General features: G+C 36.7%; 1 protein-coding gene and 1 non-coding gene across 5 annotated transcripts; one reads left to right on the forward strand and one right to left on the reverse strand.

Moving 5' to 3' along the window:
* The first annotated feature begins 11,792 nt into the window (after positions 1–11,792).
* On the forward strand, positions 11,793–117,345 carry GATA4 (GATA binding protein 4). 4 transcript variants are annotated; one of them, XM_074287926.1, is made up of 8 exons: positions 11,793–11,927; positions 12,025–12,185; positions 53,463–54,698; positions 99,577–99,743; positions 110,379–110,504; positions 113,531–113,618; positions 114,795–114,937; positions 116,064–117,345. In XM_074287926.1, exons 3-8 carry the CDS (start codon positions 54,044–54,046, stop codon positions 116,244–116,246), a joined length of 1,362 nt encoding a protein of 453 aa, XP_074144027.1. In that variant the 5' UTR covers positions 11,793–11,927; positions 12,025–12,185; positions 53,463–54,043; the 3' UTR covers positions 116,247–117,345. The 4 variants fall into 4 exon arrangements, with proteins under 4 accessions (XP_074144027.1, XP_074144028.1, XP_074144025.1 ...); XM_074287927.1 differs by lacking the exon at positions 53,463–54,698 and having other exon boundaries at positions 11,799–11,927; XM_074287924.1 differs by lacking the exons at positions 11,793–11,927; positions 12,025–12,185 and adding an exon at positions 49,310–49,544.
* Positions 117,346–117,812: 467 nt separating this feature from the next.
* On the reverse strand, positions 117,813–117,920 carry LOC141559187 (U6 spliceosomal RNA). The gene has a single exon (XR_012487266.1). It is a non-coding gene; the product is annotated as a U6 spliceosomal RNA (small nuclear RNA).
* Positions 117,921–135,211: the final 17,291 nt, after the last annotated feature.

Below are 135,211 nucleotides of genomic sequence, written 5' to 3' on the forward strand. Positions count from 1 at the left end.
AATAATTTCTGGTAAATAAGATCAGTCACTAAACTAAGGGAATGACTGTGTGAGCAAAGAGAAAGGGAAGACGCAAGAGATCTTATGAAGACAGAAAAACAAATGACAAATTGAACTTAGTGGATACAACTCACAATATCCTATCTTGGAACAACTATCCAAGAAAGTATTGATTAATGAGTTAGTTAATGGAAAGAGGATTCTGGTACTCAACCTTATCCTATTTAACATTTTGATCAACCATTGGGAGGACAACGATGACATTCTTATCTCATTTGCAGATAACATAAATTTTGTAGGAAGAGCTAATATGCTAGAAAATAGAACCCAAATTCAAGAAGACCTGGATAGAATAGAACAATGACCCCAAAGTAACAAACTAACTTTCATTGGAATAAATACAAAGCAATACATTTATAGTAGTTTTTTTTTTAACTCAATTACATAGTTACAGAACAGAGAAGCATAACTAAAACTCAATTACATAGTTACAGAACAGAGAAGCATAACTAACCACACATCAGTAATTCATGTGGAAATGGGTCAGGGCTTTTCAGTGAATTTTAAACTCAATGAATCAACAGTATAATGAGACAACTAAAAATATCATTTTTGTTTCAGATATATTAAGAGAAGCATAAAGTCCAAAACACGATTAATGATAGTACTATAGATGGAATTTGATCAGTTCTAAATACCACATTTAAGACAGAACATTGATAATCCAGTGTATGTATGTAGAATAGTGAAAGTTCTTACAATAAAAAGATAGTTGAAAGAACTGAAAGTATTTAGCCTGAAGACTTAATTAGGGTAAATGTAACGAGCTGTCGTCTCCAGAAGCTGCTGGATCGCTCTCTGGGAAGAGATCTGCTGTGTCTTCTACTCAAATCTCTCCGACAGATTCTTCTTCCTGTAATGAACTGTTGTCTCCAGGCAGTTGCTGTTAACTCTTGTCCAAAGAAGTGACTTCCCTTCCTGCAGAGAGCTCCGTCAAGCCTGATGCAATTCAGAGTCTCCTCTTTCTCTGAGAGTCCTCTTCTTTTATTCTCCCAGAGAATGGGCGTGGGATAATGCAAGGGCTTCTGGGAAGAACCACCCCAGCCAATGAGCTTGCCCCCTCTATCAAGTCAACCTGAGTTCTCACCTTGTAACTATCCAGACAACCTCAGTTCTCACTTAGTAATCCTAACATCTCCCCCTTTCTTTTGATTTAGAACATAGGACAGTCATGACCTTGAAACATAAATCCATCAATATGGGAAGTATTACAGATAATTACATAAATTACATAAGCACATAGTAACATAGTAACATAACACATGCTAGAAGTATATGACAAATAACATAATCAAATAATCATAAATTGAAAATTTATAAATGTCCATAAGTCCATTGTCCATTAGTCTCATCTTGTGTGAGGAAGGCCAATGATTCCTGCTGGTTTTTAAAGTTCTTTAACAGTCTTCTTATTATCCATGCTCTTTCAGTGTCAGATGTTTCTTAGATCTTCTCCTTTATTTTGAGGTTTTTCTCTTTTTTGTCTCTCTCTGATGGACAAGGCGAATACGACTCGTTGGCACCCATCTGATTCCTTCTCTTGCTGAAGAAATACAAGCAAACCCTCTCCCCCAGGCAGTTAACCTATCTAATTACCTTCTATTTACCACTTTCTAAATCTCTTCTCATCATCTGGCAATTACATTGTAGTTGTTTGCACTGGACACAGCCCTGTTGGTTTAAAAGGCCTGTATTCTCCCCAAGTGTAATCCATTTTTGCTATCTGATTGCCTTTTGACTCACTTATCAGGTAATCCCTTTCTGCCATGTGATTGCTTTTCTGCTGGTTGATTAAATCAGAGTCCTGGCCTTCTAAAGGTTCTTTGGGTGTAACATCAGCTGCCATCATGCCCCAAGTCTTTTTTGCCAGGGGCCCAGGGCCCCTCATCCCATTTCCCTGAATTATTCTACACTCTGATGCCCAGTGGAGTCCTCTGTTGCATTTTGGACATGGGGTTTTAGGTCTTCTTTCACCCTGTCTTCTCACTGTATCTCCATACCTACACTGAGCTCTTAAATGTCCAATTTTTCCACATTGAAAACATCGCCGAGTTTCTCTAGAAGGCCCTTGCCAGGAGGGACCCTGTCTTTCCACATTCATCATTGTCCGGGTGTAAAAAGCATTTGTTCCCACTGTAGCACAGCGTCTTATGATCTCCTCTAAAGGAGCATCTTTGTCTAATCCCCATATAATTCTTTTGCAAATCTCATTGGCATTTTCCTTAGCCAGATGTCTGGTCATTATTTCTGTAGCTGAATTTTCTCCAATAGTTCTTTTGAGAGCAGTTTGCAAACGTCCCACAAAATCTGCAAAAGGTTCATTGGGACCTTGCTGTATTTTAGTGAAAGCCTCTCCACGATCTTTCTGTCCAGGAAGGACACCCCAAGCTTTTATTGCAGCCTTAGCAATTTGTTCATATATTGTCATGGTATAATTAATCTGTTCCGAATTCTCTCCATACCGACCTTCACCAGCCAAGTGCTCAAAAGTGTATTGTGTGTTAACTCCTATTTCCAAATTGCATCTGACTTGAATTTTACATAATTCATGAAATTCCGCAAGCCATAATAAATTTTCTCCAGGTTCCAGACATGTCCTTGCTATGGATTTCCAATCATTCGGGGTTAGGACTTCATAAGACAAACCATCTAGTAACATTTTGACATAAGCTGATGTAGCCCCATAAAGGGTACAACCTTTTTTCAAATCCTTAATTTTATTCAAATCTAAAGGTGCATATCTTCTCCTTTTTTTACCTACAGAATCAATCTCTTCAATCACAGGATATGCATGTATAAAATCACTTATATCCTGTCCTTCTCTCTTAGCTTTAACCAATGCTTTTTCTAATCTTGTCATAGGCTTAGGCTGCTTCACAGGCAATTCTGTTTGTGTTTCTGCCTCTTCCCCTCTTTCTTCCTCCATCTCTGAAGGTGGGGTTGATGTGGGCCTGTCAATAATCTGTTCTCTAGGCAGGGTTGAAGCTTCTTCAAGAGAATCATACCATAATTCCTCATTTAAATCCTCTTGCTCTAGGGAAAGATCTTGATCTTTCCTTTTTTTCTCACACTTCCTCCTCTGTTCATTTTTAGAACTTTTCCTTCTCCTACAACTTGCTTGATAGTTTAAGGCTAATTGAACTATGTTGTAGATATAAAATACTTCTGCAGAAATTGAACGAGGCCCATTTTTTGCTTGAAATTCTTTCATTTCATATCCCACTAGCTTCCATTTATCTACATCTATCTTTTCTTCCTCTAAGAACCAAGGGGATGTGCGTCTTAATGCAGCCAAGAGTTTAGCAATCTGTACCCAGGTTACAAGTAAACTCTGCTCCTCAATTATGTTGATTATACTCTCTATAGTACCACTCCTGAATGGAGCTGAGGTTGCGTCTGGGGCTGAGGTTGAGTCGGCTGAGGTCCAGGGATTGAATATAGCTAACATCTGCCCCATTTCAGCTATAAGAGATTCCTGGTTTAGCCCTTAACAAGTTAAGTTCCTTATTTATCTATTAGCACGCTCACTTAATCTTTAACAAAGTTTCCTCGTTACTCACGGTTCTGGGTCAGAGAGACTGAGATCTAGATTGGAAGCTTTTCCACTGGAATCAGGACTGTGTCTGTCCCTGTTCGGGCGCCAAATTGCGAAGGTCTGGTCTAGCTCCTCTTGTCAGGATAAGCAAAAGTCCTTGCCCCACGTGTGGACGCCAATTGTAACGAGCTGTCGTCTCCAGAAGCTGCTGGATCGCTCTCTGGGAAGAGATCTGCTGTGTCTTCTACTCAAATCTCTCCGACAGATTCTTCTTCCTGTAATGAACTGTTGTCTCCAGGCAGTTGCTGTTAACTCTTGTCCAAAGAAGTGACTTCCCTTCCTGCAGAGAGCTCCGTCAAGCCTGATGCAATTCAGAGTCTCCTCTTTCTCTGAGAGTCCTCTTCTTTTATTCTCCCAGAGAATGGGCGTGGGATAATGCAAGGGCTTCTGGGAAGAACCACCCCAGCCAATGAGCTTGCCCCCTCTATCAAGTCAACCTGAGTTCTCACCTTGTAACTATCCAGACAACCTCAGTTCTCACTTAGTAATCCTAACAGGTAAAGGAGAATACAAGTTTGCATTATAAAATATTTGAAATACTGCCATTTGGAAGAGAGATTAAACTTATTCTTTGTTATAGATTTAAGGGAGAAGAGAAAAATAGAATCAATGGTAGATGTTAGAAAGAAGTAGATTTTGGGCTCAAGATGGAAAAGAACTCATGAACAATAAGAGCTATCCAAATAATAAAATAATACACCCACTGAAGTAGTAAATTTTCCAAAAAGAGAAGTAAATGGTTGATTATTAGCTGTCAGGAACATTATAGGGAGAATTTCTTTGTTCACTAGGAGATCCATCCTCACACACACACTAACCTGGGTCTTCAAGTTCTTTTTTTTATTTTGTTGTATAATATATGAATTCCAAGCTGTTTCCCCCCCTCCCTCCTCCAACTCTGTGCTATAAAAGGCCAATATTTGACACAGATTTTATATATACATATATATATATATATATATAACTATATAATTATATAGTTCCATATATCAATTTTTTTCTCTGGAGGTAGATAACATCTTCCTTCATAGGTCTATTATAGTTGATTTAAATATTCATATACATATACTCTTCAAACAAAAAAATTTTACTCTTTACTCTTAATTTTACTCATTTTCACTCTTCATTAGTTCATTTAACTCTTTCCAAATTTCCCTAAAACTCACCTGCTCATCTCTTACATCTCAGTGTTATTCCATCATAATCATATACCCACAACTTGATTTATACACTCTCCAGTGATGGATATCCTCTCAGCTTCTAGCTCATTTCTACCACAAAGAAAGCAGCTAGGAATATTTTAAAACATAGATTTTTCCTTTTTCCCTAATCACTTTGGGAAGCAGACTTAGTAGTAGTATTATAACTTAACGTGTATACATTTTTTTTTCATTTTTCCAAATTATCCTCTCCCTCCCTCCACTCTCTCCCCCCGATGGCAGGTAATCCCATACATTTTACATGGTGTATACATTGTTTAATAAATCTTTGGGTATAATTCCAGACTGCTCTCCAAAATGATTGAATCAATTCACAGTTTTACCAAAAGTATATTCATGTCCCAATTTTTTAAAATCACCTCCAACATTTGTCATTTCCCCCTTCAATCATTTTAATCAATATGATAAGTGTGAGATGGCATCTCAAAGTTATTATAATTTTCATTTCTCTAATAAATAGAGTATTTTTCATATGAACATATATATGTTTATAAATTTCTCTGATTTCTTCTTCCAAAAACTGCCTATTCATATCTTTTGACTATTTATCAATTGGAGAATGACACATTTTTATGTATTTGACTAAGTTCCCTATCCATTTGAGATATGAGATCTTTATCCAAGAAACTTTATAAAAATTTTCCCCAAATTTTCTGCTTTCCTTCTAATCTTGGATTCATTGGTTTTACTTGTATCTCACACTCTTCAGCTTATTAGGTCTCCTCCCCAATGCTCTCAATAATAAATTTAGTCACTGGGTCAAGTTTAACTTCTCCTCAAAAAGGTGAAGTACAAAGGTATGCCATGTACAATATGAACCAGATAAGGGAAAGGTAGTTTATTCATATATACCCCCAAAATGCTTAACATTAAAGACTTACAAATGCATATCGACAATCAGAATTCAGCAACTGAATTTATAAGTTGTGGTTACAATCCATTGCAAGGAAAAGACCTAAACTTCTTCAGAACATGAAGTATTTGTGCAAGTGCTGATTAGACATTTTACTTTTGATTTTGACTGTGTACTACCACTCTACTGGAAATTCTAACCTCCTCTGAATTTCATGCTTAGCTACTTCCATAGTCAATTGCTCCTTCATCTGCAGAAACAAACTTCATTTCACAATCATCTGAACAGCACTCTTGGACCTTTCAAACTTACAAAGTCACCCCCAACTGTGGACACAACTGTCTCAAACAGTAGCTTGCCAGGTATCATGAAAGAACAAACACAAAAGAGGTAGCTCAAAACTCAGACTCAAACTTGTCCAGATAGAACATGTCTTTTAATCAATCAATCAATACTTAAATGGCTACTATGGGTCAGACACTGTGCTAAATTCTGGAGATAGAAAAAAAAAAAAAGAGAGAGAGAGAGAGAGAGAAAGAGAGAGAGAGAGAGAGAGAGAGAGAGAGAGAGAGAGAGAGAGAGAGAGAGAGAGAGAGAGGAAAAAGACAATATTTCCTCTCAAGGAACTTACCATCTATTGGAAAGTCAATATACAAACAAATACATACAAAGCAAGTTACACTCAGGATAAATGGGAAATAATTAACAGCAGGAAGATACTAGAATTAAGAAGGATTGGGAAAGGCTTCCTGTAAAATATGGATTTTTAATTGGGACTTAAAGGAGTCCAAGGAAGTAAGGGGGCAGAATTATAGAGTATACTAATAGAAGCCATATGGAAGAATAGAACCCACCACCCCAGACTCACAAGAGTCTTGGGATGCAAATCAAAATAGTCTTGCAATATTTTTAGCTAGAAAAGGAAAAAAGGTGAGAAGATAGACATCTTCCTTTTTAATATCCCTTGAATCATAAACTTCTCTGAATCCATATAAAATAATTGAATTCAAAGATATTTTACAGTGAGAGTTTTTTTTTTCAGTTACATCACACAAGGTCAGAAGCAAACACTATAAATCTTTCTCATAGTCATCCAGAATGAGAAATAGCAACTGAGCATCTTCAGTGGAAGAGAGGAGATCTGCTACATACTGCTCACTTGTTGGAAAGTTATCATCAATACAATAAAAATGATCTTCTAAAACAACAACAAAATACCACTTACATAGCACTGGAAGGATACACATGCAATATTGTAAATAATATGCAAATTTTTCATATTATACTGATGGCCATGAAATTTGTCCTCTGAAAATTGCTATATGATTTCCCTATCTGAGAAGTATTCAGCTTCATATTGGTCATGTGTCTTGCAAGCCAGGGACACCTAATTAGATTGTTTCACCAAGTCAGTCAATCCATCAATAAACACTTGTCATCCCTCTTTTATGTGCCAGACACTATGATGCTGGATGCTGAAGATAGCAAGATAAAAAAATTAAATAATCTCTAAGTACTCTCAAGGTGCTTATATTCTACTAGGGAGAAAACACATGCATAAATAAATATATTCAAAATAAATAAATGGCACTTTTTTCCCCCGGGGAGAGTACTAATAACTACAAATCAGTGAAGAAAGGGTTGTACATCAAGATAATAGGACTGCTAACAAAGCTTTGGTCTACCAGCCTTTCTACATTTAACAGTTCACAGCCAAACCCGGACATTTTGTAAGAAAAATGAATTTTGATTTCTGTACTCCTACACATCTCATCCTCAAAGATTAGGAAGACCTACTTGCAGTCCTGCCAACACACACACACACACACACACACACACACACACACACCCCTCTCAGAAGTACAGTCAGCAGCTCCTACCTGAGCCTTCAAATCCTCTCCCCAGATTTAATTGTTGAGATGTTTTTACTCTTTCCCTACAATCAACTTTGAAACAAATTTGTATGGGATTTCAGATAGTCAATTCAAACTGGTGATATGATCATAGCACACTAGAAGACATCCAACCTCCCCCAGAAAAGATGTTTGCATGGTGGCTTGAGGAAATTAGCACTGAAATATAAATCAGTAGATCTGGACCTTGGTCTCTATAAAAATGCAAATTTTCTCAATATTTTTGAATCTTAGGGGTTGAGGAAAATAGAAGCTCCTTCCCCCAAGTTTTGAAAGGAAACATTTAGAAAAATTGGAAATAGTTTAATATTTGTTTCAGCAATCTTTCTAGATCATTTATTTTAGGATAATATATCCTATTTCACATGATTTATTCACAAAATTACCATGTTTGTTTTGTTTTTTCAACAATAAAGTATACTTTCAGTAATTTTTTGGATATGAAAGACCAAGAGAAACCAAGTTCCAATTCATTCTCAACTTCAAAATCTTTAGGCTTGTTCTTACTCTTCTCTGTACTTTGTCCTTTAGAAACAAGGAACTCCTTCTCCTGCTTGTTCAAATCACTATAGGAATAAATGGATGCTATTATAGGAGGTAGCATAGTAGGAGAAAAGGAGAACAAACATTCATTAAGCACCTGCTATGTGCCAGGAACTGTGCTAAGCATTGTACAAATATTATCTCATTTTATCTTCACAACAACCCTGTGAGGCAGGTGCTTTATTAGCCCCATTTTATAGTTGAAGAAACTGAGGCAAATAAAGGTTAAGTGATTTGCCTAGATAGGAAGTGCCTGAAGCTGGATTTGAACTAAAATCTTCTTGACTCTAAGCCAGGCCATCTCTTCCACTACCCAGATGCTGCCTCAATACAGTAAAAAGACTACTAAATCTGGAGTCAGAGGATCTGACTTTAACATTACCTTTGACACTACCCGTGTGACTTTCTACAAGTTACTTTGTCTCTGAATGCCTCAATTTTTTCATGTGCAAAAGCGAGAAGAGGGACAAATAACAGATCTTCTTTATGTCCTAGATCTAGGATTCTGTGGTTTGTCAGCATAGACTCCATTCCTTCTGAGGCAAAATCATCTCCAATCTCTAGAGCAGAAGACTGTGCATAAATAAATAAATCTTAACCCTTCCTTTTTTTTCTTGAGAAAACGGTCATGTCTCCTACTCCCAGAATTTAAAATGCTTCTTGGTCCTACATGACAGGAATTATAAGAGTTGCTTAACCTCTGTACTGGATTTTCGTGATCTATTACTATGCTCTGTTTATATAAACAATCATATAATTCCTAAATTGGGGGGTTGAGGGGCAGTTGTTTCAAAATATGAACACACTTTGTGATAATAACAATACCTTAAAAGTGGTATTACGGATGGCATTTTACAGCTTACAAAGCACTTTTACATACAGCCAATAAGTGTGCTGGGTTCTATCCTGAGTCTTCCCTCTCTCCCCCTTCTCTCTAAATAACCTATTTCTTCTGTTGTGGTTGAGTTCTTGTAACTAAAAAGATGACTCACAAGTCAGTATATCTAGCCCTCATCTTTCTTCAGAACTCCAGGAAAATATCATCAACTGGTTGTTCATTATCTTCCTGGACCATAGCCATCTCAAATTAAATCTACTCTTCTTAGTTTCCCTCTTTCTGTCAGAAGAACTACCATTCTACTCTTCATAATATTCAAAACCTACTGAAGGAATCACCTTCAGCTCTCTACTCTCACTCCCCACCCCTTATTCAATGAGTTTCCAAATTCTCTCCAGTCTACCTATAAACATTCTTCTAATGTGTCTATTCTCCACTTGTGCCACAGCTACCCTAGATCAGGCTTTCATTATCCTTACCTAGCTTATGAAAATAGCCTCCTAATCAGTCTTCTGCTTCTAGCTTTTCCTCTTTCCAATCAATCCCCCTTACAGCTGCCAAACTCTTATTCTTAAAGCCAAGTCTCACCATATTATTTCCCTGGTCAAGAGATTTAAGTGAATGCCCATTTCTTCTACACTGCTTAGCATTTAAAGCCCTTCACAGTCTGCCTCCAGTCAATTTTTTTCTAGGCTAATTATTCATTGCTCTCCTTCATCCACTCTCTAAATTACGGCAAACTGTAATTTAGGTCTATTTGCACTTCTTGGTCCACAATATTCCATCTTCTGCCTTTTCATCTTAGCACAGGTAAGCAAGCATCTCCATGCTCATAATTCTTGGCTTCCTCATAGCTTAATATCCTCACAGTTCAGTTCAAGAGGCTTGCTGCTGATTCTCCTAGTTGTTCGTTCACCTATCTCTAACATTCTCCTTTTCCTATCAAATTACTTTGTATTCACGTTGTATATATCTTTTATTTACTTATCTGCAAATAAATGCTATCCTTTCTCACTCTAAATAAAATGTAAGCTCGTGGAAGGCTGAGACAATCTCAGAATTGTGTTGGTATTTGTTCCTAGACAGTTGCTGATTTAGAGTAGGACTATTCAGATATTATCTTATTTGAGCCCTATGAAGTACAAATAAAACAAACTTCCCATTGTCACATTTCTAAGAGTATAGCAGTCTAAGAGAAAGAGCCTTGGACACGGAGAAAACTGGGTTCTAATCCCAGCTGGGTAACTCTGGGGTCTGATATAAATTTCTTCTATCAGGTTTCAATTTTCTCCTGTATAAAACCAAGTTTCAGTTGATATTAAGATGCATCTCTAACATATCATATAATTCTATGAATGAATGAAAAGAATTACAACTTCAATAATTTATAATTCTATAAGTAAATGGATAGAATTCTAGGAGGAATCTTGAAATAATGTAAAAAGAATATAGAAAGAATCTTGGCTAGACTCTATTCCTCTGACTCTCTCACTTCTAGACTGGCTTTTTCCTTTATGTGATGCTGTTCCATTTTTAAAGTAATACAAAATGTTTCTTTTTTAAAAAAATCTTTGAGAAAGAAGAGAGGGAGGGAGAAAGGAAGGAAAAGGAAGGAAGAGAGAAAGGAAGGGAGAGAGGGAAGGAGGGAGGGAGAGAGTGACAGAGATGAGAGAAAGAAGGAAGGAAGGAAGGAAGGAAGGAAGGAAGGAAGGAAGGAAGGAAGGAAGGAAGGAAGGAAGGAAGGAAGGAAGGAAGGAAGGAAGGAAGGAAGGAAGGTAAGAAAGAAGAAAGGAAAGAAGTCATCCAAAGAAATTTTTAATTTTTTTTCTTTTATTTTCCTAATCCTATTCCATGATCCTCAATGACATGTGTCTAGCCAGGGGTCAGTTGTATATTCTCTGTGGAATTCTGAGCAAGTAATAACCTTTGTTTCGTGATCTATAAAGTAGCAGAAATATTGCACCTTTCACAAGGTCATAGCTGAGGTAATGAATATAAAGTGGGTGGCACAGTAGAAAGGGTTCTGGATCCATAGTCAGAAGTCCTGGTTTTAAACTTTGCTACCAATACAGCCTGTGTGACCCTGAACAAATCATAACCTCTTTGGTTTTCAGTTTCCTCTCTATAAAATGAGGGAGTTGGTCAAGATGACCTCTGGGGACCATTTCGACTTTAAATCTATAATCCTATTAAGTGCTATACAAACATAATAATATAATAGTTTACAACTAGTCATAGCAGCCCCACCCATATCTCCAACCAAACCATTTTGGAAAGTGCCAAGTTTAGACTAGACAACAAGGGAGAGCAGAACCCTGGAAAGCCTGGTGGTATATTTGGATACAGATTGGGCTCCTCAGAATATACTAAAATATACTTTAGAGAATGTCCTACTAGATCATTCCTTATGTTCCAGATCAAGGAGAAATGTAACTTAGGCACCTAGAGCTTTGCAACCACACAATTTTGTCCCTGAAAAAGAGAAATTAAAAAAAAAAAAGTTAGAGTCAAAGGAATTAATAACTGCCATTTATGTTTTATTTCAAGCTACCATAGCATTTCATATTCATTTTGTTCTTTGAAACTTACAGCAACTGGTAATATAAACAAAGCAAGTGATTCTGTCCTCATTTTACAGAGGACAGTAGAGTTCAAAACAGTGCCCAAATGGCATCATACACATGCACCCTCCCCAGGTCCATGTTCTCCTCACTCCACACTATGCCACTAAGTGATATGATGATATGAAGTTGGGGGTAGGGAGTTAGTCATTCCCCTTAGTATGGTACAGTCCTCAGAAGGAATCCCAAGCAACTCCAGTTTGCTCAAAAATGAGGGATTCAGTATAGGTCCAGAAGTGATATTATAGAAGACCAAATGCTCTGCCTTTCCTTTCAATCCGATTGTAAGTTTTTCCTTCACCCCTGAATGTATCAAGGGAAGCCCTTGCTGAATTACTGAACCACTTTTCTTATCTATTTTTCCTGTTATCTAATTCTCAGAGAATTGCTGGGAGCTCTGAGGGAGCAGGGAGACACTCTCTGCTTTGGAGCTCTTTCCCTTCAAGATTTCCAGAACACACTGGAGTCACCCTGATCCGGCCAATACTGGATTCCTGACTTTACACAGCAGAGAGAAGCAGCGGATCAACCTAGGCATTAGGGTAAGCCACCTTTCTGGCTTTTTAGTAGCCATCCCTTTCCTCTGTGAGTTCATCCCTCTAACTAATGGGGGAAACAACTAAGAAAGGAGAGAGTAAAAACAAAAAAGTCTGAAAGAATGAGAGTCCATCTAAGGATTACTCTTGGAGAAATTTCTGTGAGTCAGAATAGATAGCTCTGTAGTGGCTATTAAATATAAAGGTGAAACACATTTTTAAGCATGGCCAATATGGGAATTTGTATTGCTTGATTATGCTTATTTGTTACAAGGGTTTTGTTTTGTTTTGTTTTCCTGATGATAAGGGAAGGGAGAAAAAGAAATGAATGGTTGAAAATACAAAACCGTAAAAAATAAAATTTAAAATTACATATAAAAAAATAAAGTTGTACAAAAGAAAAAGACAAGATTTGAAAGAAGGGAGGACTAAAGAAAGGGCAATCAATAGGCATTCAGAGGGCTATTTCCTCTGGCCAGAACAACTTGTATTTCCAAGAAAGGACCATCACCTCTCTGCCTATGTCTCTGTCTTTGTCTCCCCTCATTCCTGTCTTTTATTTTTCTTAACACTAAAATGTTTTAATTTCTCTTTGTCTATATGCAAACTTTCCCTCCCCTATTTTGATAAATGAACTCAAAGCAGGATGGTTTCTTGGGTGGGGGGGGAGGATTTTTTAAAAATACAATAAGAACATGAAATCAATAAAAGGGTCAGTTTTGTTTGGTCAGGTGTCCTAAGGGTGCTAGGACCTTAGTCTTTCTACATAAAAACCAGTTTGTTTGCATTTTCATTAGTGTTGGGTTTGGAATCAAAATGCCTTTGGAAAAATAATATAAATTTGTTTCCTCAAAAACCCTAGCTCAGCACTTCTTTCCTATACTCCTTAGTCTGAAGGCTGCCTTTTTTGGAGGGAGAAGTTAGTGAGCAAGTTAGCTACTTAGTTACTTAGCTACCTAGCTTTTTAATCAGATAATTGGTCAGTTGGGGGAGGGGAAGGTTTATAGCCTCTATACAGGATCTCATAGGATGCCAAAGTTGACTTTGATTTTTATTAGTTCTGTTAAAAAAAAAAAAAAAAAAAAAAAAAAAGGAATCTATCTCCCATCACTATATTAAAGATTATCTTGCTTAGTTGTGGTAAATTTATTCTATTGAAGGAGAAGAAAGACAAGCATAGAGTTTTCATTTTCTCTAAAGCACTTCATTAGCTACAGGATATTTTATTAAATAGGCAATGTGGCCAAGAGAGGCTGTCCAATTCAAAATTACCTTTTTCCTTTGAATCCAATATTTTGAATATTACCTCTCAGTAGTTATTTTGCCATCAATCCTCAGGAGTTCAGAATAAAATACAAAAGAAAATGAGATGAGAGATGGAGGAACTGTGTTAAAAACAGGAGGAAAATGAAAAATGGTGGATATCTGAGTAGGATCTTTTAAAATTAGGGACCTCAGGGTTTGAAATGACATTCACATCTAGGTACTTCAGAAGAAGCTTGTCTAAATCTTCATTCTTTCAAAACATTTGTAATTGGATTTAAATTAAATTGGACTTTTTAAATCTACATATAGCCTCTTCCCCTAGCCAATCAATGTAATATTTTATTTTATAGATGCACTTGTATAAAAACAGTCAGTGTCCAAAGCTCAGTTCTTTTGAGACTGAAAGTATTTAAAACTGATAGTCTGCCTTCTTAGTTTCTTCTTCCCAAAGAATTCCCTATGTTTTCTCAATTCACTTCTATTTCTATCTTTCATAGATTTCAGAATGTGTGAGTGTGTGTGTGTGAGAGAGAGAGAGAGAGAGAGAGAGAGAGAGAGAGAGAGAGAGAGAGAGAGAGAGACAGAGACAGAGAGACAGAGACAGAGACAGAGAGACAGAGAGAGAGAGAAAGAGAGACAGGAGAAGGAAAAGAAGGGAGAGGAAAAGGAGGAGGAGGGAAAAATAAGGAAACCGAAAATTCTTATTTAGGAATATTTGTAAAGTGTCAGAATCTTGAAAAATGATTGAGTTTTTCCTAGATTGTGTAACTAATATATATATTTAAAAGTAATTGTTAGCTTAATTTGTTGAAATTTACGTTCTTTAAAAACATTATTTTAAAAGGAACTTGTTTTAACTCCCCCCCCCCCAAAAAAAAGCTTTGTGCTGACACTCAGCTCCGTTAAATGAAAAGGAACAATTATTCAATCAAAAATAGAAAGAAAATGTGTAAATACTTACATTCCTTAAGGCACCTAAAAATGCCAGATATTATTGCTATTTTAAAAATCTATATTAGAATGACAAGATGCAGAAAAGATTTAGCTTTTCCTATTTAGGGAAATCTTATTTCTAGTAGAGATGAATGGTAAGGGAAAAATGCCTTAAGAGACAGTAGAATTTATTGAGCATGGAAGGATATTTAGAATCATAATTTCTTTTCTGTTCTATTCTCAAACTACTTACCAAATTAAAACACATTTGAAGAGCAAAGTTTCTGGACAGTTTGGAATGACTATGTGACTTACAATGAACAATAAATGTAGGACATAATATAATATTTTTTCATTTTAGAAAGTATTTTCATCTTCTGGGTTCAAACTGTGGGTAAAGAAGCAGCAAAATAGCCAGGTAGCAGGGTTTTATTTTGTTTTGTTTGTATTTAGGGAAAAGAAATACCAAAAATAAAGCAAGATACTTAAGAAAATGTCTAAACAACCTGAAAATATTTGAGGCAATTATCTGGATAATTAAAGGAAGTCTTTTCACTCAAAAATCTAGAAGTTCTCAAAGTGTGATCTGGGGACCCTAGCCCAGACCCTTTCAGGGGATTCTTGAGGTCAATTTTTAAAAAATAATAATAATAAGACAAATGCAGATAAATATCTATAGATATAACTCTCATAAACAAAAGCTGTTTGGAGTAATCTTCAATAATTTTTAAGAGTGCAAAGGAGTCCTGAGATCAGAAAGAACGGGGTTTTGTTATTGTTGTTTTGGGGGGATTATCATTATCATCATTATTAGAATTGCTATTCTAGTTGATTGAGGCAAAATAAAAATAGCTTTTGATTTCACTTTGCTGTGGATCGGAAGCTTCTCAGAGATTAAAGACGAAGAGGGAGGTGGCTTAGAAAGGAGTTTAAAGCACATTTATATCCATGCAGACACACATACAAAATGTAGAATGGAACATACATCCCAGGATGGATCCCTCAGAGTAGTGATAGAACTCCTAGAGATCTAAAATCAATAAACCAGGTGGTGTCGGTCTCCCGGGTTCGCTGCATAGAGCTTAGTGATAATTATCAAAGAAATGAATAGTAAGGTGAAATAAATGGGATTTTAAATGGGAGTAGGAAGGGGACGGAGTTGAAAGATGTAATAAAACATTCTTACTTTTATTCTGCATAGAAGTGGGAGTCTATTGGGAGCAGAATACTGCATACATTGTTTAGCATTCATTGATTATCTGTTTTTCATTGTTAAAGCGGAGTAAAAAATTGTAGGGAGCAAGCAAAATGTCATGTAAAAGAAAAATCATTAACAAAACATTTTTAAAATGTGTTCTTTAGTAAGGAAAGAAGGACGGAAAGAAAAAGAAAGAGGGGGAGGGAGGGAAGAAAGATGGGAGGGATGACGGGAAGGAGAGAGGGAGAGGGAAAAGGAAGGAAGGAAGGAAGGAAGGAAGGAAGGAAGGAAGGAAGGAAGGAAGGAAGGAAGGAAGGAAGGAAGGAAGGAAGGAAGGAAGGAAGGAAGGAAGGAAGGAAGGAAGGAAGGAAGGAAGGAAGGAAGGAAGGAAGGAAGGAAGGGAGGGAGGGAGGAAGGAAGGGAGGAAGGAAGGAAGGAAGGAAGGAAGAAAAGGGAGAGAAGGGAGGGAGGGAAGGGAGGGAGGGAAGAAGGAAAGAAGGGAGGCAGAGAGGAAGGGAAGGAAGGGAGGGAGAAAGGGAAGGAAGGAATGAAGGAAGGGAAGGAAGGGAGGGAGAAAGGGAAGGAAGGAATGAAGGAAGGGAAGGAAAGGAAGAAGGGAATTAGCTGCCCAGGACGAAGAATGTTATTCTCAGTCTCTGGTTTGCTATCCCCTAATGGTTCTCTAAGTTTTCTCTAACTGGGATGTAGCACTGGAGTTTCTAGGGAAGAATTCAGAAGCGAAGATGCAGTCCTTTAGTGCTTTGCCTCTCCAAGCAAATACGTCGGGATGATGGGAAGCTGAGAGAGAGCCAGATATCAAGTCTCTAGCTGTCCAGCGACCGCGAACTCCCAGCCTTAGTTCTGGGGAGACCGAGAGACGAGATAAGGAGAAAAAGCAGGAACAGCCTTCTAGACACCGCCAACAGCGCGGCGCCAGCCCAGCCCAGCAGACCCCGGAGATACTGACAGGACAGGGAGAACACAGAGGGAGCCCCTGATTGCCTGCTGGCGGTAAAGGCAGGAGCAAGTGAAACTTGGGGAGGTGGAAGTAGTTTCCCTTCCTCACTCCCCTAAAGGGGTCGAGAGTTTCAGCAGAATGGGCCGGGTCTTCGTGAGAAGTTTTTAGTTCCCCTTTCTGCTTGGCTAATTCTTTAAATTCGCTCCACCCGGGAATCTCCTCTAAGCTTTATCCAATCGCAGCCTCTCATTGGATAAATGTTGTGTGCTACATTAATTGAGTGATGAGGAATGATGAGAGTGAAAATATTATCCTTTGATCAGTCTGATGTCCTTGACATTGGAAACCTTTAAAGCCTTGAAACAACTTGAGAATCATAGAAAGTTAGACCTAAAGAAATCTTACAAAATAACTCCTACAACCTTTCATTTTGCAGAGAAAAGTGAGGTTTTAGGAAAGGGGAGCCTTGTCCAAGGTCACATAGCTTGTTAGCGGTATTGCAGGTGTGTCTTAAAATCTAGGTCTCCTGACTTCTAATCCCATTTACTGCATTTTTTTTTTTCCCCTTTACCAGACTGAGGTAGACAGGCATGTCCGTTTGTTTTTTTCAGATGTGGGAAAAAGTTTCCCTTAATAAGTGGCATTCAAACTAGAACTCCACCCCACTTCCAAGCAGTGTTGTTCAAAGAAACAATTTGGGGGGAAGAAGATTGGGAGATAGTTTTCAGTGGAAACAGGGAGGAGCCAAATAAAGTATTCAAGAAGGAGCTAAAGAAAATGAAGGTGGGGGGGGAATAGATAAATTAGAGATAAAACCTGATCTTCCCCTCCTCCCCCCGAAAATCTAAGGACCTAACTTGATCCTTTTCTAAATGTACTCCTTACAGATTGAGACAGATATAGAGATTTTTTTTTTCCCCTCACAAAGGATGAGGGAAAATTATATGGAATTCGGACCCAGGCTCTTAGGAAATGCTTGGCTAAAAATAGTTTCTATAAATCCTTGTTGGAATGGGTTGAATTGAGCTTGCCTTTCACTAATGAGGTATGAAAATCATTTTCCTTCTTTAGAAGAAGGATTTCCTTCTACTTTTGAACGAAAGGTATGTGTGTGTGGATCTTTTGGGCAATAACACCTAGAATAAGGGGTGGAGGGAGAACGCGGGGATCCAAAAAACATCTAAATCAGAACCAGCACACACTAGCTAAGGGCTTTATATTCAAATGTACTCCATTGTTTTCTTTGCTTGCTATCCTGATCGTTATACGACGAGAAAGGCAAAAAAAAAAAAAAAAAATCTTAAATCTTAGTTAAATATGTAGCTGAACGACCTTGGTGAAGAACTTTACTCCCTCTGTGCCTTGGTTTGTTTTGAAAAGTGATGATCTAATTATGATATTCAGTCACAGAAATAGGAATCATAGTATCATAGGATTTAGAGCTCTCAAGGATTTTGAAGGTCATCATTTCAGAACCACCATTAACAAAGGAAGAATCATGCCCAGAGTAGCAAAGAAGTGTGATCTTCCTAGAATGTCTTGAGGAAGAAAGAGGATGTTTGCTCATTAACTAAAATAAAGCTGACTAATTTATAAAGTGATCCCTCAAAACCTACTAGGGAAGCAGAGGTAGGAGACCACAAGGTGCAGAAATCCTATCCCCAGGAAGCTACAACTCTAAGAATGAATAGCCACGGCCTCAACAGTGGTCTGGGAGTGTCTTTGAATTGTACTCATAGAACTGGTTGTACTCGACTTTGAAGATAACTGTTCAGTGCTTCACATCCTTGTTGGGGACATGGGGGAGGGGGAGGGTCGGAAAGGAAAATGAGGACCAAGGGAGGGAAGTAATTCGTTCAAAACTACATAGTAAAATGGCTGAGCTGAGACTAGAAGAAAAATTATTCAGAATGCTCTGGGAGAATTCCTCCGCGGTCTTTGGATAAGATTCCTGGCTCGGAAAGCCGAGGAGGTCTATGGGGCCTTACAATTTAGGGGAAATGGATTTAGGATTTGCGCATATATGCGTCGAGAAATTAACTAGGTTCGGGGCATGGCAGGGAGAGAGGAAGAAGAGGCGCTGGGCATGTCGTGCAGACCTGGGGGAAAAACTTTGGGACTCTCCCCATCCATAACCATTGCTTTCTAAAATATTGATGAAAAAATCGATATTCAGCTGCATTCTCCCGGGGCGCGAGATCAGTGTATCTGGGAACTGCATCCAGATTTTCCTCGACCAACGGCCCATAGACCCCAGTCCTTTGTGTCTTCCTGCAGCCACTGACTACTCTAACCAAATGCTGGGAATCTGAGCTCCCTTCTTAGCCGTGGACCCCTGGACATAAGGATACACCTTTCCCTTTTGGTCGAGATTTTTCCGGGGCTTAAGGGAATGAGTTCAGCTGCAGGATCCTGGGATGTTAATCCCGATGGAAAGGAATCTCCCAGCCGTGATCCGAGAGTGGAACGAGCAGGGGCTTTGAGCGAGCTGATATTTGAGCGATGGGTCCTGCCTCTGGTCCTCCATTCCAGACCAGGATGGGGAGTAGGATTCCTTAATCCCTCCTGTCAAAGCGTCAAATAAGAGAAGGAAAACTTCTTCATATTTTCCCAGACAGCCCTGCATACTCCCAGAAGTCCCAAAGGCCCGGAGACCTAAATCCCAATTGTCTGACTGCCCTTGGGATAAAGAGTGGGGAGGTAGCGCAGTTAGAAAAAGCTTCCAGACTTAGGACAGAACTACCGCGAAGTCGGACTAGAACTGTGGAGCGGGCTCAGCCCCAGCTCCGGTCCATAAAGACCATCTGTGGGGGAATCCATCAGAGCCCCTGGGTGCTTTAGAATCCGAAACGTTCTCAATACCCAAGGAAGGAACTTTTGTCAGAAGTTTTCCTGTCAGATGATTCAATATAATCTCTTTCTCTTCTCTTTAGATGAATTACTTGGAGTTGTTATCACTTTGCTCTCGTTTCTCTGCCCTACTCTGTATCCTATTTCCTTCCTTCTCTGAATTCTTTCACTTATCTGAATTTTGAGGATGCAAACTCAGTTTCTTTTTCTTTCGTTCTTCTCCCTTTCAATCCCTTTCCTCTTCCCTGTGCCTTTGTGTGAATATCCATTTTTTTCCTTTTTAATATCTATCTTTTCTATTCTTTTTTTTTTTTTCCTTCTCTCGTCTATAGATTTATCATACTAAGTTCAGAGGATCTTACAAACAAAAAATGTGTCCCAGGATGTCTTCGGGACCAGACAATCCATAGTTCCCTTTTAAAACCATACACAACGGAATAAAGAAAAAAAAAAAAAAAAAAAAAAAAAAAAAAAAAAAAAAACATGCTGTTGCCCGATTCTCCCAACTTCAAGCCTGAACTGGTTCGTAATAAATTCGTCTTTATTAAGGCAACCTTGAACGCCGTCTAATCAACATACCAAGTATTTTAACGGTAGGAATCCGCTACCGTCTGTTAGCTTATTTAATCAGTATTTTTTTTTAATCTGTAAAACTATAGACAAGTTAATTTGCAGTTATGAAAATGCAGTTATTTGGCAGTCCCTCCTGGTTTCTGAGGAATTTCTCAATGCTTCAGTTTCCACTTCCTCAAAACAATAAATCCTAAATAGTTTTTTTTTTTAATGACACGTTGTCCATTGACCCAATTTAAAGATATACATAAGTATATATATCTAGATATAGATATAGATAAATATAAGCATGTCTATATAAATAGATATTGTATTCATATGGAGAATTTGAAAAAATGAGTTAGACTATTTTCTTGTCTCAAGTTTATGATGACTTCCTCTTGACTCTGGGGAATTGAACAGGAAATTAATGTGATATAAAGAGATAACTTCCCTTTTTTTCCCCTTTTGATTCACTGGTCATTTCATTTGCCTTCCATCAGTAGGAGTTAACTATAATAATGATTGAGCAATTAGCTCATTTTTGATAGAAGAAAAGTTTGAGACAGTTTATAAATGATTATATGTAATGTGCTTGTATACCTGCACCTTATGCATCACAGGTTAGAGATGCATGCTGGAACTAATTGGATAATACCAAAGAGCACTTCTAGAAAGACTCTATGTACCTGTCTAGTGAGCCTAGAAGATAGTAAAATCTTATGATACACTAAAAGTTTCTGATGGGCAGAATTGTGTTTTATTTAACTTCATTCTCACTCACTCTTTATCCTCCACATACAAAGTCTTGACATTTAATTATTTATTGGCTTTAAGTCAATGAATTGTTTTCATTATGGAATAGAGCTCCAATCTGTTACTTTATCTTTTTAAAAGATGTTGTCTTTTGCATTGAATAAATAAGGAATTAGGTTAGTTACATTGGATCAGATCAAGCCCAATTAGATTAGATAAAGAACTCAAAAGGCACCATTACTTTATTGGCTAGAGCGCTGAGTCAGGAGCTGCATTTAAAGACTTACATTTTTTTCATACATCCTTGGATGGCTCTTGAGCTGGTCATAATCTCTCAATGCCCCCAGCAACCTAATGTACCATGTACAAACAAGCTATATATATAATATAAAGTGAAAATAATCAGTAGGAAGGGATAAGAATTTATAAGGTATGGGGAGGATGTCCATAGAAGGTCAGATTTTAGCAGGAATCTGAAGGAAGCTGGGAAAGCTTGGAGGCAGAAGGAGGGCATTGCAGGCATAGGGACTTGTAAAAATGCCTTTGGGACATGGAATGTCTTATGTGAGAAGGAACAACGGAACATAGAGGTCAGTATCACTGAATTTTATTATGGATGGAGGGGCAGGTTATAAAGAGCTTTTAAAATCAAACAGAGAACTTCATATATGATCATGGGGTTGATAGGTATCCCTTCAAGTTTATTGTCACTGCTTAGGGAAATGTGCTGTGAGAAGAGGGTCCACCATAGTAACTATTCTTATAACTTAAAGTCTTGGGTACTTGCCTCAGACACGGAAAGGTTAAGTGGCTTACTCAGGGGTAAAGAGTTAGTATCAGAGACAAGACTTGAATTTCAATGATGCTGGCTCTGAGCTTTGAGTGCATATCCACTATGTAAGTGTTATTTCTGTGAAAGCCATTATGAAAAAGAAATTAAGCAGCTAGTTTGAGATGTTAGAATCAAAAGCAGATTTAGACATTAAATCCAAAAGACTTGCCAAATGTCATATGGATTGTAAATGAGAATTGGGATTAGTTTCCCAGGCTAGTATTATTTACTTTTTGAGAGAGAAAACTCAGAAATATCCCTAAGGTGTCTTGACCTTCCATACAAAAAATTCCTGGGACCCTACAGTAAAATCTTAGCAGCTCTGTCATTCTTTCTTTCTTTCTTTCTTTTTTAAATGATAGCTTTCTTAGTAACCTATCAACTTCTTTTTGTCATACTGTTAGAGAACTTACTGTTAGAGAACTCAGTTTTAGTTGAGGTTTTCCCCAGCCCTGATAACTTTCTGTCTCTCTATCTAATCTGGATGACAACAGGAGCAATCTAGAGGATTGCAGCATTTTATAGGGGGATGGGCTAGAAAGTCGAAAAGAAGAGGAGGAAGATGAGGAGGAGGAGGATGGGGATGCAGGGTAAAGCCCAAAATAAATGCTTAATTACTCCTTAGAATAGTGATTGGAGTTGTCTTAGATCTCAATGTTTTGGCCCCAAAACATGTCCAATTGTATAGTGATTTTTTTTTTTCCTTTTGGTAATTATTGTTCTTCTATGGATAATAACAACAATAATAAATTGCTAGGTTTCCAAAATGCTATACAAGTATTGTTGCATTTATTTGTTCCTCACAACAATCCTAAGTGGTAGGTGCTGTTATTTTCTTCATTTTAAAGATAAGGAAATTGTGGCTCAGAAAAGGTGGGATGATTTTTTTAAAATTTAATTTAATTTCTTTTTGATACATTTTAAGTTTTGGACTGTTTCCTTTCTTTACTTCCCACTGCACTCCACAGAAGGGCACCATTTGATACAGATTTCAAACAGATAGATAGATAGGTAGGTAGGTAGGTAGATAGATAGAAATATCTATCTATAATCTATGTGTGTGTAGATACATGTAACTATCTAGGTCCTTTGAGGGTAATTTGAATATTTAAAATACTCAGAATAATTTAGTCATTCACACTTAATCTACAGACAATATTGCTGTTACTGTACACAACATTCTCTTAATTCCGCTCATTTCACTCTTCATTATTTCATGCAAGTCTTTTGATGTTTTTCTAAAATTACCCTGCTCATCATTTCTTACAGTAGCATTCCATCACAACCAGAGTTAATAGTGTTATTGCTGGGTTAAAGGGTGTACATAATTTTTTATAACTCTTTGGACATAATTCCAGAATGCTCTCCAAAATGGTAGGATCAGATTCACAGTTAACACCAATAATTATTGTCCCAATTTTTTTACCTCCCTTCCAACATTTATCATTTCCTCCTTCTATCATTTTTGCCAATATGACAAAAATTATGATTTCCCAGGGGCACATAGCTAGTTAAATACCTGAGGCCATCTTAGTCTTTCTTACAGACTCTACCTGGACTATTGAAATGACCCTCTGATTGGTCTCCTTTCTAATTTTTTCCTTTCTAATCCATCCTCCCTGAAGCTGCCACATTGATATCCCTAAATCCCAAGTCTAATGCCATTGTCTTGTTCAAGATGCATTAAAAGGTCTGTCTCTTGGCAAACATGATATTTATATGTTTACATATTTACATTTTTTTACAATGTAGCTTCAAACTATCTTTCTATTTCTATTTCAAACTACTTACCTGTTACTCCTACCCATGCAATCTAAACCTAGCCAAAATGATCTGCTTGATAATCCCTAAATACAATATTTTATCCATCACTACCTTTTTGCTTTTGTGCAATGATACAAGTGCCCCTCCTTAGCTCTGCCTGCTGGAACTCCCAACTTCTTTCAAGGAATAATAGTGCCACATTTTACAAATAGCCTTTCACAATTCCCCTATTTCTTAGTGCCCCCCCTTCTCAGAAACCATTTATTTCTTTATTTTTCTCTATACTGGGTTTCCCCTCTCCTGCCCCCAGTAAGATTTAAACGCTGAAATCAATGCCCATTTTGCTTTTATCTTCATTCACAGCACTTAGGACAGTGTCTGACATGTTGCAGATATTCAATCAAAGCTTGTTTAATTTCCCAACTACTGTAAAATGGAGAGATTAGAACATTTCTAAAGGCTTCTTCCAGTTCCTTCAAAGGCTTCAGAGCCTGGAAGCTTATGAGCCTGTGGTTTCAGGGTTCAATGTGAGGAAGTAGAGGCAGAAGCTCCTGAAATTGTAAACTTCAGATCAGCAACACTCACGGGACTCAGGGTGGGATTATAAACTCAGTGTCTTCCTTTTGGTGCAGTGTGCCCTGGATACTACCTGCTGTGGTAAAATAATGAGCTTATCATTCAATTGTTTTAAAAAGAAAAGCTACAAGAGTGAGCTTCCTATACAATGAATTCATTATCATAAAGTCAAATCTGGAAAACCTATGAAGACTAATAGGTTTCAAATTTATTTAAATGGGCTTTTCAGACTAGGACTTCTTGGCAGAATGAAGTACAAAGTTAGGTCCATATTGACCTTAGCTAAATTGGGATCCTCCTTTGAAGTTTAATGCTTCTGTCCTTAAAAAGATGGTAATATTTCCTCCTCTTCGCCAATGGATTTCAATTGAAATACTAAGTGTAAGGCAGACTACAGCTGTCTAGGAAAGATGAGTATGTTTGATGTGTATCAGTGCTATTAAATTGAGTTGTGAATTTAGAGTAGTGGGGAAAAGAGGAGGAGAATGTGACAGAAAAACAAAACAAAATGGGAGACAATTTTTTTTTCAAGAATTTTTCTCTTTTCAAAGTTAAAGAGGGAAAAAAAGAAGAAAATTTTTATTCATAAAGCTCTTTAATTTTCCAACTATAGAAAATATGATGCTATTTTAATAAGCCAAGTATTATGTAACACATTTACATGTTTCTAAACTAAGAAAGAAGAAGAGTTGTTTTTTACATTTATGGCTACAACATTTCCAGAAGTTTTAATTATTTAGTAAGAAGAAAAAGGATTTGGCCAGAATTAGGTCATATTGGGTTTTCCAAGAAATTGAGACTCTATCTTTTTTGGGAGGGGGGAATTGGGAAAAAAATGTATGACCTTCATGAAACCCAGCATACTGAATTAGGAATAAATGAACAGGCAGAGATTGGGACCCGGAAGAGTATTTTTCACAATTTATGGGAGTGATTTTTCCACATGGAGATTTTTTTTCTGAGAAAAAAATGTTTTTACAATTCTACAAATCTTCTCTGAATTTCCTAGCAGCCTTGAGTGTTTCTGAAATAGAAAACAAGTTTTTGTAACTTTTTCCTGTCTTTGCTGACAAGGGAGTAAGATGCAATCTAAGGCCAGGTGTACATCCAGCTGCAAAAAAAAAGAACAATTATTTTGCTCTTTCCTTCCTTCCCATTAACCAAAGGTGGAGGAAACGAAGGGCCAATAGGGAGAGAATAAAAAAGAATTTATAGGGATAGCAAAACTGAATCTACAGAATAATAGAATGTTAAAACTTGAGAAGTTGGATGGAAATGATCTTATCTAACCCTTCACTTTATATGTGAGGAAATTGAGGCACAAAGAAGAGAAGACATTTCCTCATGTTCCATGGGTAGCAAAGATTCAAACCTTCATCTTCAGACTCTAAGCCCCGTGATCTTTCCTCTATTTCATGTTGCCTCAGATGTATATGAAAGAATCTTTCACAAAATAAAGAACATTTTGTAAGGATAAGGAAGTTAAAACACAAGAGTGAACAGGCAGATCAGAAAGAAGCAGCAACAACAACAATAATTGATATTCATATAGTATTTTAAGTTTTATAAAATACTTTACATATAATAACTAACAACTATAATAGCTAACATTTAGATTTGTGAAGCACTTTACATGTTTTATCTCATATTATCTAATTTGATACAACAATCTTGTGAAGTAAGCATTATTATCTCTACTTTAAAGATATGGATTCAACAACTTGCCCATATTCACTATAATCTATAGTTAGAGTTAGAGGGAGAGTTTAAACTCAGGTTTGTCCTGCCTTCAGATTCAACACTTTTCCCACTATATTCTCTTGTCTCGAAAAGATAGCTTTTGGTTGTTAGTAAATACAATAGACTTTTTTTAAAAAGCCGAAATTATGTGAATAATACATTAATTAGCTAAAACAAATAACATATTAAAGATTCATCCATATATTCATCCATCCTACAGAGTTCTTGCTATTTGCAGAGAATTATGTAAAAGGAACTATTAAAATATTTAGATAAATACATCAATATGTCAATATATCTGTGATCTCACTGACTTCTCCCTTCTGGTGTATATTACAATCCCATCATGTTCTCTATTCCTATAGAATTCTTTCTCATGTTATTCCATAAAAGACCTACCCAATGCACAAAGTTGTATTTCCTCTAGAACTTCTAATATTTTATAATAATAATAAAAGCTAACATTTATATAAGGTCTGCAGTGTACTGGTTGCTTTACAAATATTATCTCAGATGATCCTCACAATAACTCTGGAAGATAAGAACTATTGTTATCCCAATTTTACAGTTGAGGAAACTGAGGTAAACATAAGTAAAGTGACTTATCCAAAGGCCACACAGCACATAAGTGTCTGAGAATGGATTTAAATTCACTGGGTTACCAATTTCCCTATTTTGTAGATAACAATGCAGCATTCAGGATTTCAATTTGTAGATTCATCATTCTCACTAAACAATTTGCCTAATTACTTAGTTACTCCTCCATTTCCTGAATAAAACTATCTGCACTTCTTCTTGAATGTGTCCCTATTAGTATATAGCTTATTACTAAGCTATAGATTCTTATGTCCATCATGTGATTTTCCATTGCCCCTTTCTTCACCTATAATTTTGATTCTTTGCATATTGTGGTATATTCTATGATTCATAGTGTATAATATCACTAGAAGAATAGAATGTTGGTATAGAAAAGAGTTTTTTATTCTGTATATTTTGCACACTTTACACATTCAAGACAGCTATTTATTTCTTCTTCCTTTTTTTGCTCTTAATGTATAGAAATTTTATGGTTCCTGATATATGTGCTTGGGAGATAACCTATTGAAAGGGAGCTTTTAATGCTGTTTTGCTCTTCTGAGTCAAATCCTTTATTGTTTTTAATCAGCAAACAAAAGACATTAATGATTTCTATCTACTACATCTTTCAGCCAATTGTGATCTCCTAAATGCCAAAGCTGATGGTTATTTCTTAGTCCTAAACTTTTTTTTAACCTATCTGCTTCATTAAATACTGCTGATCATCCTCTCCTCCTGGATACTCTCTTCCTAGTAAGTTTTTATGACATTACTCTATTATGAATCACCTGGATTATCATCTTCCATCTCCTTTGTTGCCTCATCATCTATATCATGCCTTCTAACTATGGGTATATCACCTGAGGTAATATTTATAAAGCAACCAGTGCATTGTAGATCCCACATAATCTGTCTCTTTTCCCTATGCACCTTCTTTATTGGTAACATCAGCAGCTTCCATAGGCTTAACTATCATCTCTATACAGATGACTTTCAGATCTATATATCCCGTCCTACTTTCTACACTGAACTTCAGATCCATTCAACTGCTTATTAAATATTTAAAAATGGACATCTCAGAGACATCTTAAATTAATTTTTATCCTTTTCCAAATTTGTCTGTTTCTGTTGAAAGCATCAGCCTCCCAAATTTGTAACTTCAGAACTTTTGTTCAACCCACATATCCAATTAGTTACCATATCTTGCCATTTACAGTTTTACCTCATGATTTACATCTACTAAATCTCTCTTCCTTCTACCTCTCCACAGCTAACACCTTACTTCCTTTCTTCACTTCTCACATAGATTATTGCAATAGCCTCCTCAGTCTACCTGTCCTAAGTCTTTTCTTACTCCAGTCCATCCTACATGTTGCCACCAAAGTAATTTTTCTCAAACACCCATCTGATTATGTAATTTTCCTATTCTATCAAATTCAGTGGTTTCCTATCACCTCTGGGAAAAATAATATAAATTATTTTGTTCAGTTTTTAAAAGCTTACACAACTTGGCACCACCTTTCTTTCTAGTCTCTGTACATTATTTTCCCTCTCATATTCTGCAATACAACCAATTAACCTTTCTATCCTTCACAAACAACATTTGATCTCCCATCTCCCTGCCTTTGTTTTGGCTTTTCTACTTTCCTGGGAATGCTGTGCACTCTCTTTCCTTTTTTCCTTAAACTCTATCTTCTGCATGAAATCACTCTGGATGCCCTCAACTGCTAGAGCCCTCTTTCTTAAACTACTTTTGTTTAACTATTTTGTATTTGTACTTGCTCTTTTCATATTTATGCTATACATAGTTATATGTATATTATATATATATATATAAAACATGCATATTTATTTCATTTTTTTCTTGCCTCTATTAGAATGTAAGCTCCTTACAAGTAAATATTGTTTCTAATTTTTAAAAAAATTAAAACAATAAGAAAACAAGTGTATATAAATAGGTAATTATGGATTGCTTTTTGAGTAATTAAAATGTATTATTTTTTCTATTTGATAATATTTTATTCTCTGAGATCTTAAAAACAATGCCACAATGCTTTCAAAATTATATTACATGCAACAAAAAAAATGTTCCTATGTATCCACCTGCTTTGCCCAATTTCATCTTTCTTGCTATTTCCATTTCTTCACTTTGGATATTGAGATGTTAGAGTCCATATGCGGTGATTTAACTATCATTGATTATAAAAATAAGTCAGTTTAAAACATAATCACATCTTTTCCCTTTTTTTTTAGCCTATTTGCTGCCCTTTTCCTGATTAATCTGTAAATACTTTTAAGATTATCTGACTGAGTTGAATTTCACACCAAGCATTCAAAAGACTCTTTTCTCTCTTTACAATTCATTGTTTGAGAAATCTTATTTCTCACAATATTTCACCATCTTTCTCCGTTGAGGGGGGGTGGGTGAAAAGAATTCAGACCAGTCCTTTTATTGATATCAGGAACATCAAATGAAAGACTTTTCAAATCAGCAACTATTCTAAAGTTCTTTAAGAGAGTTTCCTAGGATACTGAGAAGTTACGTAACTTGCCCAGAGTCACATGATCAGCGTATTCAAAGTCAATACTAGTATTATGTCTACTTAACAAAAAGACAGGTTCTATATATCTAGCATATCAAATAGTCTCTCTCTCTCATTAAAGCTTTTTTATTTTCAAAACATATGCATGAATAATTTTTCAACATTTATCCTTGAAAAACCTTCATTTCAATCCATCCTCCCCTTACCCTCTCTTCTAGATGGCAAGTAATACAACAAATGTTAAACATGGTAAAAAAAATACATGTTAAATCCAATACATGCATAGATATTTATACAATTATCTTGTTGCACAAGAAAAATCAAATCAAACGGGAAAAAAATTAGAAAGAAAATAAAATGCAAGCAAACAACAACAAAAAGAGTAAAAATGCTATGTTGTGAATCACATTCAGTTCTCATAGTCCTTTCTCTGGGTATAGATGGCTCTCTTCATCACAAGATCATTGAAACTAGTCTGAATCATCTCATTGTTGAAAAGAGCCACAAACCAGACTGAATCTTATCCTCCTCCACTACATTTTGCAATGAGTAGATTCTGAACTAGTATTATTAATAGCTGCCCCATCTAAACACTTGGCAAAGAAATTATGTGTTCCTATCAGAGGCAGTTCCTGAGCTCTTTATCATGGTAATTGCCTTACATGAGTTGATCTTCTGTAGGAAATGGTGATGATAATCAGAGTTAATGTCTTTATAAATATCCATTTCTACAACTAATAGCTTGCTTGAAAAGGTAAAGTTTGAGTTGTAGTAATATCCCATGTCTTCTCATCTTTTGGTGCTGATTTTGACCTTTGCTCTAGATAGTTAATGATTTGATTGTCCAAAATTAAGTCTGAAATGATTCCAGTTTATCCCTTCTCTTAAAACTTTCTCTTTTGTGTGTGAAGTTGTGTTGTGCTTATCATTTATAGTTCTTTTTGATTCATTTTTTGGAGGAAACTATTGCTAGCATATAGATATGAACATTATTTAACCTTTGGATTTGATCCTGCACTATGTTTTCCTATATGTATATATAATTTCATATATATTTACACACTTTTTAAAAACTTTCCTACTATGTGTTGTATATTTTTGCTTTTGAGCCATTGGGTATTAATGTACACATAGAATTGGCTTGGAAGACTTTTGTCAAATTCTTCATAGAATTAATCTAACTTTTGATCCTTTGCAACAGATGTTGGAAGGTAACATTTATAATGAAAATGTCGATATAAATGTGGTTCATTTCCTCCAGTAGCATAATTCATTGATTATTGAATAAGATTCTAGACTACTAATAGAGTTTATGTTTATAAATAGAGTTTATGTTTATAAATATTCTAAATACTTTTTGTTTCTTAGGACCCTCTTGGCCAGTTTCTATCACTCTGCCACTGACTCTGGAGTATTAAAAAGGGAGCTCAGAAAGACTATTTTATGTTTTTCTGTTTCATGGGTTATTTTTGTGTTGTTCAATTGTTTCAGTTGTTATTGACACTTTGTGACCCTATTTGGGATTTTCTTGGCAAAGATACTGTAATGGTTTACCATTTCTTTCTCCAATGGATCCAGTGGATCCATTTTGTCAGACAATCAGAGATAAAATTACTTTCCCAGAGTCACATAGCTAGGAAGTATCTGAATATGGATTTGAACTCAAGTTTTCCTGACTCCTAGTTCTCTATTCACTGAGCCACTGACTGCCTCTTGTGTATCACCTATTATAGCCAAGAATCTATTCCTGGTAATAAGCTTCTATGTTCTTAACTAGATTTGTCCTAAGACAGCAGATTCAAACTAATATTAAAACATGTTCATGATAAATAAATGTTGCTTTTTTTTTAATTCATGGAGTTCCAGAACCATAGAATTATAGAGCATTAGAATTTAGAAACAATTAGAAACAATTTGGTGTAATAGCCTCATTCTATAGATATTCAAATTGGGAAAAAATAAACCACATATTCAAACTAACAGCTAATTAATGAGAAGTTACCAAAGTAATTTGAAAGTTTTAGTTAAAAGAGCATTCTTAGATGCTGACCAAGCCCATCTTATGATTGATTTTAAGTAGGTTAATAAATATACAGCCACTATTTTAAACAGCCTAGCAACTGCTGACTCTAGTTTATAGACATAGTAAGTAGCAATAAGGAATTATTTATCTTTTATTTATCTTCTAATCTCTTCAAAGTGTTAGTTAAAGGCAAAATAAATGCCAATCTAAAGGCCTCAAAACAGTGTACATCAGTTTGTTCATAGAACCATAAATTAAGAAAAGGAAAAATTTTCATGGATTTAAAAAAACTTAATAGAAACCCTACAAATTTGGGGAAGTGAAATACATTTCACACACACACACAAATCTTTCATAAGAGTTGTATTTTTTTAAACTATGATCTACAGACTACCTTACTGATTTACTCATTCATTCATTTATTTAAGTATCAAGAAATTAGATAATATGAAGAAATACAGGTCCAAGAATCTGAATCCCTGGATTCAAGTTCCAATATTGGCATTTTCTGTGTGCTCTTAGGCAAGTCTTTTTCTTGAATCCTATAAAACAATATTGAATTATATCATCTTCAAGGTCTCTTCTAGAACTGTCTTATGATTTTGTGATTTATGCTAGCCACTATTGCAGATACCAAAAAAATAAGAGACAGAAGGATCTAGTTGAGGAAACAAAGCTAATTCACATCATTATCTTACTTTCTCAAGCTGAGCAAGCCATTCCTGGAAAAAACGAAATAGATGACATAATATTTAGAATCAGGACTAAAAGACCTATATATATGTTGAAGAAGAGAAGATTGAGGATGGATATTTAAGGACTAGAGATTCTCATAGGCTGATGAACCCAAAATACTTAAACTGGCTCAACCAATTTGATGTGTCCTCTAAAGCATCTTTTGGAAACAATAAATGAATAAACGTAATTAGGATGCTTCTCAAAAGCTAGATTCCACACACTCAGCTCTACTAAGTGTTGCTATATACCTACAGATGATTAAGTGATTTTGAGACTAATAAATCTGACTATATAACAGTTAGCATGGTACAATGGAAGAAGTAGTAGATTTGGAGATCTTAATCCTTTTCCTACCTGCTTAATCTTAAATAAATCATTCAACCATTTTAAGCCTTAACTCCTGAGCTGCAAATTAAAGTTAGACTGAATGATCTTTGAGGTCTGTTCCAGCATACATCTCTGATTTTCAGAATGAACCAAGCTAAAAAATAATTTGTCTGGGGATGGACTTCCCTACTTCGCTAAGAAAAACAAATTGGCTTGATTCCCATTTTATGGATAATGAAACAGATATAAAGTCCAATGTCTTAAAAAAAAAAAGGGGGGGGGGCAATGGACCATCTAATAAATGGATTGATTCATAGCAGCATAGATGTGTAGAATACAAGGGTATCTTAGAAAACTAATTCCAAAAAGGTCTATCTCATCTTTGCTTCATGAACTGTTGTGTCTAGATATAAAATACAGTTCCTTATGCCTCATTTTTGTCATTTCTATGGTGAGAATTTTCACTCAGTTATAGCATCACAGAGCTAGTGAATACATTATAAATCAATTAATTTAATGCCCTCATTTTACACTTTGACAAAGCTGAGATCTGGAGAAGGATAAGTGATTTACCCACGTCCATACATTTGTCTTGTGACCAGGATTCCTGACTTTAATCTTTCCATTTTACCTTGCTATTTCCTGAACCATTGGGGATATAGTCCATTAAGCAATTTTGAAATCCACTGCAGGTATAGAGAATGAGTAGTGCTGAGTACATTTTCCTTCTGGGGGCATAAAGTTTCTTTTTCTTTCCATCAATTTATTATTTTCTTAGTTACCAATTTAAAGGTTGAAAATAGGAATAACATTTGAATGTATACTATTCATGATACTCATGTCCATATTTCCATTACATACTTATGTTCATCTTCTCAAGTGGCTTAAGATATATTTTTAGATCTTCAGAAATCTAAACCCAGGTTTTATTCCATAAAATAACTTTAATTAAATAACAGTTACTCAAAATAATCCTGGATAGTAGATAATGTAATTAACATGATCCCCATTTTACAGATGAAGAAACTAAAGCTCAGGGAAATTATGCTTTGCCTATAGTCATGGATTTAATGGATGTCAAATATAAAACTTGTCCCCAGGTCCTTTGACTCCTAAAATCAGGATTCTCTCCACTATGCTGTTTGCCTAATATTAATTTCTGTCACCTTGGTGACTGCCTTGTGAAGAAAGTTCAACCTTGGGAATGGGGTTAAGACATGATATTTTCTAACCAAATAGACATGATATCACTAATCAAAGACCTGCTTTTTCTTCAGCTAAAAGCCAGAGAGGCATGTGACTTGATATATGGAACTTGGGGTTATGGCTGATCAAGTTCATCTTTGCTGTAGTGCAGGGAGGAAAAAGTTTGAAGATATGTTAGGAATACTTTCTGTGCATCAGATGTCTATATATGTGCAGAGGGAAAGAGGACTTCCTCTTTCAAATCAACTTTTCCCATCATTTCAAAAAAATCACATTCACTGGCCACAGCAACTGCTTCCTCCAAAAAGAAAAATAATACTTTGGTTTTTAGGAGTAATTTGGTATCTCAGAGTTTTCCCTGGGCAAATGCTTTGAAAGTTTTTCAATCTAGGATTCAGATTGTTTTCAAATACATAAATTCCAGAAATTTCTGAAATTGAGCATATTCAGATGTACCTTTCTGAGATGAAGTCACCTGTAAAAGCTGATTTATATCTCCCTCTCCTCCCAAACTCAGAATTTTTCTAAGTTTCCTCTACTACTGCCTTAAAGAAAAAACAGAAACTACTTGATTTGTGATAGAGAAAGGAATATATCCAGTATATATGTCTTGCCTCGTGATTGGTTCCTGTGTATAAGCTCCTTAAGGACAAAAACAGTTTTACTTATTTTTCTTTATTATCTCCAGATTTTCTTTTGTTTCCTTGAACCCATTCTTTCATCAGTTACAAATTTAAGACTTGAAAACAGGAATGTGAAAACTATTCATTTGAACTTTTGCTACTCAGGATACTTTTCAACCTTATGTTCACCTTCTCAACTGGGTTAAAGGCCATAGAATAGACCCTCATTGAAGGCAGGAATTGTTTTGCTTCTGGCTTTGTATTCCTAACATAATGCACTATTTGACATTAACACAGGACACAATGCATCGAGTTTAACATTAACGACATAGTAGGTCTTTAATAAACTTTTATCTATTGATTGCTAAACAATTATTTCTTGGGAGTCATGGGCACTACCTCCAGCCTTTCCCCTCTACAGTCCATCTTCCATAAGCTGCCACAATAATATTCCTAAAGCTAACATCTGACCACACTACTCCACTGGTTAATAATCCTAAATCTCTCTCTCTATTATATAGACATAAAGTACAAATACCTTGCCAGTCATTTAAAGCTTTTTATGGTTTTGCTCTAATTTTTCTTTCCAAACAATTCACATAATTCTCCTTTTTGTATTTTACATTCCAACCAACCTGTCTTATTTGACATTTCTTGTCTTGTTTTCATGCCTTTGCACAGGGTACCATTCCAAATGCCTGAAATCAATTCTCTTTTAATTCCTCCCTCCATGAAGTGTTCATTTCTTTTTTTTTTTTTTTTTTAACTTTATACTATTCATTTTTTAATGGTAATTTTACTATAGCAAGATAATATTACTACTTTTCCCTGGTAGAATTCTTTTTTTTTTTTTTTAATTTTTTATTTTATTTTATAATTATAACATTTTTTGACAGTACATATGCATGGGTAATTTTTTACAACATTATCCCTTGCACTTACTTCTATTCAGATTTTTTTCCCTTCCTCCCCCAAACCCCTCCCCCAGATGGCAAGCAGTCTTATATATGTTAAATATATTACAGTATAATTTAGATACAATATATGTGTGTAGAACCGAATTTTTTGTTGCACAGGAAGAATTGGATTCAGAAGGTATGTTCATTTCTTTTAAGACTCATTTCAATCATCAATTCCAAGAAAACTTTTTTATGCCTAGTTGTTTGCTCTCTCCTTCAAGTTATTTTTACTTACTTTGTTTATTCTTAGTAAGAGATAAGCTTTTTCAGTGAAGGGATTAGTTTCCATTTTGCCTTTCTGTGCATCAATTCTATGCACAATTATATGCATCAGGCACAGTACCTTGCACATTTTTTTGATGCTATTGTTCAGTTTTTCAGTCTTGTATGACTCTTCATGATCCTATTTGGGGTCTTCTTGGTAAAGATACTGTAGTGGTTTGCCATTTCCTTCTTCAACTCATTTTGCAGATGAGGAAACTGAAGCAAGCAAGGTTAAGTGATTTGCCCAGCATCACAAAGCTAGTGTCTGAGCCAAATTTGAACTCAGATCTTTCTAACTCCAGACCTGAAACTTCTATCTCTATGCTACCCAGCTGCCCTCCCAACTCTAAGATTTAATAATAAACTAATGCAACTTCCCAACACACATGCCCCACTCATAGATTAGCATTTTGAGGCCCTAAGAAACCAACTGGTTTATTGAAGGTCAATCAGCTAATTGGTAACGTAGTACAAATTAAGAGTCCATATTTCCATTGTCTAATATGAACATACTACATCAGACAGCTTCTTTGACCTTGCCTATGAGGATCTAGGATGCAATTTCCTTTCCTATGTCACATCAGCTACCCTTGAATTCTAATATAAGGGTCATTATTTCACCTTTATACACCTTTAGTGGATCACATTTTCTACTTGTGGTCTCCAATCAGGTTTTTTTGGAAGCAACTAGTGTTTTTAAACACTTACCTTAAAATCATATAATTTTAATTGCTCAAACTTCTGGATTTTTCTTTTCTTTTTCCTGACAGTATGTTTCTTTTCCTAGACACACACACACACACACACACACACACACACACACACACACACACACACAGAAACAGAAACAAAGACAGAGACACAGAGAGTTTTCTCTCCCATGCAAAATACTCAAAGGAAAAGGGATTTACATCTATTAATTATACAGCAACCAACAAAGTATCAATCAGACACTCAACCAAAAACATTTATGTACCCACCATGTTCCAGGCACTGTATTAGGCATTAAGGATACAATATAAACATTTAGGTTCTTCCTAGATGTAGCTTTGAACTTGTTTTAAAAGTCTAATAGTCATTTTTACTCTACAGAAATTATTGCTTTTTACTTCTCTTCCATAGTACTTTGCAGGTGGAGCTCTAGGAATTCTTGGAATTGCCTCAGAGCTAAGTGGAATATTACTAAGCATATGAAATGGGGACCTAAAATAGGATTGTGACAAATGACTAGATCTAGTTGCCTTGTATGCAAATTAGCCTCACATGGAACCCAGATTTCTCTCTTCTTCCAATTCTGAAAGGGGGGGGGGAGGAAGAAGGAGAAGGAGAAGGAGGGAGGGAATGAGAGAAGAGGGTAAGGGAGAAAGAGAGGAAGAGAGAGAGGCATACAGACAGAAACAGAGAGAGACAGATACAGAGGCAGAGACACAGAGACAAAGAGACACAGAGAGAGAACAGAGACAGAGATAGAGGCAGAGACAGACACAGGCAGACACTGACAAAGATACAGAGTGCACTCAAGCTATTTACAATCAAAGAAAAAGAGAGAAAAAGAAAGGATGTTGAATTCACCTTATTCAACTAGGCAGGATTGAAATCCTGCATTCCAAAGGGTTAAATTAAAAGTAGTCAACCTGCTTCCATTAATACTTCAAATAGGATAGCAGCTTTTAGAAATAAAAGTTGTTTTTTAAGGCAGACTAAATAACAACCCAAAACTTTGTACACTTTAAAATTTGCATCGATTTTGTCCAATAACAAAGACACTGCAATCCCACAGGGGAAAAAAAAATCATAGGGTTTTACCATAGGGTGGGAAGTGCCCTCAGAAATAATCGTCAACTCCCCCCTCACCCCTTAACTTTTCAGAGAAGGAAATTGCAACCCAGAGAAAAGCTGGTTGGCCCAAAGTTCCAGAGACAGTTAAATACTAGCGGCTGGATTTGAACCCTAGTTGTTACAGTTGTTTTCCTACCAGCTATGTATAGATGTCTCCCTGAAATCAAGAAACAAAAAGAAAGATGGAATTGATGGAGGAAATTAAGAGGATTTTGAACGGAATAGAAAAAGTGCCGAGGGACAAGAATGTCTAGAAAAACCGAAAAGGACAAAAAAAAGAAAGGAGAAGAATGAGAGTTAAAAGATGATAAATTGGAATAGGGTGGGGTGGGGCCGGGGGGGGGGGAGTAAGCGATTCAGAAAAAACAGAATGCATGAAGCAAGGAAGAAGTGAAGAGACTGTTCGGGGGGAAAGAGAGAGAACAGAAAAAAAGGAAATCTAAAAGCTATATTCTGCTTGGTAAATTGGGCTCCTAGTTCCTTGGGGAGGGAGGGGGGAATAATTTTCCTATCCCTAGGTTCTCTGGTCCGTGCTGCCCCGAGCCGCCTCTTTCCTTCGGGTCGCCTCTTAGCGAACCGGCCTGGAGGCTCGCAGGAGAAGGAGGGGAGTGGGTGGGACTCAGGGTGTTGACCCCGCAGCGCCGAGCAGTCTGCGCCGGGGCCGGCAGCGCCGCGCAGGCGGCCCCTCCGCCTTGCTTCGAGCCGCCTCGGGTTACGCTGCGGCCGTCAGCGCGCACCTCATTAATAAGATTTGACAGGCCTCCAGCCCCGGCCGGGGCTCGGGCCCATCCATCAGGCTTGGGGTGCGTTGTAAAAGGGCTGCGCCTGTGGAGCCGCGCTTTGACGAGGTTAAGCTGGACTTGGCGCACAGCCCGGGAGGCCTCGGCTTGCCGCGGCTGGCCGCCAGGCTCAGTTTAGGAGCAGAGCGGAAACGTAGGGCATCCTCTGATCTGCAAGAACCAATGAGCCATCTTCTCACTGCACCTTCTGCTTTAGTAGGGAAGAATATTCTCACGTAGATAGTGAGACCTCTAAGATTGAAGGCGGGGATGGGGAGGTGGGGGGGAGGACGGTGAGTCCTAACTTGATAGGGACAGAGGGAGGACCATCTGGTACCTAGGGGCACTAGTTGGAAAAAAAAGAAATGATGTGTACATTGATCAGTTTATTAAAAAAAAAAAAAAAAAAAAAAAAAGAGTATACCTGAATAATAGTCAGAAGAATCTTAAATATTAAAAAAAAAAAAAAAAAAAAAAAAAGGTGATGTTCACCCCAGGACTATTTCTAACTGAAACTCATGCTCTCCCAAATGAGAATAATATCATAATGAACAAACAACAGTATTTTATTATACATTATTTCTTTAACACACTTAGGATAGTGTATATATATATATATATATATATATATATATAATCCCACAATTCCTCAGGACCACCCATCTCTCTTCAAGAAAAGATAAAGTCCTTCCTGAACCTTAAGAGTCAGTGATACTATGACATTAATACAGAACAAAAAGTGTGATAATAGCACCCACAGGTACAATTAATAGGGTCCTTCAAGTCATACAATACCTTTTCTCCAAGGAGTATCAAGTGGTCCTTCATACAATCCCTTTGGAGCTGATTATTCAGTTTATGTCATTGCTTCTTCCCATCTTTTAGCCTTCTCATGACTAAATTAGTATCCCGACAGAGAGAATGGATAGAAAGAGAAAGACAATATACTGGAATCTAATAGTCTTGTTTATTATGACATTTTTGATTTGTTTGTTTAATGGAGAAAATTAGAATCCTGCCCCTAATGTAGAATTTGGATTGTCCCTAAATTTCTATGTAGTTGCCTCCAGTGCCCCTGAGACAAGTGAAAATTATTGTCAACAATCACTGAAAAAGTCTCAAATTAATATCTCCATTTGACAGTGAAGACTGACTTTCTCATTGTACAGTGAAAACATTCACAAGCAGTCAATGGCACAATCACCAAAAATTAAAGCTGTTCACTAAAGAGTGTTTTCTCTAGAGATAGCTACAAAACAATATCACTTTCTAAACTGTGTGTGATCTGGCCACAACAAACAGTAATAGCCCTTTGTTGATAAAACTACAACAAAAATCGTCATACTTTACAATTTATATTGTTTAATAATTATCCCTTGATGAATTCTCAAACACCAGCAAAGCCCAAAGGGCTTGATCCTACCTATTTGAAAAGGCTCTGAGTATGGTCAAAGAAGGCCTGTCCCTAAAGGAGCAAACTAGCTAAGAACTTAGGGAGTTGGCCAGGTGGATAGAAATCTTTTAGCCAGAGCAGCCCAAAATCAGAGTAAGATCCTTGAAGGCAGGAAGTGTTTCATTTTTTGTCTTTGTATACCCAGAACCTAGTAAAGTGTCTCATACATGTGTGACCTTGAGGCTTGTTATACTTTCAAAGTTAAAGTCTGTGGTGCTTTAAAATTTACCTAGGAGTGCTTGTCACATACACTATCTCATCTAATTTCATTCCCTTTGTCCCTTAGAAGAGACAACCCAGCTATTAAGAACAGAACCACTCCCTCTTAGAAATAGACCAAGGAGGTCATAGTCCATGCCAGCTGAGGACCAGGAGCTGGAATTAAATTGATCCCAATTAAACTGGCCTTCTGTAAACCACCTTTCCCATCCTTTCCCCTAATTAAACGAGCCTGACAGTTTTGTTTTTATTAGAGAGCTTTCCCCAAGTTGTATATCAAATATTGTTCATTTCTGAACATTTATGGAGTAATTTGAGGCTTTAGGGATTTTTTTTTTTTTTGGTGGTGGGTTAAATGACATACCTAAGCTCTCATAGCTATGTAAGTATCTGAAGTTCATTCACTTTTAAATATTAAAATATTTACATAGACACACAAATACACACACATACAAACATATCAACAAAGACTGTAAATTACAAGTCTGCAAATTTCTGATGATGTGGCAGATATGAATATGAGAAAGCAATTCCTAATTTCTAGCTTCTAAATCTTCAAGATTTTCCTAGTCCCTAAATGAAGTCATAGATGATCTTTGTCCTTCTTCCATGTAGGACACCAAGTATTTATGTAGATTTTTTTGATTTATAGTCATACCTTGTCTAAAACTATTGGACCTGAGGAAACCCAGTGTCCTTAGATGAAACAATGTTATAGGAACAGTTAGTACTGGAGGAACGATGTTACAAATGGGCAATATGTCCAAAGATGTTACCAGCAAAATTTTACATTTTACTGTAAGGCTTGGCTACATATTATTAATAATGAAATAAGCTTTTTAAAATTATGAAGTGTATTCTTTATGAGAAAGCATTTGAGACAGATTGTGTAAATATTATTACACTATGATATAAAAGTGACAGGAATCAATTAAAATCTACAAAGGTAATAAGAAGTAGAATGTATGTAACATCAAGATGGGGACTACTTTACTTTCTCTTCTATTATATCTTCTAGAATAGGACCTTTGTACATAGGAAGTGTTTAATATATTTTGTGTTCAATGCATTAAATTCCAATATAAGTTGCACGACTGAAGACATTTTAAAATTTCTTGAGATGGAAGTCAAATATTATAAGTACAATAAATGGTAGGTTGGGAGGGTGGAAAATGAACAGTCCTCTGCCACAGTCTCAGATGTGTCTCTTTTATAAGTTGGAGCATGGCTTCCTAACCTTGTTCATTTTGTGACCTGACTCTGCATTTTTAGATTTATTTGTTGTTGGGAATGGTGATGGGGAGGAGGCTCAGCTGGAAAAGACAGGTGAGCAGTTTTATAATCACACTCATAAAAACAAAACAAAACAAAACAAAAACTTGAGACAAGGAAGAAAGAGGAATAATGCCTCTGAAACTTGAGAATTTAGCAGCTTTTTGAGATCAGGGACTGTCTTTAGCGTTTCTTTCTATCTTTAGCACTTAGCACGGTGCCTGGCACACAATAGGTGCTTAACAATGTTTGGTGACTGATTGGTTGAAAAACATATCAGCTAAATCTTTGGGGAACTTTGATGACTAGTAATATAAGGCAACAAGCTATAGCAGAAAGAACACATAAGCTCTTGAATGAAAAGCATATTTCCTATCTCAATTCCTCACTTTAGCAAGCTCTGTGAACTTGGCAAGGCATTGAATTTCTTGTGTCCTTGATTTCTTTCTCTGAAAGCTGAAATCAGTAATGTCTGAATTACATACAAACAAGGGTTACTGTGAGAAAAGAAATTTATAAACCTTAAAAACCTTACTTCAATGAATGATTGGGAAGAGGAGACCAGGTGAGAGAGGGTTATATTTAGTGTCTTAACTGATAAACTCCATCTCTTAGACACATTTTCACAAAGTCAAGGCTATTCTTCATCTTGGATGATCTTTATTCAGAATTACAACTTTACTTTCTGGAGGAGACCCATGTAGTTCCTATGGAGTGTTTTGGTGTGTGATTAGCTAGGCTACTATAAGTGAATCAACATCAATTCTCTATGCTCCAAGTACCAATTATTCAGTTGGAGGATTTTCCAGGCCCTTTGTTGCTCCTATTTTACCCTGCCTTTTGGCTAGTTCACAGCTCATTTACACCTCTGCCAGAGAGGGCTCCAGGGGAAATAAAAGAGATAAAGTTTGGGCTAGACTACTTTTCATTTTTTAGTAGCTCCAGTTTAAAAAATATATATGTGGTCAAGTTAGAGAAAAAAAGTTGAAAAAAAAAAAGAAGTTTAATAAGTTTTTTGGTGATTTCCCTTATTAGTTACAAAAATCAAGTACTTGTCTCTTGAGTGAGATTTTAGAAAGAATGGGATATAACCTCTTTGTGTCTTTTTGTTTGTTTTGCTTTGGAATAAAGGGGAGGAGAGTTTTTTACAAATTTTTTTTGGAAATGAGTACTAATAATAACAAAGGAATACTATCACAACCTAAAATTTACAATTTCTTTCATAGGAATGAAGATTTTGTTGTTGTGGAGGTTTTTTGGGGGAGGTTGTTTTTGTTTTTTAGCAATGAGAGAAAAGGGGGGAAGGAAAAGGAGGAGAAAAAAGGAAAAAGAAAAGGAGAAAAATAAACAGCAATGGCTAAATTTAAATAGCAATTTTGCAGAGGACTTTATTATTTCATTTAATCTTCACCACAACCATGTAAGATATATATTTTATGGTCTTCATTTTATAGATGAAAAAGGTTAAGTCATTTGTCTAGTGTCACACTACTTACATCTCAGGAATGATTTGAACCCAGGCCTTTATGACAATGCAAATTCTACACATTTGAAAAGGGGAACAAGGAAGAAAAAAAAATCTAAATCCCTTCAACTGTTTTCCATCTTCCTAACTTTCCCACAATTCCTGATTGACAAAAACTGTTTTACATTGACCTTAACACCCTTTTTGCATCTTCTGCTTCTCTACCATCTTGACCCTCTCACTTCTCAAATAGAATGGTAAAAGTGTAGTTCTGGCCTGGGCTGTTGCCTTTAGTTAAGAATAAGGCCACGACAAAAATAAAGAGCTACTGAGACTGAGGGAGGACTCAGCTTTGGGGAACAACTTTCTTAAAGGTAATCAGGAGGGGGGAATCTAAGTGAGTTCACAATCACAACCTGTGTTACCCAAAACATCTATGAAATGTCTCCCATGTATGTTCTATTGAGTTTCTGAGTGAAAAATTCATTCAAATAAACTTACTTTATCATGACTCTCCTCCCCTCCCCACCTCCATTCTCCCTCTAGATCTTCCAGGCTTTCTTTGAAGCTTATACCTGAAATAGATCTCAGTTTTTTCCCAGAGTTTCAAAAACTCCTTAGATACTTAAATTGTGTATTCATGGGCAAGTTACTTTATCACTCTTTTTTCTCATTTGTAAAATGGAGCTAAGAGTAAAACTGGCTTCATGTTGTGAGGATATAATTAATTAGTACATGTAAAATGCTTTGAAAACTGTGTCGTGTTTATTATTGTTGCCGCTGCTGTCGCCACTGTGTTGCCAAGGCTGTTGGCAGCATTTGTGTAGTACAGAAATTTTGTTCAGCTAGGTGGTAAAGTGAATAGAGTCCTGGACCTAGAGTCAGGAAATCCTACATTCAAATCCCATCTCTGTCACTAGCTGTTACTCTGGACAAGTCACTTAACATCTGTCCTAGTTTAATCATCTGTAAAGAAAGGGGGGGGGGGGGCCGCGCGGCGGGGCTGGGAGAGAGGTTAATAATAACACTTAGCTCCCAGAGTTGAGTGAGGATGAGATAACATTTTGTAAAATGTTAAAAGTGTTATATAAATATTAGGTATTATGATGATGGTGATGATGGTTCCCATCCCATCCCCGACTTTGTTTCTAGATCGGATTTCCCAGGGATGTTTTATAGCTACCTCCTTCCTTAGCCTGTTTCCTCTATTCTGTCTGATCTGACACATTGCTTTCCATCCAGGAATTCTAGGTAAATGCTGGTTGGCTATAACTTCTCCATCTTTCTCTTGAGCTCTCTCCAACCACGTGCTTATTATTATTATTATTTTTTTATCCTGCTCCACCCGTTGAGTTACCCCTATCCCTCACCCACATAGCTGAGAACAGGTTTCATTAAATAAGTTTTGGTAGAAAGTTTTACTTTAAGAATATACATTTGTCACAATGAATTATTTCTGTCGTTAGACAGTAAGATCAGATGATCCCTAGATTTCGTAGAAATTTTAGACCGCCAAAATTCATTACACCTGAAGTATCGCACTAGAACCAGTATAAGGAAGGAAAGAAATTCTGGTGTGTGGGATATGGAGGCATTTTTTAGTGAAAACTGGTCATTCAGTATTAAGAACCCTTTCTCTCCTTCGGCCCTCTAGATTTGAGTGATGTGCAGCTTCCCAACAGCTTCCCATTTGCCAGGATTTCACCTCCAAGCGTACCTATGGTCCCAATTTCCTTGCCTCCCAGATTTGTGTATTCCTGAGTCTTGGAGACAGACCTAAGCCTCGGTTCCTCGGGCCTGCCCTAGCTCTTCATCTACTCCCTCTGCTCTCGCCTTACCACTAAAGTTTCTAAAGAGATTTTTCTTTGGGGAAGAGTCGGGGTGAGGAGAGGTTCCTTCTTTTTTTTCCTAGCAATGAGATTATTTTTTTCCAAGGGTTTTTGTGCCTTGAATTGCTGGAGAAAGATGCTTTATGAAATAATACCATAAAGTAGCCTGACTATAAAATTAAAACAATTTACATCTTATGAATTGGAGAGATTAATACAATACTTCTTCTTTACAAGAATTCCTTGTAACACAAGTACATAAAAGATTTTTTTAAAAGGGAATTAAAGTTCTAACTAGATTTCAGGTAGGGGTTGGGAAATGAGGAGGTGAATAATACATTTGTGTGTGTGTGTGTGTGTGTGTGTGTGTGAGAGAGAGAGAGAGAGAGAGAGAGAGAGAGAGAGAGAGAGAGAGAGAGAGAGAGAGAGAGAGAGAGAGAGAGAGAGAGAGAGATACAACTTTTCAATAATTTAAAGGACTTGTTCAAGGATCAGTTAGGCTATGTCAGATACAGGACTTAAAGCCAGGTTATCCTGCTTTTAAGATAGGTTTCTTCTATCCATTTGGTTTCTCATTTAAATTATTGTACAAAAGGTTATATAAGTGTTGTTCTTGTGTTTTAAAAACTATTTGGGGCATCAAGTAAAAGAACAAGAAAATCCTGGGTTCCAACCTCAGAGCTGCTACTCTCTAGCTGCCAGACTTTAGGCAAATCAAGAACCCTTCTAAATATATTTTCCTATAATCGACTTGCTTCCTTCAAAAGACCACTTGAAGACCAAAGGAGATAATTCATATGAGAATCGTATATACACAGGAATTATTGTAGATTTTCTGTGAATTCGTGAATTCAGTATCTGTACTACTTAGATACAAACAGACCCACCAACCTTCCTCCTGGACAAGAGTCCCAGGCTCTTCTTAAACTAAAGTCTGACCCCAACCAAGTTCCTGTTTATTTCTACTTTTAATCTGTACTGTGTGTAATGGCTCTGTCAAGGAGCAGGTGTTGACCTAAAAGGGATCCAAATCCGTAGACTCAGGCAGGTAAAAAAGAACCGAAGCTCCTTTCTCATTTACTATCTTCCTCCGTGACAGTAGAAGCGGGATTTTCTCGTTTTCGTTTCATTTTGATTGAAATCAACCGGGTTAGTGGAAGTCGGCCGGTGAGATAGGTTGGGAGGAGAGAGCTGACTCAGAAATGACAAGAATCCTGCATGCTGTCCTCGGATATTTACGGAGCCCAAAATCCAGTAAGGAGGGGGAAAAAAACCCTTCATTTCTATTCTTTCGTTATGGACTCATTAGCGGCTGTTTGTGTGCCCGCTATCAGTGAACGATTAATTTTGGAACACGATACACAAAGCAGACCAGAAACCTCTAGGAAGTTAAAAAATTTCAAGCAGACAAGAAAAGAGCCTTGGAGAACTACTCCTAGGTTTAGCGAGAGTTCTATTTTCTAAGATTTCTCTATCTCAAGGTGAATTTAGCCACACTGTTCTTCATAGCCTTATTCCGAGAGGAGAAATTCCCTCAAAATATTTCTCACCCCTAGAGATCCCAGGCCTCTGAGTTCTGCGGAGTTCTCTGAACCGGTTTCTTCAGACCCGACTCTTTCCCTCTCTTTCTGATCACATCCTCGTCTTTCTCTGCCTTTAAGTTTCTAAATGGAAAAGGGAATCCTGGGCTTATGGCCAAAAATCTCATTGGTAAAATACAGGCAAATTTCAGCAAATGGTTTTTTAATGTTAATTACAGGGAGTTTTGTGCCCCCGAGGTTACCTGTGCATTCTCCCGCCAGTACATTTCCCCAATTTTCCCCAGTCTTCTTGTAGATTATTGATAATAAATAGGTCTGACTGAGCCGCTGCGAGTCACAGACCTGCTCTAGCACATAGTAGGTAGTTTTCACAATTTGATGACTTAAATTAAAGATGTGACATGCAATTTCAGCTTGTCTTAGAGTTTTCCCAAAAGCAAAATAAAAAATAAATTGTCAAGAGCTCCTATGATTTTATAATTGGGCTATTTTAGGTCCTTAATTAAAGTCTCCTTTTAGATAGAATGTCTATTATTCTGCCTGTTCCATTTGGTTTAGGGAAAAGTAGTCACTTTACGATCCACACCAGAACGCTTCCCAGATTTTTCAAATTGCTAAGTTATTTTTCTGGGGACTAGGAAAAGACCAAACTTTTCCCCACCCAGAGTCTCCAGGTAGTAGATAAAGAGAATACGAAGTTCTTGAAATGTTCCCCTCTCCTGGCAACTGTCTCGAAATATTCCCTACCAAGGAGGGAGATGACTGGCTGGGAGAACGGGTGGGGGAGAGTGAAGTAAAATGGATAGAAGGCGGAACTAGGCAAAACAAACCTAAGTAGAATCGAAATTAGTCACCTCTACCCCTTCAGTAAATTTGGGGTCATGATGCTGCTCCCGGTATTCAGATATAGATCTCCAGCGTTTACCTATATCTGAGAGGTGTTCACCCTAAAATAGAGAATGCAGGGGTAATCCTGGAAGCATAAAACTCCCTGTAATTTAAAAAAAAAAAAAAAAAAAAAACCATTTGCTTTTTAGACCCAAATAATTTTTCTATATATTTCATCCAGAAACCCTATAAGGTATCTTCCAGATTCTCTGTCCTATCTCACCCAAAGCAAGTCACAGTGTTTCTAGAACCAGGCAGGGATTCCCAGAACTCTCAGCCCCTTAGCACACAACTTTTATCCTCATCTCCTCACATACTCCCTATTGTGCAGGACACGAGAGATGATTTACCACTACTGCTACCAATTAATTTAGAAAAGATCCTCTTTCAGTTCGATCCTAAGGGTTTGGTGACTCCTGGAAAGCTCATGATATTTTTGTTCCGTAAATTGATAGAACACTAGATGTGAAGAGGACTGCTGAAATCATGGTGTCAGACATCCCTAGTGCCGGAGTTTCTGCAATATACACTATCATTGGGACAGCATCTATCAGAAATTGTGATCGAAAGCATCTCCTGCTTTAAATAAATCATCGTTCACAACTCCTACCCCCATAAAATGTTTACTTTCCTCTCTCCATCAATATTTCTCTTAATCCCCAGAATTTCTTTGGAGGAGGAAAAGAATTGAAGACCATGGAATAACGGTGCAGTATTTTGAAATTCTTTCCACTAAGAAGAGGGAGACAATAACGCCTATTCCTTCAAAATTCAAAAGTAAATCTTGATCCTTTGAGCACTGTCTTCCTCTCTGCCTGCTGCTCCCTCCCTCAGATCTAAAAGCATTAAATGTGTCTGTTCCAGTGGGCGATTTAGAGTTTCTTGCCAGATCCCAGGATTCTTTCTATCTCTTGCTTTGGCCTCATGAGGCTTAAGCTTGGCAGCGAGGCGGACACCCACGCAACCACCTATTTCCACTTTCTAGGACCTTAAGGGTAATGTACTGGCTTGGGTAGCCTGACTCTGCTCAATTCCAGCTGGTTTCATAACTTAAAGGAACCCTGTCTTCCACTGTACAAGAAGAGATTCCCAGGGTTGGACCTCTACTTAACCTGTCCAATTCTGGACCAGACTCTCATCTCTAAGCCTTGCAAACTGCCAAGAGTTGTCCCAGTAAAGTAGTTTTTTAACTTGGTCTGAGAATTTAAACATTTGCCACAGTACTCAAATTGATATGGCTTACAGGAGTGTGTGTGAGAGGTGTGAACAGATTTCGAGAGAATATTTAAAACAATATTTAAAAGCTTCGCTTTAATATATAAACTCCAAGAAGGGAGTGGGGGGAGAGGGATGGGAGTGAATGTGTTTTGCGACGAGAAGAGCTAGAAGTGAATATCCATTCCCAAATACACTAGCCCTAAACACACGAACACGAACACGCGTACACCACAGAAGCAGGAGCGCTCAGGCAGTGGCTGGTCCTTAATTGATGGGTTTTTCCGCCATGTGATAGGTAGCTTGGAGCTGAGCTATATAGAGTTTTATTGTTTCCACCCTCTCCTCAGTCTCTCTCTTCCTCTCGGGCCATCCAAGAATTTAAATGAATAAGCCTGCTTTGGGTTTGGGAAGTTGCTTGTCTCTCACCTCAGCCTACACAGCGATCCATAATCCTGATTAAAAAAAAAAACAACAACAACAAACTCCAAGAAACCTAGGCGGGACTCTTTCCAGTAAAAAAAAAATCTCAGTGGGGCGATTTTATTGCCCCGTCTCTCTTGGACAAAACCGGTCTCAATCTGGCATCCACACTTCCTGCCTTCTACCTACCGTCCACTTCCAGATACAGCATACACTCTAACCCAGAATCTGTTCCCCTCTAATCTAGGATGCTGTGCCAGCAGAGGGGTGGAGGGGTGGAGGGTGGGAGGGGAAAAAGAAGGGGAGGAGAGGAAAAAAGTTAGGGATTCCGTCTTACTTAGGAGAAACTTATTGGGAAGAAATACCACGCTGAACCAAAAAGCGTGAGAGCCGGCTCTACACTGTTATCTGGGGCCGAAGGCTGCGGGCTAATCGATGGGTTATTTTTACGCGGTAATCCGGCCTTGTGATTGCTCTATTAACCTTTAGACCTGTCTGAGGGGACTATTCAACTCTCCGCCCCTAAGCACAGAGGGCCTCCATATCACTGACGCTTACGACCGCCTGGACAAAAACTTACCTGGGCTCTGGGAAGTAGGAAGCAAGGGTGGGGGTTGGGGGGTAATTTTTCATCCCATTCTCCCCCCCCCCCCTTCGAAGGGAAGCTGCCTTCATTTGAATAACAAGACCTTGACTGGTGATAATGGGGAACACACTGGAATCCAAGAAAGAAAACGTGGAGAGAGGAAGAGGAATGGAAGTAGCTCAGATTTTGCAAATGCTATTTGAAAAATGTTCATTCATATAAATGTATATATGCACACACGTATATTTACCTTTATGAAAGTGGGTGCATGTGTGTGCGTGTTTGTATATATTTAAGGCGTTTCAGTTGCGAAAGAGGGTGAGTTTGGGTCCTCAGCGAGCCTATTTAGCTCTTCTCTCTTTGCTCCCAATCTAGTCTTCTTGGCGTCTCTCCAAGCCTGCCAGGAAGAAAAAAAAATTACTTTAAGAGCTCTCCGACGTTACACACATTCTTTCCTTCCTCCATCCTTATTTTCATTCACTAGTAGTTGGAAACCCGAGAATATAGCTGCTCTCAAAGACCATTTAGTTGATAGTGATCCGCACACGCGCAACCCCAAAACGGTTGCTCCTGGAGAGTCACCTCCCTCTCCCACTCCCTCCACCTCTGTGTCATCCCAGCAGTGTGAAGGCTTTCTAGGGGAAGCAAAGAGATAGGAACTACATCTAAGGAGAATGACGGTGAGATAGCAACCATAATCAACACTAATAATGACCATCTTGGCGTTGAGCATAAACCCCGCTGGTCACAGGCACATATTTGAGTTTCCCTCGGAGATTCCCCTCCGCCCCCCCCCCCCCCCCCCACTGGACTTTGCCTGCAGTGTGTATTTTTTAAACTGCATCACGGTCCGGCGCCAGCTGACTGTGCAACCGATACGAGGCACCTCCCGCCCCCACCGGCCACGTGACTAAGCCAAACCAGTCACAATCGGAGAATCGAAGTGGGGGGGGGGGGAGTGAGGAAAGGCGGAGAAGGGAAAGCTTTGGAAGTACTGGAATAGGTACTCTGAGGTAGCCTGCCGGCTGACAGCTAGAACCCTCCATCCCCCAGACTTCCAGGCCTTCCACTGTCTTGAGCTCCTAACGCGGGCCGCGAGAAGACCCAGGCCCTCAGGTCTCCAAAAGCGGCCAGGGTACGTCAACCAAGGAGAAAGATTTCACTCTTCTCAGGTCGGTAGTTTTTCTTAACTTCTTCCGCGTCCCTCCTCCTCACTCTTTCCCCCCTCCCCCCCCCCCCCCCCCCCCCCGCTTAGACAAACCTTTTCCTTCAAAAAGCTATAGCTTAACTGAATCGATTTTTCTCGATGGGTAGAGTAAGACTAAAAGTAGAAATGCACCCTTTCCTAAGCCACTTACTCTTCACCTCCAGTTAGTGTCTCTCTCACGCCGTAAATTTCCCCCTCCTAAAGTGCCCTCTAAACTAGTCAGGGTTTTTCAGAGTGTACTTTGGAACGATTTTGGAGGATACTTAAGGTCCCTTTGTAAGGTATTTCTTTGCATAAAACGTTCCCTAAAGCTAAAAATCCTATTTCCATATTTTCACTATTCAGCAGCTCTTGACCTCCACTCGAACACCCACTTGTGGATAGAACAAACATATGAATTTTGTTGTTAAATGCACACGTAGGCTTATGCAGACGTGTGCACCCTTTATCTATTAAGCTACCTACCTACCGAAGTGCACCCTTGATGTGTCCAACCTATGCATAGCGATACGCTCAAATCCTCCATAACGAAAAATCACACACAAATGGGTGGTTTTGCCATTCGTGTGCTGATTAGTTTTAACTGATATTGGTGGCTGGGGGGAGATCTCGATAGCTTCAAATTTGACAGGATGCCGGTGAATGTTAGCTGCAAAGCTACACGTCCCCTTCTACTCCCTAGGTCTTTTCTACTTCCATAGCACCCTACTTGACAGCTAAGATAATGGTGCACATGGAAAAAGCAAAACAAACAAAGCTAAGCCCCTCACACCCCTCGACCCCCCACCAATCTTCATAAAATTTCTCTGGGATGGAACTGAAAAAGAACTAGATGTGGAGGATAAAAGGAATTTTCAGGCACATTAGCCTCCACTCATCTCCAGTTTCTGCTCTTGTGATTATCTGCTCTTATCCTTAACGTTATCTCCTTTGGCTTTGGGCGGGAGATTCACTCTGTTGGGGAGCTGGGGTGAAGCACTTCAGACTTTTAAAAGGCTGGGGGGGTACTTCGTTTGGGTGCTAGGAAAGAGCAAGGGAGGAGAAACAAGCTTCTTCGCACAGCATTTTATGTATTCCTACAGAAAGGATTAATTGGGTAGTATGTATGGGGGAAATGACGGGGAGACTAGAGAAGGCATTTATAACAGCTGGGATTACAGGGATATCCCTACCTTGGAATATCAGGGCTGTTTGCTTTCGTGTGTATTTGTGTAGTTGGAAGCAGCTGTTTGTGTAAACCTAAGTATGTGTGCATATGCCTGTGTGCTCTTAGAGTTGAGTAAAGTCATTTCTAGGAGAGGAAAAGGAAGACAAGGAAAGGAGAGTGGTAATGAGAAAGATCATGGGTACTTGTTTTTCAGTAAGTAGTAGAACTACTGTGAAATAAAAGATAATTCTTATTGCTTTGGGCAAAATTTTAACCTCTCGGGCCTCAGTTTCTTCATTTTAAAATTAAGAGGGGATTCAGGGGTTCTAAACCTAAAGTCCCTAAACTAAAAAACAAAAAAACCTGGATAACTATTTTAAGGTAATTGGTTTTCTTTGTCATCCTATGTATTTCATTTTATGCATTTAAAAATGTCATTCTGAGAAAAATCCATAAGCTTCACCAGATTGCCAAAGGGGATTAAAGTTTCCGGACAGAATTATCTTTAAAGTGTTCTTCTACTCTAAATTTGTTATATCGGAGACTGTGGAGAAGGGGGTAAAGATGATAAAACAAATCATTTAACTCCTAGAGGAAGAAAGTGTTTTATTTTGACTTCTGAATTTGGAAGAAATGATTGCTTCAGACAATCAGAAAACAGGAGAGGAGAAAACTGGAACTAGGGCCATTCTTCCTGCTTCCTGGACCAGACGTGTTTCAGGCACTCTTTTTCTCCCTGAATTTTTTTTCCCTTCTATTTAGAAAGAAATATTTGTTTTGTTTGTCCTTAAAACAAATATTCCTCTCTAGATGAAATGAAGTAAAATGAAAACTAATTCCCACTTTCCCACCAGTGTTTGAAAAGCTTTTAGGTGTGGTGTCCCTCCCTGTTCCTATAGTTCCAATAATCCTCTATGAAGCTGTGTAAGAATAGTTAAATAGAAAAGGTAAATACAAAGACCCCAGTCGTTTTATCGAATTATGGAACTTCCATAAATGACATTCATATCTTCGTGTATAAGGAAATTGTGAGAAAAAGATCTTTGCTGTTTTGTTATTTATCCAAAACTTAAATCTTAAAACTAATTTAGCACTGTTTATCATTAATTGAATGTTTCTAGAGAGTCGCTTAAATAATTGAAGTCCTTGATTTAAAATGAACAAAAATGTCCCAGACTGAGAGAGCAAAAGAGGGGGTAACCACTTACACAGACCGGATCACGTATCCAACGAAGCAGCAAAGTGCTTTAAAATACATCTGCCCTCAAATTTATTCCCAGAGATACGTTTTTCTCTCCTTCATTTTCAAAGGGGGGAGGGGGGCAGGAGAGAAAGACACCCGCAGAACTTAGTACCTATCTTCTCAACAAAACTTCTTATACTTTGACACTCAAGAGATAATTTGGGAAACAATAATGAATTGAAAAACTGCTTTGAAGGAAAGCAATAAACAATCCAGACCAATTGCCTGTAAGTTCCTAGTCTTACTCCATTTTTCTTAAACCTCAAATTATCTTTGCAAGGAAGTTTTACAAAGCATTAGGACTTTGATGTCTCAAATTCTATAGCCATATCTTAGAGTAAACTAATGATTATTTAAATAGCGCTTTATACGTATGTGCTTCCTAAGATATAATATTACTATAATATTTTTTAGAAAATCCATCATTGTACATAGAACGATAAATTCTTTCGGTTTCTATCCCTAGTACAGTACTTATTCGCTTATTAAAAATATACGAGGCTCTATGTAGAGTGTTTTATTATTGGTTTGTGGAATTAAATAGTATCTATATAATCTTGGGCAAGTCAAATTACCACTCTGAGCCCCAGTTTCATTATCTCTAAGGTCTGTTACAGCTGTACAATTCCACATAAATTGATATAAAGCCTCAAACAAATTGGTGCTGTAAGATTAAATATCCCTGTATGTGGTCTTTTGTAACTAGAAAAATTAACTGTACCTTTGGAAATTAATAATTCGAATCCCGGATCTTTCAGATCCTTCTAGTTCAAGTTCGAACCACAAATTTAGCTAGTGTTAACACCACAAATCTCAGGAATCTAGTTCTATAAATGCCTTTCTCCTCCGGTGTCCCATCATGGAACCTTTCTTTAGGACCGGGGAAGAAAAGCTTTTGCATAGAGGCAGGCTGGCAGAGGCCTGGGAGCTCGGAAAGAGAGATGACAGTTACTCCAAGAGTATGGGTGCCCAGGAAATATAGTCTGTCCCCCTCTAACGAAACTCTTAGAAGCCTAAACAACAGGAAGCTTACCGTTACAGTTTTAGAGTGGGGTTCGAATATGCCAGAAAAATAATTGCTTTTAATTAGAAATAATGGAGTCCAAACTAATCACTATCAACGGGTTTAAAATTGTGAAGCTATAAATCAGTGCACAAATGAAGTCCTTAGGTCGGACCGTTGCCCTTAGTAAGTTGGTACTGCACGCCTGCCCGAGGGCCTGACCCCAAATACAACCCCTTTAGATGCTCACATCCTAGATAGTGAAGCCCGAGGGACTGAGGCTAGGCACAATAACAAGACATAAATCTACCGTTCCCGCGATTCTAGAATCTCGGGGGCCTGATATTAAGCCTGGGAAATTGGGATATTCGTTTTTTATTATTTCCATCTTTCTGTATTGTTTTGGGAGATCGGCGGAGGGGAAGGATAGTGCGCAAAGATGATGATTTCCCCCCCCCCCCCCCCCGTTTGTTTCTCCCTTTGATATTAGGAGAATCCTGTTGGCGGCAGCGGTGAGAATACTAGAACATAGCCCAGGCATCTACGTTGGACAAGAGTTGGACAGAGGGGTGCTTCCGACCCCGCCGAAGGCGGGAGAGTTTCAATCCTTTGAGGTTAGAGGAACAGGTTCTATTCAACCCCTATTCAACACAACTGAAAAGATTTATCTACACTCCTCCCCACTTGTACTTTTTCGTCCCTCGGGTCCCTCCTTGGGGAGCAGAAAACCTCTTCTGGCTTCAAACCAGGAAAATCTCGAAGGTTCCTTCCTCGACCTATACTCTATAACTACCTCAGGCCCTCCTAGGTCCATTGTTGATATATCTTCAATTTGTTATTGAAAACCAATAAACAAAGGAGCCCTAGTCCTAAACTGGATTTAAATTGTTTTTAAATCATACATTTTTTTTTAAACTTTGATAACCTAGTTTTTTGTTTTTGTTTTTTAACCATCACTCCCTCCCACTCGCTTTTGTGGGTTCTTTTTTTGAGGGGCGTGGGGGAAGATTGATCTTTGACTCTCGGAAGAAAAAGAGGACTTGAATAGGGGAGCTTATAGACGTCACAGAAATGTACCAGAGCCTGGCCATGGCTAATCACGGGCCCCCTCCTGGGGCTTACGAGACCGGAGGGCCTGGAGCCTTCATGCATGGAGCTGGAGCCACCTCCTCCCCAGTCTACGTGCCCACTCCCCGAGTGCCGTCGTCCATGCTGGGTCTGTCTTACCTGCAGGGCGGCGGATCCGGGGCAGCTGGGTCCGGACCAGGAGGGAGCAGTTCTAGTAGCAGCACTGGGGCAGCCCAGTCTGGGAGCGGACCGGCTGCGCAGCAGGGCAGCCCGGCTTGGAGCCAGCCTGGGCCCGAGGGCGCCACTTACACGCCCCCATCCGTGTCGCCCCGTTTCTCCTTCCCGGGAGCCACTGGCTCTCTGGCTGCTGCTGCAGCAGCAGCAGCAGCGCGGGAGGCAGCCGCTTACGGCACGAGCGGAGCTGGGGGCACAGCTGGCCTTGGAGGCCGCGAGCAGTACGGTCGGCCCAGTTTTGGGGGCTCATATTCCAGTCCTTACCCGGCCGCAGCCGCCGCAGCTGCCGCAGCCTACATGACAGCCGCAGATATGGGAGCATCTTGGGCCGCCGCCGCCGCAGCTTCCGCGGGACCCTTTGACGGGCCAGTCCTGCACAGTTTGCCAGGCCGGGCCAATCCAGCTACAAGACACCCCAATCTAGGTGAGTATGAAGTGATGGCGCCGCCAGCATTTTGACCCGCAAATTTTCCACTGTACCCATTCTACAAATAAGAGGTATTAAGAAGTCAAGGCTCATTTCTCCCAGTTAGTGGGGGGAACTAGAATGGATCTAAAAATCGGTCTCCAATTTCTAATTGGTATATAGAAGGAAATTAAGCTAATCTGATTCAACTCTGGGATCAAAGATCTCAGGGAATCCAGTCCCACGTTCTTCAAGGGTCGTGGAAAGAGGGAGAAATGTCCACCAGCTAGGTTTCCCAAAAGCTAATATTGACCGGGAGCCTAAGGGACATTTGGTACCTAAGGACTAGAAAGGAGAGCTGGAGGAGGAAGCTTTTTTTGGTGGGATGGAAGGGATGCTTTCTGAAACCCTTAGAATTGAGCTGTTTTGATTTTTTTCGGGAAGGGAAAGTTTGGGTTTTACCTTTGGGGAGGAATGGCTGACATATGAGTGTCATACATGACACTTCCCTCGAAATCTTTGGGAGCACATTTTCCCTGAGTGATTACGTTTAAGGAAGGGGATGAATGGGAAGAGTTTCTTGCGGGATTATTAAGAAAGTGCATCTAAGGCATGGTAAGACGTTTAAATTAATTTTTTTTTTTAAAGGGGTCGGGACTTGAAGTAGGGAGATTGTTGGTTTAATCTAGGCCAGCCTTTTATCTCAACCCATCCCAGTCCTACCTCCCATCCCCAGCCCAGTGACAACGGACAAGTTGCTTAATTTCATTAAGTATCAGTTTTCTCCTTCTGTAAAATGGGCTATAACATGCCATAATAAAATTGTATTAAGCGCCTCCTAAGATCCAACCCTGTGCCAATAGTATGTCTATTGCTCAGAAGTATATGAATTGGACTGAGCGTCTCCAAGGTCACTGCTGCCAATCCAGAGAGCCATTCTGGGCTTTAAGAGAATTAAGGCAGGAGGCGGAGGGGAGGTTCCTTCTATTCAAGATGCTGGCAGACTTAGGCCAAAAGAGTAATGTTTCTCAACTAACAAAATCCAGAGATGTGTAGAAACATTTCTGTTTATTGAAACAGCACTTGAACTGCAGTGAAGCTAGCGTAGTAGTGAAGCTAGTAGCGGAACCTGAACTATGGTGGGAATTTTACCTGTGCCCCAACCCTCACCCACACTTAGTACAGCAGTGGTTGGCTGCTACGGTGCCTTTCCGGACTTTCTTTCCATTGTTCTTGCCTCCCAGACTGGATCTTGGAAACTTTGGCGCGGGCAGGCCTACCGGACGTCTTGTTCCGCCATTTGGTGAGGGGCGGGGAGGTGGGATTGGCCAGGTTGCCTGGCACGTCGGTGTGGCAGCTGCTTTTCCTGCCCTCGAATTAACATAGACCTGTGGGGAAAACGCCCTGGAGAAGAAGGGAAATCAGTTTAAGAACTGTATGCTAAAACCACAGCCCCTGAGGGCGTTAAACTTTAAGTCCCAGTCTGGGATATCTTTGTATTAAGTCATTGTGCTCAAGTTAATTACTGTGACCTGGAGAAAAGCCTGCCCTCCTTCTCTGCCTTAGTTTACCTCTGAGAGGATAAGAGTACATTTGTGGTGTCAAACGCAAATCGAAAGGGGAGCCACTAAGCCGTATATAAAGGATCCTTGCAGACAACATATTGACTTAATCGTACATTAACATTGTGTTCTATTGTATTTTAATTTACTTTGTTAAATATTTGCTACTTACATTTTAATCCGGTTCGGGCCAAACTCGGGAGTGTCTTATATGTCTGGAGTAGAAGATAAGGGGCTGTATTACTTGCTATGCCATCAAAATAGTTCACATTTCCACACCGCCTTTTACCTGACCCCAAAATAATAGTCCATTAAAAAAAAAGTATTATTCACATTCCAAAGATGAAGAAAGCGAGGTGCACTGGGGTAAAGTGACATTTCGGTAAAAGAGTTAGGAAATATTAGGAGCTGAAATTAGAACACAGGGGGATGTGGTAGTAATTAGTTTAGTCTTTAAAAGACAGGAGCTGAAAGAATAGTAAGTGGTTCAATTAATACTATATTTAAACCTGGAAAGCAACAACAACAAAAAACGCCCTCGAGGTTAATTTATTTGTTGAACTGTCTTGACCCGAAAATCTAGTATTTTACAATCTTTTGCTCTGTAGGTTTAAGAGGGGGAAGGGATGGGAGGGAGAGGAGTAACCCTTTTAAAATGGAAATGTCCATGAGAATTGTTATTTGAGACACTCCCTACCAAACATTTATACTACTCTGTTTCGGACATAAAATTTCTTCGAATATGAGGTTGTTCTGGCCATTTAGTAACCGAAAACTTTTCAATTTCCCCCTTGCTTTACCCAACTTTCACTGTCGCTTTTTAACGCACTAAACCTCAGAATAAAAGCCTGTGAATTGCCTGGGGGCAATCCTTTTAATTCGCTTTTTTCTTTTGTTTGAGATTAGGGTAGGAAAAAAAGGCCCTCTGGCCTGGAAAAGGACTTTAGCAACTGGAGTTCAAGTGAAATTGGCCAAAACCTCGCCTCTGGCAGTGACAGGGGAGGTTCTGGTGAGTAAGAAAGCTCAAGATCAGACTTTCTGGGGTAGGAGGAGGTAGTGACTTTGAGACTAGAATTCCCTGTCTGGAAACTAAACAAGATTGTGGATTTGGTCCTTCTAGTCCAGAATGAGAGCAAAGAGCCCTTGTTGTACCTCTCCCTCACAGCTTTATTTGGAAAAATGGATTATAAGGATAATGTCGGTAAATCCGCAGGTTTAGTAAATGGATTAGAAATTGTTTCTGGTCTGGTGAAGCGGCTGGGTTGAAGCCTTCCTAGTCTCTTCCCTCTATATTCTGTCTACTGTATGAGGGTAGATTCCTTCCCCTTCTGCCCCTTCTTCCTTACCCATTGTGTAAGCAATTTTCTTTAGCAGATGAGATTTGAAATAGGAACTAAAATTTCGTAAGGTCCTCAGTTAACACATGGATAGAGACAGCAGTGTAGTTTCTACTCGAAACCGCTTGTTATTCTTGAGTAGATACAATCTTAGCCCTGAGAGCTAGTAGAGTGGGAGGAAATCCTACCTCCCGCACTTCCCCCCCCCCCTTTTAAACCTTAATTTCAAGCCAGTCCTAGGAGTTAGAATGTAACCACTATAGAGAATTCCAAACTCTGTGACCCTAGGATAGAGCTAATTGAGATCTGCAAAAAGCACCTGGGGAAGCGCATAAAGCTTCAGCCAGTGATCAAATGGTATTGTTCACTAGTTGCGTCTAGATCTATATTTTTGAAGTGGAGTACAAGATCACATACGAGAAATGCTGAAGTAACATTTCCTAGCAATTCCTTTTGGAATTTATTATCCAGTCTTAGAGATTTTCCCTTGATATATGAAGTTGGTACTATTTTTCAGGCTAACACAGTATACTCTACACAAGTACACTTTTAAGGATACCCAGCATGATCAGTTAAGTGCCCTCATACTTAATTGGTGTACGTGTTTTGAAAAGCAAAGATATTTGTTAAATTTAAAACCCTATCCATCGGATTTTAGATCATGGACATTGTTGGAATTTCCATGTCATGAAATAAAACTTGTTAGCCTTGTGTAAATAAGTTGGAATAAATATTGTAGTTAGTGTTTGACATCATTTGTTACTTGTGACTGGCTGCCTCCCATTACTATTTCTTTCTAGATAGATGTTCTGACTTCTCACTAAACTGTAAAGCAAGGATTGGATCTTAAAACTTGATATTTTCAAGTGCCTTACAAATATCAAATGCTCAAATAGTTGTTGACAAATATTTCAAAATAAAAATAGATTTAAAAGACTTTGGGTTTCAGCAGCTATATTATTTCACTATAAAACTACCATTTAAAATTTTATTTATTACCTTTACATAATAATAGCTATGATTTAATCTGATTTAACAGTAATGTTTATTATTCTATGTGACAGTAGCTCCATAGCCATACAGTAGGGAAGACCTGGGCTCTAGGTTTGCCTTTGCTATATATTATCTTTAGGATCTGGGCAAATCTTATAACCTCTCAGTACCCAAAGACACCTCTCTAAGATTGCAAATTACAATGAGTTATTAAACTTCATTGATGGAAGGAGTTTCCACACAATATGAAATAACAATACCAAAACAAAGCAAAAATCTTCTTGCTCCTGATTACCGGTTAAACATGAAAAGTAAAAATAAAAAACAAAAAAAGAGAGAGAAAGCAACAGATCAGTTACTATTACCGTCATTCTATTGTTATCTACATGTAAAAGTTTACAAAGTACTTTATAAAACAGTATTCTCATTTGATCTTTAGTATCAATCACCTTTATTTTGAAAGAGATGAGACAATTCTTATACACACATATGACAGGGGAAGAAATTGTGCACCATTACATATAATTAATATATATGCCAATGTAGTTGTGTATGAGATTAAAATCTGATCTAAATTTTTTTAAAGTTGAAAATCAGCAGGGATAATTATAAAATCCTTCATTTATGCTGGTGAAACACATATACTTCAATATTAAATATGAAATGGAAGACAACTGGTACTTCTAAAACCATGGAAGCTTTCTTGAGATCTAGTGTCCTGATTAAGGACGCGGTTTGGTAATGATCTCCTTCTACCCAATCAGTTCTAGGCGCCAAATTTTAAAATATAAATTGATGAACTGGAGAGCTTCAAGGAATGAGTAAGTTGGATGATAAAGGTACTACAAATTATGTCTTCTTAGGAATGTTTGGCCTGGAAAAAAGACTATGTCAAGAGAGGTGTGGAGGAAGGATTGTGAGAAGGAAAGGGAAGAAAACAATCTCCACTTGACATACTTAAAGAGTTGGGAAAAGGATTAAACAAAATCTATGTAATATCAGAAAGCAAAATTGAGGGCAAGGTGAAAATTGTTAGAAGCATATTTTAATTTAATATGGGGAAGAACTTTTAATCCTATCCTTTATTTAACTTGTTGCCTCACAGAGTCCTCAGAAAAGTTTTGAGTTCCAGCTGGCTTAATATCTTTGAGAGACAAGGGAAGCCTGCATTGAGAAGTAGGTTGAATTAAAATGATTCAATGCCTGAATTTACCATGGGAATATAATTTTTTCCCTGAGGTAATTGGGTTTAAGTGACTTGCCCAGGGTTATACAACTAGAAGTGTCTGAGGTCAAATTTGAATTTGGGTCCTCTTGATATCAGGGCTCCTGCTCTATCCATGGCACCACCTAGCTGCCCCTCCTACCCCCCCTCCCCCAAGAAACTATTAATGTTAGCTTAATATAATAGATGTGTAAAAAACACCTTTATAAGATATGTTTTATAAAAATATATTTTCAGATAATTTTATGGGAGAATAAAAATGAGATATAAATACTTTAAAATGCTTTAGATTTTTAGTATCTTTGGAGAGAATGGTTAAAATAAATTGTGGAATTACTATCAATATGTTGTGCAATGTAAGTATTCCAATGAAGTAAGACTTATTTGAGTATAAGAAAATATAACATCCAACCTTCCAAGGATCCCAGAGAGTTGTAGAAACATTTAACTAAAGTGTCCGTTAAATTGATCATATGTCACAGTATATTTGTATAATCAAGTCAGACTCTGTCTTGATTATTTAGGTGGCAGTCATGAAGACCTTAGTTCAAATGCAGCCCTAGACACTTACTAGCTTTGTGATCCTGGGCAAGTCATTTAATCTCTGTCTCAATTTCCTCTACTGTAAAATGGGGAAATAATAGCACCTACCTCCCAGAATTGTTGTGAAGATCAAATGAGATAATATCTGTAAACCACTTGACACAAAGAAGATACATAGTAAATCCTTGTTTCCTTCCTTCCTTCCTTGATCATTTGAAAGAAGCTTTATTTGACTAACAAAGCGCTAGTCCATATTGGTAATTAGTCCATTATTTTAGATGAAATCTCTCAAACGTAATAGAGCCGTGGGATTTAAGAACTGGGAAGAACTTTAAAGCTTATCTGATCCAACTTCCTCACTTTACTGATAGATTTGAGGCTCTGAGAGTTAGAAATTAGCAGTTTTCCATAGCTTTGGGGAATTGCTGCTGTTATGGTATATCCTTACATCTGCAAATCAACCAAAAGTAGCTCTTTTCTTTAATTCCTTTCTTAGCACAGTTATCTACGTAACCGGGTCAAATCAATCCCATCTTTCCGAAGCTTTCTTTTATTACTCCCAGTCTAAGATGAGTTTTCCCATTTAGGAGAATTGACAGGATTGATTTATTTTATTATGAGTGTAGTTACTTGGAAAATAATGTGAGAGCAACTCAGTAATTTGCAAGGGTTAAAGGAAAATTTCTCCTTATGCAATTTATAGCTTAATTTCAAATTACTTTGCTTAGTGCTTAAAGGCATCAGTGTTCAATTCTTGTAAAATATGGAAGAATAGTATTTTCTCAGTTTGATGTATTGTGATGGACTCAAAGGATTTGCTTCCCATGTATACCTAGTTTAAACTTTAATGTGTAAGGATAATCTCTAATGTTTCTTTTTAAAAGCTTAAAATTTTATTTCTTTGAATTTTATAGGCAAGTGTACTGAGGACAAAAAATATATTCTGTATATGAACCAGCTCTCTGGGAACTTTTTTTTTTTTTTCTCTTGGATCTGAGTCATATATAACCTTTTCTCATATGCTTTAGTTATCCTAAACTTTTAGATTCTCTGCCTAATCTTTCTTAATAAAAGAGAAATGGTCTAGAAGACTATTTGTCTATTACTTGGCTTTTGAGGGGTTTGTTTATCCATCAGAGGATTCTTTTATTTACCAGAAGCTTAAACTTTTAATCTATCAGATCCTGGAATCTTGATTTTAAGATAAACTTTGAAAATAACTGCTATTAATTTACATGGCTTTATTAATTTAATATTTTCAAAGTTATGAGTTAGTTGTAAGTGCAATGATTTTGTTTTTTGTTAGAAGTAGGGCAAAGACCTTTTCAGTTTTCTCCACCCAACCCAGCATCTATTATTTTTGTGGAACATAGGGGGCATGACAGAGAGGTTGACATCCCGGCTCACCACAATTAAAACCATTCCACTTTTGCTGATTGGAATCTTTGTAAATGATTTGCCTAGGCTAAGGGCACAAAAAGAACTAAAAGGTATTTTCTGACCATAACTTATATGAGAATTAGACTGAGGAGACCTAAAAGGCAGAGAAAATAGCATAAAAGGTAAGTATTAAAGGGCCCAAGGGTTTCTCAAGTTATGTGACTGTGGTGGAAAGAACTATGAGGAGAGGTTGCTAAGAGCTAAATAAATTTTAAAAACAGGCAGATTTCTTTTCTTGAATGTATCCAGAGATCATGAGATGGTAGTAGAAAGCAGAAAAAGCTGGAGGGAGGATATCCTGCAAAGGAGCAATCAAGACTTCCAATAAAGAGCAGGGACAGAGAAAATGGAACAAGGGACCTGGCTTCATGGTCCTAATGTCATCGTCTGATAACATGGTTCTGCAGTATTAGAAGTGTGAGTGACCTTGGAGACCTTTGTGTGTGCTCTAGCCATATGTGCTGAGTGCCTCCTACTTTGAGAGGATTCAGAGATATGTAACACTCTGTACCCTGAAAGGTATATTCTGATATTAAGATATTAAGGTATATTCTGTCTAGAACAAGGTCACTATAATAACAGAAAAATGACAGAAAAGCATCAGACATGTGTGTCCAGGGCTTTGTGAGTTGTACAGATAGGAAAGATCATCAATTCTCCAAAGGGAGAGGGGGGGAAGGAATCAACTTAGAGTGGTAATAATTAAAGGAAGCTTCTGGAAGATGGAATTGATTGGATCTGGATCCTGTAGAGATAATTAGATAAGGGAAGGATAAGGGAAATACTAAAGGGAAGAAGAACAACAGAGAGCAGGGAAAGGGGAGATCATGCCCTTCTACAAGGGGAGAAATTATGGTCATCTTGAAAATATGGGGCCTATTGTTCCTCTCCTAATCTCCAATCTCTAGTCATTGACCTAGGATTGTTCCCTCCTGCAGTGACTAAGCAAACTCAAATTTTTTTTTTTTATTGTTCTGTGTTTTATTCCTTCTCTAAGCAGTTTATAGTAGAAGAAGCATGCTAGAGTGGTAAAAGATGTATATTCTATATTCTTTATGAGGGCAGAAGTCCAAAAACCATATCTGCCAGAATTTATCTTGACTATTCCATGATGCTGTGGTCACTTGATATATGCCTGATAATAATTATAATGCCTTGGTAAGAGACAGGAAAGTTTGCTTAGTGGATAGAATGATAGATTTGGAGTCTGGAAAAATCTATGGGGTTTTTTGTTTGTTTGTTTGTTTTTTTAATTAAAGCTTTTTATTTACAAAACATGCATGGGTAATTTTTCAACATTGACCCTTGAAAAACCTTTTGTTCTAAATTTTCCTCTCCTCCCCATCTTCTTCCCTAGATGGCAGGTGATCCAATACATGTTAAATATGTTAAAATCCAATATATGTATACATATTTATACATTTATCTTATTGCACAAGAAAAATTGGATCAAGAAGGAAGAAAAAAAACTGAGAAAGAAAACAAAATGCAAGTAAACAACAGAGTGAGAATGCTATGTTGTGTTCCACACTCATTTCCCACAGTCCTTTCTCTGGGTGTAGCTGGATCTCTTCATCACTGAACAAGTGGAACTGGTTTGAATCATCTTATTGTTGAAGAGAGCCACTTCCATCAGAATTGATCATTGTATAGTCTTGTTGCCGTGTATAATGATCTCCTGGTTCTGCTCATTTTACTTAGCATCAATTCATATAGGTCTCTCCAAGACTCTCTGAAATCATCCTTCTGATCATTTCTTACTGAACAATAATATTCCATATCATTCATATATCATAATTTATTCAGCCATTCTCCAGTTGATGGGCATCCACTCAGTTTCCAGTTTCTTGCCACTACAAAAAGGGCTGCCACAAACATTATTGCACATGTAGGTTCTTTTCCTTCCTTTAAAATCTCTTTGGCATATAATCCCAGTAGAACACTGCTGGATCAAAGGATATGCACAATTTGATAACTTTTTGAGCATAGTTCCAAATCGCTCTCCAGAATGGGTGGATCCGTTCACAATTCCACCAACAATGTATTTATCCCAGTTTTCCCACATTCCCTCCAACATTGGTCATTATCTTTTCCTGTCATTTTAGCCAATCTGAGAGTTGTGTGGTGGTATCTTAGAGTTGTCTTAATTTGAATTTCTCTGATGAACAGTGATTTGGAGCACCTTTTCATATGACTACAGATAGTTTCAATTTCTTCATCTGTTATTATTGAGAAAAAATACATCCAGTCTATAAGATTTCCCATCTAGGTATCATTCTGGACTTTGTCTTTCACCTTATAAATTGGATAACCTTTGCAACATCTATTCTGTACTCCTCCTTCTCTCTGTCACTATTACCACTCTGGTGTGGGTCCTCATCATCATTCTTTTGCCTCTTTTTGTATCCTTAGCACAGGCACAGTGCCTGGCATATAGTAGATGCTTAACAACCGTTTATTTGACTATTTAGCTAATTGGGATTATTCATTCCATCCACAGAAGATATGTTTGATGATTTATTATGTTGAGTTATTTAATGAGATAATCTCCATTAAAATAATTCCCCAGGGATGCTCATCAATTGGGAAATGGCTGAATAAGTTGTGCTATATGAATGCAGTGGAATACAATTGTGCTATAAGAAACAATGTGCTGGAGTATTTCAAAAAAATCTGAAAAGATTTATATTTATATGAACAGATACTGAGGGAAATCATCAGAACCAGGAGAAGCTTGTATGTGTTAACAGCAACCTTGTGCAGTGATCAACTTAGCTATTCTCAGCAATACAATTCTCAGATAATTCCAAAGTACTTATAATAGAAAATGCTATTTATATCCAGAGAAAGAATTGATGGAATCTGAATTCAAAGCAAAGGATACTTATTTTCACTTTATTATTATTATTTTTTAATGTTTCCCCCCTCCCCTTTCTTCTTTCACAACATGACTGATATAAAAATGTTTTACATGAACCCATGTCATTTGTAAGGGACATAAAAATACCTTATATGGCAAAAAACCTGAAATGTAATGAATTGCAAAAGGTGCTTAGAGATTTGGCTTTTATTGCTTAGTCTAAGCAGGCCACACCTAGGGACAGATAGTCCCATTTGATCTTGAATTATGAAGTCTGACAATGTGCCAAAGAAATGGATATGGATAAGATAGTGTCTAGTTCCAACCGGCTAAGGAAGTTGCAGGTGAGATGATGGCATTCATGCATTTAGAATAAAAATAATGTAAGTAAAGTTTATGAAATTTTTAGTGTCTAAGTATGTTCCAACTTTTCCTCCTCAGTACACTTTGTGAGCTAGGTGGCACAGTAGATAGAATACCTACCTAGAACCAGGGAGATCTGTCATCAAACAAAGCTCAGAAACTTACTAGCTTTGGAACCTTGATCAGGAAACTGCTTCAGTTTCTTCATCAATAAAATGGGAATAATAATAGCACATATTTCCTAGAATTATTAAGAAGATTAAATGATAATATTTACAAATCATAAGGTGTTTTATTCATTCATTCATTTCCCCCCTCTTTGTTCCTTTAAAACATACCTTTCGTTCTATCTTTCCTTATGTTTCTTTCACCCTGTTTCAACTTGGAATTTACCAGCTAGGTTTCTTTCTTAAGCACAGTGCCTTAAACCCAAATCACTCTCATTGATTGGTCATTGTTTGAACTTCATTGGTTCGGGAGCGTAAAAGGCAATTTGTTTCTTTTTTGGCCAGAAACCCTAAGGACCTTCCTCTCCCAAAATGATATAGATATAAATATATATTGACTATATAAAAGAAGCCATTTTCTTCAAATCTTACCTAGTCTTAATTACTGATTGGGCATTGCCTCAATCAAACTGAGACCTGTTAGCTTAAAAAGGCTGTCTCCTACTGCATCCAGAGTCCTCACTAGTCGTTGAGATCTCTATTTGGCCACTAAATTCAGTTGCCCCTGGAGGAGAAAGTGAGGCTGGTGACTTTGAATAGCCCTCCTTCACTTCAATCTAATTCTCCTGCATGTCATAGCATCATCTCCCTGATGTCATGGTCCTCATCGAGAACAAAGAACAAACAACAAGAAGCAATAACAATACCATTTTGATACTTTTGGCTATAGCTTTAGAGTGCAAGTTCTTTGAGTTGCCAACCACAAAATAATGACTTAAAATTAAGGTGAATTCCTTTACCACCTCTTTAGCCATATCTTGTAGGAACAGATATTGATCAGAATCCAACTGATTCTCAATTTAGCAAATGTTAATTCATAAACATGATCTGTGTATGGAGTACAATTTGATTCTTTAAAAGTATCTTTCTGTTTATAATATGCTTGTAATACTATAATGTTTGTCATATCAACTAAATGGTCTTCTGCTGAAGATCTCAGTACATAAACATTCTATCCTTTAGAAGGTGCTAGAAGGCTTGGAGAAAAGGTTAAGGGTTATGATATCCTTTGAAGATAAACAAGGAGAAACACTACGAATATAAACAAAGCAAAAAAGAATATCAAAACAGTTCATCAATGGAGGCTTTTTTCCTTTTGTTTCTGGCAATTGGTCCTTTAGTTGTATCTGTTATAGTGTAGATAGAATTAAAAAAAAAACAAAAAACTATGTAATCACATGAAGCCAGAATGTTCAGCTTCTTATCTAAAAGAAGGGAATTTGACTTTTTGGTATTCAGCACAGTGCGGGAGTGAAAATCAACTTGACATTGTAGAAGGGGGAGGGGGGAACAGCCAAGCTACTATATCCATTGAGGAAATAAAAATTTTTTAAAGATATCTCTGAAAGTGAGATAGAAGACTTTTAATCTCTTTCACTAGCACTATTTATTTTTTGATCATATATTGTATGCATAGTCCAGTAGTAGAGGGTCATTGTACTTTAGGGCTAGGCCTTATATTCTCAAAATGTATTCCGTTCTTGAAAATACCTTCTTTTTCTTTTTTCTTATTCTTTTTTTCCCATGCTAACCTCCATTTCTACCTCTAGAAATTCAGTCAAGCTTTATCACCCCTATTCAAAACTGATCGATAGCAACTGGTGAGCAGGTTAATTATAATCGCAGAATAAACGCTGAAGTCTCAAAGTTCATCCACTTTTGCAATGTTTCAAAACTCCAGAGGGGACAATGCCAAGAGACGCTCATTGATCCGTTCAGGGCAGGTGTGGGAGTTTGAACCAGGGGCATACAATCTGATGTGATTCAAGACTGCTGAATTTGGCTTCTTATCTGCAGCTTTTCCTATCTTATAATGTCTGTCATTTCAGATAAAAAGTCCAATCAATTGAGTTGGAAAAAATAGCAAGTTACATTTTCTTCTGATAAAAGTTTTGTAGTTGCTGCTTTATCGGATTGAGTTGGAATTGTATGTGTTTCTGTCAAGGTCTGAATTGACCTTTTCAGATATTTTATCAGTTATTAGAGAAAAAAAATTCTTTTTCTTCCTAGAGAAGAGTGACCTGACTTCCAGGCTCATAAATCAAGCCAAGTAAAAGACTCAGTAATACAGATCACTCCCCAATGAATGAAGTAGTATGGGAACAGGAAAAAATATATAGCTTCTATCCTAAATAGAGAAAAGAATTAAGTTGCCCTTGAAAATGCTATCTTCCTAATTTTAAGGACAAAATTCAAAAATTTAATTCAATTCAACTACATTTATTTTTTAAAATTTAATTTAATTTTTTTATTATAGCTTTTTTATTTACAAGATATATGCATGGGTAATTTTTCAGCATTGACAATTGCAATCACTTCTGTTCCAACTTTTCCCCTCTTTTCCCCCACTCTTTTCCCCTGATGGCAGGTTGACCAATACAACTGCATTTATTAAGTACTTACTATTTGTTAAGAAAAGTGCTAAATGATGGTGAGAAAGACAAGAATGAAATCAAATTGTCCCTGTCCTCAACAACTATATTTTACTAAGGCTGGATTGGGTGAGTGAGGGGGAAGGGGAGAGGAAAGCTGAAGAAATACAGATGATTAAATTAAAATCTACCTGAAACAAATTTTGGAAGTGGGAAGGCGGGCCCAGACAATTTTATGCTTAGGGATGGGGAAGTAGAGATTCGGCAAATAGATCATGTGGAAATGACCCTTGAGCAGACTTTGAAGGCAAGATAGTTGTAGAAAATATACATGAACAAGTAGTGCAATTTCAGGCAGAGAGGACAATGTATATTTGTAAAAGCCCAGGAAGCAGGAGATGGAAGACTAAGTTTTCACTGAAAACAATGGAATATTCAGTATTTAAGTAATCCTTTATAGATATAGTACTGTGTCCTTACTCACAACTGGACATAGGGTTTAGTTTGAAACAGAGCTAAAATGTTAAATGTATCACATAATGGATATTATATATAAGAGCTAGAAGAAACCTTAGAACTTATCTAGTTCAGAAGTTCTAATCTATTATGTAAATCTGACGAAGCCTATAGATCTCTTTACAAAATAGTGAGTTGATTGTTGTTTTTTTAAATTGTTAATTGAAAGAAATCCCTATTGCTGTTATAGGTTAATGTAAGGAAATAATTTTCCCCATTCAAGTTCATGGACCCACTAGGGGTTAAAAATCCCTGCTCTCCTCACAATCATTGGGAAGTAGGTATGGCAAGCTGGTGGAGGTGAACAGATAACAAACAGTACAATGCTTATTTTTCAGGTGTTAAAGTCTAGATTCACTTTATCCCGGAGAAGTCCTTCCTCTCATGTATAAGTTCATTTATACATAAAGTAGGGATTTTGGAGAGATGATCTCTAAGTTTCAGTTCAGCTCAAAAATTCTATAATTTAATGAAATAGCAGAATAAATCATTTTCAGTTGTTCATCTAAAACCTTTAGAAATAATGTAAAGCTCTACATTTTTGTTTTTATTCCCAGGTTATTTTACCTTTCTAAATCTGATTTTTCTTGTGCAACAAGAAAACTGTATAAATATGCACACATATATTGTATTTAAGATATACTTTAAGATGTTTAGTATGTTTGAGACTACGTGCCATCTAGGGGAGAGGATGGAGGGAAGGAAGGGAACAGTTGGAACAGAAGTGATTGCAAGGATCAATGTTGAAAAATTACCCATGCATATGTTTTGGCAATAAAAAGCTATAATAAAATAATAATAATAAAAAGAAAGAATGTAAAGCTTTTCTCCCTTTCCCCCACAAAAAAAAACCTTAACTTGGGATGGTTTTGTTGGTGGTCCTCACCTGAAAATAAATAAGGTATTTCAGATAGGAATTCACTTTGGGAATTCAATTTTCCAAATAGAATAAAATAACTAGTCTATGTTTTTTGACAGATGTGGCTAAAGACACTTGAGGTTAAATAACAGTTGCTAATAATAACAATAATGATGATAATTGTTATAAATATAATAGATAAGATTTGTATATCCCTTTAAGGTAACAAGATGTTTTACATGTATTCTCTCATCTGGTCTCAGTTCATTGCTGAAATTACCTTGTCTCCTGTCTAGTCAGCAAGCCAGAAGGGTTTAAAGTATAGATTTATACCTTTATTAGAATTGTATTATAAGATGTTAAGATTATAGTGATCACAGAAAAAGAGCATTAGGTTTGGACTTGAATTCTATTCCTCATGACATGTGTGAGTCATTTAATCTTTAAGTAGGTCATTTTAGTCATCTGGAAAATGAGATTATATTAGATGATTTCGGGAATCCCTTCTATGTCTAACTTCTGTCAATCCAATGTGTAGTTTTACAGACAGGAAACTGTGATCTGCTCCTTGCTATACATTTGATCTTGGCCAAATCATTTAACCCCTATCAATTTCTATTTCCTCATCTGAAGATGTTGGGGTTGTATTAAATGCCCTAAAGTCCCTTCTGGTTCTGTATCTATGAATTGATGAGGACCAGAATTTGCTCAAAGGATAAGCTAAGGATTAAGACCCAAATCTTGTAATTCAAAAGCCAACACCATAGGGCTACTAACTGATTTGCCCAAGGTCAGACAACTAACATTTGTTATATGGGAAATGTATTATTTATTACTATGTTATGTATGGGAGATGAAGGGAAGTGGAACTGGTACAGACCCACAAGACCTAGGGAATTTTCCACAAGGAAACTGGTTCAAATGAGCAACTGATCTACTCTGCAATTTAGTCTGAGGAAGAGGGAGAAGTTGAATACATTAAGGATACATTAAGTATCAGAGGCTGGATTTGAACTCAGGTCATCTTGACTCTGAAACTAGTTGTGTATCCTTATCCCATTTAATTTGACCTTTACAGCCAGTTGAGGGAACAAGGTACAAGGAGGAGCAGAGCATTTCATGATTTGCTAGGGCTGTTATTTTACTGGGTTTTTTTTGTTTTGTTTTGTTTTGTTTTTTCACAGTTAATCAATAGAGTATGAGAAAGTCTGGTGCATATCTTTTCACAAGATGTTTTGTCCAGTTCAGAGCAAGTTAAATCAAGGATATAAAGTTGGAAAATTCATACTTTCTATGACGGTCAATAGCAATAAGTTTAGAGCATCAAGGGCTTTAGCACTCTAAAATCACTAACCAAGCTTGAACCCATTTTCCCTAAGGATCTTTTGTGTGCAAATGGAGAATGCCCCTCCCAGCTTCAAATGGGAAGATTGTTATATTTCTATACTTATTCTTAAAAAAATAAATAGTATTTTATTTCCCCATAATTACATTTATAACAACATTTGGTGTTGGATTTCCAAATTCTATCCTTCTCCCCCTTCCTTTTCCCCTCCCTGAGATAAGTAATTTGATAAAGATTATACATGTGCAATCATGTAAAACATTTTCATATTATTCATTTTTGTGCAAAAAACTGGAAATGGGAAAAAAGGAAGGGAAAAATAACATGTTTCAGTCCGTATTCAGAATATATTACTTCTTTCTCTGAAGATGGATAGCATTTTCATCATAAGGCCTTGGGAATTGCATTAGACCATTATATTTCTGAGAATAGCTAAGTGATTTACAGTCATTCACCATACAATATTATTGTTGGCCCGGTTCTGCTTGCTTTACTTTGCATCGGCTGGTGTGTCTTTTCAGGTTTTTCTGATGTACTTTCTCTTATACTTTCTTAGTAAATATTATTTTCTAAAAGCTATTTAATTCTGATTAGCTAATGGATAATTAATGGACACTGCACCAGATGGGGGCTCTATAGCAATAGTCCTAGACAATCTCAACCCCACAGAATTATCCTTAGAACTCTGAAGGAAGAAACTGTCAGCCTTTCTCTAGGTCCCTAGGCTGTTAGTGTGAGTGACAAATAGCCCTGGAGGGAGTGCTAAAATATACATTTCTTTAGTGCTTTAGGATTTATGAAGCACTTCCCTCATAACAACCTTTGAGATAAGTAAGGTTGAGTATGAATTAGATCTTAGATCTGATTAGATTTAGTTTCAAGTAGTACCTCAGATACATATTGGCTATGATTGCAGATAATTTGTTAATTACTTAAAATTTATTTAAATTTTAAATTTAGATTTTTTAGATTAAATTTAGATTTAAAAAATCTAAGACTCTAACTTGCAGAGGTCATGTCACTTTGCTTTAGTAGAGTTAGTCTTTTCTTTTTCTTTCTTTTTTTTTTTTTTTTTTTTTCTGCTGAGGCACTTGGAGTTAAGTGACTTGCCCAGGGTCACACAGCTAAGAAGTATTAAGTGTCTGAGGTCAAATTTGAACTCAGGTCCTCCTGACTTCAGGGCTGGTACTCTATCCAGAGATAGTCTTTTCTGTCTTTTTTAAAATTGTTATTAATTTTATAATTATACTTTTTTTTGACAGTATATATGCATGAGTAATTTTTTTAATATTATCCCTTGTATTCACTTTTCCAGATTTTCCCCTCCCTCCCTCTACTCCCTCCCCTAGATGACAGGCAATCTCATACATTTTACATGTGTTACAGTATAACCTAGATATAATATATGTGTGTAAATCCAATTTTCTTGTTGTACATTAAGTATTGGATTCCGAAGGTATAAGTAATCTGAGTAGATAGACAGTAGTGCTACTATTTTACATTCAATTCCCAATGTTTCTTCTCTGGGTGTAGTTGTTTCTGTCCATCATTGATGAGCTGGAAGTGAGTTGGATCTTCTTTATTTGAAGATATCCACTTCCATCAGAATACATCTTCATACAGTATTGTTGTTGAAGTGTACAGCGATCTTCTGGTTCTGCTCATTTCACTCAGCATCAGTTCATGCAAGTCTCTCCAACCTCTCTGTGTTCATCCTGCTGGTCATTTCTTACAGAGCAATAATATTCCATAGCCTTCATATACCATAATTTACCCAACCATTCTCCAATTGATGGACATCCATTCATCTTCCAGTTTCTAGCCACTATGAAAAGAGCTGCCACAAACATTTTGGCACATACAGGTCCCTTTCCCCTCTTTAGTATTTCCTTTGGGATATAAGCCCAGTAGTAGCACTGCTGGATCAAAGGGTATGCACAGTTTGATAACTTTTGGGGCATAGTTCCAGATTGCTCTCCAGAATGGCCGGATTCTTTCACAACTCCACCAAATGCATCAGTTTTCCCACATCCCCTCCAACATTCATCATTATTTGTTCCTGTCATCTTAACCAATCTGACAGGTGAGTAGTGGTATCTCGGAGTTGTCTTAATTTGCATTTCTCTGATCAGTAGTGATTTGGAACACTCTTTCATATGAGTGGATATAGTTTCAATTTCATTATCTGAGAATTGTCTGTTCATATCCTTTGACCATTTATCAATTGGAGAATGGTTTGATTTCTTATAAATTAGGATCAATTCTCTATATATTTTGGAAATGAGACCTTTATCAGAACCTTTAACTGTAAAAATATTTTCCCAATTTGTTACTTCCCTTCTAATCTTGTTTGCATTAGTATTGTTTGTACAGAAACTTTTTATTTTGATGTAATCAAAATCTTCTATTTTGTGATCAATAATGATCTCTAGTTTTTCTCTAGTATAAATTCCTTCCTCCTCCAGGTCTGAGAGGTAGACTATCCTCTGTTCCTCTAATCTATTTATTATCTCATTCTTTATGCCTAAATCATGGACCCATTTTGATCTTATCTTAGTATATAGTGTTAAGTGTGGATCCATATCTAATTTCTGCCATACTAATCTCCAGTTTTCCCAACAGGTTTTTTTCAAATAATGAATTTTTATCTCTAATGTTGGTATCTTTGGGTTTCTCAAACACTAGATTGCTATAGATGTACCCTTTTTTGTTGTACCTAATCTGTTCCATTGATTGGCCGGTCTATTTCTTGTCCAATACCAAATGGTTTTGGTGACTGCTGCTATATAATATAGCTTTAGATCAGGTATACCTAGACCACCTTCATCTGACTTTTTTTTTTTTTTTTTTTTTTTTCATTAATTCCCTTGAAATTCTCGACCTTTTATTCTTCCATATGAACTTTGTTGTTATTTTTTCTAGGTCATTAAGATAGTTTCTTGGGAGTCTGATTGGTATAGCACTAAATAAATAGATTAGTTTGGGGAGTATTGTCATCTTTTTTATATTCGCTCGGCCTATCCATGAGCACTGGATGTCTTTCCAATTATTTAAATCTGACTTTATTTTTGTGGCAAGTGTTTTGTAATTTTGCTCATATAATTCCTGACTTTCCTTTGGTAGATGGATTCCCAAATATTTTATACTCTCAACATTTGTTTGGAATGGAATTTCTCTTTGTATCTCTTGCTGTTGCATTTTTTTGGTGATGTATAAAAATGCTGAGGATTTATGTGAATTTATTTTGTATCCAGCAACTTTGCTAAAGTTGTGAATTATTTCTAATAACTTTTATTAGAATCAAGTTCCTAATACTATTGAAATCACAGACTCAGTCCCCAATCTTTTTTTTGCCTTTCATAGATAAATTGATGTCAACAAACATTTATTAAATTTTGGGCATTATGCTAAGCCCTAAGGATACAAAAACAACTATCACAACTATGAAAAAGACAGTTCCTATCCTCAAGGAGTTTACAATTTAATGAGGAAAGACAACACATAAAAGGAATGTGAAAAGGAGCTAGCTGGAGGCCTCTGATAACTGTTAGTCAGAGGTATTTTTAGAGTAATGCAACAATTGAGAAATGAAGAGATGTCTGAGCTAAGCTCCCTCCTCAAAAGCTTTGGAAGTGGAAGTTCATGGCTCCAGCCTCCAGTCAGAAAGAAATAAGTAGTATGTAAGTATATACTTATTAGTGAAGTATATATGTATTAGTGAATAATTGGAGTACCAAGGCTGATAAATTTTCTCAATAGAGCTTCCTGGGGGCATGATGAAGGAGTCCCAAAGTAGTACAGTCACTACTTTGTGCACTGCACTTAAGTGTAGTCACTTAAGAAATGAGAAAAAATAGATTTGTATTATATTAAAACTGGAAGATACCTGGAAACCAAAGTTAAGAGAAGTTAAATGAGTATTAATAATTATTATGATGATGATTTTGCTAACATTCATTCATTAGCTATACCTTCTTCAGGGTAAAAACATGATATAGTAGGTATGGTCTGGGTAACTGGCTACATGACTCTAGATAAGTCACTTGATCTCTCAGTGTCCTCATTTTCTAAAATGATAAAATGTAAAATAATTGTTGATCCAAATTAGTGTGGAAGGAAGGAATGTTCCCTTGTTAGAATTTCCCCACATAATTAAATCATACAAATGGACAAAAGAAAATGTATGTGGTTGAAGAGACAAAGAGTAAAGCTATTCTTGCCCCCACAAAGATTATATCCTCCCTGAACAGTAAAAAATAACTGCTCTTTATGGCATTCAAAAATAGCTTTGAAGAGGGAGAATGTGGAACAGCCAGTGAAAAGTGAAAGAATCTGGAGATGGAGAGTTGAATACCTCTTCCTACTTTTTCAACCTTCAATTACTTCCCTTTGAATACTGAGATGCAGTTAACACTGGCCTCCTTGCTGTTCCATATTACACCCCATCTCCCACTCTGAACATTTTCCCTGGTTCTTCTCCAGTGCTTTCCTATTCCATCTTTGTCTCCTGTCTGAATTCTCAGGCTTCTTTCAAATCCCACCTAAAATCCCCCTCTTTTGTAAGAGGCCTTTCCCATTCCTCTCTAATCTTAGTGTCCCCTCCAGACTACTTCCAACTGATCCTTTATATATCTTGTATGTATGCAAATATATACAAGATATGTTTGTAAATTGTCTTCCCTGCTTGATTTTTGAACTCCTCAAGCAAGGATTGGGTTGTTGTTGTTGTCATCATTACCTTTCTTTGCAATTCTAACTTTTTATTACAGTGTCTGGTACAGGGTAGATGCTTGATTAAATGCTAATTAATAGACTGGCTGATTGAAATAGGGAGAGCTCCAGCCATGGAGTCAGGGGGATCTGAATTAAAATCCTGCCTCACTTGTCACTTACTAGTTGTATATCTCTGGGTAAGCCACTTAATTCCCTTGTCTTTAAAAAAATAAAATAAGTGGGGATATATAAGATATAAGAAGTCTTGACAGGTAGGAATGGGTTAGGCTACAAAAGACTTTAAAAAATAAATTGTATTTTTATATTTGATCCTGGAAGTTACAATAGGGAGCCACTGAAATTAATGAGGGCTACTCTATAATAAAATTCAGTGGTTCCCTCTTGTAATCTCCAGGATCAATGTCAGACTTGTGCTTTAGGAAAGCAGTTTAGTAGCTGAGTGGAGAATGGATTTGAGTAGGATGAGACCTGAGGTACGGAAGCCAACTGAAGAATATTACAATAATCTAGGCATGCAATGATGAGAGTTCACACCAGTGTTGTGGCTATGTGAATAGGGAGAAGGGGGTATTTATAAGAGATATTGTGAAGGCATCAAGACTTTCATTTCCTTTGACTTTCCCATTCTTCATCCCCATCTTACCTCTATGATTGCTCTATGATGGATTTTTTTTGTTCATCCTTTCTTGAAGCAGACTTCCCTCCTTTTCTCCCCCCTTTCTCCCCTGCTTTTCCTTTTAAAATCCACCTGCAATCCTTCTCCAGAGGGGCCTGAACTGGAGAGGGAATTTTGTATACATCTGTGGCTGCCTCTCAACTCTTATCATAACAAACCAAGTTAAAAACCTCTGTTGCTCCACAGAAACAAACTCTCCCCTCAAGGGCTGTTTAAAAGATCTAAGTATCTTACTGTTCCATGAGAATAGCCTCTTTTTTGGTTAAAGCATTGCTTCTTCTCAGAGTTGACAAGACATTTTCCTTTGGGGGATGTTGATATTAAGTTTCCCACTCTTATGTAAACACTCCTTTTAGGCTTAGGTAAGTAATAGGAACTATTTCCCACAAGACAAACAAGATGAAAGGAAAGAGATAGCTTAGGAAAGGAGGAAGGAAAGAAAGAGGATGATTTTTTTTTTTTTTATTCATTTTTCCAAATTACCCCCCCTCCCTCTATTCCCTCCCCCGGATGACAGGCAATCCCATACATTTTACATGTGTTACAATATAGTCTAGGTACAATACATGTGTGTGAATATCATTTTCTTGTTGCACAATAAACATTAGAATCCGAAGGTACATGCAACCTGGGCAGACAGATATTAGTGCTAACAATTTACATTCACTTCCCAGTGTTTCTTCTCTGGGTGTAGCTACCTCTGTCCATCATTGATCAACTGGAAGTGAGTTGGATCTTCTTTATGTTGAAGATTTCCACTTCCATCAGAATACATCCTCATACAGTATTGTTGTTGAAGTGTACAGTGATCTTCTGGTTCTGCTCATTTCACTCAGCATCAGTTGATTTAAGTCTCTCCAGGCCTCTCTGTATTCCTCCTGCTGGTCATTTCTTACAGAGCAATAATATTCCATAACCTTCATATACCACAATTTACCCAACCATTCTCCAACTGATGGACATCCATTCATCTTCCAGTTTCTAGCTACAACAAAAAGCTGCCACAAACATTTTGGCACATATATGACTCAGAAAGAGGATGATTAAAAGAATATAGAAGCTAATTCGAATATTCTGTTTCTATAACAGTAATGCAATCAATGATCAACTATCAGTTTTGAGCAGTGTAAATCCTCTGGAAGAGTTCCATTTGGACATTTGCTCATAAAGAAGTCAGTCAATAAATAGTTATTAAGTACATATTATGTGCCAGGTACTGTACTAAGTAAGAGATACTTAGTTAATTGTTAGAAGCTTTTACTTAAGCAGGGGATGGAGCATTTCCAATCACCAAGATGTCTCAAGAGCAAAGCTGGGTCCTCTCCCATCCCCTTAATTTAGTTTTAGAAGATGGGCAAGACTATAAGAGACCATAAAGCAAGGGATCTAATAGGGTGATGAGCTGGAGAATGTTCCGAGATGGACAGCTAGGATGTTGCAGGGCATTGAGTCCTTGTCATCTGAAGTTCAGCTTAAGGAACTGAAGGTGTTTAGCTTGGAGAAGGGAAGACTCAGGGGGACATGGCAGTTGTTCTGTCCTCAAGTTTGTGGAAAAACAATTGGATTTGTTCTGTTTGGCCACTATGTCAGAATTGGATACAAAGGGTAGAATGTGCAAAAAGTTCAATTTAGGCTTTATTTTAGGAAGAACCTCTGAACAGTTAAACTATATAATATTGGAATGGTCTTCCTGGACATGTGCTGGGATTCACCTCTTTGTAGGTACTCAGGCACTACTTATCAACTACGTTACAAGAAAGATTCCCCTAATATATAGATTAGGCTAGATGGTTGCTAAATTTTGTTTCATTCTCAAATTCTGTGATTCTATGGATAAGGGAAGAAATCCTATCACAAGGAATGTTTTGTTGTTCAGTTACTTTTTTTTTTTTTTTTTTTTTTTTTTTTTTTTTGAGGCTAGGGTTAAGTGACTTGCCTAAGGTCACACAGCTAGGAAGTGTTAAGTGTCTGAGACCAGATTTGAACTCAGGTCCTCCTGAATTCAAGGCTGGTGCTCTATCCACTGCGCCACCTAGCTGCCCCTGTTCAGTTACTTTTTAATCATATCTTATTCTTGGCAAAGATACTGGAATAGATTATCATTCTCCAACTGAGGAAAGAAAGTGAGGCAAACAAAGGTAAGTGACTTGCCAGGTCACACAACTAAAAAGATTTGTACTCAGGAAAATGAATCTTCCTGATTGCAGGCTCAGCACTCTTTATCAACTTTGCCATCCAGTTGCCCTTTCATAAGGGATGAATTGATATAAACACTTAGCTACTCATCTACTTGGATTACTAAAATAAGCTCCCACTTCTATTTCTACTACTTTGGTCTAAGATCTAGGCCTCTTTTTTCCCCTCTCCAACACTTCTTGGTTTTTTTTGTTTGTTTGTTTGTTTGTTTTTTTACACCATCAGGACTAAGAGGGAATGATAGGTCAGGAATATATTACAGTATTTAGACAAGGATGAGGTGAGCCTAGAGTAGGAGGGTATGAGACCAACACATGCTCACATAATCTAGATCAACCACACATGACCTAACTAATACTAACTAGCAGCAAAAGCTGTATAAAAAGAAGTTATGATTCTAAATCTCTCCTCCCTTTCACAGCAAAAAAAAATGTTTATACTTCTTGTTTCCATTTCCTTTTCTCCTACTCTTTACAGTCTGGCTGATCCTAGCCCTTGCCTAAAACTCCTGTATTCAAGGTTACCAAGGATTTCTTAACTCAATCCTCATTTTGCTCTTCTTCCTTTGTTTTTTTTCTCATCCCTTCCTTCCTCCTTTTCTTTTTCCCTCCCTCTTTTTCTTCCTTCCTCCCTCCCCCCTCTTCCTTCCTTCCTTCCTTCCTTCCTTGTTTTTCACCAATTTTTTTTGACCAGTATTACACAGGTAACTGGCAGAGTTAGGGCAACTAGGTAGTGAAGTGAATATGGGTCATTAAGACATGAATTCAAATGAAGCCTCAGATACTTATTAACAATGTAACTCTGAACAAGTCATTTAATCCTATTTGCCATAAATTTCCTTATCTATAAAATGAGCTGGAGAAAGAAATGGCAAATTGTTACAATATCTTTATCAAGAAAACCCCAAAAGGCCCACAAAGACTCAGAAACAACTGGAACATCAGAATAACAGGATTCAAATCAAAGCCAGTCAGTCAATATGTATATATTTAATATTTTCTCTATTCTAAACACTGTTTTAAGTGCTGGGGATGCAAAGAAAGGCAAAAGATAGTCCCTAATCTCAAAAAGCTCACAGTCTAATAAGGTGACATGTAAACAGCTATGTATAAACCAGATTTACACAAAATAAAGTTCCTTGATTTGTGGTCCAGGCTTCTTCCCACTTACCAGACTTCTTTATGGCTGAAAGGGAGAAAGCGATATTCTAAAGGGACAAGAGTTAATAAAACATTAAGTAGGCTTTCTTTCCATCTTTTTTCTAGCTTTTTCAATCTTCAATCCAAAATGTCTGAAAATTTTTTTTTCCTGTTGGGACATATGGCATTTCATCTTATCTCATCTCTGTACTTGCTGGTTTCTTGTTTTCCATGTTGCTATATTTCGATGAAAATCTTCGCTTATTCACCATAATTCTTCTGTTTGATTAGAAAGTTATGTTCTTGTGAAATGTAACTTCAGAAATTTTGATGGATATTTTCATGTTGTTATCTAAAGATTTGTTTTGTTCTGTTTTTCCCTTCCATAAGAACACCTGACCAATGGAACAGCATGAGGAACACTAGGTCTGGAGTTTAGAGGGTTTAAGCTCAAACCCCAGATCTATTACCTGTGTAATCCTGAGCTAATCATTTCTCCTTTTGACCCCAGTTTCTTCCAAGTAAAGTTGGGAGGTTGGACTAGATTACCTCTAAAGTCCCTCCCTGCTAAATCCAGGAAAATTTTAAGTCAGTGGGGAAATATAAACCAGTTTTTACTTAACTTTTTCCATAGGAATTGAGATGCACTTTGTAAAATTAAGAGGAGGGATTAACTAGATGATCTGATAACTTCCAACTCTAATAAGTCAATATTCAAAGTTCCTTTCTGGTTTTGACCACCTATGTTCTGAGTTCAAAAACCGCTTTTGTTTTAGTGGCATTCTGCACGCTAAGATTCCTTTTGGATTCTAGGATCTGTAGGCCCTTTTTGACTCTGATGTTCTTCATTCCATTTTCTATGGTTCTGATTATCTCTTACATACTGAGTCTCTAACTATGTTCAAAATAAATATATCTGCAACTTGAAAGCTAGGTAGCTTCACCTGCTTGAAATTTAGGGGATCTGTCTAAGATATTGGTTAGGAGTAATTTGCATATTACATGTTTTAATTTCTCTTAATTTGTGGGGGGGTTTATTTTAATAGTCTGATAACTGCAATTCAGTATAAATGGTTTCCTTTGAAATCCTGCATATATTTAATTTTATATATTTAAAAACATTCTGAAAAGGAGACCATAGGTTTCTCCAAACTGCCAAAGGGCTCCATAATACACAAAAAGATTGAATTTCTGAGTTTAAGTATAAAGAATATTGGTTTGGAGTTAGAGGAACTGAGTTCAAATTCTACCTCTGCATATTTGCCTATCTGTGTGACCTTGGACAAGTAGTCTCAATTTCCTAGTCACTAAATTTTTATTACACATCTACCATGTGCCATATATTGCACTAAAAGGTAAATACAATAAGGCAAAAAATAGTCCCTACTCTCAAAGGAACTTATAGTCTAATGGGGGAGATGCAAAAAAATATATACAAAACAAGCTCTAAACAAGATACATTGGAAATAATTAAGGTAAGGAAAGCATTAGAATTAAGAGGGCTTGAGAAAAGCCTCTTGTAGAAGGTGGCATTTTAGTTGGGGCTTAAAAACTATGAATACTTGTAAAGTATAATCCATCTTCTTTAGCCAGAAGCAATTTATATAATCTCACTTGTCTTGGCACTTCCTGAATCTCTTAAATAAGTGTCTGAGAGATTTTTTTGGAGGTAGGCCTGATCTTTGGGTTATAGAGAAATTTGATCACTCCCCCCTTCCGCCCCCCCCCCAAAAAAAAAAAAAAAAAGCTTTGTATTTCATCAGAATTGGTCCCAGGTCAAGCTATATTTGGTCATTTTTTGGGCCTTGATGGGTTCAGAGTGAATATAATTAGGAATTATTTCTGTGTAGACCAGAAATCCTGAGGGTCTTCCTCTCCCAGTTGATTTTTTTTTTTTTTTTTTTTTTTTTAAACTAGGAAAAGAGGCCTTTCTCACCTAGCCTTAATTACTGGATGGGCCATTGCCTCAGTCAAACTGAGACCTATTAAAAACCTTAGCTTAAAAAGGCCAAGGTCTCCCACTGGACCCAGATGGCTCTAGAGGAGAAAGTAAAGCTGGTGACTGCAGGGCCTTTCCTTCAATCTTGCATGTAATAGCATCATCTCTCTGACTGTCATGGTCCTCTTTGAGAATGAAAGACAACTAACAATAGTAAAAGAAGCCAAGGCAGTCAATGGTAAGGGCAGAGCATCCTGTTTATGAAATAACAAGGATGCTAGTGCATTGGATTGGAGATTATGTGTCAAGATATAACAAGACTATTAAGGTAGGAGGGGGTTATAAAACAAAATGAAAACTTTGGACTAGAAAATCCTGTTCTGCTTTGTCTATGAATTACAAATTACATAGTAATTTGATCTAGAAAGCTTCCCTTTGCCATATCAAATTATCTCAAGAATCCTGCAATTTAATATTTTCATAGAGTTGCATCACATCTGCTAACACAGCATACATATTAGATGCTTATTTTATAGCTAAAGGATCATTAAGAAAGCCTGCACTTAGTCTTGCCAAACATATAGGCTTCCTACTAAATCATCATTACTGTGTCTGAAATCAAAACTGAGTTTAGCAGAAAAAGAAAGATAATTGTGTCTCCATCCATCTTTTTAACCCTTCTTACTCTCCAGTCTGAAGCTGTTACAATGATCATGCAGCTAGCATGCAGGAGCACCCTGTCTCACCTGTCTTGCTGGGAGGTACACCCACAGAGAATAGCTCTGAAACACAAATGGTAACTAAGGAAATCTATCTTCAGAGTTGTCAAATGACTTTTTTTTTTTTTTAAGTTAGGATGCAGAAGCAAAAACCCCCAAACAAATGAAAAAGCCAATTGTGAGATCATATATGTAGAATGTAAGTCACTTGAGGGCAGGGACAATTTTTGCCTTTTCTTTGTGTACCTAGAGATTAGTACAGTGCCTGGCATATAGCAAGCACTTAATATCGTTATCCCTTCCACATGTAGGGGGTGGGAGAGTTAGGGGAATGGCTCCCCAGCAATTTGGAAAATCCACATAAAAGTTTTTGATCTTCCCTTTGTACTAGAGAAGTATGAATATTTCTTTTTTTTTTTTTCCCCTGGGGTATTCATAGTATGTTATTATAAAATTTGGGTTAAGTTATTGTTCTGTAAGAAATAACCAGCAGGATGATTTCAGAAGGGTCTGGAGAGACTTATATGAACTGATGCTGAATGAAATGAGCAGGACCAGGAGATCATTATATACTTCAACAACAATACTGTATGATGATCAATTCTGATAGATGTGGCCCTCTTCAACAATGAGATGAACCAAATCAGTTCCAATAGAGCAGTAATGAACTGAACCAGCTACACCCAGGAAAGAACTCTGGGAGATGAATTCCCAATCCATCTATTTTTGTCTGCTTGCTTTTTTGATTTCCTTCACAGCCTAATTTTATACTATTTCAAAATCAGATTCTTTTTGTACAGCAAAATAACTGTTTGGACATGTATACATATATTGTATTTAACTTATACTTTAACATATTTAACATGTATTGGTCAACCTGCCATCTGGGGGAAGAGGAGGGGGAAGCAGGGGAAAAGTTGGAACAAAAAGTTTTGCAATTGTCAATGCCAAAAAAATTACCTATGCATATATCTTGTAAATAAAAAGCTATAGTAATTTAAAAAATAAAAAAATTATGGTGAAAAAAAATTTTGGTTAAGTATTTGGCCTTTGTGTTGTCTGCAGACCTTTCATGAATCAAAAATGGGTTCCACAAAACTCTCCCCAAATTCCCATTTAATTCCATGATATATTGGAACATCAGTGGGGAAAGTCTCCATGTAGAAGGGATAACTATAAATATTTGTTAATTGATTGGCTTCTATGTTGTCTGCTAAGGAGAATTTCAGGTCACAAAGTATAGAACATAGTTGAATGAATGGAGCCCCTCAGAAGACCAGAAAGGACCTGCTGCACTAATTGAATCAAGGCTTTTAACTACTATTGCTAATTATTGCTATTGTTTAATTTAATTGCTATAAGAGAGAATTGAGCTTCATTATACTCATTAGGAATAGAAGCCCAGAGAGGTTAATGATCTCCTGATCATTCTGAAGTATAAATCAGATCTTGACTTCAAGACTAGTCCTGTGTTTATGTCATTCTGCCTTTACCGGATCAGTTGTTCTAAATAGTAAATCTCTTAATCCAGATAAATATGTTTCAAAACATAGAACTTGGATGTGTGATCAGTGTATCATAGAGGAATCTTTGAACACTTACTATGTGCCAGGCACTCTGCTGGCTTTCTCTGGGGATAGAAATTACTATAATATGAAACCCTGCCCACAAAAAAATGATTACACAGTCTATTGTCTAATTGATGGGAAAAAGAACTCATCCCTGAAGAGATTATTTTAGGTTGGAATGGGCTGGGAAAACTTGGGAAGAGATAGGATTTGAATTGGGCTCTGTGTGTATAATAGAATTTGTTGTTGTTTGCCCCTATTCAATTGGACAGGGCTATGAAGCTGTGTTCCTGTGTTTGCTTCTTTTGTTGTGGTGGTTCAGTCATGTCTGATTGGCAAAGTGATTTGCCATTTTCTTCTCCAGTGCCTCTTCACAGATGAGAAAACTGAGGCAAACAGGGTTTAGTGATTTGCTTAGGGTCACATAGCTAGTAAGTTTCTGAAGCCAGATTTGAACTCATGAAGATAAGTCTTAGGATTCTAGACCTGGCACTCTATCCAGATAGTAAGATGAGAAAAAGTCAGTTAGGTCAGCCCATAGTTACACTGGATATTAATCAGAGATTTTCCTGACTCCTCCTTTCTTCCCCCTCATCCCCTTCAGCTAGAGCTACTAGACCTCACAGCCCCTTAAAAAGCTTTTTGAGGAACAGTCTTGAATTAGTTTAATGAGAAGATGTAAAAGGCAGGGAATCCCAGCTTAACCTTGTTTGGTTAAGTAATCCCCCAAGAACCCTCAAGAGGGTGAAAAACAGTTTCATTTTCCTTTTTCCAGCCCCACTCCTTTCCCAAGAGAATGTAAATCACCTTTGAAATACCTCCCTGGCATTCAGTGTAATAAAGAGGTCACATCATATCTCCATAAATCTCCCTGCTGGCCTGTGGTTTTGCCCTGTGAAAGGAAAATTGTTTCCCTTTGGCTGCTGCAGGACTTCGAGGAAAAAGCCTTTTTCCTCTTTCCTCATTGTCTGGGTCCCTGGGGGAGCTGTTCAGGCAATTTGTTACTTGAATTAGTGTTTCCTCTCCCCAGCCAGCCAGAGGCAGAGGAGAAAGGTGAGGCAGTTTCATGCAACTACATAAAGACTGAATTGAAAACTCAAGCAAGCAGCCCTCCAGCAGTAAAAACATTTATCTTAGTGCCTAATGGTTTCTTCTTAATCTTTTTTAATTAATATAAAGAATGGGATTATACTGCTTCTGGGTGAGTATATGTAAACCAAAAAAATTCCAAACAGATCCATATGAAACATAACTGGGACTGCTTGTGACATTAACAGCTATGGGTATCCCTGATAGACTTGGGATGTTTTGAGAGATGTAAAAAAGCCTAAAGGACCAGGAACTTGGGCAGACCCAATAGTCCACTTTGGTCAATGTTTCCAGAGAGGAAATATTAATAACCTACTACTACTCTATTCTGTAGGGAGAAAAGGAATAACTAATTAGCAAACCATGGACCTATAAGCAACCAGGTAATACTTCCTTCTCTTTTAAAAATCTTCATCGTCATCACTTATATTTGTAAGGCACAGAGAGTAAGTGCCATGACATCTTCCTATTCAATAAACTCAATTCATTATATTTTGCAGGATCCAATATACTCTTCTTTGGCTTTTAAAGCTCTTCACACTGGCCCCCTCCTTTCCTTATGCTTTACTCCACATCTCATATTCTGATCCATGGACACTGGCCTCCTGACTGTTCCATGGAGAAGACACATCATCCATTGACTCCTAGGCATTTTCTCTGGTTGTCTCCCATGTTTGGAATGCTCTCTCTTATTTATCCTTCACACAAATTGCATTGTATATATTTGGTTGCGTTTTGTCTCCCTCATTTAGGTTGAGGGCAAGGATTATCTTTTGCCTTTTTCCAAGTCCCTAACATTTCCCACATAAGTTCTTAATAAATGATTACTGACTATCACTGTAATCCCTATAGATGAGGAAAATTATGTAACATCTCTAGACAACCCATAGATGGCAGGATTTGAATCCAGATCATTCTGATTCCAAATACAACAGTCTCTTCACTATGCCACCCATATGTTAACACTTTGCATCATATTTATTTGTGTATATTTCAAGGATAAGAATCAAGATGAGAGTATGTGAGTAGGTTGCCATCAATGTCATCAGAGATCGAAGATCCACTGAGGTAAACTATACATCACATTCCCCCTCCCTCTATATAGAATGTCAGATATTGATGTCAAGAACTATGTCATTTTCCATCTTTGTATTACCAGAGTTGCACACAGGAATTTGCTTTTATGGAGAAGATTCTCAGCATTTGTTTAAATAAAATTAAATAGTGAGTTGAGAATAGTGGTGTACAGCAGTAAGCCTAGGCATCAAGGAGGCTGAAACAAGCAGAACTCTTGAACTTTGAAGTTCATGAGGGGTTAATCTGATTTGATATCAGCATTAAAAAGGGTGAGAGTTGGGGGGAGAGGAAAATAGGTAGTCTAAAAAGAAAACTGGCATAGATTAGAAACTGAGCAGATCAAAGCTCCTGTGTCAATCAGTGGGAGAGTAGGCCCTTGAATAGTCAGCCCCTATACTTTCAACCTAGGTGAAACAGGGAGACTCAGTCTTTAATTAAAGAGAGACAGAAACAGAGAGAGAGAAAAAAGGAATGAAGGAAGGGGAACAAAGAAAGGAAGAAAAGAATAAAAGAAGAAAGAAAAAGTATTGAATAAAAAAAGAAACTAAGTGGAGGGAATACGGCTAAATCCATGACAAATTTGCTACTTGGTAAGTCAATCCCTATTTCTGGTGCAAAAAAAAAAGAAGAAAACCAGATGTTCCCAAATGACTATAACAAGTTCTCTCCTACTCCTACCCCTTTGTACATACATATGGAATCTGTGAGCAATTATTCTATGGGTTGTGCCATGGAATGATGGGAGAGCAAATCTCCATTCAGTTGAAAAATCATGTGAATGCCCAGAAAAAGGCTCTTTTGCTATTAGACTATGGTTTTATGAGGACCCTTAAGGTAGAGGGTCTAATCTTTCCCATCCCAATAGGGCCCTACTACTAATCCAAAACAGCTCAAATATGAAATCTTGGATTCTAGTCTCAGCTCTCATATTAAGTAGTTGTTTGACACATGGGAAAACCACACGATTCTTTCTGGGTTTGTTTCTTCATTCCATAACAAGTTTAAAAAAAAAAAAAAGTTGAGAATATTGCCTTATTTTTTGCTTAAAAAAACAAAAACAAAAAAACAAAAACAGGCTATTTGTAGAGACTTCTGCCTTCCCTTTTTCTTATCTCAGGTTTCCTCTATCTTCAACACAAGAAGAACTGTCCCTTCTCACCGAGGCAAACCTCTACTTGAACACTTGATCCAATTTCATCCCATCTTCTAGCAGATTTCCTCCTTCTATCATCAACACTCTCACTAATCTTTAATCTCTCTTTGACTGCTAGCTATGGCTCTTCTGCCTACAAACATGCTCATGTTTCCCTTATCTTCAAAAACCTTTACTTGATTAATCCATTGTCTGTGGTTACTGTCCTATATTTCTCCTCTCTTTCCTTGTCAGACACATTTAAAAAAAGGCCTTTTACAATCTGGAACCTCTACTTTCTTCCTCTCACACAATTCTGTAGTCTTCTTTCCAACCTCATCTGAAGTCAGAAGTTACCAACGATCTCTTAATTACCAAATCTAATACTCTTTTTTCAATACATATCTTCTTGACCTTTCTGCATCCTTTTGATATAGTCTGTCATTCTCTTCTTGATCCTCTCTTCAAGTTTTCTTGTCATTTCTTTCCTGTTTGATTACTCCTCAATCTCTTTTGTTGAATCTTTGTTTAGGCCATACCCATTAACTATGATTGTGTTTCCAGACTTTGTCTTTAACTATCTCATTTTCTTAATACATACTATTTCAAGTGGAAATCTCATCAGCTGCTATTGTTCAATTATCATCTCCAAACAGATGATTCTCAGATCTGTTTATCCAGCTCCAACCTCTTTCTTGATGTCTAAGAGGCTCACATCTCCAACTGCCCATTAGAATCTCAACCTGGATTGCTGTAGACATTTTAAATTCATGTCTAAAACTGAACTTTCATATATTTTTGTTGAAAGCCCCATCATTCTCTTAGATATTTGGATTCAAAGCCTAGTTATCATCCTTAACTCCTCATTATTTCTCATCTTTCTTCTGTGGGGATTTTTGCAAAAGTCTTCTGATTCATCCCTCTGCCTCTGGTCTTTACCCACTCTGGTTGATCTTCCACTCATTTGTCAAATTGATCTTCCCCTATTCAATAAACTCCAATGGCTTCCTATCAGCTCCAGGATCAACTAGAAATTTCTTTGTTTGGCATTAAGAGACCTTCATACCCTTTGCCCTCCTATCTTTCTAGTCTTTTTACACTTTACTCACTCTAATGCACTCTTTTGTACAATGATACTGGTCTCCTTGTTCCTACCTCAAGAAACTCCATCTCCTGAATCTGGGCATTGTCATCAGCTATAAAGCAAAAAAATTAATAAAAAATTAAATCAAAATTCTGAAGAACCAGAAACAATACTTTAGAAAGTGGTAACTTTTACCCATGTTTGGACTCCCTGAAAATAAGAATAGATCAAACTGAAATCAGTGACTTCATGAGACAGCAAGAAATAGAACAAAATCAAAATTGGAAAAAGAAGAAAATATAATGTATATGCTAATAAAAACAACTGACCTGGAGAACAGATCAATTTATTTTAAGAATCATTGAATATCCTTAAAAAAAATTATGAAAAAAATGCTTAAACATATTTCCAGAATTCATAAATGAAAACTAGCCATATCTATTAGAAACAAAATCAAAGTAAAAAGAAAAGAACTCCACTGATCATTGAGCCCTAGAAGGAAAAGTCCTAGGAATATCATTGCCAAAAAGGTGTCCCTTAAGAATGTTAGTACTATCTTCAAAGGGCATTGAGGTAGTTAAATGAGACAAAGAACTTGGGACGAACTGGTTCTACTCTGATGGTTTTAAGAAAGGAAAGAAAAATGAGGGTAAAAGGAACACACTATGATATAAAAGAGAAAAAAAGGAGTAGGACTAATTTAGAGTAAGAAGAGAAGTGTACAAACATGAGAAAAAGATGGGAGATGAATTTCATACAATTCTGAACCCAACTCTCAACAAGAGAGTTTGAACACACCTATATACACACAGAGTTTGATGTCAAAATATAGCAAATTCAATAGAGAAATAAGTGGGGATGGGAAAAGGGAAGGGGTTAATTAGATCTTAAAAGGAAAAGGAAAGAAATTTAAGAACCAGTGCTTGGGATCGGAGTGAGGAGAAAAAAGAAGACACAGTCAGTTTTAAACCCTGATATTAACACATTCCTTCTCTTATCACTTCTTTCCTTTAAAGGGGAGAGAGGCTGCTAAAAGAAGAAGACATAACTAGGGGAACTGGGGCAGGGAAAGACAAGGATCTTTGCAGCTAGTTTCTTTGTTGATGGACTCAGTGTGAAAAAAGGCCTGCATTTTTAGACATGACCACTATGTTGATTTATCTTTAAGATTGTTTATTTGTTTTGTTTTTTAGTGGAGAGGAAGGAAGGGATGGGAGCTAACAAAATGAAGATGAGGGTAGAAAATTTTTTAAAATCTTATTGAATTAGTTTTAAATGTTTAAAGTGCATGTAAAAGATCAGAAGGCATTTCAGAAGGAAGCACTGATTATACTATATACACAATTATTATATACTTTTTTTAAAAAAGCAAGCTATATGGAATGTTCATGATTTCATAAACAATTCTCTTTTTATATTCTACTTTGCATACGGAAAGTTTGTATATTTGGGGTGTTAATTTCAGAACAAAAAATAAAATACTAAGTTTCCCAAAAAATGAGAAGAGGTCTCTTAGACTCTTCAGTGTTAACATCTTGGGGGCAGCTAGGTGGCGCAGTGGATAGAGCACCAGCCTTGAATTCAGGAGGACCGGAGTTCAAATCTGATCTCAGACACTTAACTCTTCCTAGCTGTGTGACCCTGGGCAAGTCACTTAACCCCAGGCTCAGGAAAAAAAAGCAGTGTTAACATCTTGGTCTTTCTTGGTGATACTCAACCTATAAATGTGACTTTCTGAAACAGTAATGATCAACAAGCATTTTTAATAGTTCTCCCTTCCCCCCAGTTACATGGAAAGATAAATTTGAATTTTCATTTTTTAAAATTTTGAGTTTCAGATTTCTCTCTTCCTCTTCTTCCTCATCCCTAAGATGATAAGCAATTTTATATATGTTAAATATGTGCAAACATGTAAAGTATATTTCCATTTTAATCATGTTATAAAAGAAGAAACAGACTATATATTTTTTTTAAGTGAAAATAGTATGCTTTGATCTGCATACATACTGCATCATTCTTTCCCTGGATATAGATGCATTTTCATCATGAGTACTTTGGAATTGTCTTAGATGACTGTATTGCTGCTATTCATAGTTGATTATCATATAATATTGCTGTTACTCTGTATAATGTTTTCCTGGTTCTGCTCATTTCACTTTCCATGTAAGTCTTATTAGATTTTTCTGAAATCTGTTTGCTTATCATTTCTTATAGCACAATAGCATTTCATTCCCTAATTGATAGGTGTCCCCTCAATTTCCACTTCTTTGCCAGCACAAAAAAAAAAAAAAAAAAAAAAAAAAGCTGCTATAGTCATTTTTGTACAAGTAGATCTTTCTTTAAAAAAAAAAAAATTCCTTTGGGATACAGATCTAATAGTGGTATTATAGGATCAAAGTTTGATAGCCTTCGGGCATTGTTCCAAATTGCTCTTCAGAATAGTTGGATCAGTTCACACAATGGTGCACTAGAGTCCCAATTTTTCCACATGCCCTCCAACATTTATCATTTTTCTTTTCTGTCATTTCAGCTAATCTGATTAGTGTGAAGTGGTACCTCAGATCAACAAACATTTATTAAACACCTAATATATGCAAAGCACTGTGCTAAGGACCTGGTATACAAGGAAAAGCAAAAAAAAAAAAAATGATCCCTGTTTTCAAGAAGCTCAGAGTGTATTGGAGGTAGACAGAAAACAGGCAAACAAGTTTATACAAACAAGATAAGGACAGGATAAATTGGAGTTAAACAGCAAAGGGAAGAAACTGCAATTAAAAGGAATCAGGAAAAGCTTCTTATAGAAGGTGAAGTTTTTAGCTGGAACTTGAAGAAAGTTAGACAATCAAGGAGACATAGGTGAGGAAGAAGAAAATTTGAGGTATAAGAACAACCAATGAAAATTCCTAGTAATCAGACAGATAGGACTAGCTAAGTGGGAGATGGACTGGTATAGGGAGAGACAAAGGGATCCACAAAAAGGATATTATAAAAATCCAGGCATGAGTTGATTGAAAGTCTATGCCAGAATGATTGCAGTGTCAGAGCAAAGGAAAGAGAAATTACAAGAGATATTACATTGGTAAAATTAATAGGACTTTTTGGACATAAGGAAAGTAGGGAGAAAAATAGTAAGGAAAGCAATGTGACTGACTCCTCAAAGCACATTCATTGAACACATACGTATATGTGTGATGCTGGGCATTGCATATGAGGAGTTGAGTTATAAGATAGTTTCTGCCATCACACAATTTACTATCACTGGGGAAATAAAACATCTAACTTACTAAAGAGCACTACTCCTAGAGGAGTCCTGGCTTAAGTACTTAACCAATTGTTATATAACAAAGGTATATTAATATATATTAAATTACATGTAAACCATATTCAAATTATATTTGTGTATTCTATCTGGGACTATGATTTCTTTGGTAATGGGAGCTCCCAGCAAGGAACTTCTATCCATGCAGATGAGCACCTGCTCTGCAATTTCTAGTCTCAATATGCTACCTGGATCCCTGAGAAATTGACTGACTTGCTTAGGGTCCTACAGCTAGTTTGTGAAAATGGAAGGACTTAAAACAAGGTCTGTGACTATGGGGAAGAGCCTCCAAGGTCCTTCTATATTCATTATACCATGATGCCATTCTCATTAATATATTTACTTTAATTTTTTATCACAAGGGAAACAAATACAGAGGTCATCCTGACCTCAGAATGGGAAGAGAAGGCACAAATTCCATCAACTTCCAGTTATCACTGGGTTCTTGGCAACTGGTAATAACAATTACAAGTTGTATACAAAGCAATTTTCTCCCATAATAACCCTGTATTTTTGGTAGTCCAGGTATTAATATTTCCATAGGAAAGAGAGCTCTGGGGAAATTGTTTATGTCCACATACAGCTGAGCTGGGATTTAAAAGTTTTCTGACTAAATTCAATATGCTTTTTGCTACACTATGCTAACTTATTATGGATCCTAATATCCCTATACCTTGCATCTGAACAAACTTGACCTTTGTTTTCCTGAGTCTGGGAAAAAACTGATCTCCCTCTCTATATTTCTTTCCACATCTGTCAAATTCACTGCCACTTCCATTCAGCAGACAAGCCTCTGGATAAATTCCTCATTCTGTCTATCAGCAGAGACACAGGGGCAAAGCTCTGACTGCAGCCAGGTTTGCTTGTAGTAGCTTCTGTTTGGCAGCCAAAGGCTTCTTTAAAAAATGTGTTTTTATCAACATATGTCTGGGCACTGTATGTGTTGTCTCCTCCCTTTCTTTCACATCACACAAATCTCAGGACCCATGCAGCTTAGAGCCTAGCTTGACAAAGCCCAGAGAACTAAAATCTCAGGGCTGGAAAGAGGTTTTTCTAGTACTCAAGATTGTTCTGCACTGCAGGCTCCAGATGTGCTCTTAAAATTAAGCCCTGGCTACTAGGCAAAGAACTTAAAACTGGAAGGACTGTCTAGCCCAGTTTCTTCATTATAGTTGAACAGATAGAGCAAGTTAAGGGACTTTCTTGTAGTCACACAAGTATTAAACGTCAGATGCAGGATTTGAACTTGGTCTTCTGATTCTTTGCTGCCTCCTTCCTTATTTTATCATCCTTCAAGGGCCCCACTCCCCCAATTTGATCTCATCTGCCTCAAAGGGTTAGTGATCATTCTATATCCTAATCTCTCTGCAGAAATCTATTCCTGCATGTCCAAATGGTTAATGGCCATACCCATATGAATATCCGGCATTATAAATGCCCTGTTAAAGACTCAGACTCAACTTGTCTCATTCTGAACTTTACATCTTCTTGCTCCTTGAAATTTCCTTATGCAGAAGGCAAGTCAATAAACATTTACTAAGTGCATACTATGTGCCAGGTGCTGAACTGGGGATATAATAACCCTCCTCTCCCCTAAAATAGTCCCTATCTTCAACACGACACCAAATTCAGAGTAGCCAAGGCTCAAACCTCAGAGTAATCTTTGATTCTTCTTTCTTTCTCAACCCCTTCCTGCCCCCAAATTGATTTGTCAAGTCTTTCATCTGTATTTTTCCTTTAACACAGGCAGCCATGTCCCTAGTTTAGGTTTTCATCATTCTAGCCTAGCCAATTAGAGTAAGCTTCCTCAGTCCTTTCCTCCCTACCCCATCCTTCATACAGTTGCCAAAATAATTTTCTTAGGGAACAAGTCTAATTATATCATTAATGATTAGAAGCCTTTAATGGTTCCCTATTGGTTTAGCATAAATTCAATTCAATTCAACAAACATCTATTAAGTGTCTGCCATGTATAAGATACTATGTGAGGCATGGGGTTATAAATACCCCTACCTTCAAGGAGATTTTTCTAATGGGGAGATATAACATGTACATTAGTAAGCCAATAAAACAAAACAAAACAAAAACACAAAGTAATTTCCAGAAGGAAAAAGTAACAATAACTTTGGGGGGAGAGAAGACCAAGAAAGGCCTGGTATAGGATGTGAGACCTGAGCTACACTTTGGGAAAGTTGGTAGGGATGAAAAAGTACATTCCATCTTTACAAAGGCATGGAAGATTGAGATGAAATGTCATGTACAAAGATCAGTCAGCAGGCCAATTTGATTGAATAGAGGACCCAAAGTCACTTTAGGATTTAATTCCTCTATTTTTAACCTTTCATTTTTCTCTGTTACCATTTTCTTCTTACAGCCTATTTCAGAGGCCAAGTGAGCTCACTCCCAAGTTGGTCAGATGGTGGGAAAATATGTAAGGATAGGGTTTTAGAAGGCAGTGTGAAGAGCTTGCCTCAGATCTTGTTTTCAGAGAAGGAAGATGATAGACACTCCTTGGACAGAGATTCTGGTTTGTTCTATAATCTTTTTTCAGATATTTGTACAATCTGCTACTTCCTCATCCCATTTTGTATTTATACATAATATGTAGCATACAATGGGTGTGTGTGTGTACATGTGTATGCATGCTTTCTTCCCCTATAGAAGATAAGCTCCTTGAGGACAGGGATTATTTCACTCTTGCCTTTGTACTGCGCTGGATCCATATTGAAGCACCCAAAATATGGTAGTTACGTTAAAAATGTATGTTGATTAATTGATAACTTTGTACCTGATTCTATGTCACTCTTATGCAGTTGAATGTATTTGTATACATTTGAATTCCATGTCATTTCCCTGTATATATTCCTAAGCATTAAGCACAGAACTGTACAGAAATTCTTGTCAAATTGGACATTTTTTTTTTAGGGGGGTGCTTCTAGTTGGGGATGAGGCAGAAAAAAAGTAGTAAATGTCAAGGGGGAAATCCACATCTGAGGGATTAGGTGGTCTGGGTCCAGTAAACTTACTCAGTGATTGATTCCTTGTGGGCCCTTCCCTGACCACTGCAGTGGTCATTAATTAACATTCTTTGTCAGTTGTGCCTCTCTGACTTTACCTGTGTTGACTATCAATGCTGGTGCCGATTCCCTGCCTACAATCTTGTATTAAACAAACACAGACGGGGCTTTCTGGTGGTGGGTCATAGGTCATAAGAATGGGTTGAAAAAAGGACAGCTTCCTAAATCTCCACCCCTCTTTCTTTTCCACCAGAGCACAAAGGTCTATCAGGTGCCCCCCTCCCCCCAGCCTCCTAATTATAATCCATCATTGTTATCAAGTTTAATGTTTGCAAAGCACTTTATTGCCATTGTTGTAAGTTTTTCCTTCTATTTGCAAAGCACTTTACGAGGCTAGTTATGAGTCCCACCCCCACCCCCGCCCTATCTGGGGATAATGTTAACCCAACTCCAGGGCTAGATGGACTACCTCCATAAAAATAGGCCGGGGCAAATTCCCTTGATGCCAAGAATTAGGTAGAATCTTCAGAGAAAACAGGTCACAGCTGCTTACTTAAATCTGTCCTAGTAGGGTGAATTCACAGGTCACTATGAAAATATCAATGCCCTATGGAAAAACTGAACTGCCATGCCTTTTATGAGATAGCCAAGTCACAAAAAGTTATGACATCATGGTTCAAACCGGTATAATAGTTGCAGAGTTTGGAACCAAGAACACACAATACTCTCTGGGCTCTCATGTGCAGGACTCTTCAACATTAGCTTTCTGGCCTGTGGAGTTGCTAAAGGGCTCATTTTATTTAAGGAAAATTACAGCTGGGAGAAGTTGTGTACAAATAAATCAAGAGAATTTCTGACTGGTCTGGAGAGTAGACCCTACGTTGAGAAGAGTGGGCCCCACTGGGGCTACAGCTGACTCCTAAAGACCTCTAATCTAATTTGATCATTATTAGCCACCTATTGTGCAGATATATTACCCTTTCTTCCCCCTTTTCTCTCCAGGATAGTAAATTTACATTATGAAATCTGTTCTTTTCTTATTGTAGTTCTAAGAATCCCTCTTCTATCCCTGTACTTCTCATCTCCTAATTTCTGATTGCCCTTTCCTAAGTCTCTGCTCTGGACCTAGCTTTGACTCTATTCTGTCCCGCCTCATCTACCAACATATGCCAATCATAAAAGAAAAATTACACTTTTGAACCTAATTATTTTTTGAAAAACAAGCATTAAAAAAAAATCCTATGCTGTAATACATGTAACATGTATGGGATTGCCTGTCATCTACGGGAGAGGGGAGAGGGAGGGAGGGGAAAATTTGGGAAAGAAGTGAGTACAAGGGATAATGTAAAAAAAAAAAAAATTACCCATGCATATGTACTGTCAAAAAATTATAATAAAATAAAATTAAAAAAAAAGAAAAAAAATCCTTAACATGTACAATAAGTACAAGGAATAGAAATGCAGAAAATCATGACAGACAGTCCCTATTCTTGAGAAACTTATATTCCACTAGCTTCTATTAGAATATAATCTTGTTTTGGCAGTCTGGTGAAGACTATGGACTCCTCAAAATAAAGTTTTTAAATTTAAGGGAATGTTAAATTGCAGTCAGATTATTTTTTCCCACCCAAGTCCATGTATATCCTGAAATCTGTCCTAGAAGTCTGTGATAATCCATAGATCCCAGGTCAAGAACCCTTTTATTAGTTGACTATATCATATTAACAAAGAAAGGAAACAAACAAAAAAAAGCTATCAAATGGATAGCTACAAAATAAAAGATATAATCAGCCAGGAGAACAGGATTCTAACAACCAAGGTAATAGGAAAATCTTAATTCTCAGATTTAAGACTCATTTTTGGTGATAAGTTTAGTGTAGTTTTTCCTGGGGCCTGGCTTCTCAAAGAAAGTCCCTGGGGGATAAATATTCTTCTCACTTCACTGTGCCTGCCTCCTACCTTATACTCAATTTTTTTTTCCTTATCAAAGATGAATTAACTTAAGGTTTTTTTTTTTTTTTAAACCCTTGGACCCAAACCATTTTATAAGCAGTACATGACATGACTTTCAATGTCGACTTTAGAATCACAGCTGTAGAGCTGAAACAGACCTAAGAGACTATCTAATCCAACTCCATCATTTTAAAGATGAGGAAATTGAGGCTCAGAATGGTTAAATTATAGATGTTCTATAAATTGCATTCTAGGTCAATTTTGAGCCCAAGTCCACTATTCCAAATTGCCCAAAAAGCTTCAAGTCTTAAAAAAACATCTAAGTGAAATCAGTTCTGAAAGGTCAGTTAGAGGTGGCTGTTTGAAAGAAAGTTATTGCTTTGTTCAAAGAATCAAAGATTATTTATTCACTATTTATGAAGAATTTGTGCCATGTTAAACCAGTGTGATTTATTGTGATACAAGAAAGTTATTTCCAGTCCACAGATCTTCAGGAAAGAGAAAACTAAAAAGATGTGAAGAGAGAGGAATGGGCAGCAGGGACTCATTCCTAGCTGATATAGCCCCAACTCTGCCGTCCTGGGCAAGTTGCTTGCCTCTGGTTCTTAGTCTCCTCTCTATAAAATTAGAACATTAGGATATGTTGCCTCTAACTTCTTAGCTCTGAGATTCCATGATTTGTGTGTTTCTAGTAACTCCCTTAAAAAAGAAGGTTGTGTTCTGGAAAGAATGTCTGTTTTATTCATTTGTGTGGCTGGGGAGCCCTCCTGTGGCCACTGCCACTCCTGCTTTTACTGAGTGGCTTGAAATATGTAGAATCAGTCAGAGAATCTTAGCACTAACGGATCATTTGCTTTGCTTTATAGGGAGGAAAATGAAGCTCAGAGAGTAAATTAAAATATTTCATGGTCTCCCATGTAGTGAAAAGCAGAGCCTATATCTGCGAACAGATTTTATGCTACAAGATCATCTCTTTCAACCATGGCAGTTTATTTTCCATGGAAGGAACCAATCAATCAATAGGAATATATTAGCAGATGTTCAGAAATACAAAACAAACAAAACAAAAAACATAATAGGTCCTACCTTCAAAGAACTTACATTCTATTAGGGGAAACAACAGGTACAGTTATAAGTAAATATGTAGACAAAGTAAGCCCAGTAGAATTGTGAAGAGTAGCGGAGCCCATGCAAGGATCCAAATGATAGAAGGTATGATTATCCATCCATAAGACTGGTGGCTGGTGCTCATTTTATGCCTGCTCTTTCCTCCCTCTACTATCTTGGGCAAGCTTCCAAGGCTGAGAAATTTGATTCTGGAAAGCTATAGCTTCTGGTGAGTTGCCTCATTTCCTGAGAGGTAGCTGACCTTGGTAGAAGGTTCACAGTGTAGTACAGGTGCAAAAATAGCCAGCCTTGTGACTGTGATGTGCACAAACAGAATAAGCAAACAACCATTCACACCTGCCTGGTATTTACCTGGTTGGACACTGACTGACTTGGTTTGCAGGTGCAAGTGACTGATTTGATTCACTACCCAGAGTTAAGACCCAAGCATTTTCTTTTGGATGAACCAAACCTTCCAAACTGTGGCTCTGATTCAAATAAATGATAGGATCATCATATAGTCTTTGAAAGAAGAGGGTTTTGTTTTGTTTTTAATTAGGGCTTGAAGGAACAAAAGGCAGCTTTGGTGGAGATGGGGGTGGGGGACTAGAAGAAAGACAAGGAAACCAGTGGGTGATAGTTACAAGGAAACAAGTTACAAACAAGGAAACTATATAAAAAAGTTCTTAATAATTAGAGAAAGCTATCAATAAAGTAGACAGATGCAACTAGTATATTTTTGTGTATTTGAAGTTTTGGTAGCTGTTAAACTGAGAATAAATAAAATAAATTAAATGGAAAAGAAAAAATTGTCAGAGCTTGAGTGTCTGGCCAATACAAACAGTACAGGTAACTCAAAACTCTCAATTGTTAATGAATTTTTAAAAGATAATAAGTTCTTCATCCCTTCCGGGTACTTAAACAATGTCTAAAGATCACTTATTGGGAATGTTGTATAGCAAAAATTTTTTTTTAAGTTTATTAATTTAAGGGGCAGCTAAGTGACAGTGGATAAAGCCCTAGCCCTGAAGTCAGGAGGACCTGAATCCAACCTTAGACACTTAACACTTTCTAGCTGTGTGACCTTGGGCTAGTCACAATTCCGATTGCCTCAGCAAAACAACAACAAAAAAGTTATATTAAATTAATATCATTTTGACCCTCCCATTAATATCTTTCTTGTAAAAACAAAACAAAACAAAAACAATGTTTAAGCAAAACAAATCAACATTGACTATGTCTGAAAATATGTGGTTCATTCCTTGTACTCTGCAGAAAGGAAGGTGTCATGCTTCTTTATCAAGATGTCATAAGTGACTACATTGATCCAAGTTATGTAGTTTTTTCTCTTGCTTTTGCTTATTCTAATAAGTTCATGTAAATATCAAATTTCTCTGAATTTTTCATATTGGTCATTTCTTACAACACACTAATATCACATATTACAATTTGTCTAGCTATTCCTAAATAAATTAGCATAAAATTTCCAGTTCTTTATTACTACAGAAAGCATCACTATCAGTATGCTTTTTTCTTTCTCTTGGGGTATATGCCTAGCAAGGTATAATAGTATATACTGGGTTTTAATGTGTGTGTATGAAGATGTGTTTATATAGTCTTAGTGACTTCTATTGTGATGCTTGTAAATATTTCGTATGTACTTGTGACACGATAGCAGTGGCCGTAGGTAGCTACTTTTATCAGCTTGTCTTTCTTGTGCCTCATAGAGATATTAAGAATGGAGTGTGCAAAACATAATTTGTCCACCAGGTGGTGATATACTCAAGAACCCAGACAGGTGGTATTTCAAAGTTTCCCCACGTGGACTTTTGCATTGTCAAGTTGAGCAGCTCTGGCCAGCTGGATAAATTAAAAACCACATTGGTTGGGTCCTGAATTTATAGTGAGAGACAGAAAAATTTAGGAGATGAAAGACTGCTGGGATTTGCATTTATTTGTTTGTTTTTGAGGAAAAGCTACTATTTCTACTCGACACTTGGACTTTCCTTTACTGTGAATATCCTTATTCATTCACAGGACGCAATCAGCATATGGTGATTACAGAGTTTATTAGACATAGTGAAACTAAAAGAGAAAATAATTAAACACACTCCGGATGGAGTCCTTTCCCCAACTCATCCTTAGCATGACTGTGTTAAGTTTCCAGTGGAATCCACACTCATAAATCCTAGAGGGAAAATAAAGATATCATATATATAAATATATGTAAAACTACCCCCACACACATGTGTCCATGGTCCCAGCGCTGGACTTCAGACTTTAAATTGATGGTCTACGTACTGCTACTTCCATTGTCTAAAAGATAAATACTGACTTACTATCTTGATATGTTGTTCTCTCTGTCGTGGTAATGAGTTTGTGTTTAAAGTGATTTAAACCCTTTAAAATAAATCATATTGAGATTATGCTTCTTAGGTTCTTAGACATAAGACCAATTTGGAGGAAAATTAACTTCTGCATTTTTCTCCACTTTTTTCCCAACAGATATGTTTGATGACTTCTCTGAAGGTCGAGAATGTGTCAACTGTGGGGCCATGTCTACCCCTCTCTGGAGGCGAGATGGGACCGGTCATTACTTATGTAATGCCTGTGGGCTCTACCACAAGATGAATGGCATCAACCGGCCTCTTATCAAGCCACAACGTCGTCTGGTAAGTGACATCTCCTGAAGTCCCCTAGCACACTTCCCTAAGTTCAGCACTCCGGGGAGCAACTATTAGTTCTGTGCTTTATTTTTGGAACCTTTACAGAATTACTATTAAAATGTGTGCTACTAATTGTTTGATGTTTAGGGTGTCAAAAGGGACTGTTTAACTATTTAACTATGAAGAATTTGTGCCAAATTAAACCAGTTTCATTTATTGTGATAGGAGAAGAGGGAGATACCAAAAGGAAGGAGAAATGGTTTTTTTTGTTTGTTGTTGTTGTTTTAATTCTGCTTTAATCAACATCAATATTTTTTAACCTAATATATATAAGTTCAGTGTGGAATCTTTTTTTTTTTTTTTTTTTTTTTGACATGAAATTGATTTGACCTTGGGTTCTCAAAGACTAGGCCAAGGGTCAACTCATCAAACTATGGGCCTGGCCAATTCAACCTAATGCCTGCTTTTGTATAAGCAGGCAAATTAAGAATTGTTTTTATGTTTTTTAAGAGTCTTTTTATCATATTTTAAATTGTTTAAAAACATATAGAACATACAAAAACAGCAATGGGTGGGATTTGGTCAACTTGTCCTATTTACTGTTAGCCTAGTTAGGCTAAAAAATTGAAACACAAACTCTGGATGATCTTACCAAGATTTAAGTATGTGTCTGGTCTAAGGACCAACCTAATCAAGTATAGCAGGAGAGGGTTGGCTTCCTAATGGTAAACTCTTTTAGCCACAGAAACTCAGAAAAACTGTTTGCTAATGCATGAGAATATTGCAATCTGTGTCAGTAGTGGATGGGCCAACATTGATGAACTTCTAGATCCTTGAAGTATGCATTCATTCAAGATAGGGATTAGGAATAGTGACTAGGGAACATGTGGTAGCTTGTTGTGCATATTTCTCCCTATTTATTGCTGCATATCTTTTATGTTGTAGTTCTAACACCACCATTTTATTTTTGCTTTCACCTAATGTCCTAATTTACTTCCTTCCTTTTAAAAAAAAATAAGTTTCATTGGTATTTTTTGTTTTTTCTTTATAGCCATTTTTGAATATACTTCCTATTGCTCTACAAATTAAAAAAACAACAACAGTTAATTATACCAGTTAACATGGTGATTTGTCAGTTTATATGACATTATTTACCCAAAGTCCCCCACTTCTCTTCCCAAAAAAAGAGGTCACAGAGTCCCTTTGAAAGGAGAGACAAGTCTTTTATATATTGCTGACTTTTGACCTGGTCTGAAACCATTTTGAGCATGTTGGAGGAAAGGGGACAGAAGCCCAAATTGATAAGGACAATATAAGTTGGAAGATAGGGGAAAATTAGCAAGTATAATGTGTCTAAGAATTTACAAGCAGAATAGGCTTCCAATTCCCCTTTCAGGCTTCATCTGAAATCAGAAACAGAATAAATTAGGTCAGGAATCCCAAACTAAAGGATATTGTGCAGTTCTACCACCCTGAACCAGCAGATCTTCCTAGGTGACTAATGGAAACTTGTCATTTTTGCCAATATAAGTGGTATCTCAGAGTAGTCTTAATTTTCATTTCTCTGATCAATAGTGATTTAGAGCATTTTTTCATATGATTTCATATGATTAAAAAAGTTTTAATTTCATCATCTGAAAATTGTTCATATCATTTGAGTCAATTCTCTACATATTTTAAAAATGAGACCTTTATCAGAACCCTTGGATATAAAACTTTTCCCTCCCATTTTTCTGCTTCCCTTTTAATCTTGTCTGCATTGGTTTTGTTTGTACAAAAGCTTTTTAACTTAATATAATCAAAAGTTTCCATTTTGCATTTCATAATCTTCTCTAGTTCTCCTTTGGCCATAAATTCTTCCCTTCTCCTCAGATGTGAGAAGTAGACTATCCTTTGATCTTCTAATTTGCTTATAGTATCACTCTTTATATCTAAATCATGAACCCACTTTGACCTTATCTTGGTATACAATGTTAGCTATTGGTGAATGCCTAGTTTCTTTGATACTATTTTCCAATTTTTCCAGAAAAAAAAATTTTTTTTAAATCAAATAGTGAGTTCTTATCCCAGAAACTATGGTCTTTGGGTTTTATCAAATATTAGATTACTACAGTCATTGACTATTGTGTTTTATGAACCTAACTTATTCCACTGATCAACTATTTCTTAGCCAGTACCAAATGGTTTTGATGACCACTGCTTTATAATATAATTTTAGATCAGATACAGCTAGGTCATTTTCATTTGCATTTTTTTCCCCATTAATTCCCTTGACCTTTTGTTCTTCTACGTGAACTTTGTTATTATTTCTTCTGTCTTTGTAAAGTAATTTTTTGTCAGTTTGATTGGTATAGCATTGAATAAGGTAGAATTGTCATTTTTATTATATTAGCTTGACCTAACCATGAGCACTTGATATTTTCCCAATTATTTAGATCTAATTTTGTGTGGAAAGTGCTTTGTAATTGTGTTCATATAGTTCCTAATTTTGTCTTGGCAAATAGATTCCCAAATATTTTATATTATCTACAGCTATTTTAAATGAAACTTCTTTTTGAATCTCTTGCTGCTGGACTTTGCTGGTAACATATAAAAATGCTGATGATTTATGTGGATTTATCTGGTATCCTGCAACTTTGTTAAAGTTGTAAATGCTTTTACAAATGAAATAAGAGCACTAGAGGAAAAGTAATGAGAGATATGGAAAAAAGAATTGGATAGTGAATTAATATCTTAGTACAGAAGGCACAGATTTTTCTCCAAGCAATAATCTTCCTGAAAATTAGAATGGATTAAATAAAAAAAGACAATAACTCCAAGAAACAAGAAGAAAGTTTTGTAAAGTTAAAAGACTGAAACAATAGAATAAAATTCAAAGCATCTTCAAACAAAAACAACTTATCTGGAAAACAGATCAAAGAAAAAAACTTAAGAATCACTGAACATCATGACCATAAAAGAGTCTAGACATCATATTTCAAGAAATCATAAAATAAAACTTCCCATGGTTTTTAGAACTAGAGGATAAACTAGAAATAAAAAGGATACACTGGTAACCTCAAAATGAACACTCCCAGAAATATTCTAATCAAATTTCAGAGCTTCCAGGTCAAGAAAAAAACACTGAAAGTGGCCAAAAAGAAACAGTCCAAGTACCAAAGAGCCACAGTCTGAATTATTCATAATGTGGCAGCCACTACTATAAAAACAGAGTTTAGAACATGATATTCCAGGAATCAAAAGTATAGGCTTACAACCATATGCAGCAAAATTGAGTGTAATCCCACAGGAGGAAAATTGATCTCTAATGAAATAGAGAACTTGTAAGCATTCCTGATTTTTAAAAAAATGATTAGGGTTATGGAGAAATTTTGTCATACACAGAAAATAAAAAATCACAAAGATTATAAAGGACTATTTAAATAAAGAGAAAACTATATAAATCTGGGGAGATAAGACATGTCAGAAAGTTCTCCCTTGAACCTTAACATCACTAAGACTCATAGAGGAAGGAGAGGAAAAGGAAAATAAGGGGAAATCATCTCATGTAATCAGGGTGTGCAAATATACATCTATATAAAGATGAAAGAGGAGATAATGTTAACTGCTGATATTTGAACCTATTCTCTTCTGAACTGGTGAAAGAAGGGAAGAATATAGTAGGTACAGAAATGTGTGCAGTTAGGTGGTATTGTGGTAGATTGGGTATTGTGTCTGAAGTCAGGAAGATTCATATTCCTGAGTTCAAATATGCCCCCAAATGCTAACTACCTGTAACCTGGGCAAGTCACTTAATGTTAGCCTCAGCTTCCTCATCTGTAAAATGAGATAGAGAATGAAATGGCAAACCACCCCAACACCTTTGCCAAGAAAACCCCAAATGGGGTCATAAAAGGTTGGATCTGACTGAAATGACTGAACAATAAGCTATAGAAATACATTTCACTCAACAGGGAATAGGAGGGAAAGGAGAGAAGGAATGTCTAAGTGGAATTAGAGAAAAGACTAAATGATAGGGGAAGAGGGGAGATATTAATCCTGAACAAAACAAACTCTAAGGATGTACAAAAACATTTATAGCTCCTTTTGAGGTATCAGAATAGGAATCTGAGTGAGAGTGCCCATACAATGACTAGACAAGTTATGGTATATAAATGTTATGCAATACTCTTGTCTTGTAAGAAATGATAGAGATTCTTTCAGAGAAAACTGGGAAGAACTGATATAGAGTGAAGTAAACAGACTGGAACCATTTTTATAATGATAGCAGTATGGTAAAGATGAATAACTATAAAAGAATGAGAGATTCTGATCATCAAAATGGCCAACCACAATTTTAGAGGACTAATGAAGAAACATACTATCCATCCACTCATGCTACAAAATGAAGCATATATTTTGGAAATTTGTTTTGTTTGACTGTACATGATTTTAACATGTTAACAATCTTAATGGCTAGAGAAGGAAGGGGGAAGGAGATTTTTGATGCTTAAAATTTATATACCAATCATACGTAATATAAACCATATATATTATACATGCATAATTTTATTTAAAATCTAAGAAATGATGGATTTAGGGTATAGAATGATATGTTTGTATGCAGCCATTGAGAGAATTTATTTTGCTTGGCTCTATTAAAATAATCTATTGCAAGGAATTTATTTCTCCCTTTTTAAAAAAATGGATTTTGGGTAGGAGGAGAGAAAACAGATTTTTTTAAATTGAGAGATGAGGCATTGCTACAGATTTGAAATGTTATCTGCCCTTTCAGATGAGATCACTATGTCATTTGTTTTACTAAACTGTTTTACTTTGTTATAGACCTCACAAAGTGAGACTAGTCCCATTCAATTTTCTCTAGAGGTCTATCTTATCTTTTTTTTTTTTTTTTTTTTCCTTTTTCTGAGGCTGGGGTTAAGTGACCTGCCCAGGGTCACACAGCTAGGAAGTGTTATGTGTCTGAGTTCATATTTGAACTCGGGTCCTCCTGAATTCAAGGCTGGTGCTCTATCCACTGTGCCACCTAGCTGCCCCTAGAGGTCTATCTTATCTAATTTTTTCTAAAATTCTATTCATTTCTTATTTAATTTATTTTACAATTAGATTTGTTTAGTTCTGGGAAAGGAAAATTGAGATCCTGCACTAGTATAATTTTACTATCTATTCCTGCATTTAACTTTTCCTTTTAGAAATTTGGTTCCCCCATTGTTTTGATGCATATATGTTTATTATTGATGTTACTTCAGTGTCTGTGGTATGGGACTTATCTGTAAATGTTTGTAATGTAAAAATATAGCATAACAATAAAATTTTTACAAAGGAGTTGAGGGTCCAAAGGCTTCATTTACCACAATCCAAAGGACTGTAATACCAAAAAAAAAAAATGTTAGGATGCCCTCTCCTTAGAATCTTTATGGGGGAGTTAAGTGAAACAAATATTACTAGTACAATTAACACGAAAAGACTAAATAATTTTAATATTACCTCATGTTTATATGTCTTTTATGTTTATGTTCTTTAAAAAGCGTTTGTGAAGTCCGATTCTTTTTGTACAGCAAAATAACTGTTTGGACATGTATACATATATTGTATTTAATTTATACTTTAACATATGTAACATGTATTGGTCAACCTGCCATCTGGGGGAGGGGGGAAAGAGGAAGGAGGGGAAAAATTGGAACAAAAGGCTTGGCAATTGTCAATGCTGTAAAATTACCCATGCATATATCTTGTAAATAAAAAACTATAATTAAAAAAAAAAAGTTTGTGAAGTTAAAGAAAAAAAAAAGAACAAAGAGGGCTCATTATGGGATAAAAAGTACCTAAGTGGCTAAATCTTTAATAGGAAAAGAGAAGGAGAAAGAGTTGAATTAAAAATCTCTAATTTATAAGTGAATCCATATCTTTTTATAGGATAAAATATGAAAGTGGAGAGTTATATAAGTGAGGAGGAAGGATATATTGAGGGGACATGTTTCACTCCTACCAACTTGTGAATAGTGAAGAAATCATTGTTCTTTTAGTCTCTCAATAAGTATGGGGCTTATAGGAAAATAGAAATAAAAGGAATAAGTATAATTGGGTTGGGGGAAGGGGAGATCCTCATCCCAAAAAGACAAAGCAAAACCTTGAAGAGTAGAGGTGTAAATCTGAAAGAGACAGACCTCAGAATGAATTTCTTCCAATGTAAAGAGGCAATTTGCATTTCAGGGGATTAGCTTCTCTTAAAAATTATAATGTCATCCTAAACAACATATAGTTCCACAAAAGGAAGATTTATAAGTCCCCAGAGACAGTCCCTTTCATAGTTGGGGGATATAGAATCAGAGCTATGATACCACAATCTTGGAAATTATAACTGCCTCAAAGCCTGAAGGAGTAGGGGGGGAAACAAGGTGAGGACTAGTCCTCAGAACCTTCCCCCTTACTACAAAGTATGAGATACATGTCTTACCCTCAGACACAAATGTAGGGAGGAGGGGAACTACCACAAATGTTGTCAGGCTGATTTAAAGATGCCATCAGATTGCTGACCAACTCTTTCCTCTAGTATCCCTTAATGCCACACTAGACATTGTATTAGTTGCTGGCACCATATAGTTTGGCTGTTAATGTGTATTTGCAGCTCTCTATGAGAAACAGTTACAATAACAACTAGTTTATAAAAATAACTGGCTTGAAAATCTATGGCATTTTGAATTGCTGCTTAAATAATTAAAAAAATAAAAATTTTAAATTACACAATTCCCAATGAAAAAGTGATAGAATTAAATTATACATTTTTCTATTTGTCAACATTTTGAAATTTAATGTAGACACTTTGGATTTTATTTTCACAAAAATATAAATGATTTAGAATCCTGAAACATGGTCTTCTTAACTTCGATATTCAAAAAGAAATCAAAGTTATTACCTGAATTTTAGAATATTAAAACATAACAAATAATTGTTCACATTTTATAAGCATTTTTCATGTTTAATTAGCTTGTGAAAAAAATGCCAAGTGACTTTAACAATTGTTATTACCTGATAAGTCAAGCTATTTCACTGTAAAATTATGTTTTATCAGTAATTAACTATAAATTAATCTATTTCACATGCAGATCTATAGATCATTTACTTTCATTCACTGTTTAATTTGAAATATAAATCCTAGATTCTTAACTCTCTTTATACTCCTGTGATACCACTGCCAAAAAGACAAGCAAGACTAAGGGAAATTGCACTAAAGATGTTATCTGTTGTTATTGTTTGTAATCTTAATAGTATATTATTTTTCCAATCACATGTAAAGATGGTTTTCAACATTCATTTTTGTAAGATTTTAAGTTCCAATTTGTTTTTTCTCTCTCCTCCCTCACCTCCCCTCTTCCCAAGACAGCAAGCAATCTGATGTAGATTATACATGTAAATTAATTTTAAACATATTTCCATATGAGTCATATTGGAAAAGAAAAATCCCAACAAAAGAGAAAAACTATGAGAAAGAAAAAAGGTGAAAATAGTATGTTTCAATCTGCTCTCTCTGGATGCCAATGGCATTTTCTATCCAAAGTTTATTGGAATTGTCTTAGATTATTATATTGCTGAGAAGAGCTAAGGCTATTATAGTTGATCATCATACAATATTGCTGATTAAATGTACAATGTTTTCCTGGTTCCACTCATTTCAGTCAGCATCAGTTCATGTAAGTTTTTCCAGGCTTTTCTGAAATCAGTCAGTTTACCATTTCTCATAGAATAATAATATTCCATTGCATTTCATATACCACAACTTATTCAGCCATTCTCCAATTGATTGGATATCTATTCATTTTCCAATTCTTTGCCACCACCAAAAGAGCTGCTACAAACATTTTTGCACATGTAGGTCCTTTTCCTTCTTTTATGATCTCTTGGGAATATAGACCTAGTGCTGGATTAAAAGACAAGCACAGTTTTTTTTTTTTTTTTTTTTTTTTTTTTTTTTCCCCTGAGCCTGGGTTAAGTGACTTGCCCAGGGTCACACAGCTAGGAAGTGTTAAGTATCTGAGACTACATTTGAACTCGGGTCCTCCTGAATTCAAGGCTGGTGCTCTATCCACTAATTGTTTTCCAGAATGGTGGGATCAGCTCACAACTCCATCAGTAATGGATTAGTGTTCCCAGTTTTCCCACATTCTCTTCTACATTTATCATTATCTTTTTCTGTAATTTTAATCAATCTGATAGGTATGAGATGGTACCTCAAGGTTGTTTTAATTTGGATTTCTCTAATCAATAGTAATTTAGAGCATTTTTTCATATTACTATAAATGGTTTTAATTTCTTCTTCTGAAAATTGTCTATTCATATCCTTTGATGATCTATTAATTGGAGAATGACTTGTATTCTTATAAATTTGACTCAGTTCTCTATATATTTTTAGAAATAAGGCCTTTACCCAAAACCCTGGCTATTATTATTTCCCAGTTTTCTGTGAAGCTGTTCTTCTTTATGGCACCAGAGGGCCCACTAGAAAATATAAAAGCTAGTCCAGAAAATCTATTTTGTTTAATATTTCAGAGAAGTCACTTGTTAACTTTTAAGCAGCATTTTGGCAGCTAGACTTTCTCTTTAACTATGCTTAATGTAAGTTAGAACTTCTGTAAAATGTTTTCCATAGAAAAAAAGAAACTACATAAATATTTGCCAAACTATCTAGAAATCAGTATTTTTTTCTGTGTATAATATTGTTTCATTAAGACTTCATTAATATATTTGTATATGCAACTCAGATCCAATAAAGATTGTGATTAGTTTTTGTAATAGGAGTTTGTTTTCACAACTGAAATGCTATTTTAGTTAAACAAAATATGGTATAAACAGCAAGTACCCTGGTCCTCACTGCCTGAGAGCCAGATGTTATATTTCAGCCCTCCCTTTGGTTCTACAATATTCCTAGGTGGTTTAGGAGTAGCTAATCTCTGCCACTGGCTCTATCCCTTATTGTTTTATGTTTGCTCAGTTTTAGGGGTCTCATGTATCCCAGTTCCATTTGCCCACTTAACAGTAACATTAGCTTTTACAAAGAAATAACTTCAAAGGTACAGCTAGACTACAAATATACCCCTTCCCAATATCTGTCAGGGGGGTGGAGGGGGTCAAGGGAGAATATAATCCCCTACACATCTCAGTTTTTGGAAAAAAGGAAAGCAATTAGGTTCTTAGTAGAATTCAGGTCAGAATGGGTAGATACCATAGTCCAACCTCCCCTTGGGTTTGAATCCTGGTCATTCTGACTTCTCAGAGATTCCCTACTGGGCTGGCAACAATATCTGCCCTGTAGTCCTGTTCCCAGGGTCACCATGACTTACGTACAAACCCAGAGACTTTATCTAGCTCCTGTGCCTAGAACTGAAAAGGATGGATGAAACAGATTAAAAATTCTAATTCTTGGAGAGGGTGGTGTTGGATATGGGGTGGGGGGAAAGTAGCCCTCTTCTCCCCTTCCCAGCTTAGTATGGCTCCTATGCTGTGAGTAAAAGGAACCTTCATGTCTTTGGTGATCGCGAGAAAGACAAAGAGACAGAGATTGTACCAATATGGTACTTCTAAAGATATAGCCTGTTCCAGCTACCAACCTATGGAAAGGACTGTTTCTACCTTGGTGATGGGAGAAAACAGAACTTTTTTTTCTTCCAGGAGCAAGTTCCTGTTGTCTCCCATGTGGATATTTCCATCTTAAATGATCTTGGAGTGCCTCAAAGCCTCATTAAAATAGTAGATATTGATATTCCTTCAAAGTTGTGCATAATTTTTGTAAGTTCTGAAAAAATTAACATTCTAATGATAAAATATTCCTAAACAAAATAATAAAATTTAAAATATCAATAATTTCAGCTATAGAGCTGAGATTATGCAACCATGGAAAAGGATTGTTCTCAGGTATATGGAAATATAATAGCATAATGTCTAACATACTCCAGGATTCTAGTCACCCAGAAGTGAGCTTCCAGAATTTTTACAGGAATGATGAAATCTTTGCAAACCAATGACATTTGCACATGCTCCAAACCCCTATTATACATTTTTCAAATCATGCTAACTTTCCCCTTTGGTCAGTTTCTGCTCTCTTTAGTGCTCATTAGTAACACTAAAGTTGTATCTTCTAGCTTTTATAAATGAAAGTTGTTTCCATAGCTTTCTAAATTTCAGTTTTATCTGAAAAGTAGCCTAGTTATCTACTAGAAGATTCTGGTTTTATGACTCAGTGAAATAACCTGTGACTGTAAAATGATAAATCTATCTAGAAGGGATCTTAGAGTCATATAATCCAATTCCCTCAATGTAGGGATGAGGAATGGGGACTTAGATCACTTGAGTAATTAGCAGGACTTAGGCACTTTGACTCCAAAATTCAATAGTCTTTCTGCATACCATGCTTCCACTCAAAACATTATATCCTTCCTTAGAATTTTCCCACCACTTATGTAATGGACGACTACATGAACTTGTTTTGTACTGGGCATATTTATTGGCTGTTTTGGTTCTATAATAGGAAACTGGCTATTGTAGGATTAGATGCCCTCCCATTAAACTGATCAAGGAGATACATTTTAAGGATAAATCTCTCTTTTGGTAAAATACAAAATAAACCTTTTGGCTCTCGCTTTTCAGTCTGCTTCCCGTCGGGTGGGTCTGTCCTGTGCAAATTGCCAGACCACAACTACCACACTATGGCGTCGCAATGCAGAAGGGGAGCCTGTCTGTAATGCCTGTGGCCTTTATATGAAGCTGCATGGGGTAAGTTAAGACTGGGTCCCTGAACCTTGACAATGTGGTTCATCTATTTGTTAGGTTTTACATCCTTTTAAGTTGTCATTTTCACATTGCTACTAAATGGAGAGATCTGTCTTCTTATGGTATCTTATCCAGTGTTCTTTGTACTATATCTTGATTCTTTTTCTTATATTTCACATAGTTAATAAAACTGTAATATGTAATGAGAAATCCTTAATAGTAGGCTAGCCCTACTATCTACTAGCCTTACTATGTCATATTTCATCTTTGTATTCCTTAAGTTTTGTATACAGTTGGCACTTAACAAATGCTTGTTGAGTTGTACTAAATTATTCTCTGTGCTAGCATCTTTAATTTCTTCAAGAAATTTTTATTGCTCTCCTAGCAAGTACAAAGGACAATGCTGTGCACATTGTGTTGGTGAAGTAGACTATGCTTTTTGAAGATCAATTAAATGGGCAGCTCTATCAGTGAATTTATTAAACATTACTTATGTGCCAAGCACTATACTAGTTACTGAGCATACAAAAATAAAAATGAAACAGTCTTCCTCTCAAGAAGTTTACATTCTATTGGGGGGGGGGCAATTTATGCAAGTGAATGCAAAAAAAATATATATATATATATGTTGAATGTATTAGCAGTTGAAAAGATCAGGAAAAGCTTTATGTAGAAAGTGGCTCATTATCTGAATTTTGAAAGAAATTAAAAGGAAAGGTGAGGAGGGAAATAATTCCCTACATGAAGAATAGTTAGTGCAAAAGCAGAAATAATAGATAACAATGATAATAATATTAATAGACATTTATATAACATTTACTGTATGCCAGGTACTATGCTAAATGTTTTATAATTATTTCATTGTATCCTGACAACCACTCTGGGGGCAAATACTATTGTTTATAGATGTGGAAACTGAGGCAAACAGAGGTTAATTAACTTGCCCAGAGTCATACAATCTAGTCTGAGACCAGACTTTAACTCAGGTAATGGAGACTAGTTTTCCCAGATTCACCCTTTTCATTTCTTCTTCTGTGCCCTTCCTTAGCTATAGAAGAACAAGTTTGGGCATAAAAAAGAAAAATTCAGTTTTGGAAATGAAAGGTTTGAGTTAATGACAAAACATAGAAGGATGGAAATGTTTTGGGGGATATTGGGACTGGAGTTTTGCGGAGTCAGTCAGTCAATAAATATTTACATCTACTATATTCCAGACACTACATGCTCAGTATACAAAGAAAGATAAAAGATTGTCCCTATGCCCAATGAGTTCACAGTTTAATGGGGGAGATAAGATGCTAACAATTACATACAAACAAGCTATATACAAAACAAATTGAAAATGGTCAATAGAGGTAAAACACTAGAATGAAGAGGAATGAGGAAATGCTTCCTATAGAAGGTTAGATTTTAGTTAGAAGCTTTAGGAAGCCAGGGAAGTCAGAAAACAGAGATGAGAAGGAATAGCTTTCTAGGCATATGGGGAAGCCAATGAAAATGCTCAGTTACTAGACAGAATATGTTTTAGGGGTTAGAAATACAAATAATAACCATAAAACTAGAAACATTCTAAAATATATAATTATAAAAATGAATCATACATACTCATTTAAGCCCTCAGTATATACGTAATAGCCAAAAGTGTGAGCCAAGATCAATTAACACAGAGAGAGACAGAGACAGAGTCACAGAGAAAGAGAGAGACAGAAAAACAGACAGAGAGGACAGAGAGGGGAAGGGGGGGAAGAGAGAGAAGGAAAGAGATAATAAATATAAAATAAAGATCTCTTAAAAGAAAAGAAGAGATGACATCTAGTGTATAATTGGAGGGCATTAGGGAACTAGGGAAAAGGAGGGACAACTTTTCCTCTGGGACTGGAGGGATGAATGAATGAATGGGTATAGAAGTGAAGAGGTGGTAGGTTGTGTCATTCATGATATAAGAAAGCCTCTCCCCTAATCTTACTAATATAATAGGAAATGAAACTACTTTCTCAATGTTGTTTTTTAAAAATAACTTTATGTTGATGATTTATTTTTATCTCACCATAATTTCTCCCAGCATTCTTCCCTCCCCCTCTCAGAGAGTCATGCCATATAACAAATAGTATTTTGGGGAAGACAAAATAAAGGAAAAAAAAGGAAAAATTATCTCTTCTTAAAAACCATGCTAGTTCTTTATAAATTCGTGACATTCTTTTCTCTTTCCTCCTTTCTTTCTGGCTACTCTTTCCATTTACATAGTTGTAATCATTGTTTCTTGTTTTCTTGACACTGCTTACTTTACTCTGCATATATGTTCTTATAAATCTTTCCATGCTCCTCTATATTCATACATATCATTTCTTAGAATATAGAAATATTCCATTACATTCAAGTACCACACTGTTTAGTCATTTCCTAATCAATGGGCATCATTTAGGGTGTGAGGCGAAATCTCAGGGTTGTTTGATTTGAAGCATTCTTTCATGTAGTTGTTATACCTGTTCCAACTTCTGATCTAATTTTTATCTCTGATCTTTCTTTTTTTTTTAATCTGTCCTAATTGTTTTAAGTTAGTTAGACCTATAGTTAATCCTATAGCAAACAGGTCAATTACTCAGGCTAAAAGACTAAGAGGAAATCGGGATGAGTACATGACATTTCTAGTTATTTACGTAGTTATTTATGTCTGAGGCGGTTGGGATTAAGTGACTTGCCCACATCCAGGAAGGTAAATGACAATTTCACTATAAAAATGGAAAAGGGAAACCTCAATACTGTCCACAAGAACATCATTATCAAGTTTAAGAAGAATTTGTTATAGTTAAAAAAAAAAAAAAGTCATCAAACAAATTTTAAATTCCTTTGCAAGGCTGATTTCTCCCAAAATGCCTTCTTGTTAGAATTTCCAAAGTTCATTCATATTGTTCAAACACACAGTGCTATGGTTGTTCAAGATGATTCCTGGCATCTTTCTGCTTCTTAGTGTATATTAAGAAATAGATGGAAACTTGTGTTTGTTTACATTATTATTTTGGATTCCCTAGGTCCCAAGACCTCTTGCAATGAGGAAAGAAGGAATTCAAACAAGGAAACGGAAGCCCAAGAACCTTAACAAAACCAAGACAACATCAGGTGGGCCTCAAATATTAACAATGTGATGTATAATTATATAAACAAATCAGTAGATTTCTGGTCTGTGAAAATGTTTAACTTTTAGCACAGGGTTATTGTATAGCTGGTTTGTAATCATAATAGTAATGATAACATCAATTCCTTTGTGTCTAAAGATCTATAACATACTTTAGTAGAATAATTAGAGTTAAATGAATTGTCCCTCTCCACTAGGGAGAAAAACTTATAAACTGCTTCTTCCTGTGCCCCAAAGACAGGATTAACCAGTCTCTTTCAAATGATAATAGCTTACATTTATTATAGCATTTTCAAGTGGGTACTTGCCTTACATAAATTAGTTCAAGTTTAAACTAATTTCATAATCCTGCAAAGTATCTCCATTTTATATGTATTTTTACTACATGCTCCAGCATATGTGGCCTAGTAGCTAGAGAACTGGCCTTAGAGTCAGGAAGACCAGCATTCAAGTCCTGGCCCTTATTTATTGTAGCTTTTTGAATCCAGGCCAGTCTCTTAATTTTTCAGTGCCCCAGGAAACCCCCTAAGTTTTAAAATTGCAGAGAAAATATTGATCTTCCTTGGTACAGATAATTCCTTACTATAAACTCTCTACTCTGATGAAATCACAGGTTTGATTTAAAAAACAAAACACTAACACCAGTCCTGAAGTCAGGAGGACCTGAGTTCAAATTTGACTTGAGGCACTTAACACTTCCAAGCCATGTGATGCTGGGCTAGTCACTTAACCACAATTACCTCAGCAAAAACAAAACAAAACAAAACAAAAACATTGAAACCCTCTATTTTATAAATGACTATACAGAGATCTAGGTTAAGTGACTTGTCATAATTGGTTAAGTACCAAAAAAAGGACTAAAAACTCAGGTCTCCTGATTTTGAGAATAGCAATGCTTCCACTATATCACACTGCCTTTTGTCATGTGATTGAAATATGTTGAGAATTTTTACTTTACTTAACTCTATACTGATACAAGCATCCTGATTCTTGCATTACTTATTTCTAGCCATACAAATCCTATCCTTCCCTCCCTCATCAAGTCTCTTTCTTCCTGTAATCATCAGGCCTACTGTTGTCAGCCTCCTGAGAAGATCTGTCTTTCCCTTCTCTTAGTTTCTCTGTTAGAAAGTTACTGCAATGTGTGCCTTGTTTCCCAGGTTCCACAGGCAGTGAGAGTCTCACTCCCACCACCAGCACCGCCAGTAGCTCTAGTAATACCACTAGCACTGAGGAGATGCGTCCCATCAAAACAGAGCCAGGACTCTCCTCCCATTACGGACATACCAGCCCCATGTCTCAGGTAAGTATGAAAAGTGGGATGAGAAGAGGCTCCCTCCCTGATAGGCTGATAAGCCTAGAATTAAACATAACTTTGAGGAAATATGAGCTAATAAGGAATGCAGCGTAGCCAGAACACTTTGATCTTCAGCTAGAGTTGAAGCAAGTCCTTGTTGAGCAATGGGTAGGTAGTCCTGTAATAAATATCCTAAATATCAGGGTTCCTAGTTTTGTATAATACAAGGTAGCTATATTGGGACTATAGGGAAAATTCTCCCCTCGGTTCATCATCAGGCTTATTGTCCTTTTAAGGAGGTGGCAAGGTGAAAGTACTGGTTTTGAAGGCAGATGGCATGGGTTCAAATCTCTGCTCTGTTACTTATTACCTTTATGATCACAGGCTATTTTGTTGTTCACTTGTGTTTAAGACCTGGTTTAGTTATTCAATAACTGTAACTTGTGACATCACCTGTGAAATAGGCACAATAACATTTGTCCTACTTCCCTCATTGGCTTGTGATGAGGATAAAATGAGAATAATGCCTTGTGGTCATCAAGAGTATCGTACCTTAATGTTGGAGATCTATTATCCAGGCCTTTTGCCGTTCTGATTTTTTATAAAACCATAAATTTCAATGCTAAAAGACCTTAAAGGTCATATAATCTAACCTTCATTATTTTATGAGAAAATTGAAACCTAAAAAGAAGTGATTTGTCCAAGATCTCATAAGTATTGAGTGCAGTGCTGAGATTTTAACCCAAATTGTTGGATCACGAATCCAGCCCATTGTCCATTGGGTAGTGGGGACAGAGAAAGCAATAAAAACTATACCAAATTACCTCCATTCAATGGACCTGATTAGGAGAGAGGCAGATTGGTCTGCCTGTCTTTTTGTTTTTTCCTTATCTTTTTTTCTTTAATCCACTTGCCAGAGATTTGGATCTGTCTAAGCATGTTAAGATATGATAAGTGCCTTAGAATTAAATACTACTAAAGGAAAATATTTTAAACCACAAGACAAGTTAGGGTCTCCATGTGACATGAGTCTTATGATTAAAATTCCACCTTGAACTTTCCCATCCCAAATACTTTGTAGTGTCCTATGATGAACTCGCTTTCATTTCATCCTTTCACTTTTTGTTTCTAGTCATTTTCAGTCAGCTCGATGTCTGGCCATGGCACCCCCATTCATCCAGTTCTCTCAGCCCTGAAGATCTCTCCTCAGGGCTATCCATCTCCAGTCAGCCAGTCCCCACAGGCCGGCACCAAGCAGGACTCCTGGAATAGCCTCGTCTTAGCTGAAAATCATGGGGACATCATCACTGCATAATCTCATCTGTTTTCTCCACCTTAAACACCTCACACTGGACTCTGGGAATTGGGAAGCCAGGGAGAGAGAGATTCGGGGCTTTCTGCAGCCAAAATTCCCAATCCTTCCCCTTGATGAGACTGACTCCAGAAGAATGATTTGGAAGAAACTTTAAGGCCATTGGGTAGGAAAACTGGAAAGAACCGGGATCATCAAGTACAGAGACATACCCTCCACAGACTAACTGGGGAAAGCTAATTTTTTTGTAGTTAGAAACTATTTCTCATGTGACTTCCTCCTACACGATTTCCTGTTGGGGAGATCTTTTCTTTTTGCCATTTCACTCCCATGATCTAAGACTTGAGGCTTTGCCTGGAATACAAAGCCATGACAGAGAAGAAGGTCTGATTGGACACTGTCCCTTCAGCTGAGCTCGGTGACTTGGGGATGACAAGGTTTTAGAGGTGGGAGGATCTTTCTGGAAACCAGTGATTCTTATTCCCATACTCTCTGAACCTTCACTTACAATGCAGCTCTCATGCATAATATAACATGTATCTTCCTTGCCTCCTCTCTCAGGCTTTTTCAAAGGTTGTGGACCAAGTTATGTGTATAATGATGAAATATTAACTGGCTTAAATGTTTGACTCTGATTTTTTTTCTAAGTGGAAATTTTCTACCTAGTAGGTAAAAGCCTCAAGAGAGTTGAAAAAAACATCCCATGGAGGAAAGCATTGAGTGTGATCCCTTGTAAAGGCTTCACTGTGAACCTCTCTGGAACTGGTCTTTTTTCCTTCCCTACTTTACCCCATTACTACTGTCCTAGAATATTGCTGATTCAGAGGGTCTCCAGGGCCCTATAGAGACTCTTCATTATGATCTTTTTCCTTTTTCATAAACAGTGCAAAACTGTGTATGATATTACCTACCCCTGACCCAACAGAATCTACCAGTAGCAAAGAGCATCTTTAAAACAAGGTTCAATTTTAATATCCCATTTTGTTCCCTTCCATGAAGGATGGATGACCACACCCTCCCTGACCCCACAGACCTGTTAATGTTGTCTTAAGGTGAGGTTGCTGTAAAATCAGTATTTAACTAATAAATTTACCTCTGATAACCTTTTTATTCTCTTTCCCTCTCAGACGACTTTATTTTTAAAAGTTTACTGTTGCCATTTGACACAGAAATTCTAAGTATAGAGCCTATCCTTAGAGTTTCTGCACAAATTAGACACTACAATGCCTCTTCCTTTATAACTATTTGACAGAGATACCCTCTTTCTCTCTTCTGGCTTAAGGCTGCCATATCTCTAGAGGTTAGTTTCTCCTCTCTGCCACGATCCATCTTCTTATACACAACTAGGCTGGATAGTCCTCAAGGTACAACATTCATTTACCTCAATTGAATTTGCCTTAGGAAATAAGTATTATTTACAAATATGGAACTAGATGATCTCTGGGTTGTCCTTCAAATCTAAAATGTTATGTTTTTATGGAGAAGAAAACTTATATTGGCACTTAATTTTCTTAGTGTTTAAGCCTTGAAATACTCCCAATTATGGATGTGAGCAACATTTTTTCTTTTAAAAATATGGAGCAATTCATGAATTTCTTTGTCATTCTTGAGCAGAGATCATGTTCATCTTCTCTTTAACATTCAAAACTTAGTGAAAGAACTGAAGAACTGAACTACCGAAGAAAGAATATACAAATATCTTCAAAAAATGTTTGACAGAAACATTGATTTTTTTTTTTTTTTTTAATTCATTGCTCTGTTTCTTACTTCCATAAACAAATCCACCACAATCGTTGCTTTTTTGACTTATCACCGTCTTGGTTTGATTCAAATAAGGTACTACTACTAGAAAGCCAAAGAGGTGCAAAGGGGAAGCTATAACACTGTCTATTTTACACATTTTGTTTGGGAGGAGATATTCTAATTGACCCTTTTTAGGGGTTTTCTTGGCAAAGATACTGGAGTGATTTGTCATTTCCTTCTCTAGCTCATTTACAGATGAGGAAACTGAGGCAAACAGGGTTACATGACTTGCCCAGGATCACAGAGCTAGTGTCTGAAGTCAGATATGAACTCATGCCCTCCTGACTGGTGCTCTATTCACTGTGAAGCCCTATTAGCCTGACTTACTGTCATAGACAGTAAGCTTAACTCTAATTCCTGGCCAACAATATATTATAAAAAGATATTTAGAGAATATCTAGAAAATGAAATGATAATCACTAAGAAATCAGCTTGGTTTTATCAAAAATTGTTGATGACAGACTCTCTTTCCTATTTTGACATGGTTACTAGACTGGTAGATCAGGGAAATGCTACTGGTGTGTAAGGTGAGAAGGGATACTACAAAGACTATATATTCAGCAAAGCATCTGTCAAATGCTTTGCTAGCTTATGTTAACTGCCCTCTCCATAAGAGGTCATATAGGCTAAGCAATTTTTTCTTTAAATGATATTGAAATCACCATGAAAATGTTAGCTAAAGAAGCTAAAGCACAAATCATTGGCCTTATTTCCTGGGGGCACAAAAGTTAGTGTATGAAAATTCAGGAGATCCTTCCGACTACATACAAGCTTCTGACTAGTCCTCCAGCATAGCCAACAAAGAAGCAAAGTAGCTGTCCAACTAAATCAATGTTGTCTCTGTGTTGAATATGCTTTCAATGCCATGGCTACATAAATTTTCTTTTGTAAACTATTAGAGATGGTCTATAAGTGTCTCATTTCATTCCAATCCTGAGGGTGAAACACTGGACAAGCCTGGATCAGGCCTGGCCTACAACATTTGGAGTTGGTTGGCAGGATTGGATAGGAATGACTGATGAAACGAGGGAAGGCCAATACAAAGGAAGCTGGGTTCTGAGTGACCAGGGACCCAGATACAGAAGGCCTGCCCCCTCTGCCTTCCATGGTTCTGACAATACTTCTGAAAATGCTGACTCTATACATTGAATAGAAATAGAGCCTCGGTGGGGCCTCTAAGGGGACAAAAGTTTGGAATCTCTTAACGAACCACAAGGGAACAGGAGGAGTGCCCGGTAATGTTCTGACCCTAGCAGGGGAAGAGTAAAAGTGCCTGCAGACATGCTATATCCGTGCACAGAGGGACCACACATAAAATGATAATGGCGGCTCAGGCCAGGCTGGTAACATATTCTAATAGAGTACAGCACTAGCCTCAGTATAAGGTGGGATAGTTCTTGAGCCCCTAGCACAGGACTTGTGGCTCAGGGCCTGGTTTACATGGTCTTTGAAGTCTCAGCAACAGGAAACAGTGCTTGATCCTGAAACGGGGCATCGCTCTCATAAAAGATCAGCGACAGTGCTCATAGCAGTACTTTGTTCCAGGATAGAAGATGGGGGGGAGCACTTAAGCTCTGGCACAAGAGTCTTCATCTGAGTCTAAAGTGATGAGTAGGATCAATAAGCCACAGGGCAGGCAGCAGCAACAAGGCCCCTAAAACGTAGCTCCATACCAACGCAGCAAGTATCAACATGAGCAGCAGCTCAGGTGGACCATCATTACCTTTTGCTTACTATAATATAAGACAGAGCCCCTCCATATTGCTGCTAGTTTTGTACATCAATGAACAATTTCTCAAGGACTTGGAAGGTCAAGGGGTAGAGATGTTGAAAGATCTCTTGCTTTTTGGTAAAAGAATAAAGATGAAACTGCCTACCCAAGGTGCAAAAGATACTAGGAAGAGACCTCTAAGGCTCCAAAGATTTGGTATCCAAGAGAGTAAGAGGTCTTGTTGGTGGGTCATGAAACATAGAATGTGGGGTGGTACATGAGTTTCTTGACCTTGGCACTTCCCAACACACTGTCTGCAAGGGAATAATGTCCTCTTAGCTACCAAAGATCCTGACCTAAGATGAGGATGAGTAACTATGAGAAAAGTGTTGTCTTCTGTGCTATGGCCCTGAGGTTTCAGGTGCTGTTCCTTCTCATGTCATCTCTTTAATCAAGAGATGAACAGCAAAGATTTGACATCAGTCAAGACAGGAATCAAATCATTTATATCTGGGATTCAATGTTTTCAGTGTTTTTAGTTGAAGCCTGAGATTTCTGGTCTTTGTTCTCTGTCACTTCTTTAGAGAGATGTTGCTTGTTGTCTTTTCGGCTTTCTATTTTCCTTTTTCCTCTTCCAGTATTTTCTGTGCCAACCTTTTCACCTCTCCAAAGTCAAGGTTGTGTGGTAACTGCCGAAATACCATTGAAATGGTGGAAGATTCTCTAGAAGACCTTTAGGACTTAACCACCAAGGAGGGGTTTGAGATAGGAACAACATCTAGCCTATACAGACTAGGCAAGTTTTTCCCTAATAAGTATTAAAATAGTTCTGGCGTCTTAATTGGTCTAGGGAACTAAGGTTCAAACCTCTGACATTACTAACTGGTGATCAGAATATAAGTCAGTGCAAAAGTTAAAAACTCTTCCCCTTTTAGCTACCCACATGCATCTGATGAGCCTGTAAGTATAATTAATAACAAGGCAGGGAAGCTGTACCAAGTTATATGCATAATGCTGTAGTGTTACAGACAATGGTTCAAAAATAGATTTATTAGGCAAGCAATAACCAATAAATTAGGTCAATGGCATCTCTTAATGACCAAAGACCACAAGATAGGTCTCACCAGCCTTGCTATAGCTTTGGGAAGTACAGAGTTAGGTTGGTGGGGAAGACAAAGCAATTGGTTACAGAGTGTATGGCATCAAAGGGATGAAGACAATATGACTGGTTACGTCAAGAAGACGTTAGTGTCTAGCACTAACATGGGGCTAGCAACCACCCTTCTCTGTCATAAAAATATCCTTGATTGATTTATGTGATCCATTTGCATATTGCAGACCTTGTTGGTGGGCTTTAATCAGCAGACTTCCTGGTTCTAGAAAAGTTGCAGAAGAAAACATAAAAAAATCAAAATAAAATTTTAAAAGTGTGCTTCAATCTACACTCAGTAGTGTAGATAGAATTCTTCTATCTTCTCTCTGGAGGTAGATAGAATTTTTTTCATCAGGGATTATTTTCATAGGGTCATTTTCATGGATCCTTTGGAATTGTTTTGGATCATTGGCCTAATCACAGTAGCTAAGTCTTGCACAGTTGATTATCCTTGCAATATTGCTAAGTAAACTTTTGTGAATTATTAGATGATCTATAAGTATCTCATTTTATTCTATTTGTGAAAGATAAACCACTGTACTAGCATGAGTAGGGCTTGACTTATAACAGTTGTGGACAAAATAATTGTGGGCTAGCTGATGGAATAGTTAAGTGAGTAAACAGACCAAAGAATAGTCATTAGTGGTTTCATTTCAACTTGTAGTGAGTCACAGAAGATGACATTCCTACATACTACATTTCTAGTAGACTGTTCATGATCCTGTATTGTTTTAATGATTTGGATATAAAGACCTAGGAAATAACAGCTTACATTTACTTAAGGTATGGGAAATGTTTTACACATTTATCATTTTATCCTCACAATAAACGTGTAAAATACTTACTCTTATTATCATCATTTTACAAAGGAGGAAACTAAGGCTAAAAAGTTAAATGATTTGCCTAGAGCCAAATATCTACTAAGTGTCTAAGGCAGAATTTGAATTCTGAAGTCAGTATTCCTGACTTCAACTCAGATGCTCAAGCCATTGTACTATCTATCAATTTAAATGGCATGTTTGTCAAATTTCATAGAAAATAGAGTTCAATTTCATTAAGCACATACCAAGTAATGTGCAGTAAAGCTGTGTTATTTCACAATAAAGACTTTTCTCAATTTTGGTGGTACTTTTTGGGAATTTGGGAAAACAGGAGAATATTAAAATGCAAGGTAGATGACCAGTTCTTCCTAAATACACTTAGCAATATACAGAAACTTCCCTAATTTTATTTCAATCTCATCGGAAATAAGAAAGTCGACTAGTGCTATTCCAAATACCTTAGAATCTACTACTCAGTATATACTCATATCTCAAAATTAATATAGGATGCCTAGTTTTGCTAGGTAACCAATCATACCTTCCCTTTGCACCCCTAGCCCACAAGCCCACCAAGTAAGTATCCGTCCATCTTTAAGTTTCTTTATCCTGACCTTCATCTTAGGCTACAACAGCAAGGTCTTCTCCCTATTCTATTTCTCTATCTTGTAATCAGGAGAATCCACCTTTGCAGCAAAAGTGTCTGCCCAACACTGTCCCTGCCTGGAGCCATCTTATATCTTCTCACTCTGCCAGAACAATGTCTAGTGTAGGCTTCAAGAGATAATCTGTCTATTGTTTCACCTTTCACCCTTTGTCTCATTTTCATTACCTGCCCTCATTGTAGCAGGTTGCCTTCTAGATCCCAAAATTCAACCTCCAAAGGTTCTGTCTGACCTAGTTTATCCTCACTGCTCTAGCACTTTTATAAGGGTTGTTAGTCTTTTCTCTACCACAGTAGTCTGATGAAGTTTATAAATCTTTTCTCAAAATTTTAAAAAATAATACAAAAGATATAGGATTACAAAGGAAACCAATTATATTGAAATATATTTGTACACATAATTTAAAAATAAAATTCTCAGAGCCCAAATTAAGAACCATTATTCTAAAAGGTGCTAAACTAATAACTAGCATGTATAACTCTTAACTTTCAATATCGGCAAATCTCATTATTCACCTTTACAAGTTTGACAGTTTTCATTTATACAAATGAAAACACAAGACAATATTAAAGAAATAATGAATGAAAATGTAAAGTGAACATTATAAGAATAAAAACATCAATGGAAGTAACAAATAAGAACAAATAAATATTGCAAAGATAAATGGATAAAGGAAATAAAATTAAAATATAAAATCAATGTAACAAAATTTAATAGTAACCAGTGGTTATACACTACAAAGTTGCTGTTTTGTAAAATTAAGATCCTTTTAACCTAGATTAGCCAGAATTCACAAAGTGCTGAAAATGGAAGAAAAAAGTACTACCAAAATTGAAATCTAATTAGAAGAGAGACAATAGGAGAAAGAAGGGAAGGATAGAAGGACAGAGAAAAAGATGGATTTTGCAGAAAGTCAAGAGAAAACAGCCTTCATCCCAGATTATTCTATCTTATTATATTAGAAATAAGTCAATGTTATATTCTACAGAGAGTTGGTGATGAAGTGGGGAAAGGATTGCTACTTATTACTCCACCATCTTGTACTGGAGAGCCAAAATCATATTGATGTGGACCTTGAGGAGTTCAGCTGACTAACCAGAGTTAGCTATAGTAGGGAGAAACATGCCATTTAAAAAACACAAGGAAGGAGAGAGTACCTCATAGCAAGTTTAGTACTGCAAAGGACTTAGCAAAAATCTTCATAAGCACATCTTTTATAGGGGAAACATAACTTTGGAGGTTTCTCAAGGTAGGAGAAAAAGTACCAGGAGAGAGTTGGGGAGATAAAGGATGTGCATTAAGATATTGTGACTATCTTAAAGATATTCTAGGAGAATTTGGTTCCCATCAGGATTTAAGAAAATAATCTGAGAAGTTCCCATCAAAGATGTCCTAGAGGTATCTTAAAGATGCTATTCAAGGCTGTCTGAGAACAATATGGTTACTTTAACTATGATAATAACAGAGTCTGGGAAATTAAACTCCCAGGATGTTTTTTTTTGTTTGTTTTGTTTTGTTTTTTTTTTTTTTTTTTTTTAGTGTTTCCTGAAAAAAAGAGATTTCAAGATTCACATCACTTACCACATGAAAAAGTTAAAGCCAAGCAGGCCAAGCCAGAGACCATTCATTATTTTAACTAATATAGATGCCTTCCTCTAATCTCTCCAGCAGGAGGTTGACCAGGATACTGCTCATGTTTTAACAAATTATCCTAAAATGCAAAATTTTTGTTTTGTTTTGTTTTGTTTTTTGTTGTTTTTTTTTTTTTCAGGGCTAGATCACTACATAGGTGAAATCAGGCCCCAAAGGACTCATTTGGTCAGTGGAAGCAGGAATGATAATTCTGGTCATGCCCAATGGTGGTGAACAGATATGAGGGGTAGTAGGCCTTCATATATCATACTTAATTTTTTCTTAAAGTAATGGAGGCTCATGAAGAGGAATTATTTGATTATGGATATTGCAAATATTGAAAACTCAGGGTAAAAGAAGGGAGCAAGTAATCTTTAAAATGACTCCTGTCTGTGATAAATGAGGGAAGAGGTCATGTGACCAGGTGAATGACCAGATGAAAGACCAGACATTTTCTCAAACCTTTCCAAAATGGGAATTATATACAAAGCAATTTCAGCTGTCTACAAGATCTTTTTATTCATCCATAAAAGGAGCAATGACATCAGAACATTAACTTGTAGGTAAATTGGATTTAAGTGAGGGGGACCTCCAAGGTCTAAGAAAACCAATAACTTCCATGAGGTTAAAAACCTGATGAACTAGCAAGGAGACAAGCTAATCTATAACAGGGTAATATGATATCTCAACACTATTGCCCTAACACTCATCTGGCAGTGTTTCACAACCTGACCCCATGGGCTTATGCAATATAGTTCACCTCTGTCCTGCCTTCCCCTCAAACTCTTCCCCTCATCAATTTGCTTATTTTTCATCAGCCCTGCTAACATTTGTCATTTCCATTTTTTGTCAATTTTGTTGATTAAATAGATGTGAGGTCGGAACAGAATTATTTTAATTCAAATTTTTCTAACATGGTTGGGAGGAATATCTGAAACTTCCTCCCTCCTTCCGGGCAAGTTAAGATCATTGTGATGAGTATACAATTTTTGTTTTTGTTTTCCCAGAGAAGAGATGAATTTGTCTTAGATTAGCGGAAGGGGGGAGGGGGAATAACACTCAAACTAATCCTGGCAGCTTCTAGCCTTCTAGATATGGCTCCCTGATTACCCACCTATGCTGCATGGGGTCATTCAGGCTTGGTAACATCCCCTGACTCACCCTCCTCTGCTGACCAAACTCATTTTATATGGAGACAAGGAGGGGCAAATTCTGGAGTGTTCTTGTTGACTATCTTTTGGATGCTATGGCTAAGTAAATTTTTTGTTGATTAACCTACAAGTACCTCATTTTTTTTTTTCAATATATCACACTAAGATAGGGGTCTAAATTAGGCCCAAGCCTAATGGCTATTTTTTCATATGGTTGTAGTTAATTTAGATTCCTTCCCTTAATCATATTTTTTGACCATTTGTCAGCTGGTAAATGTCTCTTCTTATAAATTTGAACAAGTTCTTATAAATCTTGGCAGTGAGCTTTTATCAGAAACTTCCTGAAGAATTTTTCCACCAGTTAAACATTTCTCTTCTTTGTAAAAAGAGTAGAAGTTGGATCAAGCTTAGAGAATAAGAGTGGCAAAGAGTTAACTCACTTCTGAAATCCTTCAAATGTTCTTAGAGGCCAAGCAGATTTCTTCCTATTTTTTTGTAGATAAGAATCTTTACTCTGCTTATTCTCATCAGGATTCAGTCTGTCCTTGCATGGGGATGCTGGACATTAGGGAACATTAGGATGCTGTTGGAAAAAGGTCAAATTCTCCAGCTTTCCAAAGTTCATAAGGTGTACACTTTGGCAGGGTGAAATGGGGAAGAAGAGACTAAGATAAAGTCAAGGTGCTCTACTCTACTCCTCCCCACACCCCTATCTTCCAAGCATTTCCTTAAGTGTTTTATCCAGACTTGCTCTCCTGACTCAATGATTACTCAATTCTCTCTTGGTTACAGATTTGGTTCTATATTGTATAGGCAACACAAAGAACAGAGCCAGTTTTCCTCAGTCTTGTGCAATGTAACTTCAGTTTCTCTAATGATTTTCAAGGACTTTTCTGATTTAGTCCAGTAGAGTGATTGAAATATTATCTCAATATATTAAAGATATTTGTAACTAGTTCCGGGACCTTTACACCTCAGTATTTGTTCTTTCCTGTTAAATGAAAGAAAGTAATCTGTATATTTCAAAAAGTCAAGAAAGTATGCCTACAGAAGTATGGAAATCTTGAAATGAGTCTAGACCTGCTTCTGCACACAGCTGAGCATTAATGTCTCCAGGGTACAAGGAATGTCTCAGGCCATTGAGAAGCTTACATGTGTACCCAAACTTGGTGAGATCAGTGTTATATAGGAACTGAGCTAAGTTGAATCTACTCCCAGCAAGACTTTAGAAAAGAAAGGATATTTTCGATGTTTTTAAAATAAATATCCTATTGTAAAAGCTTACCAAAAAAAGAGAATGTGGAGCTGGTCATGTAATAAGATCAAGGGATAATCTCTATAGCTCAACTGCTACAATACTATCCAAAGAATATTGTTATTTTTAAGAGGTTAAAAATTATTAAGCGGCATGTTTACTGATTTCTCCTATATCTCTTCACCACATGGAAACTTCTTTTTAAAAAATCAAGAATTTATGTGATTCAAAAAATCACATAAAAGAACATTTTTTTATGTTTATGGACTTATTTTTTAGAATTTATAATGAGGATATGTGTCAAGAAGTTAAAAGCCTGAAGGTAAGTAAAATGATGGATAGAACATTGGATTTAGAGTCAGACAGACTGTACAATTCCTGTCTCAGACACTTATTAGCTTTGTGACCCCCTAAGAAAGTCATTTAACCTCTATTAACTTTGGTTTCCTCATCTGTAAAATGGGGATAATAATAGCACCTACCTCCAAGGTTTGTGAGGATCAGATAAGAAAACTTTGCAAATCTTAAAAGTGCCATGTAAATTCTGGTTTTGTTTTCCAAGATATAGATGATATAAATATATGACACTAAAAACAATTTCCCCAAAAGATAAGTGATCAAAGGATATGAACTGTTTTTATATTAATAACTGTAAGCTAAAAGTGATGAAATAAAACCATGTAACAATTGCGTAGAAAAATACAAATTAAAACAACTCTGATGTTTCTCCTTACACAATTCAAATTGGCAAAGTTAACAAAATAGTTAATATTGAGGCACAATCAGAAAGTAGGCATATTATTATACCTATGAATTGAGAATGATTCAAGTGTCCCAATAGTCAAATGATCCCACTTTTAGGAATATTCCTCAAAGAAATATAAGATAATAATCCAATCAATATATTCCAGTGATCCTGTTAAGGGCTTACAATAAAGAAAAAGCAAAATTAACTTCTCTCAAGGAGCATATACTTAAAGGGAAAAATAACTCATACATATGTAGACACATATGAAACACATCAATAGGCACAGAAGGGCACTAGCTTAAAATGCATTGCATTTGACAGTGTTCAGCATCTTCATTTTGCCCTACTTATCAAGGATTCCGGGTGCCTTCCTCCATGCCAGAGATGTAACCTCCTCTCACTTCCATCTCAAAGAATCTCTTATTCCTATCAGAACTCAGATGAAGCTCTAAGCATTTCATGATTACCTACCCTCAACTGCTTGTTCTCTCCCTCCCAAAACTACCTTTTGTATTTAGGCTGTATGTATTTATATTGTCTCTGCTGATAGAATTTAAGATCATTGAAGGTATTTAATATAGTACCTAGTATATAGAATACATTTAGTAAGTGATAAGAGTGGTGGCCTTGAACTCAACCAGACCTCACATCAAATCCAGTTGCAAACATTTACTAGGTATGTGACTCTGGGCAAGTCACTTGATCTTTGCTTCAGTTTCCTCCTCTATAAATGGGAATAATACCTACCTTTCAGTGTTTTAATAAGGATAAAATGAGATATTTCCTAAGTTTTTTTGCAAACCTTATGATAGCTATTATTAGCAATTATTATGTGCTGTCTCCCCCATTAGAATAAAATCTCATGGGAATAGGTACTGTCTCAATTTACTATTTATATTTCAAAAATGCATATTAGCAGAGCATATTACACATAGGTGGCACTTAATAAATGCTTACTGGCTAAAATAAGCACATAATAAATGACCAATGATTGATTGACTAAAAAAACACACATAAAATGGGCACTAGCACTTGATGAACATCATATTTGAGTTGTCTTGAAAAAAACCAGGAATTCAGAGGGGTAAAAAATGCATAAAAAATCCAAAGTATATATATTCTTTTTAAAACATATGCACGGATAATTTTTCAACATTGACCCTTAAAAGCCTTATGTTTTAGATTTTCCCCTCCTTCCCCCCACCCTCTCTCTTAGATAGCAAGCAATCCAATATATGTTATACATGTTAAATTTTATGTTAAATTTAATATGTGTAAATATATTTATATATTATATATTTATATAATTCTCTTGTTGCACAAGAAAAATCAGATCAAAAAGGAAAGAAAATGAGTAAGAAAACAAAATGCAAGCAAATAACATCAAAAAGAGTAAGAATGTTATGTTGTGATCCACATTCAGTTCTTACAGTTCTCTCTCTGGGCATATATGGCTCTCTTCATCACAAGATCATTAGAACTGGCATCAATCATCTCATTATTGGAAAGAGTCATGTTAATTAGAATTGATCTTCGTATAATATTGAACTTGCCACATACAATGATCTCCAGATTCTGCTTATTTTCTTAGCATCAGTTCATGTAAGTCTCTCCAGCACTCTCTAATATCATCCTCCTAATTGTGTCTTATAGAACAATAATATTCCATAATATTCATACCATAACTTTTACAGCCACTCTTTAACTGATGTACATCCACTCAGTTTCCAGTTTCTTGCCACTACAAAAAGGGCTGCCACAAACATTTTTGCACATGTAGGTCCCTTTCCCTCCTTTAAGATCTCTTTGGGATACAAGCCCAGTAGAAACACTGCTGGGTCAAAAGGTATGCATAATTTGATAATTTTTTGAGCATAGTTCCAAATTGCTCTTCAGAATGGCTGGATTTGTTCACAGTTCCATCAACAATGTATCAATGTCCCAGTTTTCTAACATTCATCATTTTCTTTTTATGTCATCTTAGCCAATCTCAGAGGTGTGTAGTGGTGTCTCAGAGTTGTCTTAATTTTCATTTCTCTGATCAGTGGTGATTTAGAGCATCTTTTCATATAATTATAAATGGTTTCAATTTCTTCATTTGCAAACTGTTCATATTCTTTGACCATTTATCAATTGGAGAATGGCTTGAATTCTTATCAATTTGAGTCAATTCTCTATTTTAGAAATGAGGCCTTTATCAGAACCTTAAATGTAAAAATGTTTTCCAAATTTATTGTTTCCCTTCTAATCGTATTTGCATTAGTTTTGTTTGTACAAAAATTTTTTAATTTAATATAATCAAAATTATCTATTTGGTGTTTAATTATGAGTTCCAGTTGTTCTTTGGACACAAATTCCTTCTTTCTCTACAGATCTGAGAAATAAACTATCCTATATTCTTCTAATTTGCTTATAATATCACTCTTTATGTCTAAATCATGAATACATTTCTACCTAATCTTGGTATGTGCTGTTAGGTGTGGGTTAATGCCTAGTTTCTTCCATACTAGTTTTCAATTTTTCCAGCAGTTTTTGTCAAATAGTGAGTTCTTATCTCAAAAGATGGGGTCTTTAGGTTTGTCAAACACTAGATTGCTAGTTATTGACTATTTTGTCCTGTGATCCTAACCTATTCTACTGATCAACTTGTCTATTTCTTAGCCAGTACCAAATAGCTTTGATGAGCACTGCTTTATAATATAGTTTTAGGTCTTGCACAGCTAGGCCATCTTCATTGGCATTTTTTTCATTAATTCCCTTGAAATTCTTGACCTTTTGTTCTTCCAGATGAACTTTGTTATTATTTTTTCTAGATCTGTAAAATAATTTCTTAGGAGTTTGATTGGTATGGCACTAATTAAGTAGATTAATTTAGGTAATATTGTCATTTTTATTATATTCTCTGCACCTACCCATGAGCACTTTTTTTTCTTCTAACTGATTAGATTTGACTTTATTTGTATGGAAAATGTTTTGTAGTTTTGCTCATATAGTTCCTGACTTTCCCTCGGCAGATAGATTCCCAAATATTTTATACTATCAACAGTTATTTTGAATGGAATTTCTCTTTGTATCTCTTTCTGTTGAATTTTGTTAGTGATGTATAAAAATGATGATGATATATGTGGATTTAGAAAGAAAGAAAGGAAGGAAGAAAGAAAGAAAGAAAGAAAGGAAGGAAGGAAGGAAGGAAGGAAGGAAGGAAGGAAGGAAGGAAGGAAGGAAGGAAGGAAGGAAGGAAGGAAGGAAGGAAGGAAGAAGAAAGAAAGAAAGAAAGGAAGGAAGAAATAAAGAAAGAAAGAAAGAAAGAAAGAAAGAAAGAAAGAAAGAAAGAAAGAAAGAAAGAAAGAAAAGAAAGAAAGAAAGAAAGAAAGAAAGAAAGAAAGAAAGAAAGAAAAGAAAGAAAGAAAGAAAGAAAGAAAAAAAGAAAGAAAGAAAGAAAGAAAGAAAGAAAGAAAGAAAAAGAAAGAAAAGAAAGAAAGAAAGAAAGATAGAAAGAAAGAAAGAAAGAAAGAAAGAAAGAAAGAAAGAAAGAAAAAGAAAGAAAAAGAAAGAAAGGAAGAAAGAAAGAAAGAAAGAAAGAAAGAAAGAAAGAAAGAAAGAAAGAAAGAAAGAAAGAAAGAAAGAAAGAAAGAAAGAAAGAAAGAAAGAAAGAAAGAAAGAAAGAAAGAAAGAAAGGCAGGCTACTATCCATTGATTTGGCATTGAGGGAGGAAAAGAGAGGGAAAAAGACATGGGATGAGAAGGGGTAGGGGAGGGGAAGAGAACCTCAGTGAATTTGGTCCTGAAAAGAACTTAGCAAAAATCTTCATCATAAGCAAATATTTTATAAAGGAAATATACCCTTGGGGGTTTCTCAGATGCAAAGGCTCAAACTCAAGAAGGAGGGTCAGAGAGTTAAATGAAATACACTTGACAGATCTGGTCCCTTATCTGTCTAAAAATATGCTAATCAGTATCTCAAAGGTTGTTGTGAATGTCTTTAAAAATGCTATCTAGATTAGAGACTGGATGGATGAATTAACAATAGACTCTGACTTTATGCTATTCTATAATGAACAGGATTTGGGCTTCTTCCTGAAAGATGATTAACATCAAGAATATCTCCTCCCAAGCTTTTATTGCCAACTCCAGGGCTCATGGAAAAAATGCAATAATTAGTCACTCTCTATACCAATAAGGAGACTCATATAGATAAATATAGATATCTGGAGAGAAATAGAGAGAGAGATGCTTTATGCTTCAGCACAGGATTACATAGGCAAAGAAAACATTGAAATACCAGTGTGGACTAGGAGGAAAAGAAACTGAGTCAATCCCAGCTTTGCTAGTAATAATCTATGTGATCTTAAGCAAGTTGTTACATTCAGGAGTGTGCTGGTGAATATTTCACTACTCTCTTAAAAAATACATGATATATTTTAAAGTTTAATCCTCATTAAATAACAAGACAATCAACAAAATAATAACTCAAGCCCTAATTTGTAGCACATGCCAATTTCCAAGATGTAAGTACTCACATTGAAAATTTAACAATCTGTATGAGATCTGATATTATCTGGCTCCAGCACACCCCTAAGCTTTTTTGGAACTTAGTTTGCTCATTGGCACTAGATGACTAGAAATATTAGATGACCTTGAAAGATCCTTTTAATTTTAAACCTATTTAATCAGCAGAGAAATTAATACCAAACCAATTTTAACAGTATCAGTCCAATTCCTAAATAAATAAAGTATCTTTCTACACCTCACAAAAGAGGTGAAACAGGAATTACTGATTGAGCACATAAAGATAGCAGCAGGAGAATCATGGGAAAATAGTAACAGATTCAGCTGTAAAGAGAGGGAGATACTGAGCCTATTCTACCTTTTTCAACTTGAGACCTGTTTTCCAGACCTCTTTGGCTTTAATTCCTGTTAAAATTAGCCTCCCAGCTGTACATTTCAAGGAAGGTCCAAGATATCTTGCCTCAGGATGAATTTCCCATTCCTTTGTTTTTCCACATGCAGGTTATCTCATCTCTTAGTTAGGTTTCATACGATCATTACTAGCATTTGAGAGACAGGCCTGAGGGCACAAGATTTCTTTAGCATCTGAGGTCTATAGATGGTCAAAAAGCACTGAGACCTCTCTAAAGATTATGTGGCTAACATAGAAAGTATCTTCCCAACTGGGACATAATCCATTATTGGTAATTAAGAACTGATCCAACTATTCTAAATAGAAATATGTAATTATGCCACTGTACATAGCCTTTGATTTAGCAGTGTCTCTACTGGGCCTATATTGCAAAGAGATCATATGCAAAAATGTTTGTAGCAGTCCTTTTTGTAGTGGCAAGGAACTGAAAAGTGAGTGGATGCCTCTCAGTTGGGGTATGGATGAATAAATCATGGTATATGAATATTATAGAATATTATTGTTCTGTAAGAAATGAGAAGCAGGCTGATTACAGCCTTACATGAACATGATGTAGTTGATATAACAAATGATGTAGTTGTTGTAGGTCCCAAATAATAATATTTAGGAGAAGCACCAAGTGTTGCAGTTTGATCATGTGAAGAATTCACAACAGCCATTATTTTTGGTAAAAGTTTATTTAGGACAAGAGGTTACAGACAAAATGAAGGAATACAATAGACACCAGGAATACTAAATATGAAATAGAGTAGGAGAACAGATAGCAAGAAAGAGGTCTGAATAATTAATAATGGAAAGAGAAGTTCCTTAGTGGAAGTCACAATTATCCAGGAGAAAGGGAGCAGCACTCCAAGAGGTTGGGGTGTGCCCTGAACTGACAGATTAAGTCCTAAAAGGAAGTTAGCACCCTAAAAGAGTTAACTTTAAGTTAGCTATAAGAAGGAGAGAGATACCTAAGACATGGTGATGGGGATTGAGAAGACAGATACCATGAAGCATGGTGGGATCAGAGTGATGTGGTGCAGTGCTTAGAAAAGATGTAACAGTAACCCTAAGATCACTTGATCTTAAAAGTGATATAATTTGAAGTGATGTATTTCTTCCCTTAGGCTATGTTGCCCAGATTTACTTTATATGACTAAGACCGTATGGCCACAAATGTTGCTGGCTGCCACATAACACCCTGTTGGTCAGTAATAACAGAGACTAATTAGCAATAATAAAGAAGTACTTAAAGTTGATACAGGAGCAAAACAAAATTGGGTATCTGCCACTTGACCTAGTGACATTTAAGGTATAAAAACACACCTGTGGCGTAATGTATAAAAATCTGTCCCCCAAGAGCTCTGCCCCAGAAAATTATGGGTAATACACTTGCACATAAAGTCAGAACTAGACCACTTCTCACCTCCACCTCTAAGCCACAATATTGGCATATCAGTGACATAAAGCACTTGGTTTCTCTCACCTTTTCCTATAAATTTATCTTTTCTGCTTGTTCTTTGCTAACTTCTTTTGGAACTTAGTCTGCTTTAATTGGCATTGTAATTATAATAACGTTTGCTTGATTTGAAGATGGGTTCTAGCCTGCAAATTCTTTTGAGATACCTCACAACACTGGTCTGGAACCCCAAGAAAAGAGGCACTATGTGGTATGGGAAGGGATGAAGGGAAAGACATTATGAGGTAGAGTGTCCCAAAGGGAGTTCAATAAAGATGGCATGAGCCATAAATAGATTTATAGGAGAAATTTGACCTCAGGGACATGACTGGGATTTCTTGTCTAGACACAGCAAGGTAGAGATGCCCATGATCCCCACAGAGTGTGGGCCTCAGAAGTTTGACATAACTTGGATTTATGAATGGACAACCTCTACAGATGGTGGGACCACAAGGCTAAACTGATTCCTATCAGCACCCTGTCACAGGCAGCAATTCCATCAATATTTCATTTTTGTCTCTGCCAATTGAACCCAGAACCTCGTTAAACTTATACTAAGTAAACTGAGCAGAACCAAGAGAACATTGTACACAGTAATAAGATTATGTGATGGTCAACTGTAATGGACTTGACTCTTTTCAACAATAAGGTGATCTAAGATAATTCCAATAGATTTATGATAGAATGTGTCATCTGCATCCAAAGAGAGAATTACAGAGGCTAATGGGGATCAAAGCATAACATTTTCATCTTTTTTATGGTTGTTATTTGTTTGCTTGTTTTTTCTCTCATTTTTCCCTTTTGATCTGATTTTTCTTACATAGCATGATGAATATGGAAATATATTTAGAAGAATTGTACATTTTTAACCTAAATTGGCTTATTTTTGGTCTAGGGAAGGGGTGAATTAGGGGGAGGGAAAGGAAAATTTGGAATACAAGGTTTTGTAAGGGTGAATATTTTAAACTATCGTTGCATGTATTTTGAAAAATAAAAAGTTATTAAAAAAAAAAAAAAGAATCTTCACATAACAGAATGAATACAAATCCAGGTATACTTTGGTTTACAATTTCCTTTGTCTTTCTATCTTCCCTATGCCTTTTTGCCAATTTCCCCCTCTTTTCCCAATTGGTCTTTGTTCCAATTCTGAAAAGGTGTCAGGAAGCTACAGGTGTTTTGAGATAACCTGGAGAGTCCAGTAAAAATTGCTTGGCCCACAAGGAGGGAATGATTTAATTTAGTTCTATTTAACCTATGTTTTGAGAAGCTTTTAAAAGGTCAGAATCATGATGGTATACTTAGAGAACCCTAAAGAATCAACTAAAAAATTATTAGAAATAATCCACAACTTTAGCAAAGTTGCAGTATACAAAATAAATCCACATAAATCATCAGTATTTTTATACATCACTATCAAAATTCAACAGAGATACAAACAGAAATTCCATTTAAAATAATTGTCAATGGGATAAAATATTTGGGAATCTTATCTGCCAAGATAAAGTCAGGAACTATATGAGCAAAACTACAAAACACTTTCCACACAAATAAAGTCAGATCTAATCAGTTAGAAAAATATCAAGTGCTCATGGGTAGGTGGAGTGAATTAATACTGATGACAATACTACCTAAACTAATCTGTTTATTTAGTGATATACCAATAAAACTCC

Source organism: Sminthopsis crassicaudata, chromosome 2, assembly GCF_048593235.1.
Source record: "Sminthopsis crassicaudata isolate SCR6 chromosome 2, ASM4859323v1, whole genome shotgun sequence".
NCBI classification, from domain to species: Eukaryota; Metazoa; Chordata; class Mammalia; order Dasyuromorphia; family Dasyuridae; genus Sminthopsis; species Sminthopsis crassicaudata.

What these genes read in the sequence shown, in the direction of transcription:
- GATA4 (XM_074287926.1), top strand. Translation starts at nt 54,044, where the DNA reads ATGTACCAGAGCCTGGCCATGGCTAATCACGGGCCCCCTCCTGGGGCT. An exon ending in TACAAGACACCCCAATCTAG is followed by an intron (nt 54,699 to 99,576) that starts GTGAGTATGAAG and finishes TTTTCCCAACAG; the next exon opens with ATATGTTTGATGACTTCTCT. An exon ending in TCAAGCCACAACGTCGTCTG is followed by an intron (nt 99,744 to 110,378) that starts GTAAGTGACATC and finishes CTCGCTTTTCAG; the next exon opens with TCTGCTTCCCGTCGGGTGGG.